This window comes from Lycium barbarum, chromosome 2 (genome assembly GCF_019175385.1).
Source record: "Lycium barbarum isolate Lr01 chromosome 2, ASM1917538v2, whole genome shotgun sequence".
Taxonomy (NCBI): Eukaryota; Viridiplantae; Streptophyta; class Magnoliopsida; order Solanales; family Solanaceae; genus Lycium; species Lycium barbarum.
In genome coordinates, this window is record NC_083338.1 from 45,566,697 (window position 1) to 45,710,875 (window position 144,179).

Below are 144,179 nucleotides of genomic sequence, written 5' to 3' on the forward strand. Positions count from 1 at the left end.
CAATTTGTCACACCCCAATCCTGATAGTGCATGATGGGCACCCGACCCTTTACATAGAGCCGAGCGAACCCGTTGGTTCTCAGTATATTCATAGTCTCACTGGACTCTTAAATCACAAAATGAAATGCATAATGAAAGCTTTTCAAAAACATTTCTTTCGTCTTTCTCAACTCAAGTAAAATCTGTAATCATATGAAATTTGTAACGTAATGCATAATGATACATCGGCTTGCAGAGCCGCTTGCAAGACTGACATTCTATATACGTGACTTTGTCTGCAAAGTCTCTAACATAAATCAATATACCATAACATAGATACTCTGACTCGGTAACACTCTAGAAGGAAATGGAGCTCGCCAATCCAGCTGGAACATCTTCTAGCAATATCCTCTACTCATCTGTATACACCTGCGTGGCATGAAACGCAGCGTCCAAAAGAAGGGACGTCAGTACGAGTAATGTACTGAGTATGTGAGGCATGAACAGTGATATAGTAAGAAATACCGAACATGGAAAATAATATAGTGGACGTATGGGGATAAAGTAAGATAAAAGAGCTCAACCTGTCCCTCTGAATGCCCTTTTAAGGCGAATGTCGTGCATGCTTAGCTTTTTAAGAATTTTTCCATACATATCCATACATATATAATATCTCGTCCGGTCGTTAAGGCGCGATAGTATATATAGATACATATATTTATATACGCATAGCATCTTACATGGTGTTATCTTACCCGGCCCTTGCGGGACTCGATGTTATCTTACCCGGCCCTTTCGAGACTCGGTGTTATCTTACTCGGCCCTTTCGGAACTCGGTGTTATCTTACCCGGCCCGTTCGGTACCTGGTGGTATCTTACCCGGCCCTTTCGGGACTCAGTGGTATCTTACCCGGCCCTTTCAGGACTCGGTGGTATCTTACCCGGCCCTTTCGGGACTCGGTGCTATACCCAACTGATCAGTGGGATGCAATGCATGCATACATACATACATACATACATATACATGAAAATACATAAATGAAATCCACGTCATCATTAGCATTACCTTTTCACTTTCTAGGCTTGCTAATCCTTCAAATAAACTCAACATAAGATATGGGATGAAGAACATACCTTATACTTGAATAAACTTAGCCACAACAACTTTCTCCAACACCAAACGTAAGTAGAAGCAAGAACAATCACCTTTCGTAGGCTAGTTTGGCGTAATCTTGTTAAATTCTTGATTTATTGGACTGTAATGTTTGGGGGAGGTGTGGAGAAATTTCTAGGACTCTTTGGAATTTTATTGTGCTGAAAAAAATGGGGTTGGTGGGGTATCTATACCCCTCCTAGGTCGATTTCACCGAGTTTTTCAAGTGGGGCCCGCGGAGCCCTTTTGGCAGCTTAGAGTCTTGATCTTAAAATGGCCATAACTTTTGATACCGATGTTGTGTGAGGGCCCACGGCCTACGGTTGGAAAGATATTTCAATTATCTACAACTTTCATTGTTGGTGTATTTCCAAATTCTAAACCTATAATAGCGTTTTGGCCCCTCTAAGTCAGGTTATCCGAAAACGTATCTTTAAATCATCCTGTTGGACGGCTTATGCCCATATTCGGCTTAAGGGTCCTTCTTAAGATTTTCTCAACTTTCCATGTACTAATCAAATCACTTTTCATATGTCCTTTACACAATCCCGACATGTGGGCACCACCTTAACTTATGGTTATGAGGGCTATCATCGAGTAATCGTGTTAACTGACTTACTCCATAAAATCTCCAAATGTCATATATATGTTCTTATGCTCAGATAATATAATCTTCATCCCTAATCCTTGTATAACTCTGCTCTCCCTTGAGCTCATACTAAGCCGTCCACAGTCTTGATAACGCGAAATTTTTCGAGGTATAACAGAAATAGTGACTCGAGGCTCCCATCCATTTCTTCTTCATTCGCCGTCTACACCTTTCTGGGGAATTACTGATACAGATTCGGAATCGGATGAGGCAAGTTCCTCATTTTGGGCTCTTTTTTTTCGCCCTTGCGAGCTCATATTCACTGGGATTATACCCTAGAACGAAGTGGTAGTTTTCCTTTGGGATTTGGACGGGCTCCGTTATTCCTCCAAGGTCTCTTCCTAGGCTTTTGCCTGTTTCGAAGCCGTTGTTCAGCATGGTATCATTCTGTAGATAGCTGGCATGGGCCTCCCAGACTCTTTCTCTGCATGAGTGGCCCCAACATATTCCACCACATGAACGTTTGGCAAGTGAGGGTTCCCTTAAATTTTAGGAACGATGTTATTGGGGTATTCCTAAACATCATTCTCAGCTGCTACAACAATTTCCCGTCCTTGGAACTCGAATTTTATGGCTTGATACAGAGTTGAACGGATTGCACTGGCGGAGTGTATCCAGGTTTTCCCAAGAGCATATGATAGTTGGCAGTGATTTCCATAACTTGGAATTCTTCTATGAAGGATGCATGTCAAACCTTGATCTGTAGGTCTATCTCTCCAAGGAAATCACTATGAGACCCGTCAAAGCATCTGACGTTCCTTCCACTTTGACAAATCTTGCTTATGTCGCAGCTGAGTTGGGGCAATGTAGTGGCAGGGAAAATTTTAAGGCATGATCTATTATCCACCAGCATCCTCCCTATTGCTTTACCGTGGCATTCCACAGTGATGTTAAGGGCTCTGTTGTGAGTGGTTCCTTCTGTCGGCAGATCCTCTTTAGAGAAACAGATCTTGTGTTCTCTGTGACATGAGCTACTAGCCCAGCCAGGTCCTCACTGTTTGTACCGGTTGGCATGTGCGCTTCGTCTAATATTCTCATGAGATCGTGCATGTGTGATGGGGAGCTGGCAAGTAATCCCAACACTGATATTTGCCCGGGTGTTTTCTTCAAGTGCTTAACAATGGAGTAATCTTTAGGCTGCATGTGCCGCCAGAAATCCTCGACTTCTTCTTCAGTTATTTCTCACTTTTGGGTGTTTTCCTTTCATGCAGCATTTTGAGCTAATTCTTCAGGAGTATAACATCTTCCAGAGCGGGGTCATGCCTTGGGCCATAGCTGTTTGTGCAGTAGTTGGCTTTGTGAGAACGTTTGGGTGCACCACCTGAGCCACCACGGGTGCTGGGATCGGGGCTTTAAATCTTAGCGTCATTGCCGTGGTTTCCAGTATTGGGAACAGGACCTTGAGATTTGGGCGCTCCTGGAGTGTGAGGGAGGCCACTGTGTGCTCCAAGGATTCGACCACTTTGGGGATTAATGCTCTACAAGCTTCCCAATCCTCATTATTTTCAATCATGTGGACTCTGTTGTTTCCATGGTTGGGGCAACGGGTTTGTGTTCACATTGGGAGCTGTGATTTCCAAGACGATTTCTCTCTTGTCAATCAAATCTTGGATTTTGCGCTTGAGATTTATATAATCTTCAGTGTTGTGCCCATTTCCTTCTGAATGATAGGCGCAGGTGTAATCACCTTGGTAGAATATATTTCCCGACTGTGCTGGTTTCGGCGGATCCTTCCGAATCAGACCTGCGTCTAATAATATTTCGATGAGTCAAGCCCTTGGCTCGAGGTGCGTGGTGAATTCCCTTACCAGCCTTCTCTCGAAAGCAGGATAAGAAGCATTGTATGTTGGGGTTGGCGGCTGATTTTGATAGTTTTACGGTGGTTGATAGGCTTGTGGTAGGTTATTAGGGCAATAATTCTTTTGGGGTGGTGCTTGATAGGCGGAAGTTGATACACGGACACTAGGCGAAGCCGTGTAAGCTGGTATAGTGGTGGTAAAGTTGGGTTGTGTGTATTACACAGGTGTTGGATAATTCATTAGGGGTGCAGCTATGTGGGTGGATTGCGGTCTGGCCACATCCTCTTTCTTCTTGTGGTGAATTCCGGTAGCAGCTTGCCCCAATGCCTTGTTGAAGACGCTAACTATTTTCCCAAACTTGAGGCCGTCTTTTATAGCCTCTCCAAATTTCACCAATTCAACAAACGATCTTCTGGCCACAAACAACATTCTATCGTAGAAATGAAGTTCTTGGGACTTGATGAACATAGAGACTAATTCTCCTTCACACATTGGAAGCTGCACATAGGACGCTTCGGCACTCCACCTAATGGCAAATTCCCTGTAGTTTTCTATTTATTTATGTTTGACCTTTTCCAGATAATAGCGGTCTGGCACCGTTTCGACATTGAAACTAAACCTCTCCATGAAGGATCCCGCCATGTCTTCCCAAATATGTCATTACAGTATATCTTGAGTCACGAATGTCATGACCCGACTAGGGGCCATGACGGGTACCCGGGGATAACCACTGAGCACCGCTCATACCATAACCTATCGTACTAATCGAGCATTCATTCGTTAATATTATACTCAAATCATAGGAAAACCATTTTTCATTTGGAAACATAATTCCCTTTATATGCATTAGCCCTTCGGCTATCAAAATAGTGTACATACAATGAGTACATCGTGAGACCATATTACCCACACATACGTATCACGAGCCTCTACTAGAGTGCTAGACATAGGAACGGGACAGGACCCTGTCGTGCCCAAAATACATATACATATATACACAAAAGAATACGTCAATGGAACCTCCAGAACAATGGAGTGCCCTCAAGTCAGCTAATAGCTCCTACGAGTCTGGATCACCTCCCTGTCTGCCTGTGGGCATGAACACAACGTCCAAAGAAAACGGACATCAGTACGAACATTGTACTGAGTATGTGAGGCATGAATGAAATGAACATAATAGAGAAATCATAAGACATAAGATGAAGATGTAACCTGCGTAACTTTTAAGGAGGGATACATTTCATACATATATATAATCGTAGTACATGTATCATCATAGCGCATACATCATCGTATCATATATATATATATATATATATATATATATATATATATATATATATATATATATATATATATATATATATATATCATCATCGTTAACCCGCGTCTGGGTAATCATCATATGCCGCCCACTAGTGGTGATCATGTCCGGCCTTCTAGGCGCGGTGGAATCATAAGCAGCCCGCCTTAGCGGTGACATGTCCAGCCATTTGGGCACGGTGGAATCACAAGCAGCCCGCCTTTGCGGTGACATGTCCGGACATTTAGGCACGGTGGAATTGTATCATCGCGAGCACATCATAAACTTAACATTATTTTACATCTCATAGGAATATCATGACCTTATTATAACTTAGCATCATTATACATTTATCATCAAAACATACATTAGAACTTGAAGGCAACTATGGCTATGTCAGGGTGACATAAGGTCGTGAACCCTCGATTACATTATGGAGTGGTCATAATCATTATGTCTCACCTTGAAGGGACTAATATTTTAAGGTGAGTTTACATAAGAAAAGCACCAATGGAATCATATTTAGGATCATTTACCTCATAGACATCGTATGTTGCTCTAGGATTCTTTATACTTAAATTCATCATCATCATTACCATGCTCGTATCGTATCTCTTTTCTTTATCTCATACATATATAGCTCGTTACAGTCATTGACTCATAGTTCCTTTATTTAGGAAGATTAGGGAAAATTACGACGATTCGTGTCATAGGAGTCATGCCTTAGAAAGAAGGGACTAGCCTTACATACCTCTTTTGTTTAGCTATTAGATCGTTTGATCGTTCTCCTTCGATGCTCACGTTTCTACCTTCAAGAAAGTTCGTATTAACGTTAGCTAAGAGATTATAAGAATGTGCTTACTAAAGCTAGAGAACATTGGGCACCATTTCCTTTGTTTATACAACTTTCCTCATTTTACATTTCAACTCCCAAACATCCATCACAACATTCACAATATTATAAACAACAATCATCATTCATCTACATTCTCCACATTTCACAATTTCACTTCAATTCCTTCATAATCGTGGTCATAGTTCACTATTGCGCTTTCTCACATATAACACTTATCCCATATTCTAAATGTCACTTATAACATACTTAAAATCAAAACATATCAATATTCATGATTCACTCCAAACTACTACTCAAAAATGACACTATTCCCACATTCATGACCCATTTTCTATATCGTTCTACAATCCAAGTGTTACAACTTTTCAATACCTTAAACAACATGGAATAATCATAAAACTCACCTTTGAATGTGTAGGAATAGGTTTTGGTTTTGGTTGCTTCACTTGGAGAAAACCCTTGCTTCAATTCCAAAGGAAATTTCTAACTTTCATAACCCTAGCAAGCTTCCATATGCTTGATTTCCCTTGAATATTAGTGTTTGATCTTTGGTTTCCCTTGATTTTATATCGAATAAGTGTATGGAACAGTCTAGAACTTTGGAGAGAAGTGGAGAAGTGGAAAGAATGAGAAAATAAAAATGGGAACATGTATTTGTACTTGCAACTTAATCAGCCCGTCGGGCATTATACAGACCACTTATACGGTCTGTATAACATTGTACTCTCCGTATAAGTGTCCGTGGTTCACCACCATGGAAAAAATTCTTTTTGTTTGGTTATACAGACCCTTATACGGTCCGTATAATTTTCCACGGTCCGTGTAAGGTGGTCGTGTAACTCATAGTTTTTCCGAAGTTGTCCTCGTCATTTCGTTTGATCTCCAATCCTTATACAACCTTCTTAACACTTGTTTAATACTTCATTAATGATCTAAACATCCCTATAACTCGTCCTCAAGGCTTTACCAAACAATTCTTGACGCAATAATTTATGAAACCTTTCATAAACCCCGCTTATACTCCACTTGTCTTTATCAATCCTTATTTCATCAATTCATATGACATCAAAATCTTAACGTATGCATTATAAGACTACTAAATATCCGTCTTATAGTCTTAAGAACTTTCTATTATCCTTAATGTCGCATTGGTTCATTCACTACATGACGACATGAAATTTTCAAGGAGTAACACTCTTCACCCTCCCCCCCCCCCCCACCCTTGGGAACATTCGTCCTCGAATGTTAAGCACTCGGGGATTCTACGAAAATTTTGCCAGACTTTCTCCTGTAATATGGCACTACCATCGTATCACAACAGCCCACAAAAATATTGCCGCACAGGGCCACAACACAATAGCAATATAAGTTGGCCACACACAACCCATATGCATAAAAAGAAAACATACATACCTCATAATCTTGGTGTTGCATCTTGGCTCTATTCCGGGGGATGAAATAAGTGTGGGCATTTGGATTTCATACTCTCTTCTGCTTCCCAGGTCATTTCTTCTCGGTTGTTATTTCGCCATAAGACTTTAACTGAGGCTACTTCCTTATTTCGAAGTCTCCATACTTGCCTGTCTAATATGGCAATAGGCACGTCTTCATAGACTAGATTTTTTGTCACTTGAACATCATCTATTGTGACAATCCTCGTAGGGTCTCCAACACACTTGTGGAGCATTGAGACATGGAAAACTGGATGGACTGATTCAAGTTCCAGAGGCAAGTCCAATTCATAAGCTACTTGACCCACCTTGCGGATAATCTTATAAGGTCCAATATATCGAGGACATAACTTTCCTTTCTTACCAAATCTCATCACTCCTTTCATTGGTGACACCTTTAAGAATACCTAATCATCAACTTGAAATTCTAAGTCTTGCCGACGGTTGTCCGCATAAGATTTCTGGTGACTTTGGGCTGTCAACAATCGATCTCGGATCACCTTGACTTTTTCTACTGCTTGTTGAATCAACTCAAGGCCTATTAGCTATACTTATCCTATTTCAAACCATCCAATTGGAGACCTGCACTTCCTTCCATATAAAGCTTCATACGGAGCCATTTGAATACTGGAATGGTCGTTGTTATAATATGCAAACTCAATAAGGGGTAAGTGGTCATCCCAACTACCACCGAAATCTAGAACACATGCTCGTAGCATATCTTCCAAGGTCTTAATGGTACGTTCGGCCTACCCATCAGTTTGCGGATGAAACGTCGTGCTAAGCTTTACTTGAGTACCCAAACCTTCTTGGAAGGATTTCCAGAACTTAGATGTAAATTGCGCTCCTCTATCTATGATAATGGATATCGAAATCCCATGGAGTAGCACAATCTCCTTAAGATGCAACCTTGCATAATCTTCTGCTGAGTACGTAGTTTTGACTGGAAGAAAACGAGCTGCTTTCGTGAGTCTGTCCACGATCACCCATATGGAGTCATAGCTTCCTCGGGAACGAGGTAACCTCACAATGAAATCCATGTTGATCACTTTCCATTTCCAAGTAGGGATTTCCATTGCTTGCAATAACCCTCCTGGATTTTGATGTTGGATTTTCACTTGCTGACAATTTGGACATTGAGCTAAAAATCCTGCTATGTCTCTCTTCATGCCATCCCACCAATAAATTAACTTGAGATGATGATACATCTTTGTTGCTCCTGGATGAATAGAATACCAAGAATAATGAGCTTCTTCTAGAATTCGGCGACGTAATTCTGCAACATTCCGGACACATAACCTGCCTCGGCATCTAAGAACTCCCTCTATAGAAGTTTCAAATGGAGACTTCTCTTTTTCATGAAATGTGTCTCTATAACAACTCAACTAAGTATCTTCATATTGACGCTCTTTCACTTCCATAATCAGGGACATAACTGTGGGATTATTAATACCAATTTCTGCACTACCTGAATCAATTAGGCGTACTCGAAGATTAGCTAGTTGGTGGAGCTCATGAATTAATTCTTTCTTCTCCGGAGGAACTTCACATAGGCTGCCCATCGATCGGCAGCTAAGCGCATCAGCTACTACATTTGCCTTCCCGGGGTGGTATAAAATACTCACGTCATAATCTTTCAATAATTCTAACCACCGCCTCTGTCGCAGATTTAACTCTTTCTGTTTGAAAATGTATTGAAGACTCTTGTGATCTGTATAGATATAAACATGCACACCATACAAGTAATGTCTCCACAACTTTAATGCATGAATAACTGCAGCCAATTTCGAGATCATGAGTCCGGTAGTTCTTTTCATGTTTCACCAACTGTCTCAAAGCACAAGCAATGACTTTACCGTGCTGTATCAATACGCATCCTAACCCAACACCGGAAGTATCACAATATACAACTGTCACGACCCAGCCCCGTGGACCGCGACTGGCATCCTACTTGGGTACCCAGACCAAATTACATATTCATTGCCAAATCCAAACTTATTTCAAAATTTCATAAAAATCATATCAAACATAGTTTATATCAAAATATGTCTTAAGCGGTCGCACAAATCAAAATGTCATATCGGATCCAAACTGCACGGCGGAATAGACATCGCCGGTCAAAAATGCAAATATAAGCATAAGGGCCATTCAGGGCCATCAAAACAAACGGACCGTTTTAAGACCAGAAAACAAAATCAAACGAACATATATAGGACCCTCGCCCCACATATATTACTACAGGCCTCTACGAACTCAAAACAAAGACATACGGCGAGACAGGGCCCCGCCGTACCCAAATAGTCAAATGTACAGAATATACATAGCAAAAGAGAGTCTGTACCAAAAGTGGACTCCGAGTCAAGAAGGAGTACTCCGAAGTAGCAAAGAGTGAAGCCTACAGTGGAGGATCACCAATATCTTCACCTGCGGGCATGAAACGCAGCCCCCGAAGAAAGGGGGTCAGTACGAAATATGTACTGAGTATGTAAAGCACGGAGTACAGAAATATGGGCCAAAACCGAAAGCAAATCAGATGACAAAGTGGAGTACAAATCAGTATGTCAAAATCCGTATCAAAATCATATACGTATACATAATGCAAACGAAATCATGCAAACGCTTAAGAACGTGGTCGCCACTCCGACGCTGGCGCCACACACAGCATAACACCAGAAGGTTTCAAATCTCCGTACATCCCCGATCACAAACACAAACATAGGTGAGCGTATCGCATCACGAGCCATATCACAGCATAACACCAAACGGAACCCGGCCCTATGGCGAAGCCTCGGGAATCGCAACACAGCATACGGCCGAATTATCATAAGGCGCACGAATCATAACCGGCCCAGGAACCGGTGAACGAAGTCATAATAGGGCACGAGCGGAGTCATGAGCGAGCAAATGCAAAATATATTTCAAAATAGCCTTTCCAAAACATAATGATGTCATAAGTCATTTCATAGTACAACATAATCGAATACTTAGTCGATACGAAGTTTCATTTCACAAAATGTTTCCAAAATGGTACGTAAGGCTCAAAATGTAACTTAGCATATCATAATATTCAAAACATCTTAGGAGGAAGTTCCAAAACCGAAGGTTTCATAACAAACTTTATTCAAAAGGAGAGCCCAATAGGACAAATAGGGCGTCTCGGGGTAAGCGGGTCCACCTCGGGTCAAATCGAGGTGGCGGACATAATTTACGAACATTTAGAGGCAAAATGGTCATACATAATGATTTCAAAGTGACCCGATCTCATTTCGATAGGTTTCGGACATTTGGTCGCATTCTAGCCAAAATAGAGCCTTTAGGCTTCAATCGAATTGAATGAATAGTAGTCGTTTTATAGATCGGGTTTCGAGGAGCAGAATTGCTCCGGAAGTTCCGATATTCACCTAACGTACTAAGACATGCCAAACGAAGAAGTGGGAAGCTTTACATACCTTATAGACGTCTTATGCTCTCCTTAAAATCAAATCCTGTTTCGTCCGAAATCTGCAAATGGTCAAAGTTACCAATTTGAGATTCTTAGGCTTAAAGTTTCCATTAACTTGATTTTTGCTTACCGAAATTTCGGCAGCATTTCCCCTATAAATCTAACATCCCGGAGACTAAGCTCGGCTCTAAATACATCAACAGCAACAACCCAAACATCACAAACAACAAAAATCACAATCAAATCATTCTAACTTCAAAGTTCTACCTTACTACACAAGTTGACAATTTTTCATTCAAACTTCACAATTCCAAATCTATATCCACATTATTGTATTCATTCACCCATTCAAGATTATGCAATCACATCCGAAATATATTCCAAGCCATATACGAAATTGCCCAAAATTCATTACTTTCCATAATTCTTTCAAACATCAAAACTTACAACGAACGTTCTAACTTGCGTCGTTTCATTCCGAATTCATTAACATCAACCATAAGTCATATTTAAAGTCTTTGGCATCAAAGATATACAATGATATACGCAAATATACAAAAGGTATACACTTTCCCGTAGTGATCCGAAATCCTTTTCCAACGCCAATTCAATTCTTTAAACGTTCATTTACGACATAAAGGTCACAACGACACATTAAACAAGCTAAACAAGATCAATGCACATTACTTTGCACTTCATAAGTGCCACGGCTCCAACACCAAACACACACACACCCACGGCTTTCTACATACATCAAAGTTACGAAATTCTCGTCTATTCTCAATCCTTAACACATTCATATCAATTCTATAACACAAAAGTGTAAGAATTCTCACCTTTTCTTGAAAACCCGACTTGTCGCAAACGTCGCTCTTTCGCCAAACCAATTGTATCACGTCGGAGAGCGTCTTGAACTTACTACAAATACAAGAAGACCAAGATTTTTGGATTGGAAACAAAGCTAGAAAAATTATTTTTGTTGGGGAATGGGGTTTCGGCCGAGAGGGGGTTTTTGCTCCCAAAGGTGTTTTTGATTTTTTTGTTGAAAATTCTAAGGATATACATGGATATATATCTTGATTAAATGGTCACATGTAATTCACATGACCATTTAAATGGGGCTTGGGCCAAGGCCTTTGGCCGGCCACCCCTCAAACTTGGGCTTCCATTTTCTTCAAATTTTTCTTGGCCCAATTTGTAAAAATCTCATTTTGCAATTCCCGAAACTAATTTCCGAAATTCCAAATTTACCCTCGGCCTTCCCCGATGTCTTAACATCAATGATTCCATAACCAACCTAGTCATATTCACCAAAATCAAAATATTTCCTTATAACACACAAGTCGTAATTATTTCTCGATTTCCAGTTATACGAGAACACGGGACATAACAACAACATAACCATCTAGCCCTTCTGGAGTGTTAAGACTGGAGCTGAAGTTAACCTAACTTTCAATTCTTGAAAGCTAGTGGAAGATTTCATTATAATGGAGTAAAGTAACTCAAGGCTTGTTCCCAAGTGCTTAAGGTGAGTTTTATGTTTATTTCCTATCATTGAGGGTATTGAGGGGTTGAAAGACTTAGATTATAGAAGAAAATAGAATATAGAGCTCAAGTGTGAAAATATTGGTATTCTTAAATAGTAGTTGACATGAATCATGACTCTTGAGGTATTATGAATAGAATCTCGCTATAAATGATATTAAGAACACGGGAGAAACATAATAAGAGGATGAATGCAATATTGTATTATGACCATGGTTATGGATGCCCTTGAAGTGGGAGTAGCAGAATTGAATGATGTATGGTTGACGAAGATTGTGGATTATGAGATTATGAATGTTCTTATAAATGTTTGGGAGTTGTTATATGATATGGAGAAAGTTGTAGAAACTAAGGAGATGCTGGACAATTTTCATTAGCTTTAGTTCAAGCATATTTATGTTATCGATTATCTAATTTTAGTACGAATTCCCTTGAAGGTAGAATCACAAGTTAGAGAGGCACGCAATTAGACGATAGAGTTGAAGAGATACAAGGTATGTAAGGCTAGTCCCTTTCTTCTAAGGCATGATTCTTACGATATGACTATCCTTATTCGCCATGACTTTCTTACATCCCATGAACTACGAGTCAAGGTTGACAGAGAGCTTCTTATGATATAAAGATGAGAAATACGCCATGAATACGATAATGATGATGGTGAGTTTAAAGCCTAGAGATCCTAAAGCTTATGATACGATACTCTTATGAAGCTAAAGACTCTTATACGATTCTTTAATGTTATTCATTATTGCTAGACCCACCTTACGATGCTTGTTCCTTCAAGGTGAGGTATGATAATTATGGCTACTCCATAATGGAATCGGGGGTTCTCGGCCTTACGTCACCCCGATGGAGTAATAGTTGTCTTAAGTTCTTATGCATGTTTTATGAGATGTATGTGATGATGAGATTACACCGTGCCTAGACGGCTAGACATGTCACCGCTAATGCGGGCTGATTATGATTACACCGTGCCTAGATGGCCGGACATGTCACCGCTAATGCGGGCTGTTTATAATTACGCCGTGCCTTGACGGCCAGACATGTCTTCGCTAATGCGGGCTGCTTATGATTACACCGTGCCTAAAAGGCCGGATATGACACCACTTGTGGGCAGCGTACGATGGTTACCCAGACGCGGGTTAACAATGATGGTACATGTGATAGTTCATATATGTGATAGGTATAAAAATGTGTTTACTCTTAAAGGCTAAGCAGGTTATATCTTTATCTCATGTTCATGATTTCTTTATTACGCCAGTTGCTTTTCATGCCTTACATACTCAGTACAATGCTTGTACTGACATTCTTTCTTTTTGGATGTTGTGTTCGTGCCCACAGGTAGACAGAGAGATGGTGCAAATCCGTAGGAGCTTATCAACAGATTCACAGGAGCTTTCCATTATTCTGGAGGTGCTACTTATGATTATATTCTTTTGTTTTTATATTCCGGGAATGACGGGGTCTTGTCCTATCTTATGTGTAGTACTCTAGTAGAGGCTCGTAGATACGTATGTGTTGGTAGTACGGTCTCATGATCGCCTTATTGTATATATGTACATGTATATTATTATTTTGATAGCCGAAGGGCTTATGTATATAAAGGTAGTTATGTCTAAAAATCAAAAATGGTTTCTCTATGATTAGAAGAATGAGAGAAATAAATGAACGCAGGATAAGTAGAATGAGTGATGCTCGGTAGTTAGCTTTAGGTACCCGTCATGGCCCTAGTTGGGTCGTTACAAAAGTGGTATCAGAGCAGTTCAGTCCTAGGAAGTGTCTACGAGCTGTATCTAGTGGAGTCTTATTTATGTTGTTGCGCGCCACATCTATAAATAGGAGGCTACAAGGAATTGAGGAAAAATGACCATTCTTCTTCTTATGAGATCGTGTGATAAAGCCGTGTTATGAGATTTTCTCCTCCCTAATTGTGTGCTATGATTTCAGAGATGCCGCCAAAGAGAAAAGCTACAGCCGCCCAGAAGGGCAAGACTACGATAGAAAGGCGGGTAGAAAGGGAGCCGCCAACTATTATAGAAGAAGGTGAATCATATGACGAGGCTCCGTCTAATACCTCTCCCACTCTGTCTTACTTAGATGAACCAGAGGGGGCTTCAACTACAGCTCATATGCCTACAGTTCCTCCACCGGTTGCTCCGGGTCAACAAATGACCGAAGTTATTCATCTATTGACATAGTTAGTTGCCTCCCAGGCACAGAGGCAGAGTTCAAGCCCAAGTGACAGGGCAGTTAGTACTAGAGCCCATGATTTTATGAGTTTAAATCCTCCGGAGTTTTTCGTGTCAATGCCAGATGAAGACCCGCAAGGTTTTATTGATGAGATGTTGAGGAGATTAAAAATTATTCATGTCTCCGAGACCGAATCTGTGGAGTTGGCATCTTATAGACTCCGGGATGTGGCGGTTCTTTGGTATAACAATTGGGTATCTTCCAGAAAAGAGAATGCACCTCCTCCAGTTTGGCAAGAATTTGTAGATGTCTTCATCCACCACTATTTGCCACCTGAGGTCCGTTGAGCTAGAGTGGATAGATTATTAAATTTAAAGCAAGGAAACATGAGTGCCCGGGAGTATGGTATTCACTTTAATTCATTGGCTAGATATGCTCGGACCATGGTGACTAATATGGGAGATAAACTGCATATGTTCATGAGAGGCCTAGGGCCACATTTGTTTAAAAATTGCCTGACGGCTTCACTACTGGAAGGGATGGACATTTCCCGTATTCAGGCACATGCCCAGAATTTAGAAAAGCAGCAACACCCACAAATGGGTGAGCGCGATATTGATAGAAGGCAGAGTAAGAGGGCCAAATCTATGGGTGCCAGTAGTGACTACAGAGGGGGATGGAGGCAGTCATATTCTATACATTTAGGCTAGTCAGCGACTAGTGCACCCCCTCGATTTGCAGGCAGGAGATTTGATTGCTCTATTCATTCAGGACAGGGTCAGAGCTCGAGAGCTTCGGGTTCCCAGTTTGGGGGTGATTATAATCAGCGGAGACCACCAGTTCCGCGATGTAGTCAGTGCGGGAAGTTACATTCGGGCCCGTGTCGCCAAGGTTCAGATGCTTGTTATGTTTGTGGACAGATTGGGCTCTTGATGCGTGATTATCTCTCGAGGTATGGTAGAGGTGCAGTTCAGCCCACAGGGTCAGCAGCTAGTTCTTCTTCTTCTGTGCGTCCGATAGGGTAGACTCCCCAGATTCCAGTAGGTCGAGGTAGAGGCAGAAGTGAAGCGTCTAGTTCAGGTGGTACCCAGCCCCGTATTTATGCTTTAGCCTGACATCAGGATCTCGAGTCCTCCCCAGATGTGGTTACAGGTATATTGACTATATTCTCTCATGACTCCTATGGATTGATAGTTCCGTGTTCTACATTGTCTTATATTACTCCCTATATTGCTGGCCGTATTGGGGGTGAAACCTGAGCCAATTAAACCTTTTGAGGTATCTACTCCGGTTGGTGATCCCGTGATAGCTAGGCAAGTATACAAGAATTGTGTAATTGTGGTATGTGAACGCCAGACCAAAGTTGATTTAATTGAGCTAGAAATATTAGATTTTGATGTGATTATGGGTATGGATTGGTTGGCCTCATGTTATGCCAATGTTGATTGCCGCATGAAAGTGGTTCAATTCAAATTTTCGGGAGAACCCGTGCTTGAATGGAAAGGTAATACAACGTCTCCCAGAGGTAGGTTTATTTCCTACCTTAAGGCAAGGAAGATGATAGCAAAAGGATACATTTATCACCTAGTCCGAGGTCATGACACCGAAGCAAAGCCACCAACTTTTCAATCCGTCCCGGTAGTGAATGAATTTCCGAACGTATTTTCAGATGAGCTCCCAGGTCTTCCTCCAAAAAGAGAGATTGATTTTGCTATTGATGTATTGCCGGACACCAAGCCCATATCTACTCCTCCTTACCGAATGGCTCCGGCAGAATTGAAAGAATTGAAGGCTCATTGAAAGATTTACTTGAGAAGGGATTTATTAGGCCCAGTTCGTCACCGTGGGGAGCATCTGTCCTATTTGTATGAAAGAAAGATGGTTGCCTACTGATGTGTATTGATTATAGACAGCTGAACAAGGTGACGACAAAGAATAAATATTCGCTACTAAGAATTGATGATTTGTTTGACCAGTTACAGGGTGCCAAGTGGTTTTTCAAAATAGATCTAAGGTCAAGTTATCATCAAGTGAGACTTAGGGAAGAAGATATTCCCAAAACAGCTTTCCGAACGAGATATGGCCTTTATGAATTTCGGTTAATGTCATTTGGGTTGACTAATGCTCCGGCGGTGTTTATGAATTTGATGAATAATGTGTTCAGACCTCTTTTAGATCTATTTGTAATCATGTTCATCGATGATATTCTTATATGCTCTCGGATGGAATATGAGCATGAAGATCATTTGCGTATTGTCCTTGGAATTCTTCGGACTCGAGAATTGTATGTAAAATTTTCAAAATGCGAGTTTTGGCTAAATTCTGTGACTTTTCTGGGCCATGTTATTTTAACCGATGAAATTCGAGTTAACACTCAGAAAATTGAGGTTACTAAGACTTTGCCAAGGCCCACAACACCGATGGAAGTTCATAGTTTTCTGGGATTGGAAAGTTACTACAGGAGGTTTGTGGAAGGATTATCCTATATTTCGGCACCATTGACAAAGCTAACTCAAAAATTAGCGAAATTTCAGTGGACTGATGCTTGTGAACGCAGTTTCCAGAAATTAAAGGATAGACTAACTTCAGCCCCGGTCTTGACACTTCCCGAAGGGTTAGATGGTTATGTTGTGTATTGTGATGCCTTTGGTGTTGGATTAGGATGTGTGTTGATGCAGCACGGTAAAGTCATTGCTTATGCTTTAAGGCGGTTGCGAAAACATGAAATGAATTATCCGACCCATGATCTTGAGTTGGTCGTGGTTATCCACGCACTAAAGATGTGGAGACAATACTTGTATGGTGTACATGTTGATCTTTATACAGATCACAAGAGTCTCCAGTATATTTTCAAACAGAAGGAGTTGAATCTTCGGCAGAGGCGATGATTGGAATTATTGAAAGATTATGATATGAGTATTTTATACCACCCCGGAAAGGCGAATGTAGTGGCTGATGCACTTAGACGCAAATCAATGGGAAGTATATGTGAGATTCCTCCGGAAAGGAAAGAATTAATCCGTGAGCTTTACCAGCTAGCTAGCCTCGGAGTTCGTCTAATTGATTCTAGCAATGCAAGAATTGATATTCATAACCCAAATGTTTCCTCCTTAGATATGGAAGTGAAGGAGTGCCAATATGAAGATCCTCAGTTGAGCCATTATAGAGATACACTGCATGAGAAATAGAAGTCGCCATTTGAAGTTTCTATAGATGGAGTTCTTAGGTACCGAGACAGGCTGTGTGTTCCAAATGTTGCGGAGTTACGTCGTCAAATTCTAGAAGAAGCTCATTTTTATCAGTATTCTATCCATCCAGGAGCGACAAAAATTTATCATGATCTCAAGCTAATGTATTGGTGGGATAGAATGAAAAAAGGCATAGCAGAATTTGTAGCTCAATGTCTAAATCGCCAACAAGTGAAAATTGAGCATCAAAAGCCAGGAGGATTATTGCAAGCAATGGAGATTCCAACCTGGAAATGGAAAGTGATCAGCATGGATTTCATTGTAGGGTTGCCCCGTTCCCGAAGCAAGTATCATTCTATATGGGTGATTGTAGATAGATTGACGAAAGCAACTCATTTTCTTCCTGTTAGAACCACATATTCAGCAGAAGATTATGCAAGGTTGTATCTCAAGGAGATTGTGCGACTCCATTGTATTCCAATGTCTATTATCACAGATAGAGGAGCACAATTTACAGCTAAGTTCTGGAAATCCTTCCAAGAAGGTTTGGGTACTGAAGTAAAGCTCAGCACGACATTTCATCCGCAAACTGATGGGCAAGCTGAACACATTATTCAGACCTTGTAAGATATATTACGGGCATGTGTGTAAGATTTAGGTGGTAGTTAGGATGACCACTTGCCTCTCATTGAGTTCGTATACAACAACAGCTATCATTCCAGTATTCAAATGTCCCCGTATGAAGCTCTATATGGCAGAAAGTGTAGATCCCCAATTGGGTGGTTTTAAGTAGGAGAGGTACAACTAATAGGCCCTGAGTTGATTCAACAAGTGGTGGGAAAGGTCAAGGTTATCCGAGACCGACCATTGACAGCTCAAAGTCGCCAGAAATCTTATGCGGACAACTGTCGGCGAGACTTAGCATTTCAAGTTGATGATTGGGTATTCCTAAAGGTATCACCAATGAAAGGCATGATGAGATTTGATAAGAGGGAAAATTAAGTCCTCGATACATTGGACCTTATAAGATTGTCCGCAAGATAGGCCAAGTGGTATATGAACTGGACTTACCTCCAGAACTTGAATCAGTCCATCCAGTTTTTCACGTATCAATGCTCCGTAAGTGTGTCGGAGATCCTACTAAAATTGTGCCGGTAGCGGATGTTCAAGTTACAGAAAAATTAACTTATGAAGAGGTACCTGTTGCTATACTAGATAGGCAAGTACGGAGGCTTAGAAATAAAGAGGTAGCCTCAGTCAAGGTCTTATGGAGAAACAATAACCGAGAAGAAATGACATGGGAAGCGGAAGAAAACATGTAGTCCAAGTACCCCCACTAATTTCAACCCCCGGAAGAGATCCAAGATGAGAACTCAATATCATAAGGTATGTATGCTTTCTTTTTACGCTTTTGGTCGTGTATGGCCATAATTTCTTACTATTGTGTTGTGGCCCTGTGAGGCAATGTTATTATGGGCTGTTGTGATAGGATGGTAGAATCATATTACAGGGGAAGAATGTTACACCTCCCATTTTATTGCAAGGATATTTTGGCTTGTTGTTAGTATACACCTTTGGTATGGTAGTCCGCACCAGAGTTTTGGTCATGAGATATTTTACCTTGTATATGTACATGAGTATAAGTATGTATTCTTGACATTACGAGGGAATTAGAAGTGAAACGAATCGAATTGGAGCAAATCGGAGCAGTTTAGAAAACTGCTAAAACCAGTCAGCATCGACGGCACATATCGACGGACCGTCGACACGTCGACGAGCCGTCGACTCTGCTCGTCAACCCGCGGATCTGGAAGTTTCCAACCCTGGTTATAAATATAAGCTCCCAGTTTCAATTCGTTGTTTCTCCCAAAGAACAGACTCTATGTCTCTTTAGAACCCTCTAAAACACTCTCTCTATTTCTACAACAATCTATACCATGAAATCAAGAGCAAAAGCCAAGATTTAAGAGATCCATATACTAGGGAGCCTATTAGGGTTTGGGGAGAGTAAGAATTTCTTTGGCATGCAATTGGAGGATTTCATTATAATGGATTAAAGTCACTCAAGGATTGTTCCCAAGTGCTTAAGGTGGGTTTTATGTTTATTTCCTATCATTGAGGGTATTAAGGGGTTGAAAGACTTGGATTATAGAAGAAAATAGAATATAGAGCTCAAGTGTGAAAATAACGGAATTCTTAAATAGTAGTTGACATGAATCATGACTCTTGCTGTATTATGAATAGAATCTTGCTATAAATGATATTAAGAACACGAGAGAAACATAATAGGAGGATGAATGCAATATTGTATTATGACCATGGTTATGGATGCCCTTGAACTGGGAGCAGCAGAATTGAATGATGTATGGTTGACGAAGATTGTGGATTATGAGATTATGAATGTTATTATAAATGTTTGCGAGTTGTTATATGATATGGAGAAAGTTGTAGAAACTAAGGAGATGCTGGCCAATTTTCATTAGCTTTAGTTCAAGCATATTTATGTTATCGATTATCTAATTTTAGTACGAATTCCCTTGAAGGTAGAATCACAAGTTAGAGAGGCACGCAATTAGACGATAGAGTTGAAGAGGTACAAGGTATGTAAGGCTAGTCCCTTCGTTCTGAAGCATGATTCTTACAATATGACTATCCTTATTCTCCATGACTTTCTTATGTCCCATGAACTACGAGTCAATGTTGATAGAGAGCTTCTTATGATATAAAGATGAGAAATACGCCATGAATATGATAATGATGAGTTTAAAGCCTAGAGATCCTAAAGCGTATGATGCGATACTCTTACGAAGCTACATACTCTTATACTATTCTTTAATGTTGTTCATTATTGCTATACCCACCTTATGATGCTAGTTCCTTCAAGGTGACGTATGATAATTATGACTACCCCATAATGGAATCGGGGGTTCTCGACCTTACGTCACCCCGATAGAGTTATAGTTGTCTTAAGATCTTATGCATGTTTTATGAGATGTATGTGATGATGAGATTATAGCGTGCCTCGATGGCCGGACATGTCACCGCTAATTCGGGCAGCTTATGATTACACCATGCCTAGATGGACGGACATGTCACCGCTAATGCGGGCTGTTTATGATTACACCGTGCCTAGATGGCCGGACATGTCACCGCTAATGCGGGCTGCTTATGATTACATCATGCCTAGAGGGTCGAACATGACACCACTAGTGGGCAGCGTACGATGGTTACCCGGACGCAGCTTAACGACGATGGTACATGTGATATGTTGATATATGTGATAGGTATAAAATTGTATTTACTCTTAAAGGCTAAGAAGGTTATATCTTTACCTTATGTTCATGATTTCTTTATTGTGTCAGTTTCTTTTCATGCCTTACATAATCAGTACAATGTTCGTACTGACGTCCTTTATTTTTGGACGCTGTGTTCATGCCCACAGGTAGACAGGAAGACGGTGCGGATCCATAGGAGCTTATCAGCAGATTCACAGGAGCTCTCTATTATTCCGGAGGTGCTACTTATGATTATATTCTTTTGTGTTTATACTATGGGAATGACACGGTCTTGTCCCGTCTCATGTCTAGTACTCTAGTAGAGGCTCGTAGATACATATGTGTGGGTAGTATGGTCTCATGATCGCCTCATTGTATATATGTACATGTATACTATTATTTTTATAGCCGAAGGGCTTATGTATATAAAGGTAGTTATGTCTAAAAATGAAAATGGTTTCTCTATGATTAGAAGGATGAGAGCAATAAATGAACGCAGGATAAGTAAAATGAGTGGTGCTCGGTAGTTAGCTTCGGGTACCCGTCATGGCCCTAGTTGGGTCGTGACAAAAGTGGTATCAGAGCAGTTCAGTCCTAGGAAGTGTCTACTAGTCGTGTCTAGTAGAGTCATGTTTATGGTGTGTTGCGCGCTACATCTATAAACAGGAGGCTACATGGCATTTAGGAAAAATGACCATTCTTCTTCTTATGAGATCGTGCGATAGAGCCATGTTATAAGATTTTCTCCTCCCTAATTATGTGTTATGATTTCAGAGATGCCGCCAAAGAGAAAAGCTACAGTTGCCCAGAAGGGCAAGACTACAATAGAAAGGCGGGTAGAAAGGGAGCCGCCAACTAATGTAGAAGAAGGTGAATCATATGATGAGGCTCCGTCTAATACCTCTCCCACTCGGTCTAACTTAGAAGAATAAGAGGGGGCTTCAACTCCGGCTCCTATGCCTACAGTTCCTCCACTGGTTTCTCCGAGTCAACAAATGACCGAAGCTATTCATCTATTGACACAGTTAGTTGCCGCTCAGGCACAATGGTAGAGCTCGGGCCCAAGTGACAGGGCAGTTAGTACTAGAGCCCGTGATTTTATGAGTTTAAATCCTCCGGAGTTTTTCGGGTCAAAGCCGGAGAAAGACTTGTAAGGTTTTATTGATAAGATGTTGGTGAAATTAAAAGTTATTGATGCCTCCGAAACCGAAACTGTGGAGTTTGCATCTTATAGACTACGGGATAAGGCGGTTCTTTGGTATAATAATTGGGTATCTAACAGAAAAGAGAATGCACCTCCTCCAGTTTGTCAAGAATTTGTAGATGCCTTCATCCGCCACGCTATGATACACGCTATCAGCAAAGCCTTTTGAATGCCCACCAAGGTCTCATTCTGGGAAGGACAGAATCTGCTGGTGATGAAGGATAACTAAAATTTTGCCTCAACGTTCAAGATGGCCTTCGTAATCCCTACCCTCGGGTGTATCCACGGGGCAGTGGTACCCTGAGCTGTAATTATCTCAGCCAGCCAAGCTCGCAGATCCTGTACCGCGTCCGAACCTATCTTCTCCTCATACTTCGGAGAATACAACGAAGAAATATACTTGTTAAGTGTACCTTTGAGTCCATCGCAACGGTGCCAAAATATGATACACCCAAATTACACCTTTAATATTAGGAGTAAGTGGTCGTTGTCAAATGTAGAACCCAACAAGGTTGGGGTCGAATCCCAAAGAGAATACAATGAGTAAATATACTTGTTAAGTGTAATGCTCGACTATTACTCTATATTTCGAGAGATAGGGCAGTATAATAGTAGTTGGTTTAAAGTTTGTCCATTAATAACCTAGAGTTGTTATAAAATATATACTATTGGTAAGGGACTAAGGTTGTGGTTCCAATCGAAAGTAATGCGGTTGGGTATCAATTAAATTTCCTTTATATGCTTAGATGTAATAGATAAAAGGATACGACGTTCTTGTTAAAAGTCTTCCAACCAAATTAGCAACTTTTATCACTAAGATTTTCCAAGCCTTAGAATGTTGCACATGAGAATACCCATTTAGTCTCAAATAGCTTTCCTATTCCTAGATCTAGCTATTAGATGGGTGTAAAACCCGAAATTATTGCTATTAACTCTTTTCCTAACCAACATTTTCTTTTCCAAGCAAAATATGGGTGACTAGGCACAAATAATGTTTTCAACCATTAAAAGACATTGAAGCTAGAAGAGTTAACAGAAAGCATCTTTATCATATAAAGTAATGTATGAATATGAAACGCATTCACATACCTAACACATTTGGTGCGACAACCTTAGCTAAATGGTTTAGCTACTCATCTCCACTAAAAGCAAAGCAAAAGAAAAATGAATATCTATAACGCTTACAATGATTAAGTTGAAGAAGATGACAAAAGAAAGAGAATCCTCTTAAAGGTACCAACAACCAATATTCAATGCTCTTTTATGTGCTAAAAGGCACAATAAAGTGCTGTGTAAGGAATATTCAATAATGTTTCACAAAAATCAAGGACTAGTATTTATAGAAGGAAGACAAAAAGTGAAAATGTGTGCTTAAATGACGTTTTGCGAACTAGTTATGCGGTCGCATCAGGAGTATGGACCCTATGCTATGCATAATCTCCACAGCTTCAATCTTCTAGACAGACGGTATGCGACCGCATAACAGGTTTGTGGAGTCGCATACTCGTCGCATCTTTGTGCATTTAGCTCCACTCACTGGTTCTTCTGAAGCTTAGTATGCGACCGTATAACACAGTTTGCGGTGCTGCATAGTCATCGCATCCTTATGCATTTAGGCCACTCACTGGTTCTTCTGAAGCTCAGTATGCGACCGCATATCAAAGTTTGCAGTGCCGCATGCTTAACGCATATTCAACTCTTTTCCTTCTTGTTACACCCTTTTGTACTTTTTGTGCCCTAGACTCAGAAATCCTGAAAACGCACAACAACGTAGTAGAAATAGAGAAAAATACTTGTAAAGACTTTCAAAAAGGAATAAGTAGTGGATGTACAAAGCCCAAAATCCACGACTTATCAACACCACCAACTTTACTTTTTGCTTGTCCTCAAGCAAACAACTCAAAACTCACGACTCACGACTCGCCAAATGGTCTTCATAAGATGCACATGACTATCGATTAGTATCAATAATTAGAAATAACACACACTAATTTTACTAAATCCACCCTTTCTTGTTATTTCAAAAACACTAACCATGACCTTGTGGCAATCAAACACTTCACATTGTGTCTAAAGATTACTCTATTTGCATTCGCATTCCATTTACTCGCTTGCATGGTTTCATTTCTCATCTAAAATTACAACATATGTGCCCTCACTAGAAAGAAAGTCCTTTTCGCACAAATAACAATCAACATAGAGGGAAAAAAGTAGAGCACTCACACTCAAAAAGAATCTCAGGTGTTGCAAGTATCAAACCGTATGCTTGCCCTTAATTTCTTTCCATGATAATTCACAAACAATCGATTGTAGATCACAAAGGACTTTTTGGTTTGTAATAACGGCTTTGGGTTGGATAGGATACATATTTGAATACAAAAATGACTTTCCCTTCCTTGAGCATTACATTTAACTTGGTCGAGGCCTTTTCTTTGATTCACCACGAATTCATTTTCTTTCCATTTTTTCTCTCCATAATCACCTCGTTCTATTGCACTCTTTATTAATAGCCCTCTTTTTGCACTGATTAGAACCCTTTCTAGCGAACATAACAAAACTCTTTTCTTTTTCTTTCATTTGCTTTCCTGCAAGGCCAATCTCTTTATTTCTAACAATCGCCATTCCACTTTCTAATTTTTTTCAACCTTATTCACATGAACTCTCACCCCCAACTTAGGCTAAAAGCCTATGTTAAGATTTTAGAGTTCAATGAAGGATGGTTCAAAAGAGATACATGAAGTGGTAAGACTTGTAATATGGCAACAACGAAAAGGCTATAGGCTCAAAAACGGGTGACTAGTGATACATATGTGTACAAGGAATTTCACATGGAAGTTCAAAGATTGCCTAAGATTCTTTTTTCAACCGATCATTCAAGTTTAGCTTGGAAGAACAAACCGGGCAAGTTCTAGTTGACACAAGCAATCACACAAGTTTAATACAAGATGTCACCGCTCATGGCACATGCATTGTTCAAAATGAATCAATAGCTTTTAAGACAAGCTCAATTCATGCACTTCCCAAATGAATAATCAAAAGTCACAAAAGGAAGCATATGTTGTCACAATCATCGTTTTCCATTAAAGATCTAAATGTTTGGAGGGTGTATGCAATATCATGTAATACTCGAATTGTATTTATACCAAAAAAGTCATGCTCACATCCCGACCCTACAAGGCTTAGTTCCTTTAAGAAAGCGCCTAAATATCTATCATTGGACAGGCCGACTCAAAAACCGAGTGCAAAAGACCATTAGCATCGTTATGAAAAGAAACATGGCTAAGAAAAGCTAAGAATATAGCTAATACCAAATAACCAACAAACACGAAACATGGGCAACCACCATATTTTGACTATATAAAAAAAGAAACATCACAAATACATAGACAAAAATAACAAAAGTATCATATGTGCATCGTTATCCAAATATATCCACCCGCAAAAGACTAGGGCGACCCACCCCAACTAAAAATATTGCATTGTCCCCAATGCATTAGATATAATCAAAAAGAGGTGAGAACGCCCTGCGATGAATCAAGCGTCTGGTCAAGCCTCATGAGAAGGAGCTAGAACAGGCTCAATGGATGGAGTGCCGGTCCTAGTAGTGGTGGCAACCTGTGAAGAGTCTGGACCCAGAGGTTGTGAAGAAGGCGCTCCATCTGCTGGCGGGATCACAGTACCCTTTCCTGGACGCGTAAGAAGGTCCATGAGAGAGTGCTCTGTAGCATCCTGTAAATCACGCTGAAGCTCCTCATCAGTGCGAGCCACAAGATGTCCATACCCATAAGCTACTGCTAAGGATTCCTTGAGCATCTCCTCAGAAGCAATCGGAATGTCCTTAAAGTCAGCTAGCTCCTCATACTCAACATCTCCCACACCCGCCAGATCAGTTGTAGTCCTAGTGTAGTCAGAAGAACTCATCGCGTTCTCTGGCTCTATATGGCCTATCCCGGCTGCGTCATCACCCATTACACCCTCATCACCCACGACCTCAAATAATGAAGTATGGGATGTAAGGTCGTCTGTCCTCAGCTGTGCGAGATCACTCCTCAAACCTCGCATCTGATCATTATCACCTGCCTCGACTTTGTCCATCCGCTTTTATTGGCCCACAATGCGATCTTCCAGCTGCTTTTGGGAATCAACCATAACTTGCTAGATCATTTCTGAAATAGTCTGAATGAACTTTACAACCTTGGAGTCCACAACGTGCACCGTGCGCGCCATGGTCCAGAAATAAGCCATAAAAGGAGGACGTGTGCCCTGAGGTGGTGGGGAAACAATAGTAGGTGATGGGGTGCCACTGCCTATGGATCCCACAGCAGAGCTAGTGGAGTCTGCCTCAGAAGCTTTGCCGGATAGAGTAGGAATGACAGAAGCGGCAGGCCTCGCAATGTCCTCTAGCTCGGCAGTCAAGTCAACTACCCGAGCTCTCGCTCTCTTCTTCTGTATCTCCGGGTTATCCTAATCCTCAAGTCGCGGAATATCCACAACCTCTGTAGTCTTACAGTATCTGTCAATCCTTTTGACCACGGTTACCTTAAACCGGCGGCATATAGCAGTCATCAAGAGGTCTATCATGCTTTGTCCCTAATATGATAGTACATGATCCACCCCACATTGATTTGCACCCCTGTCATGATACACGCTATCAGCACAACCTTTTGAATGCCCACCAAGGTCTCATTCTTTCATTTGATTTCTTGCAAGGGTAATCTCTTCATTTCTAACAACCGTTATTCCACTTTCTATTTTTTTTCAACCTTATTCACATGACCTCTCACCCCCAACTTAGGCTAAAAGCCTATGATGAGATTTTAGAGTTCAAGGAAGGATGGGTCCAAAAGAGATACACGAAGTGGTAAGGCTTGTAATATGGAGACAAAAAAAAGGCTATAGGCTCAAAAAGGGGTGACTAGTGATACATATCTGTACAAGGCATTTCACATGGAAGTTCAAAGATTGCCTAAGATCCTTTCTTCAATCGATCATTCAAGTTTAGCTTGGAAGGATAAACCGAGCAATTTCTAGTTGACACAAGCAATCACACATGTTTATTACAAGACTTCACCACTCATGGCATATGCATTGTTCAAAATGAATCAATAGCTTTTAAGACAAGCTCAATTCATGTACTTCCCAAATGAATAATCAAAAGTCACCAGAGGAAGCATATGTTGTCACAATCATCGTTTTCCATTAAAGATCTAAATTTTTGGAGGGTGTATGCAATATCATGTAATAATCGAATTTTATTTATACCAAACAAGTCATGCTCACATCCCGACCCTACAAGGCTTAGTTCCCTTAAAAAAGCGCCTAAATATCTATTAATGGACAGACCGACTCAAAACTACCTAAAAATACCGAGTTCAAAAGACCATTATTATCCTTAGGAAAAGAACCACGGCTAAGAAAAGCCAAGGATATAGCTAATACCAAATAACCAACAAACACGAAATATGGGCAACCACCATACTTTGACTCTATAAAAAAAAAATGAAACATCACAAATACATAGGCAACGATAACAAAAGTATCATATGTACATCATCATCAAAAAATATCCACCCACAAAAGACTAGGGCGACCCACCTCCAACTAAAAATATTGCATTGTCCCCAATGCATCAGATTTAATAAAAAAGAGGTAAGAACTCCCTGCAACGAATCAAGAATTGGGTCGAGCCTTACAAGAAGGAGCTAGAACAGGCTCAGTGGATAGAGTGTCGGTCCCAGTAGTGGTGGCAACTTGTGAAGAGTCTAGACCCAGAGAATGTGAACAAGTCGCTCCATCTGCTAGTGGGACCGGGGTCTCGGTACCTTTTCCCTAACGCGTAAGAAGGTCCATGAGAGAATGCTCTGTAGCGACCTGCCAATCTCGCTGAAGCTCCTCATAAGTGCGAGCCACAAGATGCCCATGCCCCTAACCAGTTGCTAAGGTGGCCTGGAGCGTCTCCACAGAAGCATTAGGAAGGTCCTGAAAGTCAGCCAGCTCTTCATACTCAACATCTTCCATACCCTACGGATCAGCTGTAGTCCTAGTATGGTCAGACTAACTCACCGCGTTCTCTGGCTCTGTTTGGACTCTCCCGGCCACCTCATCACCCATCATACCCTCAATACCCATGGCCTCAAATAATAGAGTGCAGGATGTAAAGACGTCTGTCATCACCTGTGCAAGATCACTCCTCAAACCCCACATCTAGTATGTATCACCTGCCTCGACTTTGTCCATCTACTTTTCTAGGCCCACAACGCGATCTTCCAACTACTTTTGGGAATCAACCACAACCTGTCGGATCATTTCTGGAATAGTCTGAATGAACTTCGCAACCTTGAAGTCCACCGCATGCACCATGCGCGCCATGGTCCAGAAATCAACCACAAGAAGGAGGACGCATGCGCTGAGGTAGTGGGGCAGTAATAGTAGGTGCTGGGGTGCCACTGGCTGTTGATCCCGCAGCAATGCTAGTGGAGGCTGCCTCGGAAGCTATACCTGATGGCGTAGAAATGGCAGAAGCGGCAGGCCTCGCAAGGTCCTCTAGCTCGGCAGTTAGATGAACTACCTGAGCTCTCGCTCTCTTCCTCTGTCTTTTCGAGTTCTCCACATTCTCAAGTCGCAGAATATCAATAACCCGTGTAGTCTTTCACTCTCTGTCAATCCTTTTGAACATGGGCACTTTGAAAAATTGGTAAAGCAGTTATCAAGAGGTCTGCCATGATTTGTCCATATTATGACAGTACATGATCCACCCCACATTGATTTGCACCCCTGTCATGATACACGCTATCAACACAACCTTTTGAATGCCCACCAAGGTCTCATTCTGGGAAGGCCAGAATCTGCTGCTGATGAAGGATAACCAGACTTTTGCCTCAATGTTCAAGGTGGCCTTCATAATCCCAACTCTCGGTTGTATCCACGAGGGAGTGGTACCTGGAGCCGTAATGATCTCAGCCAGCCAAGCTCGCTGATCCTCTAACGCATCCGAACCTATCTTCTCCTCATACTCCGGAGAATACAGTGAAGAAATATACTTGTTAAGTGTACCTTTGAGTCCACCGCAACGGCGTCAAAATTTAATAGCAGGAGTAAGCAGTCGTTGTCAAATATAGAACCCAATAAGGTTGGGGTCGAATCCTACAGAGAATACAATGAAAAAATATACTTGTTAAGGGTAATGCTCGACTATTAGTCTATATTTCGAGGTAGAGGGGAGTATAATAGTAATTGGTTTGAAGTTTGTTCGTTAATAACCGAGAGTTGTTGTTATAAAATATACACTATTGGTAAGGGACTAAGGTTATGGTTCCAATGGAAAATAATGCGGTTGGGTATCAATTCAACTTCCTTTATATGCTTAGATGTAATAGACAAAGGGTTACGGCGTTCTTGCTACAAGTCTTCCAACAAAATTAGCAAATTTCGTAACTAAGCTTTTCCAAGCCTTAGAATGTTGCACATGAGAATACCCATTTAGTCTCAAATAGCTTTCCTATTCTTAGCTTCAGCTATTAGATGGGTGTAGAACTCCAAATTATTGCTATTAACTCTTTTCCTAACCAACATTTTCTTTTCCAAGAAAAATGTGGGTGACAAGGAACAAATAATGTTTGCAACCATTAAAAGACATTAAAGCTAGAAGAGTTTATAGAAAACATCTTTATCATATAAAGTAATGTATGAGTATGAAACCCATTCACATAACTAACACATTTGGTCCCACAACCTTAGCTAAATTGTTTAGCTACTCATCTCCGCTAAAAGCAAAGAAAAAGAAAAATGAATATCCGTAAAGCTTACAATGATTGAGTAGAAGAAGATGACAAAATGAAGAGAATATTCTTAAAGGCACAAACAACCAATATTCAATACTCTTTTATGTGTTAAAAGAAACAATAACGTGTTGTGTAAGGAATATTCAATAATGATTCACAAAAACCAAGGACTATTATTTATAGAAGGAAGACAAAAAGTGAAAACGTGGGCTTAAATGACGCTTTGCGAACCAGTTATGCGGTTGCATCAGGAGTATGCGATCGCATACTATACATAATCTCCATAGCTTCGATCTTCTAGACAGACAGTATGCGACCGCATAACAGGTTTGCGGAGTCGCATACTAATCGCATCCTTGTGCATTTAGCTCCACTCACTGGTTCTTCTAAGGCTCAGTATGCAACCGCATAATACAGTTTGTGTTGCCACATAGTCATCGCATCCTTATACATTTTGCTCCACTCACTGGTTCTTTTGAAGCTCAGTATGCAACCGCATATCAGAGTTTGCAGTGCTACATACTGAATGCATATTCAGCTCTTTTCCTTCTTTTTATTCCTTTTTGTACTTTTTGTGCCTTGGACATAGAAATCCTGAAAACACACAACAACCTAGTAAAAATACAGAAAAATACCTGTAAAGACCCTCAAAATGGCATAAGTAGTGGATGTACAAAGCCCAAAATCCATGACTTGTCAGAAGGAATTGTTCCAGCCATGTTGACCCATGGACTTCCTAATAACAAATCATAAGTTGACGATATGTCCATCAGTGGAAAAGGTCCGGGAACTCAACAGGCTCGATTTGTAAATGTAGAAGTATTTCTCCATTGACACTTCTTTGTGTTCTGTCAAAAGCTCGGACCTTCATATGGCTTTCTTTCATTTCTCCTGTGTCCATCTTTAAATTTCTTAAGGTGTCGAGAGGGAAAATATTACACTCGAAACCTCCATCAACTAGTACCCTGGATACAAAATTATCTCCGCACCTCATACTGATGTGAAGTTCTTTGTTGTGTTCTGTTCCTTCTGGTGGGAGTTCATCATCGTGAAAAGAAATCTTGTTTGCTTTAACCACCTGTTTGATTGTTATGGCCAACACCTCGCTCGTGGTCTCATTTGATGTGCTTAGTCCACTTAACACCTTCACTAGAGCTTCAGAAGTCATCATTAAGGACATGATCGATATTTGGGCAGGTGTCTTCTTCAATTGTTCTTCGATTGAATAATATTTTATTTGCATCTCCTTTCAAAATTCTGCTGCCTCAACATCAGTAATGCTTCTCCTTTGATTGTGCCCTTTTTTTGAACTTCCTCTGCTTGGATCCTCCGAGATATAACATATTCCTGACCTGGTCATCCCAAGGGCTATTGCAGTTTTCACCATCTTAGTCTTTCTTTCGATTAATAGTCCCATGGGATTGGTCTAGAGTCATAATCGGGCTTTCTTGCGACAACAATGGTCACCACGGATCTTAGTTGGTATGTCTAAACAGTTATAGGCACTCTCAACTATACCGTGATGATGGGAGCAGTTGGGGATATTGCGAGAAATTCCTCTGTGTTTCCTACTAGCATAATGGTTCCCTCCAAGTCGTAGTCCTCATTAAATGATATCATATTAACTGCGCGGTTTCCATGATTTAGTAGCGCGGGTTATTGTTCACATTCAGGGGTGCTGCAGTGCATTGAATTGCTCAACTCCTTATCAAAGCTACAACTTAGTTTTTCAAACCGAATCATTCCTCAGTTTCGTGTCCCTGAATTCCCAAGTGCTATGTGCAACGTTTGTTCCCATCAATGTTTTAAGGAATTAGGTCAAGGATTTTTCCTTAAATTGATTGCAACAATCCTGCTGTCCTCAACCATTCAGATAATTGGCCTAAAGGCTCGGCTATAGAGGTGTAGGTTCAGGTATTTTTGACTTCGTAATTCGGGCGAGGTCTTGGGCTATATACTGGTCTATTTTGGTTGATGGGTGCTTGGATAGGGGCGTAAGGTCTTGGAGGGATTTGGTATGTGGGGGCTCGTGGTGGGTTGTAACACGGTTGGGCATTATAAACTGGGTATGGGACATGAGGGGCATAAGCAAAGATTTGGGGATTTATGGGGTATAGGCGAGATGACTCTCCTTGTCGGTAGTAAGGTGTGATATTAGATACGTACTCTTTCTCTTCTTAATTCCGCTGATGGAACCTAACTGTATGGCTTTGCTTGCAGCTTGTAGCGCAGCCATTGATTGAATCTTTCTGGACTTGATTCCTTCTTCCAAAAAGTCCCCTATTTTGACCAGATCGGCGAACCTTTGGCCTATCGAGCCCATCATCTTTTCAAAGTAGATTCCTTCCTGAGCTCGAATGAAATACTTGTTGAGCTCACTTTTATCCAATGGGGGCAGAACTCGAGCAGCCTCATTTCTCTAATGTCGTGTGTAATCCTGGAATGTTTCAGTCGCCTTCTTTTGTACATTGCCCAAGGAAAACCTGTCTGGTGTGATCTCAGTGTTGAATCTGAAGCGGGTCATGAAATCTCCTGCCAATTGCTCCACTTGCGAGGACCTTGGCGAGTACACCAAGTGAGCGCCTCTCCTAACAAATTTCGGATAAACAAATTCATACTCAATTTCTCCTTCCTTCCCACTCATACTAACTTGTCGCAGTAGGCTCTAAAATGTGCATGAGGATCACATGTACCATTAAAAACATCAAACTTAGGAGTTTTGTACCCTACTGGCATGCCGACATCCGGGTGTATGCATATATCATCATAATCCAAGCTTTTACTTCCTCGAGTGCCTCGTATGCTCCTCATTTCTTTCCTTAGACTGTGTAGATGGCTAATGATTAATTCGTCTTCTCTTATCTTGGCATCTCTCTCCATTTCTATATACTGATCCACCTTGAACGGAACCCTGACTATGACAAGAGCGACAAAGGTAGGATTCCTAGCAACATATATCGGTACGCATTGCACATGAGAAGTGGAAATCTGTGCCTTAGGTAGGTGTTTCCTAGTTGGGTGAGTAGGTGCAGTAAATGTCTAGGTTGGTAGTAGGGTTTGTGAAACCGGGGTGTTGTCGGGGACGTAAGGGGTTTGTTAAGCTAGATTTGGTATATTCGCGGGAGTAACTGGAGGTAGGTTGGAAATGAAAATATGTATTGGAGGTAGACGTGTGGATGGAGGGAAGTGTTCTGGAACAAGTGAATCCAAGGACGGGAAGTGAGGTAGGTTCGGAAAATTAGTCACAGTGAGACGGGTCAGGTCATGAACTTGGCATAGTTCTCCTCTTAGTTCATCAAGTTGTAGCTTTAACAGAGCGATCTCTTCCTCTTTTTTCGGATTAACCCTCTCTCTTGAACTTTCTGGATCTTCATTTATTATCGACAGGTTAGTAGTCTGATTGACTTCGTTGGTGATAGTTATTTTACTCTTAGACATCAAATTGTAGTATGATTTGGCCAGTTTGAAGATGAACACAAATCAACCTCTGTTGGGGGCGGAGGGGCGGGGGGGGGGGGGGGGGGGGGGGAAACGAAATATGACAATTGAAAAACAAAAAAGGTTAGCCTGGGAAGCTTTAGAAAGAGAAACATAATTAATGAAGTAATTACGTCAAGTTAATGTGCAAACAAGTATGTCCTAATCGTGGGACCTCTTTTTACCAGAGGTAAGCCTACGTTTCACACAAATTGATGATGATGATCCTTTTTTGACACATTCTGTGATTTTTTAGAACAAACATAACTTTCACTCCAACAAAAGGTACCTCGAGAGCTTACAAAGGTAGGCCTATGGTAGCCTAAAATATAAAACACAGGAAGGATGTCCATAAAGGCATACAAAAGGAATAGGTTGATAGAAATCTGAAATGAAAATGTAAGGGGTTTGGGCCATACAGTGCTCTTATTGAAAAAAAAAATATGGGAAAGCAAATAGTCTAGGGCCATGTAAGGCCGTCATTGTCATCCCAATCATATGTTGGATCATAGTCAGGCCCCGGGTTGTACTCAGAGTCTTCCTCTTGGTCTGTCCCTATCTCTTAACCTGCCTCTGGATTGTATTTTGGTCCCTCTTTTATATTATGTCCTGTAGGCCTATACTCGAATTGCACCTCTTGTTTCTCCTCTGGATATCATGCTATAGTATACTCAGGAGATTTCTCCGGATCTATCTCCATTACAAGATTATGCTCTGGTTACATTCTGGATCCTCTTCCATTTCTTTATCTGGCTTTATCAAATCTTCTTCTGGATCCTCTTCTATCTTTTCTTCCACCTCTACCTGATCTTCTTCTTCATCTACTAAATGTATCAGTTAGTTTACCGAACCCAGAACCACCTACTTGTACATGGCGTTGCTTATGAGGGGCAATATATCAAATGTAAGTCAAGCGGCAGCCGCAAAGTCTGTGAACTCTTCGAATCCGTCTTCAGTCGGCTAAAGTGCCAGGCTTCCCACATTATACTAGGCATAGTACTCAGGTGTGCACCAACTCTCGCCACCGATACCAATTGTGATCATATTCACCCATTCTATTTGCAGAATTCTCATTCGCGCTGCTGGAACCAACCTATCATAACCATCTTCATGTAGCGCCATATGGGACCAGACAGGGATATCTTATGTAACTCCAAAATGACTCATGACTTTGAGAGGCACATATGGCTGAATCTCGTCCAACCCAATCAACTAGATGAAGTACAAATATGCAGTCTTTATAAAAGGTCTCCCTGACAGCCAAGGGTATTTCCATTGAATAACATCTCCTGTGAGCTGAACCAAGAATGCGCGTCACTCTTCCTCTCCTATAGGTGCATCCCAATACCTCATTCTTTCCTCGTGGCTCTGAATTCTACTATGAGTATCTATGTAGCACTCTATGATGGGGAGGCACTTGGAGAAGTGTTCCATGGCCCATAATTGCAGCAAGAGATTACACCTCTCGAAAAAGTTGTGCCCTATTGAACGAGCCGATAGAGCTCGGAGCATCTCAGCAAGGATTATAGGGACCAATGTCAACTCATCCTGTACCGAGAAGATGTTTATAATCAGTGGCAAAAGGTTAATATTGATTTGGTAGGCTCTATTTGGGGAAAGCAAGACTTCCAACATGGCTATGGTGAAGCCTCGTGGCCACATTTGCTCCTACATTCCGCTGTCACACGCAAACACGTCCCAATATCGATAAAAGCTTTCTCGACACCCAAATCATTGAAAAAGGAAGTCAAACTTCACTCTATCGTTTTCCACATTTCTCAAGACCGGGTTGACAATGATTCCCAAAATATGCAAGAATCTTTTCGTCATATGAAGGATCGCACGGCTGACATTCTTTCCTCAAATGGTTGGTTGGTAAACCCGCCGACTTCCTCCAGGGTAGGAGTTACCTCAAAATCCAAAAACTTTAACGTTACTATAGCGGGATCCCAAAATTCTATCAGTAGCTTGGTGAGAGTTTTGTTATCTCGGATACCCATCACCGACATCATAGGCCCTAGATGTTGTCAAATTTCACCCCCCCCCCCCCCCCCCGTGTGCTATTTTGATATTCCTCCACTAGGTTTGCTGGTCGTGAGGAGGTGAGAATATCATTTGGATATTGGGTCAGTTTTTGTTAATTTTCATCTGAAAGAGAAGGGTAAAGGATATGATAAGTATTGTTTGCTAAAAACAAATATCATCTTGTGTCTATCTTAAGGATCATTTCATCAATTCACATAGAGGGTTATGTCATTCAGGTTTTGACCCTTTGACAAAGGGCGGTTTCCTAATTGCAGTAATAATACCTTGGATAGTCTTGCCTAAGGTGTATGCAGCATGACTTATTTTTTCTAGAATAAGATTTTTTCCTAAGAATTTCCTGAGTGGGACTGAATGTCTGCGAGAAGGTACGTATTAAAACTACTGTACCAACTCTGAAACTAGAGAATCCAAAGAAGGGATGGAGACGTGTAAGACAACACCTCGCGTGAACCACAGTGTGTGTAAGTGTACGGCCAAAGACTCAATAGAAAGTAGAATGGCAGTATAAGGAATGCAGTAACAAATGGTGTTTTCTCAAACAAATAAGTAGCGCAAGTTTGGCTTTGGCTTTGGCTTATGTCATTTCAAATATAGCAATGCAGGATTCATAAATAATAGGTAATAAAAAATATAAATAAATAAACAAACATCCCTCAAGTATCTACATCTTAAACTAAGTCTACTAAAGTCAAAACCTAGGGTAATCCCCAATGGAGTTGCCATTGTGTTATGCTCTATTTTTAACAGATTAAAACTAGTTTACAACTTATGGTTATGTTTCCTCTGGTTTTGAAAATTTTCAGAGTCGCCACATAATGTTAGGAAATATTAGGAAACCATTTGTAAAAATGTAAATTCCATTTTTAGTCTTTGAAACCTGTGATATTCTAGGTAAGGGTTTTATTTACTCTAAGGGGAAGGATTTAATCACCCCTAGAGCCTATCTGAAAACAGTCTTTAAACTTAGCTTAATTAACACTAGAGGGGGATTATTTAACTATTCTTATTTATTATTACCTATTTTGAAAGAACTGCTAAAGGATCTAATTCCTAAGGTGACTCGTACAAATAGCAATTTTAAAGTCATTATAATCATGTAAATAAATGTATGCACGTGTAGAAATGATTAGTGAGAGTGTATATGCACGTATGAAAAAAACATATGCGTGTATGTTTATTCGTAAAAGAAGTAGTTTAGTATGAAAGAGATGTAAATTTATATATATATATATTGGTGACAAATTTTTTGTATAAAATAGTATAAAAAGGAGAGGATTAGTATGTATATTTTTTGAGAAAATAATGTATACATGTGATGTGTCTATCATATGTAAGTATGGTATATAATGTTTAAAATATAACTATTTTTGATATGAGAGTAATATATATGTATAAACGTGATGAAAAGATGATTATAGAGTTAATAAAAGTAAGGTATTGTAGATATATATATATATATGTATGTATGAAAATAAAATATGTACCTTGGAGCTCTCGTAAAATAAATTGGGCTACTATACGTAGGCCCTAATAAGAGTATTGTATAAACTTGAAAGTTATACAAACTAGAAAACCTATACCCGCTCAAATGTTAGTATAAAAAAAATGCAATTCTAAAAAAAATCAGTTTGCAACCACTGTTTTTACCCATAAAAATCTGCATTTTATCCCTTTGAAACCTGAGTTGTACACTTCCAAAAATTCACATCTTAGTGTAACAGTTCGCTTTTTATGCGGGTTAAGGCATAAAAGCTACTACGAACTCGTTGGTACTCTTTTAGACTTTGTTTTGAAAAGAGTCGCCACCTAGTTTTTAGGAAATTAGAAAAACCAAGGGTGAAGGGTTTATTCAAATACTGTGAAAAATCCTTCGTAATCCAGAGATCTAGGTGAGGGTTATGATAATCCCCTGGCGAAGGTGTTAGGCACCCCAGTATTAAGGATCCATACTATACGGTTGACCTTCGAATTCCAATGTATGAGTATTTGCATGAATTGTTTGTTTAGTGTTTATTCTAGCAAAAATTCTTTTCATTTCGCATGTCATTTTGAGAAAATAATTTGAATATGTTCCCTTTATATATAGGGTATATAGATTCGGATTTATACTATCCGGATAAAATAATCTCTCTTAGTATACAAGGATGATGAATTTGTTTTGTAAAATGAGTATAGAGTTGTATGTTTACACATGTTATTAAAAATATAAACTTGTTACGTTTTGAGCGTATAATCTTTTTCATGCATTAACTCATACATTATTTGGATCGATCCGTTTAATACGTTTAGAACGCTTTGTCCAAGAACTCGTATATACAAATGTTTTTTGTTTTAAAACATACGTCTTTTGTTATAAGTTTATGAAATTTGGTCTCGGATTTCGTAGCCAAATAAATTTCCATTTTAAAGAGGTCTGTCTCTTTTCCTTCTAGGCTTGGCCCAAATAAATTTTTGCATAGAGTTTTAAATATCCGATGTCATCAATTCTTTTATTCATGAGTGGGCTTTTTGCCCAAAATTCCCCTTTTGTCCTTGCTGAACCTGGCCAGTTCTGGCCATATGTTTCTAAAACCAGCGGTCTTTTGGCCAAATATTTTGCTAGATTCGTTCGATAAAAAAACACATTTATCCTTGGCTTTATTTTTAAAAACAAAAACCTGGTTTGATTTTTATCAAGAATGTGCTTTAGTCTCAAAACTTAGTCCATAAAATTGTGATAGAAAATTTCCTTTTAAACTTAAACCGCGTCAAAAAAATACCTGACTTTATTTTGAATGAAACTTGATTTAATTTTTAGAAAGAATATATGCTTTGGTTTTAAAACTCAACCCGTTTTTCTTTAACAATGTTGCAACACTTGTGGTTTCGAAATATCCCTTTTTGTTTTTGTTTAAAAATTAAACCGTGTCAGAATAATTTAGCTAATTTAAGTTTGTCAAAATCATTACACTAAGTCCAGATTTTTTGAAAATGGTTTTGGGGACGTAAAGTCAATCTAAATGGCGTAAGTACCATTATCCTAAGACTACTAGTCCATACAATAAGGATTCCACTATGACATGTGTTTTTACAAGTTTTTGTACAAATACACACAAAGCTCAAAAATGAAGGAAAAACAAGAAAAATAAATAAAGGAAAAGGAAAGACTAGGGGCGTACCAAGCCGCTAGCGGCCCATTTTCACCCATGGCTGGGCCATCTGCGCACCAAGCTATTTAATTTTATCTTCACGAACTCGATATCCTCGGAGAAAGAATTTTCCTTATTGGGCCTGAGGCCCAACATGCAGGCTGGCTCTGACCGAATGGTCATGTGGTGAAGGGGAAAAGGCAAAAAGGAACCCTGTTACTTTATAATTTTTTGATCTTATCACATGTATAACTTACGCACACACACACATATATATATATATATATATATATATATATATATATATCGAAACTTCTTACAAGTTACATAATTATGGCTTTTGATTACACTATTGGATTTACTGATCAAACCTTCGCAACACAAAAGGAGAACAGTCATCACCACCCATATTCCTGATGCCGTACAAGTTCCAAGGGGTTTCATGAACCCCAGGCATGACTGGATATTAGGGAGTGGGTAAGACCAGTCCCCACATTATATCAACTCCCCAGACCAATATAACCAAAGAATGCATCAAAGCCCCATAATTATGCGCGAGTGTCGGGACATATGGGAACAATTTATTTTGCAAACAATACTGAGAATAAACTCAAGGCCATAGCAAGAAAATCAAATAGGAATTACAACATGATGACACAAGATAAGTAAACAACTCCAAAAGGGAAACACATTAATCACAAGAAAAGACCAAACAGAACTGCCCTCTTTATCCCTTTTCTATTTGTATATATTCTATGTATGACTGACATGTTTACTCTTATACACCTAATACCTCCTTGATATACACCTATGATGTGTATATCAAATGCATATCACATGTGTACCCTTTCCTCTTTTTACTAACCTGTACATACCTTATGTGTCTAGTCTCTAAATCTTTATCCCTAAAGCCAATGGCCTAAGGAATCTGTCACGACCTAACCAGAGGGCCATGACGGGTACCCGGAGCTGACCTACCAAGCACCTCTTATTATACTTCTCATATTCATATCTAGGTGGACTACATAGCTAACTCATAAATATCATAGTTTATAAGAGCATAAGTTCAAAGATAAAACACATCTATATAACATCACCAACTACGGCCATATGTACTTGCCGACAAGGCTACAAAAAATGATATACAACGATATGAACCGATGAGGCTACAGAACATATACCTATATATATCTGCCTACGAGCCTCTACAAAGAGCACCAAATCGGGATAGGACCCCGCCGTGCCCATATGTACACAAAAGAATAATACCGGCTAAACTGTAGCTCCAGGACAAATGGAGTGCTCCTGTGCAAATGCCGATGAAGCAGCCTAAGGGTCCGGTCAATCTCCCTGTCTACTTGTGGGCATGAACGCAACATCCATAAATAAAAGAATGTCAGTACGGGTAATGTATTGAGTATGTAAGGCATGAATAACAACATAATAAAAGTAAGAAAGAAACATAAGATAGGAGAAATAACTTGTACATCTGATTGCTTCTTAAGATGCATATCATGCATGCTTACCCTTCAAAAAAAACATTTTTCATACATATATAATATAGTTGTTAGTGCGGCGGAACGTGCAACCCGATCCATATATCATATCATCCTGCTTCCGGGGTATCATCATAACCTGCTAATGTGGCTTGATTTTACACCACAATCGATGCTTTTCTGCTATAAATTTTACTTGTTTTTAATCAAGTCTATGTGATTTTACGTGGTTTTTAGTGATTTTCAGGAAATGGAACAGATTCGGAATGATAACAGTTGAAAGTGCAGAAGTGGTCGTAAACTCAGTTTACGGTCCGTATTCTCAAACACGGGCCATATTCCATGGGCGTATTAAAGAATAAGAAGAACCACAAAGGCAGGCTGAGGAAATGGTGATTTACGAACAACTTTTACGGACCGTATTCCACTTTACGGTCCGTATTTCAAAGGGTATTTAACCATTCGAGCATTTGACAGAAAGTCGATGTTTTGGAAGTTGAAAGACGACTGGGCAGTTTACGGACCGTAAACCAATTTACGATCCGTATCTCAAGATATTGAAGTTGCTCAAAACTGGAAGAAAGACTTGGTCGTAAACTCGTTTACGGTCCGTATTTCACTTTACGGACCGTATTTCGTATCGACGGGGACCAAAGTGCAAATCTGCAACTTTCACCTTTTCAGAACCTATAAATAGTCATTGTAGTGTTTTAATAGTTATCAGTTATTATATTTTGACTTTTGGCTTAGAACATTAAATACTCTCTAGTTTTTTAAGGTTCAAACATCAATTCAAGTATTTCAATTCCTCTTTTCTTCCAAAGTAAGCAATTATGAATTCTTCAATTTCTTATTTCTTGTTCTTTCTCATGAGTAGCTAAATTCCCTTACTAGGGTTGTGAACCCAATGATGAGTGTTGTGTGATTGGGTTGTGATTGATATACACATAATGGATTATTAGGGTTTATTTATTCTTCATTCTGGTTGCAAACATTGATTAAAGCCATAAACCTTGATTTACTTGGGAAAATAATTAGGGTTGGTAAGAATAAATAACAAGGACTCAAAGCTTTAAGCTTTGTTTAATAAATTCACTTAGGAATAAGAAGAATTTACTTGGCATGATTATTCGTTGTTCATAGTTACTTTCTTATGTTTGGAAAAATCATAGAAAGAGATAATCTTTATTTATTGGGAAATAGTAGAGATTCATATAGAGATTAACTGCATTCATATAATGATCTATTAGAAGTATATGAAGATCAATACCCATGATCATACACTCTTTCTAACGGGGACACAACCTTAGTTTCTTTTACCATAAATTTCCACCAAAGCAAGTAGATAGCGATTAGTCATAGAAAAACCAACTATTACAAAACCATCGGATTAAGACATTAGACCTAAGCTTAGCATCCTACGACTTTAGTAACCTTTTACACCATATTCCCTGTGGGATTCGACCCCAACCTTGTTGGGTTACTATATTTGACAACGTCCGCGTTATACCATTAATAGGTGTAATTTGAGCGTATCAAATTTTGGCGCCGCTGCCGGGGAATACAGTTTTGAAATTACTAAATAGTGTTTGCTTTATTCAAGTCTTTTGCTTATTCCATCACACCTTGTGAATATTTGTATAGTTGTTTTCTGTGTGTTATTTTATTTAATAAAAAATGGCATCTTTCCAGCAAAACTTGTTTAGTAGTGATTTTTATTATGAGCATGGCCAAATTGGTGAGTTCAAACTCATGATAGAGTGCCTGCTAGGTGAGGGTAACGAAATTCAAAAAGCCTTAGAAGAATACTTGGAATCTAGTCTCCAACTTGGTTTGATGACAGACGAAGAAAATCCTCCATGGGCAAATCATTATGAACTCCCCAATGCTCAAGATGAATGGATGAATCACGAAGATGAGCTTATTGGGATTGCCAAAGAAAAAAATAAATTGGAGTCAACCATTGTTTTGAAAAATCTGGTTGGTGTTGACTCCAATCCAGGGGAAAAAGAGGATGTCGTAATTCAATAAGTTCAAAAGCCTTATATTTTGCAATTCGAAAATTCAAGAAGGCAGAACGACATTCCTCACTTGAAGACCAAGAAGTGTAAGACAAAAAATATTTTACTTGGTGTGGTCATCTATTTACCACCCCCCGCTGCTCATGGTCACAAACTTGAATCCAAGTTGGGTGCTCAATTCATAAGCTCCAAATTGCGAGAAAAGCGGTAAAAGTTAGCGCTAGCAGGTATGCCTAATCCCTTTTTATGCTTATGTGATGCAGTGGGGGCACTGAAATTTTTTTGGTTGGGGGTGGGCTATTTAGAAAGTATTGTATATATGTGTTTAGGAACCCCCCGGCTTTTCTTTGCAAGAGTTCTTTTCCTTAGGGGTTTTATTTTTTGTGAAACTGGCCGTTTTAGGATGTTACTTAGGTTGAATAGAGTAGTTTTGACTTATTTTGTGTTGCTCTGTAACTGATGGCATGTTGTTATGGTTTGTTGGAAATTTTGGACCCCTCGAAAATTTGAAAAGTGCATACTTAGAACAGTTATTGGTTGACATGATTGATTCTTTATGTGACATCATGATTATTGGGGTATTGTGTGTGATAAATGACTACTTCGGAGGTCACAAGTGTAAAAATAATTGTCCTTATGCCAATGTGTGTGTGAGTTGTTAGATTGGTTCTGTTTATGCATGTATAATCTAGAACTTGCCCAGTTGGTCTTGTTTGAAATCTGGAAGTTAGTTTGGTTGTGAGATGATCTTAGGCTTTCTTTGTGTAAATTGTCACTTTGCCTAAATAAGCCTTACCAAAAGTTTCAAATATCCCTAGTTTCCCTTTTTGAGCCTGTTGACCTTTTTCTTGGCTAGCCAATTATGAAACCTTACCCTTTGTGCAATTAATCCATCTTTGCACCTGTTCCCTCTTTGATACTACTAGATAGATGAGGCAAAATGCCTAAGTTGGGGGTGAATTAAATGTGGAATAGATGTTAAAAACATAAGTCGGGGTGGTGGAGTTTGCTAGTGGGAATTCGATGTGGTACTTATATATAAAAAAAAATATATAAAAAAAAAATAAGAAAAAAAAAGTCAGACAATTGTAACACAAAAAGATTTGCAAGTTGGATAGGAATAAAACCACATCGAGGTTGACAACTTGAAAGAAAATAAAAGGGGTTGGAAAGAAAAGGAGTGAATTAAGGTGAAGAGATTTTGTAGTGTTCAAGGAGGGGGAAGTCACTAATATCCAAAAAGTATCCTACCTGTCCCTAAGCCTACATTACAAGCCGAAACAAGTCCTAATGTGATCACAACCGAACAAGCCTCGGATGAAAACATAGAAAATAAGGGCAAGCCTATGGTATTTGCATGTGTAGATATGAATTTCTTTGTGAGTGTGAGTGTTTTTCTCTTCTCTTTCGTCTTCGTCCAATTCTTGTTGTATATGTGTGTGTTGGGACATTCTTTGGTCTATGTGAGAGCATAAAGATGAGAATTGAGCAAAATAAAGTGACCGCCTAAAGTAGCGTTTGTGTGCATCATAATGTGTTCGATAATGTAATGTCATGCATTGAAGCTTCATTGTTAGTCATAGCGTTCTTGAGTTATGTATATTGCTTTAAAATAGAAAATTGAGGTGGTCCTTTGAAGAAAAACATGCATACCGGTAGTTCAGAGTCAAACCAATGTAGACATTGTTATCCTATGATATCAAGGTGTTAGATTGAGTCGTTGTTTTGTATGGCTTGCTTGAGGACAAGCAAATAGTTTAAGTTGGAGGTGTTGATGTGGCGTGATTTTATGCCAAAATCGATGCTTTTCTACTATAAGTTTTACTTGTTTTTAAGCAAGTCTATGTGATTTTACGTGGTTTTTAGTGTTTTTCAGGAAATGGAACAGATTCGGAATGAAAACAGTTGAAAGTGCAGAAGTGGTCGTAAACTCAGTTTACAGTCCGTATTCTCAAACATGGGCCGTATTCCATGGGCGTATTAAAGAATAAGAAGAACCACAAAGGCAGGTTGAGGAAATGGTGATTTACGAGCAACTTTTACGGACCGTATTCCACTTTACGATCTGTATTTCAAAGCGTATTTAACCATTCGAGCATCTGGCAGAAAGTCGAAGTTTTGGAAGTTGAAAGACGACTGGGCAGTTTACGGACCGTAAACCAATTTACGGTCCGTATCTCAAGAGATTGAAGTTGCTCACAACTAGAAGGAAGACTTGGTCGTAAATTGGTTTACGGTCCGTATTTCACTTTACGGACTGTATTTCGTATCGACGGGGAGCAAAGTGCAAATCTGCAACTTTCACCTTTTCAGAACCTATAAATAGTCATTGTAGGGTTTTAATAGTTATCAGTTATTATATTTTGACTTTTGGCTTAGAACATTAAATACTCTCTAGTTTTTTAAGGTTCAAACATCAATTCAAGTATTATCAATTCCTCTTTTCTTCCAAAGTAAACAATTATGAATTCTTCAATTTCTTATTTCTTGTTCTTTGTCAAGAGTAGCTATATTCCCTTACTAGGTTTGTGAACCCAATGATGGGTGTTGTGTGATTGGGTTGTGATTGATATACACATAATGGATTATTAGGGTTTATTTGTTCTTCATTCTGGTTGCAAACATTGATTAAAGCCATAAACCTTTATTTATTTGGGAAAACAATTAGGGTTGGTAAGAATAAATAACAAGGACTCAAAGCTTTAAACTTTGTTTAATAAATTCACTTAGGAATAAGAAGAATTTACTTGGCATGATTCATCGTTCTTCATAGTTACTTTCTTATATTTGAAAAAATCATAGAAAGAGATAATCTTTATTTATTGGGAAATAGGTGAGATTCATATAAAGATTAAGTGCATTCATATAATGATCCATTAGAAGTATATCAAGATCAATACCCATGATCATACACTTTATCTAACGGGGACACAACCTTAGTTTCTTTTACCATAAATTTCCACCAAAGCAAGTAGATAGCAATTAGTCATAGAAAAACCAACTATTACCAAAACCATCGGATTAAGACATTATACCTAAGCTTAGCATCCTACGACCTTAGTAACCTTTTCACACCATATTCCCTGTGGGATTCGACCCCAACCTTGTTGGGTTACTATATTTGACAACGTCCGCGTTATACCATTAATAGGTGTAATTTAAGTGTATCACCTGCCCACTACATTGGTGTGCATATCTACGTGCCTGCCTGGCCGAGTATAGCATGGCGCGGTGTGAGAAAATACATACATATATATAAAGCATGCATGAGAGCCCAAATAAGAGCTATAAATCTATCGGAGTGACGTAAGGTCAGTAACCTCCCATCATCATTATGGAATAATCATCATCACTATATCTCACCTTGAAAGAATAATAATAATAAGGTGAGATCAACAACAATGAATAAAATTAAAAATCATGGAACACACTCAATAATATCATAAGAACATCAAGTACTGTAAGCTTTGGTATCTCTAGAAATGAAATCATCATCATCATGAAGAAAATTTATCAATAAAATCATAAGAAACTTGAGAATAATGAGCTTAAAGCATTTTTAGGAATAAGGATATTATGGATATCGTGTGTAGGTTCACAACAAAGGAATCACACCTTAAGAACGAAAGGGTTAGCCTTAACATACCTTTACATCCTTTAACTACTTAAAATTCTCCTCCCAACTCACAAATCTACATTTAAGAGGATTTGTACTAAGGTTAAATCTTGGAGACACTCATAAGTTCAAACTAAAGTAACTAATGGGCAAGTGAAATTTGGGCAGCACTTCCCCTATTCCATCTACTTCCACCAAATTCGGAATCAACTCCCAACAACAATAACAACATTAACAATTCCATAATTAGGAAATTATATACAACTCAAAGTTGACTTTTGGGTAAACGGACTTTGTTTAAAAATCCGTCAATTCCGAGAGGTCCGGATGGTTATTTAGAACTTGTGTATATATTTGGTTCGGTTCCCAATGCACTTGGATGCATTTTGGTACTTGGGTTAGGAAATTAAAATTGAGATATTGGGGATTGACTCAGTCAACGAGACCTCCGTTAGGAATTTCGAGGCCACGAGATCGTTCATAGCGTATTTTTGTGTGTGTCTGTGTATATGGTTTGTGAGCATATGGCATCGGGAATGAGTCGAAATTCGAGTTGAAGTGTGAAAACTTGAGAAGTTTCTGGTGTCTGGAGCCCGCTTGGCGGCACCAGCACCACGGCAGCGGTACCGCTGAAGTGGTCACCCTACTACTGGGGCGATTCATGGCACCGCTGAAGCAGCCTTAGCGTCGCGGAAGCGGGTAACGGGCAGTGAGTTCATTAAATGAAGTGTTAAGAGCCTTTAATCTATCATTTAATACCATTCAGAAATTTGAGCTCTTGGGAACTATTCTTGGGGATTATTGGTGAAGATCCTTGGTGGTAGGTTCTCTTAACCCTCTTGCTATTTCATTGTTCCTAATCATCTTAGAAATTTCTCTTTCTTTGTTAGTCCTTAGTAATGGAAGATTAAAAGTGGGTTTTGGTAAATTTTCTATCTAGGCTTAACAATGATGAAATTGATTGGGTTTATGCTAGATTATGATGTATCTAAGGTTGTTAATCATATATCTTCCATTATTAGTGTTGGATACTTGAATCTAAGAGTTAGGGTTTATACCCAAAATTGGGGTTTTTACTTGAAATTCGAAATTAGGTGAATCATTGAGTTAATTTAGCAATTAGTTGTGGGTTTTTGATCACCTAGTGCTTAATGTGATATTTTACTCCTGAATTTTTTGTTTTGAACTTGTGGGCCCCGTTTCCTCTAATTCTAGGGTTGGTTTTGACCTAATTGAATTTTAGCGATATAGGTATCGATCTTCATGATTTCTAATCTAGATTTCGAATATGCCTAGAGTTTATTAATCTTGTGGCTCAGGGGAAGGGGAAAGCGAAGGAGTGATTGTTGGTGTTTGTTGTTCGGTCATTCAGGTAGGTTATGACTTACTCTTGGTGACACTTCGTGTAGCGAAGCATATATTTAGATTATATGTCCTTACTTTCGTTGGGTTGGGGGTTCGCTTATCCATGTAGGAAAGGTAAATGCCCGCATGGCTTATCCAAATTGGGTCGTGACACCAAACCTCCCTTCCAAATTTTATTCATAAGCAACAACTACAACACAATGTCCCTCAACCTTTCCTAGTGCAATTTTCTTCGCTTTTATGACTCACTAATCTCCAAATCAACTCGATATAAGAATTAAAGAGAGAACATACTTCTATCTTGAAGAACCCTAGCTCCCCCAACCTTGTTTCAAACAAAAACCACCATAATATTTAACTAAGAGCAAAGATCATCATCACCCATTACTAATTTAGGGTTCCAAAGCTTGATTTCCACTTGAAGTTTTTGCTTAGGAAGTGTATGGATAAGTAGAGGAGGTGGAGTGACCTTCAGATGGGGGTTATGGGAGCTTCCTTCCAGTCCATCATGGAGCAATCTTCTTTGGTTGAGAGCGCTAAGGCCCGTGCATTTGGTGGTGGTGACAAGAGACCGCGTCAGAATGGGATTTGTGGTGGTTCTAGTTCGAGTGGCTCTGATCAGACGTCTAGGCCGTATCAACCATATTCTGGCCGCCCTGTGCATTTAGCTTTACAGGTTTCCCCCAGTGAGCCACCCAGACAGAGAGCTCCCGAGAGATCATTTTCTCGATCGGTAGACAGGGTTGTTTCATCCAGGTCCTCAGTTTCAATTTATTAGCCTCCGACTTCTTTGACCTATTATGCTTGTGGAGAGGTTGGGGATGTTGCTAGTAGATGTCCTCGACCCAAGCGTGATTATCCGCCACCGAGGACTCTAACATCATCTGGTGGTCAAGGTGGTGCTTCTTAGAGGGACGGTGCTCAGTCAGGTCGCAGTGGTTCTCATGGTTCTAAAGGTGGGTCCCAGGCAGTTAGAGGTGGTTCCCAGAGTGCAAAAAGGGGATCTCAGACTGGACGTGGTGGGTCCAATTGTTACTCATTTTCGGGTAGGCTCGAGGCAGAGGCCTCAGATGCAGTGATTTCAGGTACCATTTCTGTCCATCATAGAGTAGCATTTGTGTCATTTGATCCTGGATCCACTTATTCGTATGTGTCTTCATATCATGCCGTTGGTTGGGATGTTCCTGTGATAGCATAGATATACGTGTTCATATGTCTACTTCAGTTGGAGATTCTGAGATTGTTGATCGAGTTTACTAGTCTTGTTTGGTTACTTTTATGGGGTATGACACTTGGGTTGATTTGATGAATCTCGATACAGTGGACTTTGATATGATATTAGGGATGTCCTGGCTTTCTCCTTATCACGCGATCTTGGACTGTCACACTAAGATAGTTACCTTAACCATGCCAGACATTCCTAGGCTCGAGTAGAGGGGTACTCCTAGTCCCGCTCCGAAAAAGATCATTTCCTTCCTTCAGGAAAAAAAGTTAGTAAGTAAGGGGTGTTTAGCCTATCTGGCTCACGTGCGTGACACGACTGTTGCATCTCCACCCTTGAGTCCATTCCTATTGTGAGCGAGTTCGCGGAGGTATTCCCGTCGGATCTGTCGGGTATCCCACCTGATCGCGACATTGACTTCTACATTGATTTGGATTCGGGCACTCACCCTATTTCTATTCTGCCATATCAGATGACACCTACCGAGTTGAGAGATCTTAATGAGCAGTTACAAGATTTATTGAGCAAGGGGTTCATTAGACCGAGTGTCTCCCCTTGGGGTGCTCCTGTGTTATTTATGAAGAAGAAAGATAGGACCATGAGGATGTGCATTGATTATCGCTAGCTGAACAAGGTTACTATTCAAAAGAAGTGTCATATGCCTCGTATTGATGATCTATTTGACCAGCTTCAGGGTGCTTCAGTGTTTTCGAAGATTGAGCTACGTTCAGGTATCCACTAGTTGAGGATCAGGGTGGAGGATATTCCGAAGACAGCGTTCGGATGAGATGTGGCCACTATGAGTTTCTAGTGATGTCTTTTGGGCTTACCAATGCCGTAGCTGCATTTATGACTTTGATGAATAGAATCTTTAGGCCATTCCTTGACTCATTCGTGATTGTGTTTATTGATGCTATCTTGTTGTATTCCGAGAGTAGAGAGGAGCATGAGAGCCATCTTTGTACTGTTCTTCGATTCTTAAAGAAGAATAGCTTGTTTGCTAAGTTTTCTAAGTGTGAGTTCTGGTTAGAGTCTGTGGTATTCTTGGGCTACATAGTGTCTAAGGATGGGATTATGGTTGACCAACAGAAGTGTTATATCCCGTAATTTTGCACATTCGGAAAATTTGGAATAATTGTGACTTGTAAGAGATACGACAATATTTTGATTTTATTTAATATATATGTTGTTCATGAAAAATATTGAGACGAAAATATCGAAGAAGGCTAAAGGCAAAATTGGAATTTCGGAAACTAGTTTCATGAATTTCAAATATTAGTTATAAGAAGTTGGGCTTGAAAAATCAAAAAAAAAAAAAGAGGCCCAAACCCATGTGGGTGGCCGGCCATAGCAACCAAAATTGGCCCAATCCCATAAAAATTTAATCCATGTGTTAAATAAGACAAAAGGGCCACAAGTATTCATTTTGTTCAAGAAGCTTCAAGAAAACAAAAGGAGAGGAAGAAGAGAAGTAGGCCATTCGGCCAACATAGAAAGAAAAAAAAAATTTAGCCTTCCAACTTTGATCCAAATTTTTTAATTTTCTTGAATTCCTACTAAGCTCAAGACCCTCTTCAACGTGGTATAATTTTTGAGGCGAGAAAACTACTTTTGTGGCAAGTGGAAAATTTAAGAAAAGGTAAAAATTCTATCCTTTTTATGTTATAGAAGACTTATATATATGTTGTAGTATGTGGAAATGAGTGAAAAGTATGAAATTTGTGTGTTGTGGGTGTGTGTGTGTGGCCGTGTAGTGTTGTTGGTAGAGGAAGGTGAATAAATTTTATTTAGTATGTTAATCATGTTGTTGTGGCCTTGTGATGCAATGGAAGGCTAATGGTTCTAGTTGGCATGAAAATTTGGTTGTAAGTTGTTGTAGGAAATTATATGATTTTATTATAGTTTTTGTGTAATTATGAAAATGGAATTGCTATAGTAGGAATGGTTGTTGTTGTTGATGAGATTGGAAGAAGAAAGTGTGACCTTGTGACCTTGTCGCATTTGTGGAGATTTCGAACAAAATATGGTGTTGGTGGGATTGTTGGATATTTTGTAGAATTTTATGAAATGCATTTGAATTGTAATTGAATGATCTTGAATTAGTAGTGAAAATGTAAGTGTCGATATCAGCTTGAACGTACGTAAGTTGAATTGAATGTTGATGAACTATATAGAAAAGAAGGTTACTAATGTTAGAATGCGTTTTGAATTGATTCTTGATGTTATTGGTATGGTCGTTGGTATTGTTGTTGATATTTTGGACGAGTTAAATTCTCGGATTTGTTGTTGATGATATAGCCGAGTTGGATTCTCGGGGATGGTAGCATTTACAGGGGAAATGCTACCGAAATTTTTGTAGAAAAAGGTGTTGGTTGGAATTAAATTTTTAAGTGTTTATACCTAATGTTTGGTGCGCATTAATGTTGTTGTAGATCTTGTGGAGCCAAATACTTAAATTCGAATTTGCGTAGAAAACGGGCAAGGTATGTAAGGCTCACCTTTCTTTCTGATGGCATGATCTCTATGAAGTGAACAAATCATGTATACGTATGATTTCAAAGAAATTCTTGTTCCTAGAGCCATTAGGGTGGCTAATATCTTTGACCTCCATAAGCCGTTCCATATGGTTTCGATACGTATTCACGATTCTGAAGCTCTATTTGATAAGTTTCCGAGTTCGTCTATGGTTTCTATTGTCCTATTAAAACAAGGATACGTAGTATGGTTGAGATTAATGCATAATTGGATAATAAGCCAAGTATGAGAATTCATGTCCTTAAAATGATTTTGTAAGTATTAGAGTTTCTAACTTTGGCATATAATCTTGGATCGGACCGAACGTTCCTCGACAATAATAATATAATACATTCATGGATCGGCTGCACGCTCCGCAGCAACACAATGCACGATGTTCTACGAGTATGCGTGCATGAATCTGTTATATGTATATATGTGATATATAATGTTGACATGATGTCCAAAGACCTATTTGATATGTTCCTGAGTTGGTATTAAGAGATAAGTGATATAAGTAATGTCTTGATTTTCAAATGATAGCACGTCCGACTATCTCATCGAGCCTTGATATTCTTTGATATGTACATATGATTCCAAAAGTTATATTTGATTTGATCTATACGACATCCGAAAGATACCTGATATGATTATTAATTCGATTATCCAAAAGTGGCTTCTAAAAATGCTTATAGAACGTTCTGTACATCAAACGTTCGTAACTTTCTCATACTAAGTCGGATCGACCCGAAACTTGTTTCTGAACCTTCAGGGGTCGGTAAATATACTATTCATCGGGTCTTGATTTATGTGCATGTGGTTTCGCATTATTCTGTTCGTGCAAGCCCCAGTTGTATTTCACTGAGCCTGGGCCAGGACATGTTATCGTGCGCACTTCTCTGCATTATTCACCGAGTCCCATTCACTTGCGGGTCGGGACACGTTATATGTATATGTATGTGATGATATGACGATACGGGGATGGCGGCCAGGATGGCATGTGATGACTTTATCCACCGAGACCCGCAATAGAGGGCCGGGACACGTTATGTATATATGGTATATGACTCTGCCATGCATGATTTTATCCACCGAGTCCCTTAATAAAGGGCCGGGACATGTTATATGCATACACTATACATGATGTTGACATACATGATTCTATACACCGAGTCCCTCACAAAAGGGCCGGGACACGTTATATGTACATATGGTATGTGATGTTGATATTCCTGACCTTATTCACCGTGTCCCTCACAAAAGGGCCGGGGCACGTTATCTATATATGTATGTATATGTATATGTATATGATTCATAATTTGAGATATACTACTTTGTTACATAAAGGAAACGTATTGATGATTTTACACAGTTTTACTGGTTCTGTAGAGTTTCCATTTTTGGCTATGATTCCCCGTTCTATATTTCATGCCTTACATACTCGGTACATTTTTCGTACTGACCCCCTTTCTTCGGGGGCTGTGTTTCATGCCCACAGGTACAGACGTTCGCTTGAGCGATCCGACAGCTTAGGTCATCGTTTGCTGCTTTGGAGTGCTCCCTTGTTCTGGAGCCCACATTTGGTACAAACTCTTTCATTGTACACGTATATGTATATATTCAGGGGTACGGCGGGGCCCTGTCCCGCCATATGATTCTGTTATGTTTGTTAGAGGCCTGTAGACATATATGTGGGTCATGGGTCGTCATTGTCCGGTTATGTCTGCGATTTGCGTCTAGGCGGTACTATTTGCTATGACAGCCTTGACGGCTCGTGTATATATATATATATATATATATATATATATATATATATATATATATATATATATATATATATATATATATATATACATATGCGACTGCTTGTATATGATAGCCCTAATATCTGTGATGATTAATATTTGTGGGATATGAATAAGTTATAGATACGTCGATTCTGTAAGTAGGTGTATAAGGGTGTCCAGCTCGGGCACTAGTCATGGCCCACGGGGTTGGGTCGTGACAAGAAGATTGAGGCTGTGAGGGGTTGGGCGAGGCCCACTACTACTACTACTGGGGTTTGTAGTTTTGTGGGTTTGACTAGTTATTACTATCGCTTTGTGAAGGGTTTTGCTGTTATTGCTTCATCTTTGACCAGATTGACTCAGAAGGATATTCCCTTCCAGTGGTTAGATGATTGTGAGGAGAACTTGCAAAAGCTCAAGCTTCTTTTGACTTCAGCCCCGATCTTAGCATTACCCGTGGAGGGTAAGGATTTCGCAGTCTAATGTGATACCTCCCGTATGGGTTTTAGGGTTGTGTTGATGTAGGAGGGTAGAGTGATAGCTTATGCTTCCTCAATTGAATATTTATGAGAAGAATTACCCTACCCATGATTTGGAGTTGTTGGCTGTTGTCTTTGCTTTGAAGATTTGGAGGCACTATTTGTACGGTGTCCATTGTGAGGTTTTCACCGATCACCGTAGTCTTCAGCATGTGTTTACCCAGAGAGATCTAAATTCTAGGCAGCACCGATAGATGGAGCTCTTGAAGGACTATGACATCTCTATTCTTTATCATCCCGGGAAAGCCAATGTTTTGGCTGATGCCTTAAGTCGCAAAGTAGTGAGTAGAGAGAGCTTAGCTCATTTGATTGTTTTTGAGCATCCGTTGGCCATGGAGGTTCAGACTCTAGCCAATAGTCTCGAGGACATGTTGAGAGCGTGTGTTATTGATTTTGGTGGTCATTGGGATCAACACTTACTATTGACAGATTTTGTGTACAACAACAGTTATCATTCGAGTATTGGCATGGAGCCTTTTGAGGCTTTATTTGGTAGGAGGTGTAGATCTCCGGTTAGCTGGTTTGATGGGTTCGAGGTTCGACCTTGAGGTACGAATCTGTTGAGAGAGTCCCTTGATAGGGTGAGAGTTATTCAGGCTAAGCTTTTGGCAACTCAAAATCGACAGAAGATGTATGCGGATTTGAAGGTTAGAGATTTAGAGTTTGCTATTGGTGACCAGGTTTTATTGCAAGTTTCACCCCTGAAGGGTGTTATGAGGTTTGGCAAGAGGGGCAAGTTGAGCCCCAGGTATGTTGGCCCATTTAAGATTGTTGACCGTATGGGCGATGTAGCTTACGAGTTGACATTACCGCCAGGCTTGGCGGGAGTTAATCCGGTGTTTTATGTTTCGATGCTGAAGAAGTACCATGCTGACGGTACCTACATTGTTCATTGGGATTCGATATTACTTGATGAGAATTTGACTTGTGACGAGGACCCTATTGCGATATTGGATAGGCAGGTTTGGAAGTTGAGGTCGAAGGATATTGCTTCTATGAAGGTGCAATGGAAGCATCATCCTATTGAGGAGGCTACTTGGGAAAGTAAGTCTGACATGTGTAGCTGCTATCCCCAGTTGGTAGCTTTTTTTATCCTCTATTCGCTCGAGGACGAGCGATAATTTAATTGGTATATGATGTACGACCCGTTTGGTCGTTATGCTCTTTCTGACATTTTTGCCTCTTTCCGAGCATGGTTAGCTCACTTTTGCCCGAGGGGACCGTTGGAACGCTTTTTAAGGTGTTTAGACTTAATTCGGGTGACCTTTTGTGAATTATGGGCTTTAAGAAAAAAATGAGTTGACTCAAAGTTGACTTTTGGGTAAGCGGATCTTTTTTAAAATTTGTCGATTTCGAGAGATCCGGATGGTTTTTTAGAACTTGTATTATATGTGGTTTGGCTCCCAATGCACTCGGATGCATTTTGGGACTTGATTTAGGAAATTAGAATTGACGTATCGGGGGTCGACTCGGTCAACGAGACCTCCGTTGGGAATTTCGAGGACACGAGCGCGTTCATAGCGCGTTTTTATGTGTGTCTGTGTATGTGGTTTGTGAGCTGATGGCCTCGGGAATGAGTCAAAAATTCGAGTTGAACTGTGAAAACTTGAGAAGTTTCTGGTGTCTGGTGCCCGCTTTGGCGGCACCAGCACCGCGGCAGCGGTATCGCTGAAGCGGTCACCCTGCCGTTGGGGCGGCCATTGCAATTTGAGCATGACCGCTGTAGCGGTCAAGGCACCACTGGAGTGGCCTTAGCATCACGGAAGCGGGTGATGGGCAGTGAGTTCATTAAATGAAGTGTTAAAAGTCCTTTGTCTATCATTTAATACAATTCCGACATTTGAGCTCTCTGGAACTATTCTTGGGGATTATTGGTGAAGATCCTTGTTTGTAAGTTCTCCTAACCCTCTTGCTATTTTATTATTCCTAATCATCTTAGAAATTCCTCTTTCCTTGTTAGTCCTTAGTAATGGAAGACTATAAGTGGGTTTTGATGGATTTTCTATGTAGGCTTATTAATGATGAAATTGGTTAGGTTTATGCTAGATTATGATGTATCTAAGGTTGTTAATCTTATATCTTCCATTATTTGTGTTGGATTCTTGAATCTAAGAGTTAGGGTTTATACCCAAAATTGGGGGTTTTACTTGAAATTCGAAATTAGGTGAATCCTTGAGTTAATTTAGCAATTAGTTGTTGGGTTTTGGTCACCTAGTGCTTAATGTGATATTTTACTCCAAAATTTTCTGTTTTTAACTTGTGGGCCCCGTTTCCCCTAATTCTTGGGTTGGTTTTGACCTAAATTGAATGATAGCAATATAGGTATCGATCTTCATGATTTCTAATCTAGCTTTTGAATATGCCTAGACTTTATTGATCTTGAGGCCTAAAAGAAGGGGAAAGAAAAGGAGTGATTGTTGGTGTTTGCTGTTCGGCCATCCAGGTATGTTATGGCTTACCCTTGGTGAGACTTCGTGTAGCGAAGCATATATTTAGATTATATTGTCGGAGAAAGCATGTAAACCTTCGGGTATGAAGTTGGGTTGGATATTGTATTAGGTTGGGCCCTGTTGTGTGATTGGGGCTAGCCACCCCGTTGTGTTGTGATTGAGTTGTCCTATTGTTGTAGGCTTGATGCCGCATAGTGATAGTGGATATTAAAGACTATTGTGATATCTTGTTCATAATATTTTGGTGCCCCACATTTTGGCATTTGTTTTTTAGGATAGTATTCTATATGACTTGTGTAGTCTTTCATGATATTGTTGGCGTACCCATGTTTGGTGCTTGTGATATTGATCTGATTATTCATGTTGACTCATATATCACACGCATTCACATCTCTCATGATATATTGTTGATACATTGTTGATACTTGATAAAATACTGTGATGAGCTGAGTTCAGTTTGCATGAGAGTGATGTGCGTAGTCCGATATTCCATGGTTGACCTGGAATCGTAGATTGTGTGCCAGTGATGTGAGTTGTCTGATGTCTGATGGTTGTTTCGGAATTGTGGATTGTGTGATGTGAGAGTCCGATGTCCAATGATTGTCCCAAAATCGTGGATGAGTAAGTACATGGACTTTGCGGGTCCCCCATGCTTTGTGCTGCCGGGACGTCAATACTTCTGTCCGGATTACATGTATACACTGCATTGCATTGGCGTTCTTACATCATTGTATTTGTCACGCCCCAAAACCCACCCTGGACGTAACTGGCATCCGATGCTATGAACAACATCGGAAGAACATAAACGACACAATAATAACACTTAAACCCGCTAGGTTCAACATTCGCCTCTAACAGTTTATAAAATAAATGTAACATTAAGTTCCTTTTTAATAATCTTTCCTTATTAAATTAAACAAATTTATAAGTAACTGCATATATCAGGATCACAATTATGAACTAAAATCAACGGAAGTCTAATATAAGTAAATAGTTGTAAACGTGGCAAACACCCATTAAGTCGTATGAGACTTTGACAATCTACCCACAATTCTGACAACTATCTATGGAGCTTCTACGAGACACAACAATCATCTAACTTCGAGACGCAGCCCGAAAATCTAGAATAATAAATGAAACAGGAAGTGTCCCACGAACAAGGATGTGGGCTCACCAAATCAACAGCAGCAACAAGTTCTCCTAAGCGTTGAGAGTATCACGAACCTGCTTCTCTCCGTTACCTAACATACCATAAAAAACAACAATGGTATGCCTGAGTACTTTCGTACTCAGTGAGTGCCTCGGGGACAACAAGTAATATAAAAATAAAATATAATAATACATAAAGAAATCAGTTCTGAAAAGATAGTATAAAAACTGTCATTCCCCTTTATGATTCTTAATATCATTTGTTAAACAGTTTACAAAGCCATTAATCAATATAAAAAACAGTTATTCAGCTTGTGTATCCCAATAAGAATTATCAAAACCGATTATAAGGCCTCTTGTCAAGATACAACTTCAAATATGCCTTTCAATTGATCATAATTAACAACAACAATTCCACGAGAAAATAAGAATATCACACATGCCAATACATGCCCAAGAATCAAGAACATCGAAGGGGTGACCGTAGAGGTTGCCTTGTCACAGCGCACCACACCGAAATATGAAATTCAGCGGTGGCTATCCTTCCTCCCGAATAGCTAGGCATAATCACACCCCAGGTAGTGAACTCGAAAGTGGCCACTCTTCCTCCCGAATGGCTAGGCATTATCACACTAGGGTCAATATCAACAACACTGCGCAATACACCAGAATATGGATTCACGGTGGCTACTCTTCCTCCTGAATAGAAAGGCAATTAATACACCCCAGGTAGCGAACCCAGAAGTGGCCACTCTTCCTCCCGAATGGCAAGGAAATTAATACACTAGGATCCATAGTGGCTACTCTTCCTCCCGAATAGCAAGGCAAAACACATCAACCAATTTTCGTAGCATAGAGGCCGATTCACAATTTGTCTAAAAGTAGTCACACCATCACATAACATTAATGTTCATTATGCCATTATGAAAATCCATAATTTCATAGATAATCTTGAAAACGTTTCCACTTCTTTAAACAAGATTCCTTTGTCGTAGTTCCTTTTTTAAAATCATCAATACCCACAATTAACCATCATCACTGATCATCTCTTATAGAAGAAAACGATTATGATTTCATATACGTATATAGAGGATAATACAATTAAGGTTTAATGTGGGCTTGTCCCATCGCGCACATTAACCATTAATCAAAACATGTAAAAGATTTCAAGAGTGTAAACCAATTCATGATATCATTCAAAACATTCTTTTTATAGATAATCAATCTTTCAAGAGAGTTTGCAAAAGAGACATATAAATTACCTTTATATTCAAAAAGGATTTTATTTTTAAAGAGACATACCTCAACATGTTAAACAAAGTTTAACAATTCACTTTCCTAATGAAGAACACCCAAACCCTAGCTTGAATCACTTTTGGAAGAATTATGCTGCAAGCCCTAGGTTTTGGTTGCAAGAATCATGTTAAGAATCATGGGTTTGATGTTAGAATGGATTAGTAATGTTAAGGGTGTCCTTACCTTTGATTTGAAGACTTGGAGGAATGATTTTCGTCCTTAGGGTTTGGGAGAATGAAAAAAAATGGGAACAAAATAATGCCATGCCCATTTTAAACCAAGTTTTTTGCCAAAAACGGAAGAAGTACGGCCTAAAAGGACGTCCCGTACTTTCTGGGCGTACTTTGGGCGAAATTTCCAGCTTTTGCGCCCTTTAGTAAAACGGACATAACTTTTATTGGGCTGGGCGACCTACCAAATATTTCAAAGATCTACAACTTTCATCAGGGAAGTATTTCCAAATTCGCAACACTTTCATGAAAATCGCCCAGAAGACAGACCTACCAAAACTTAGGCGAATTTAAGAGCCCATAAGAACTTCAATTGTTGGTTTGACTTCAAAACGACCATCTTCCACCCGAATTCATCAAGAATGGATTCATATAGATATAATATCATCTTAACACAAGATTTTTACAGATTCACACCTATTTCAAGTTTACGGGGTGTTACATTATCCCCCTTGAGATCATTCGTCCTCGAATCAAAGTTATGGCCTAAGTTTTTTTTACTAAACCTCAAGTCTTAGAAATCTTCGCTCGAGTTATTTTGTATAGAAAGGTATCACATCATAAGACTCTTTTAATACCATAAAATTAACAATATGGTTCTCACAAGGACTCCCATAACTACAACGAAAAAAGCCTAAACATAAAATAAGAGATTCACCTTTAGTCTACACTTTCCCTAGGATTCGATAACAAGAAGGTTCAACACATATATGCTTTGACTAGGAAACTCACAATATATCAATCTAGACAATATACTCTGACAAGGAGGCTAATTCAACAACACATGATTCAAGCTTAACTCACCTCATGCCAAAACCGAGAATACAAAATTAAAGCCTAAATCAACTACATCATCTTCTCAAATCATTATTCCACAAGTGGTTATTTTTGAGTTTCAAGCCTAAAATAGAGTTCTTCCACTGAACATAAAAATAGTACAGATCTTTTGACCCAATAAGAATATAACTTCAATGTATGATAATTCTTAATTCACTACAAGAGACCCTCCATTCCTCCCTTCACCCTAACCTCCAGTACTTGAAATATATCACTAACTTAATTATTCCCTTAAGCTTAACAAGATTTTGTAACAAGGACTACTTCTGTTTCTAAATCTGTCTCAATTTATAACCAACCAAACCCTACAACGACCATATATACACCAAACACCTACAATGCACTTTCTGTGACTATGTACCATCCCTCAAATTACACATCACAACATGTGCACTCCATATGTCACGACCCGACTAGGGGCCATGACGGGTACTCGGAGTTGACCACCGAGCACCACTCATTCTGTTACTCATCATACTCATTATATACTTCTTTACTAATCATGTGCTCATAATCATAGGACAATCATTTCATTTGGAAGCATAATTAATTTTATATACATAAGCCCTTCGGCTATCAAAATAATATATACATATATAATAGTAACATCGTGAGACCATACTACCCACACATGCGTATCTAAGAGTCTCTACTGGAGTACTAGACATATGGACAGGACAAGACCCCATCCTGCCAAAAATACATATACATATATATACACAAAAGAATAAACTAAATAGCACCTCTGGAATAATGGAGTGCTCCTATAAATCTGCTGATAGCTCCTATGGATCTGCACCGTCTCACTGTCTACCTGTGGGTATGAACACAGCGTCCAAAGAAAACGGACGTCAGTACGAACATTGTACTGAGTATGTAAGGCATAAACAATAGTGATATATCAATGAAATACGGAGACATCGAGTGAAGAGCAATCTGTAACTGACTGTCACTTAAAACTGAAATAATGCATGCTAACTTACTTCATAGTCATCATCATATCATGAATGCATATATGTATAAGCTGCCCGACCATATAGGTACGGTGTGATAATCATTAGTTCGCGTCCAGGCCTTCCGCGTCCGGGGTACCATATCATGCTGCCCACTAGTGGTGTCTGCCCATGCCATCTAGACATGGTGTATACGCTGCCCGCCTTAGCGGTGTCTGCCCGGCCGTGTAGGCACGGTGTAATAACATCATCATATACTTATCATGAATCATGCATAAAACTCAAGAAAAACTATACATCTGTCGGGGTGACGTAAGGTCGTAAACCTCCGATTCCATTATGGAGTATTTATAAGCAATCTGCCTTACCTTGAAGGAATTTAGCATATAAGGTGAGTGTATTCAATGAACAACATCAATGGATCATAATATGGATCATTAGTCATGTATAAACATAGCATTATAGGCCTTAGAATCTTTAGACTTAGACTCATCATCATCATTATCGCACTCGTAACATATCTCTTATCTTATCCCATATGGCTATTCACGAACTTAGACTCTTAATTTTCCGGAAGGTAGGAAATTCATAAAGGAGGAGGAAATATTATACCATAGATTCATGCCTTAGGAAGAAGGGACTAGCCTCACATACCTCTTTCGTTTAGCTACTCTATCGCTTGAACGTTCTCCTTCGATGCTCGTGTTTCTACCTTCTAGAGGATTCGAATTAACATTAGTTAATCGATTATATGAACGTGTTACTATTGCTAGAGAAAATTGGGCAGCATTTCCTTTGTTTATACAAATTTCCTCATTTTTACATATCAACTCCCAACATCCATCGCAACATTCATTATATTATAAACAACAATCATCATTCATCTACATTATTCACATTTCACAATTTCACTTAGATTTTTCCATAATCGTGGTTACAATTCGCTATCATATTTTCTCACATATAATACTTATCCCATGTTCTAAATGTCACTTATAGCATACTTATAATCACAACATATCAATATTCTTAATTCACTCCGAACTACTACTCAACAATGACACTATTCCCACATTCATGACCCAATTTCTACATCCTTCTACAATCCAAGTGTTTTAACTTTTCAATACCTTAAACAACATGGAATGATCATAAAACTCACCTTAGATAATGTAAGAATAAGACTTAAGAAAAAACTCTATTCTTGCACCAAAACCCTAGTCCACTCTTATTGGAATTTCTTGGTCTAGACGAACTTTGATATGTTTCATAAACTTGATTTTGTGGGTTTGATGAAGTTGATCATAGATTTCTCTTGGGTTATTGTGGGTGAAGAGTGGAGAGGATTATAGAGTGTTCTTGAAGTGTGGAGAGTGGAAATGAAATGAAATAAATGAGAGAGAGGGTCCTTATATCAACTTAAAAATCTGTCCCGACCTGAACATACAGACCAACATACGGTCCGTATATTTTATACTGACCGTATGTCTGGACCTTATGTTTGGTCCAGTGAAGACCCTCATTCTGGGCAGAACATACGGTTGGACATACGGTCCGTATGTTTTATACGACCAGTATGTTTGGCCATATAATGCCCAGCTCTCCGAAGTTTGTTCTCGTTGACTCGTTTGATCTCTAATCCTTATGAAACCTTATTGACACTTGTTTAATTCTTCATTAACTATCTAAACATCCCTATAACTCATCCTCAAGGCCTTGCCAAACAACCCTTAACGCAATAATTTACGAAACCTTTCCTAAACCCCACTTATACTTCACTTGTCCTTATCAATTCTCATTTCATCAATTCATATAATTCAAAATTTTAACGTATGCATTCTAAGACCACTAAACATCCGTCTTATAGTCTTAAGAACTTCCTGTTACCCTTAAGCTCGCATTGGTTCATTCACTACATGACGACATGAAATTTCCAAGGTGTAACACCATAATACCATTGTACACTGGATTAACATATGCAACACGGATTAAGGTCATCTCAATAAGCATGACTAACAAACGTGTCAGAAAGATCCTAAAAGAAGTTCAAGCTCTATCGTACAATCTAGAATCAAGAAGAATGAGAAACACCTAAAATGTCCTGGTAGTCACACATCCATACAGGTGGCCAGTCAGCATGAAGAGGAGTCCACTAGACATAGCTCCAAAGACAAATCCTAGGACACTTCTAAACCTAGGCTCTGATACCAAACTTGTCACGCCCAAAAACCCACCCTAGATGTAACAGGTATCTGATTCTATGAACAACATCCGAAGAACCTAAACGACACAATAATAACACTTGAATCCGCCAGGTTCAATATTCGCCTCCAACAATTTATAAAATAAATGTAACATCAAGTTCATTTTTAATAATCTTTCCTTATTAAATTAAACAAAGTTATAAGTAACTAAATATATCAGGATCACAATTATAAACTAAAATCAGCGGAAGTCTAATATAAGTAAATAGTCGTAAACGTGGCAAACACCCATTAAGTCGTATGAGACTTTGCCAATCTACCCACAATTTTGACAACTATCTATGGAGCTTCTAAGAGACACAACAATCATCTAACTCCGAGACGCAGCTCGAAAAAATTGAATAATAAATGAAACAGGAAGTGTCCCACAAACAAGGATGTGGGCTCACCAAATCAACAGCAGCATCAAGTTCTCCTAAGCATCGAGAGTATCACGAACCTGCTTCTCTCCGTTACCTAACATACCATCAAAAACAACAATGGTATGCCTGAGTACTTTCGTACTCAGTTAGTGCCTCGGGGACAACAAGTAATATAAAAATAAAATATAATAATACATAAAGAAATCAGTTTTTAAAAGATATTATAAAAACTGTCATTCCCCTTTATGATTCTTAATATCATTTGTTAAACAGTTTACAAAGCCATTAATCAATATAAAAAAAATAGTTATTCAGCTTGTGTATCCCAATAAGAATTATCAAAACCGATTATAAGGCCTCTTGTCAAGATACAACTTCAAATATGTCTTTCAATTGATCACAATTAACAACAACAATTCCATGATAAAATAAGAATATCACACATGCCAATACAAACCCAAGAATCAAGCACATCGAAGGGGTGACCGTAGAGGTTCCCTTGTCATAGCGCACCACACCGAAATATGAAATTCGGCGGTGGCTATCCTTCCTTACAAATAGATAGGCATAATCACACTCCAGGTAGCGAACTCGAAAGTGGCCACTCTTCCTCCCGAATGGCTAGGCATTATCACACTAGCATCAATGTTAACAACACTGTGCAATACACCCGAATATGGATTCGCGGTGGCCACTCTTCCTTCCGAATAGCAAGGCAATTAATACACCCCAGGTAGCGAACCTCGAAGTGGCCACTCTTCATCCCGAATGGCAAGGCAATTAATACACTAGGATCCATAGTGGCTAATCTTCCTCCCGAATAGCAAGGCAAAACACATCAACCAGTTTTCGTAGCATAGTGGCCGATTCACAATTTGTCTCAAAGTAGTCACACCATCACATAGCATTAAAGTTCATTATGCCATTACGAAAATCCATAATTTCATAGGTAATCTTGAAAACGTTTCCACTTCTTTATACAAGATTCCTTTGTCATAGTTCCTTTGTAAAATCATCAATACCCACAATTAACCATCATCACTGATCATCTCTTATAGCAGAAAATGATTATGATTTCATATACGTAAATGGAGGATAATACAATTAAGGGTTAATGTGGGCTTGTCCCCTCACGCACATTAACCATTAAACAAAACATGTAATAGATTTCAAAAGTGTAAAACCAATTCATCATATCATTCAAAACATGCTTTTATAGATAATCAATCTTTCAAGAGAGTTTGCAAAAGAGACATATAAATTACCTTTATATTCAAAAAGGATTTTATTTTTAAAGAGACATACCTCAATACGTTAAACAAAGTTTAACAATTCACTTTCCTAATGAAGAACACCCAAACGATAGCCTGAATTACTTTGGGAAGAATTATGCTGCAAACCCTAGGTTTTGGTCACAAGAATCATGTTAAAAATCATGGGTTTGATCTTATAATGGATTAGTAATTTTAAGGCTGTCCTTACCTTTGATTTGAAGACTTGGAGGAATGATTTTCGTCCTTAGGGTTTAAGACAATGAAAAACAATGGGAACAAAATAAACCATACCCATTTTAAACCAACTTTTCTACCAAAAATAGAAGAAGTACGGCCTAAAAGGACGTCCGGTACTTTCTGGGCGTACTTTGGCGAAATTTCCAGCTTCTGCGCCCTTTAGTAACACGGACATAACTTTTTGTACATAACTTTTCTTGGGCTGGGAAACTTACCATTGGAAAGCTATTTCAAGATCTACAACTTTCATCGAGGAATTATTTCCAAATTCGCAACACACTTTCATGAAAATCGCCCAGAAGACAGACCTACCAAAACTTAGGCGAATATAAGAGCCCTTAAGAAATTCAATTGTTGGTTTGACTTCAAAACGACCATCTTCCACCCGGATTCATTAAGAATGGATTCATATAGACATAATATCATCTTTACACTAGATTTTTACACATTTACACCTAGTTCAAGTTTGCGGGGTGTTACAGTATTGCATTGCATCTTGGTTTATATTGTGATGATCCGGTGTTGTACTTGTGTTGATTGATTTCGGATTGGATATATATTGAAACTTTGCATACTTGGGTTTAGATTCTTCAACCTAGGTGATGACAGATACATGTTTCTGATTGCGTTTGACTTATACTTGTTAATTAATCTGCCTATCCTGCTTTATTGTCTGAATTATGTCAGCTATACTTAGTCGGTCGATGATACTACCAGTACTGTGGTTTTGTACTAACGTGCACTTGCTGCATTCTTTTATAAATGCAGAGTTCCAGGTTGGGTGTGCTTCCATCTCCTGTGGCTGATAGTCACCATCATATAGCATCGAGTTTCCAGGGTGAGTGCCACGACCCAGCTAGGGGCCGCAACGGGTACCCGGGGCTAGCCACCAAGCACCACTCGTTCTACTACTCGTCGTACTCTTTTATTGCACTTTTACCAATTTTATACTCAAGACTTAAGAAAAATCATCTTTCCATTTAAGAACATAAAATACTTTTATATGCATAAGCCTCTCGGTCATCAAAATAATATATACATATACTTAATAGCATCTCGTGAGACCATCTAACCCATACTGCGCATCTACGAGCCTCTACTGGAGTGCTAAACATAAAGACGGGACAAGACCCCGTCATGCCCAAAAATACATATACATGACTATATACACAAAAGAATAATCAAGCACCTCCAGGACAAAGGAGTGCTTTCAATCAGCTGACAGCTACTACGGATCTGGATCGAGCTCTCCTCCCTGTCTACCTGTGGGCATGAAAACAGCGTCTAAAGAAAACGGACGTCAGTACGAACATTGTACTGAGTATGAGAGGCATAAACAAGGAAATAAGACAATGATATAGAGGAAATATCAATATGAAACATCTATGTCTGACTGTCAAATATAAAAGAAGTAATGCATGCTGTCTTACTCATACTCATCATCGTATCATATATGCATAATGTATAAACTGCCTGTCCATATTGGATCGGTGTGATAATCATAACATTAGCTTGCGTCCAGGCCTCCCACGTCCGGGGTACCATCTCATGCCGCCCACTAGTGGTGTCTGCCCATGCCATTTGGCCATGGTGTGTATAGCTGCCCGCCTTAGCGGTGACTGCCCGGCCAAATAGGCGCGGTGTTATATCATTATCATCATAACATGCTTATCTTATCATAGTACATGCATAAGGCTCAAGATCAACTATACTTTATCGGGGTGACGTAAGGTCGTGATTCCCCGATCTCATTATGGAGCAATCATGGACATTCTGCCTCACCTTGAAGGAATTAGCACATAAGGTGAGTGTAAGCAATAAATAACATCATTATCATTATGGCATCATCATTTAATATCTCTTATCTTATATAGTCATTTATGGGTATAGGCTTTTAGCTTTCCAGAATATAGGAACTCACGAATAGGAAAGAAAATCATGCTAGAAGGTTCATGACATTAGAAAGAAAGGACCAACCTCACATACCTTTGACGTTTAACTAGGCTATTGCTTGTTTGTTATCCTTCGATCTCACGTTTCTACCTTCAAGAAAGAATTCGCACTATCGTTAGTTAATCGACTATAAGAACGCAATACCATTCCTAGGGAAAATTGAGCAGCATTTCCTTTGGTTATACTACTTTTCCCATATTATATATCGACTCCCAAACGCTCACAACAACATTTACAATATGGCAATCAACAATCGTCATTTATATACATTGACCACAATCCACCATTTCTCTTCCATTTCTCCATATTTATGGTTATAGCTCACTATCGCGTTTCCTCATGTATACTACTTACTTCATGGTCTAAATGTCATTTATAACGTATTCATATTCACAATTTATCAATGATCATGGCTCAATTCAAACCTTTACTCAACAATGCTACTATTCACACTTTCATGACCCATTTCTTACATCCTTCTATAATCCAAGTGTTTCAACACTTCCATACCCTAAATAACATGTAAAAGCCATAAAACTTACCTTAGAAGTTGTAGGAAAAAGCTTTGAGTGGTATTGTTCTTCTTGCACCCAAAACCCTAGTTTACTTCTCTTGAAATTTCTTAACTTGGATGAGCTTTGATGAGTTTCATACACTTAATTCACTTGGATTCTTGATATTGATCTTGGATTTCCTTTGTTTTCTTGTAAGTGAAGAGTGGAGAGTATTCTAGAGGTTTCTAGAGAGGAGTAACGTGGAAATGAAATGAATTTAATGAGCTTGGGTCTCCTTTTAATGACTTAAAATCTGATCCGAAATGAACAGTAGTTGAAGTGTACAGTGGTCGTAAACCCAGTTTACGGTCCGTATTCTAGTTTACGGGCCGTATGTCAGTTTACGGACCGTATTTCATGGTCGTATTTAAGCATAACAGAACCAGAAAGGTATGCTGGAGGTCATGGTGATTTACGATCGCAGTTTACGGGCCGTATTTCAATTTACGGTCTGTATTCCAAGCCGTATTTAACCATTTGAACATTTAGCAGAAATTTGAAATTTTGGAAGTTGAAATACAACATGGCAGTTTACGGGGCCGTATACCACTTTACGGTCCGTGTTTCATTTTACGACCGACTGGGCCAAAATGCAAATTTGCAACTTTTTTTCACATTTCCAGAGCCTATAAATAGTCGTTGTGGAGAGTAACCTATCTATTATTGCAATTACCTTCGAAATCTTACTCAGGGTCGTCAAACGTCGTTCCCTTCTTATTAAAACATCATACACACAGATCCTTCGTTAGTCTATTCATTGTACGTTCATGGGGAAATTTCCGAGGTGTAACAGTGAGCACGAGACGTCCGCTGCCTTAAAGACTCTTATTATATCTTACTTTTTTTCCATTCTGAGACATAGACAGATTTGATGTATTATTATATTCCAGAAATGAATATTTTTCATTAGATGCTCTTGTATGGATTAGACCATACCCTGGGTGCATTTCCTTATTTTCGTACTATTTCTTTTATAATATCGTAGGACTTAAGTGATTATTCTCTTCCGCTTAAATTGATTTATTTATTTAATGCCTTACTTTCGTTGGGTTGAGGGTTCGCTTATCGAGGTAGGAAAGGTAAATGCCCGCACGGCTTAGCCAAATTTGGTCGTGACACCAAAACTCCCTTCCAAATTTCATTCATAACCAACAACTACAACACAATGTCCCACAACGTTTCCTACTAAAATTTCCTTCGCTTTTATGACTTAGTAATCTCCAAATCAACTCAATATGAGAATTAAAGAGAGAACAGACCTCAATATTGAAGAACCCTAGCTCCCCCAACCTTGTTTCAAACCAAAACCACCATAATATTTAACTAAGAGCAAAGATCATCATCACCCAATACTAATTTAGGGTTCCAAAGCTTGATTTCCACTTGAATTTTTGCTTAGGAAGTGTATGGATGAGTAGAAGAGGTGGAGAGACCTTGAGAAGTCTAGAGGATTCTGAATTGGTGAAATAAATGATCCAATTTGTGGTCCTTTAATATATATAGGAGAGAGAAAATTTCCACCGCCTGCAGTTCGACGGCAGGGTAGACGGTTCGTCAACTAGCCATCGTCGATCTGTGGAAGCCCCTAAATCTCTCAGAGTTTTTTGACGGGCAGGTTGACGGTCCGTCGATTTGACCGTCGAGTTGCTCTGCTGCAACACTGAGATTTTCTGGTTTATTTCGCCTCCAATCTTTTGATACTTGTTGTACACAACTTAAACTCCCTCATATGTGGAATAATCATGCAGAATCCATTTGTAACTTACTAGCTTCACGTCGGATTACTTACAACGAAACTCAGCGTATAAATTACGGGGTATAACATTCTTCCCCCTTAGGAACATTCGTCCTCGAATATTAAACTCTCAAGGCTTCTATAAAAATTTCGCCAGAGTTTCCCCTGTAACCATATCACTACCATCCTGTCACAACAACCCAGAATATACAATGCCTCACAGGGCTACAACAACAACATCTATAATGGCCCCACAACAAGTGTGGATACCTGGACTTCATGTTTTCTTTAGCTTCCTAAGTCATTTCTTCTTTATTTCTGTTTCTCCATAAAACTTTAACCGAGGATACATCTTTAGTCATTAACCTCCGAACCTGTCTATCAAGGATAGCAATGAGAACTTCTTCATAAGCTAATTGCTCAGTAACCTGAACATTATCTACAAGTACAATTCTGGAATGATCTCCAGTACACTTGCGAAGCATTGATACATGAAAAACCGGATGAACTAACTCCAAGTCTGAAGGTAGATCTAACTCATAAGCCACCTTTGTCGACTTTGGGCTGCCAATAATTGATCCTGAATAAGCTTGACCTTTTCCACTGCTTGCTGGATCAAATCTAGCCCTATTAACTTAGTCTCTCTCACTTCGAACCATCCAATTGGCGATCTACACTTGCGCCCATATAGAGCTTCATACGAGGGCATCTGGATGCTGGAATGGTATTCATTGTTATATACAAACTCAATAAGTGGCAAATGATCATCCCAGCTGCCTTCGAAGTCTAACACACATGCTCTCAACATATCTTCGAGGGTCTGAATAGTGCGCTCAGCTTGTCCATTAGTTTGGGGGTGAAATGCTGTGCTAAGACTCACGTGAGTCCCCAAACCATCTTGAAAAGACTTCTAGAAATTAGGTATAAAATGTGCTCCTCTATCAGAGATAATGGATACTAGGACACCATGGAGTCGTACTGTCTCTTTGATGTAAAGCTTTGCATAATCTTCAGTTGTGTACGTAGTTCTAACAAGCAGAAAATGAGGTGACTTTGTGAGTCTATCCACAATTACCCATATAGAATCATACTTACGCTGGGAACGAGGTAAGCCTGTAATGAAATCCATATTAATCACTTCCCATTTCCAAGTCGGAATCTCTATAGCTTGTAGTAATCCTCCAGGTTTCTGATGCTCGATTTTTACCTGTTGACAGTTAGGCCATTTAGTTACGAACTCTGCTATGTCTGTTTTCATTCCATCCTAACAATAAATCGAATTAATATCATGATAAATCTGCATTGCTCCTGGATGAATAGAATAACGATTATAATGAGCTTCTCCCAATATTTGGCGGCGCAACCTTGTAACGTCAGGAACACATAGTTTGCCTCGGTATCTAAGAACTCCATCTGCTGAAATCTCAAATAGTGACTTTTTCTTCTGAAGGAATGTATCTATATAATGAATTAACATAAGATCTTCATACTAGCGCTCTTTCACCTCAATTACTAAAAACGAAGTAGCTGAATTCTGAATAGTAACTCTCGTATTGCCTGAGCTCATCAAGCGAACTCCTAAGCTGGCTAGATGTTGAAGCTCACGAGCTAGCTCCCTTTTCTCTTGCTGAACATCACATAAACTACCCATGGATTTGCGGCTAAGAGCATCAGCTACTACATTCGCCTTTCCAGGACTATATAAGATACTTACATCATAATCCTTAAATAGCTCCAACCATCGCCTTTGCCACAAATTCAACTCCTTCTGTTTGAAAATATACTGAAGGCTCTTATGATCTATATAGATATTAACATGAACGCCATACAAATAATGCCTCCATATGTTCAATGCATGAATCACCACAGCCAACTCTAGATCATGGGTCAGGTAATTTTTTTCATGTTTCTGTAATTGTCTTAGTGTATAAGCAATAACTTTACTGTGCTGCATCAATACACAACCTAGTCCAACCCCTGAGGCATCATAATAGACAACATAGCCCTCCGATCCTTCTGGATGTATCAGAACCGGGGCCAAAGCCAATCTGCTCTTCATCTTTAAAATTGCGCTCACAAGCATCCGTCCATTGAAATTTAGCTGCTTTCTGAGTCAACTTCGTTAGTGGTGTAGAGATGGAAGAAAAGTCTTCTACAAATCTTCTGTAATAACCTGCCAAAATCCAGAAAACTATGAACTTTTGTAGGTGTTGTAGGTCTTGGCCAAGTCTTCACGGCTTCAATCTTCTAGATATCCATCCGAATACTATTAGCTGAAATAATGTGCCCTAGGAAAGTTTCCGAATTCAACCAAAACTCATATTTTGAGAACATTGCGTATAACTTCCGAGCTTGGAGAATTCTAAGGACAACACGTAAATGATCTGCATGCTCAGCTCGTATCGAGAATACACTAGAATATCATCGATGAACATAATCACAAACGAATATAGGAAAGGCCTGAATACACTATTCAACAAATCCAAAAATACCACTGGAACGTTAGTCAACCCGAACGACATTACTCCAAATTTAAAGTGACCATATCTGGTTTTGAAGGTCATCTTGCGAATATCTTTCTCCTTAACTCTCACCTGGTGGTACCCCGATCTCAAGTATATATTTTAGAACCATTTGGAACCCTGCAGTTGATCAAATAAATCATCAATTCTTGGAAGGGGATACTTGTTCTTTATCGTCACCTTATTCAGCTGGCTATAGTTGATACACATCCATAATGATCCATCTTTCTTCCTTAAAAATAACATGGGTGCTCCCCACAGCGATGAACTAGGATTGATAAAGCCTTTTTCAAGCAATCCCTTCAATTGCTCCTTTAACTCCCTCAATTCTGCAGGAGCCATCCAATAAGGAGGAATAGATGTTGGCTTAGTATTTGGTTGCACATCAATGGCAAAATCAATCTCCCATTCTGGTGGAAGGCCTGGAAGCTTGTCTAGAAACACATCTGGGAACTCATTCACTACAGGAACAGATTTAAGAGTTGGTGGTTTCGCTTCCGTGTCCTGAACCCGGACTAGATGATAAATACACCCCTTAGCAATCATCTTTCTTGCCTTGAGATAGGAAATAAACCTACCTCTCAGAGATGCTATATTACCCTTCTATTCTAGAACTGGCTCTCCTGGAAACTAGAAACGAACCATCTTCGTTCTACAATCAACATTTGCATAACAAGAAGCCAATCAATCCATACCCATAATGATATCAAAATCTACCATATTTAGCTCAATTAGATCTGCCATGGTACGACGATCACAAACTATAACCACAAAATTTTTGTATACCCGACTAGCTATAACAGGGTCACCAACGGGTGTAGACACCTCAAAAGGTTTAATCGACTCAGGTTTCACCTAATTCGACCAGCAATATAAGGAGTAACACACGACAATGTAGACCTTTGATCAATCAACGTATATACGTCATGACAAAATACTGATAATATACCACTCTACATTTACCACGACCTGTCAGTGTCTATGAGCTCTGCCCTAGAGGGCTTACCGATAATGAAGAACCTACTGCTGATCCTGTGGACTGAAGCATACCTCTACCACCTCTCGACGAATAGTCGCGCATCATATGGCTTGTCTGACCGAAGGCATAACAAGTATCTGAACCTAGGCGGCACTGTCCCAAATGTAGCCTACCACATTGAGTGCACCATGGTAAAGGTGGTCTCATCTGGCAGGAATAGGCCCTATATTGTGAACCAGGGACTCTGGAGCTCTGACCTGGTCCAGAATAGATAGGGCAATCGAATCTCTTGCCTGCAACCCGCGGAGGTGCACTAGCTGTTGAATGACCGGAGCGTCTGGAATACTACGGCCTCTGACTCACTCCAAACTTACTGACTGCACCTAAAGATCTGGCCCTCTTACTATAGCTCCTATCATACTCACGCTCACTCTTCCGCTGTTGTTGTCGTTCTTCCAGATTCTGGGCATGTGCCTGAATGCGAGAAATATCCATACCTTCCTGCAGTAAGTCCATCAAACAATCATCTATCAAATGTGGCCCCAAACTATTCACAAATCTGTGGACGCGATCTCCCATATCAGCTACCATAGCTGGAGCATACCTAGCCAAGGAATTAAAATGAAGACTATACTCAGGAGAACTCATGTTCCCCTATCTGAGGTTTAGGAATCTATTAGCTCTGTCCCGTCAAACCTCTGGCGGCAAATAGTGTCGGAGAAAGGCATCTACAAACTCTTGCCATACTGGTAGAGGTGCATTTTCCCCTCTAGAAGATATCCAGGTACTATACCAATGAACAGCTACATCCCGTAATCTATAAGAGGCCAACTCTACTGACTCAACATCAGAAGCATGCGTTACTCGCAATGTCATCAACATCTCATCTATGAAGTTCCGCGGGTCCTCGTCCGGTTTTTACCCAAAGAATTCTGGGGGGTCTAAACTAATGAAATCATGGACTCTGGCACTGACAGCTATATCACCATGACCCGTACCTTGCCGCTGAGCCTGAGCGGCTACTAAATAGGTCAGCAACTGAATGGCCTCCCTCATCTCCTGGCCTAAGGAATTCGATGGAGTGACTGGCGGTGCTGGAGCTGGAGCTAGAACTCCTCTATGCTCCTCTGGAGCGGGCGGAGTATGAGAGGACCGAGGCGGTACTCGCTCAGTCCTCCTACCTGTTGCTGTATCTTACCCTTCACAGGCATAGTTGAAATCATAACACATGGTAAGAAAAAGGAGAATCCTTATAACATGGCTCTATCACACGATCTAAGAGAAGAAAGAAAGATCAATCATTCCTAAATGCCCTACAGCCTCCTGTTTATAAGTGTGGCGTGCTTCACACCCATAACCAAGACTCTACTGGAGACTGCTCGTAGACACACCCTAGGATGACCTGCTCTGATACCACTTTTATCATGCTCTGATACCACTTTTGTCACGACCTAACCAGAGGGCCATGACGGGTACCCGGAGCTGACCTACCAAGCACCTCTTATTAAACTTCTCATATTCATATCTAGGTGGACTACATAGCTAACTCATAAATATCATAGTTTATAAGAGCATAAGTTCAAAGATAAAACACATCTATATAACATCACCAACTACGGCCATACGTACTTGCCGACAAGGCTACAAAAAATGATATACAACGATATGAACCGATGAGGCTACAGAACATCTACCTATATATATCTGCCTATGAGCCTCTACAAAGAGCACCAAATCGGGATAGGACCCCGCCGTGCCCATATGTACACAAAAGAATAATACCGGCTAAACTGTAGCTCCAGGACAAATGGAGAGCTCCTGTGCAAACACTGATGAAGCAGCCTAAAGGTCCAGTCCATCTCCCTGTTTACCTGCGGGCATGGACGCAACATCCATAAACAAAAGGACGTCAGTACGAGTAATGTACTGAGTATGTAAGGCATGAACACCAACATAATAAAAGTAAGAAAGAAACATAAGATAGGAGAAATAACCTGTACATCTGATTGCCTCTTAAGGCGGATATCATGCATGATTATCTTTCAAAAAAAAACATTTTTCATACATATATAATATAGCTATTAGTGCTGCGGAATGTGTAGCCCGATCCATAAATGTTAGTATTGTGGAACGTGTAGCCCAATCCATATGTCATATCATCTCGCGTCCGGGGTATCATCATAACCTACTCACTGCAGTGGTCTATACATCTACGTGCCTGCCCGGCCGACTATAGGGCGGCACGGTGTGAGAAATACATACATATATATAAAGCATGCATGAGAGCCCAAATAAAAGCTATAAATCTATCGGAGTGACGTAAGGTCGACAACCTCTGATTGTCATTATGGAATCATCATCATCGCTATATCTCACCTTGAAAAAACAATTACCATAAGGTGAAAGCAACAACAATGAATAAAATCAATAATCATGGAACAAGTTCAATAATATCATAAGAACATCAAGAACTGTAGGCTTTGGTATCTCTAGAAATGGAATCAACATCACCATGAAGAACATTTATCAATAAAATCATAAGAACCTTGAGAATCATGAGCTTCTAGCATTTTTAGGAATAAGTATATTATGAATATCGTGTGTAGGTTCACAACAACGAAATCATGCCTTAAGAAAGAAAGAGTTAGACTTAACATACCTTTACGTCTCCTTAACTACTTAACATTCTCCTCCCAAGCTCGCAAATCTACATTCAAGAGGATTTGCACTAAGGTCAAATCTTGGAGACACTCATAAGTTCAAACTAAAGTAACTAATGGGCTAGCGGAATTTGGGAAGGACTTCCCCTATTCCATCTACTTCCACTAAATTCCAAATCAACCCCCAACAACAATAACAACATTAACAATTCCATATTTAGGAAATTATATACAATTCATTACTAAAACAATCCAAAACTCCCTTCCAAATTTCATTCATAACCAACAACTACAACACAATGTCCCACAACCTTTCCTACTACAATTTCCTTCGCTTTTATGACTTACTAATCTCCAAAATCAAATTAAAATAAGAATTAAAGTTAGAACATACCTCAATCTTGAAGAACCTTAGCTCCCCCAACCTTTTTTCAAACAAAAACCACCATAACATTTAACTAAGAGCAAAGATCATCATTACCCATTACTAATTTAAGGTTCCAAAGCTTGATTTCCACTTGAATTTTTGCTTAGGAAGTGTATGGATGAGTAGAGGAGGTGGAGAGACCTTGAGAACTCTAGAGGATTCTGATTTTTGGTGAAATAAATGATCCAAGACGTGGCCCTTTACTATATAAAGGAGAGAGAAAATATCCAACGCCTACAGTTCGACGGCAGGGTCGATGGTCTGTCGACTCTATCATCGAGTTGCTCTGCTGGAACACTCAGATTTTCTGTTTTATTTCGCCTCCAATCTTCTGATAGCTGTTGTACACAACTTAAACTCCCGCATAGGTGGAATAATCATGCAGAATCGTTTTGTAACTTACTAGCTTCACGTCGGCTGTCTTACAGCGAAACTCAACATATAAATTACGGGCTATAACAGAATCATTCAATTGCACCATCATCCCATCAAAGGTCTGAAATTTGGAAATCCTCTATCTTTCATCCCTTCTGAACCCTTCCATATGCACTTGTAGTAAATCAGGTAATATACGCTTTGTATATTCCTACCATTACCTTTGTCCTCTTAACTCTCTCTCCTAACCTAAGTATATGAGACTTGAACTAAGGCATACCCAAATCCAAACTAGTCAGCTAGGCACCTTGTGAGCTATTCTCATAGATTGGTATAGACTCCAATTTCTGGCAATTCAACGGACAGACGCTAGACTTAAGTTTCACTCAGCCCACTTCATTTCTTACATTATCGAACACTACCTGATAGCAAAGGCATATTCACAAACAGGAAAGGCCATAGGAAAGGGTTATCCATATTATTCAGCAAGCAACAATACAGATGCAGATACCATAATTCAAAAGGGGTCAAGTACATACTGAACAGAATATAAACAACTTCAATGTTCAAAGGCAGCATACTAGGCAACTTGCAAACCTTAGTCAAACCTCACATGAAGAAAAGATACACAGATAGGCATATAAAATTTGTGTGCACTATAGTTCAGACCATACGTAAAGGGACAGAGACCAGTTATGCTGTCTAAAGAGAGGCTTTTAAATGATTCTAATTCTATCCAATCTCTTGAAAATACAAGTCACTATAAAAGAAGAATAGTTCATATAAGATGACACTTTTCATATCGTATCGCAACCTGACATACGAAATCGATAGCACAAAATTTAGTTACTAAACCCTAATTGGTAAGTAAGTGATTGTTCTCTCTTCTCTCTCTTACGTCCCCATGCAACCCTAGTTACTAAACCCTAATTGAGCTATGGCCACCTTGGCCGCTGGCCAGCCATCACCGGCGGCTGGTCAGCCTTCACCAACAACCAACATTATACACTACCCTTCCCTCACTCACCCACAATCCCACGATATTCAACCAACTCTCCCTTCCACTTCTTCTTCTCCAAATTATGCTCAAACCCTTGTGCATGGAACAGTTCTCACGTCTAAAGCCAACTGTGATCCCATACCAATGAAGGGGGTTTCGTATGTTGATGGCATTCCTGCGGTGCGTTGGACAACTGCTGAAGTGTATAGAATGGAGCAGATTGAAAACCTACAACATGCCATTGTTGGTAAGTTTTCTTATGGATAGCCGGAGTTGAAAAAATTAAGAACTATTATTCCTCAACAGTGTGGTGTGAAAGGAAAGTGTGATATTGGTCTCTTGAGAGATAGACACTTATTGATAAGATGTTATCTAATGGAGGACTTCATTAATATGTCCTAGAAGGGTGCTTTTTGGTTGAAATCTAAGGATGGTTTTACGTATCAAATGAGGCCATTAATTTATAATTCTAACTTTAAGGTTGAGGAAGAAACGTCAATAGCCATGGCTTGGATTTCTTTTCCAAATCTACTTCCAACGTATTTTGTGATAGAATCTTTGTTTACTTTGGTATCTGCAGTTGGGAAACCCTTAGTATTGGATATGGCCACCATAAATAAAACTAGACCTAACTGCGCAAGGGTTAAGGTTTAAGTAGATTTGCTATCTGATCTACCTAAGTTTGTGCTGATGGAAATTGAAGATGAGAAGACTAAGGAGATAAGGGTGGAAAAGGTGTGCATACAATATGATTACTTGCCAAAGTATTACACAGAATGCATGTTGCAAGGTCATGCAAATGAGGACTGTCGGGTACTGCATCCTGAACTAGTGGCAAACACAAAAGTAGATGCAAAGAAAGAGGAGAAGGAGCATGAGAAGGGGGATGTAGTAAACATGGCTACAACATCTACAGTAGGAAAAAACAGAAGACAGCAGAGATGGAGATATCCTGTTCAAACATATGTTCCTAAAGTTCTATCAAATGGGAAGGTTGTTACTTATCCTGGAATAAATGACAACGGAAAAAACAAAATTAAGATTCCTGCTGAGTCTGGGAACAAGAGTTTCATTGCAGTTTCTACACATAATGATTTTGATGTGTTAGAAAAAATCATAGAAGGAGAAGTCGATAACAATGTTGAGGAGAATAGAGCAGATGACAAGGTCAAGAAGGTAGAAAAGGTTAGGTCTGCTGATAAGAAAGGAATGGAGGAGAATGCTCAAAATTTTCTATCAAGTGTGGCAGTCAATGATAGAGACGATCCCAACAAAAATTCTGAAAAGAAAATGGACTCAAATGGTGAAAAAACAGGTCAGACAACAAAAGATGTGCATGAAAGTGGGGGAGTTATGGTTGAAGAAGGTCTGATTGCTGTTCAGGAAGTTGATCCTCACAAGAGTTTAGAGGGCACAACTGCAAGTGTGGGGAACAATATTCATGAGGATGTAACTATTGTTGAAGCAAATGATCCTGACAAGGATTTAGAGGACACAAGGGTAAGTGTAGGACACATGATTAATAAAGGTGTCAGTGCTGATGAGGAGAATGATCTTGCAAATGCATGTGAAATTACATGCCTTTCTAAATATGGACATGCCTCAGGATTTATTATGGAGCAGATAGAAAAGGTTCCAGATGGTGATGAAACATATGAACAGATGGAAAGCTTTAATGATTTGCATGGTATAGAAACAGGTGGGGTAGAAATGCAGAATAAGGCTGATAGTGTGGAAAATGTAAAAGGTGATTTGGAGGTTGTAGATAATCACACAGGTCAGACATCAAGTCTTCCACCATTGGATCAGGTCCGGGAATGTGATTTCTCTCCTAATAACACAATGAAGGAGGGAGATCTGAGCATCTCAATTAATGAAATTGGCATTGGTTCATTTCCTCCAGAGAAGGAAGTGATCAAGGATTTGGCAGTGGCACAAGTGGAAATGGAAAATGTCCAACCACTGATTAATCAGAGAAAACAATCTCCTTTGAAGGAACTGCATAATGTGATCTCTCATAATATTAATGTGGGAGACTGAGGAGAAATATGATGAGGGCAAGAACAAATTAAATGAAAGTGAGGAAGAGGTTTCAGTGGAGCAGGTTTTTAATAATGTGGTCAAAGAAGCTAGCATCTCACCAACATCTAGGCAGAAAAGCTCTAAGAAAGGAAAGAAACAAGTAAACACAGATGCTATTCCTATAAGAGTGGTACCAAGGAGAGGTTGTAAGCCTATTTTTAAATGATGATGAAGACACTTTTTTGGAATATCAGATCTGTGAACACACAACAAGCTTTTGACAGAGTCCAAATGCTGCACAGACATCACAAATTCTATATTATAGCTTTAATGGAGCCTTTTCAACACTATAGGCATATTCAGGGATTTAGAAGGAGATTAGGCATGACCTATGCCCATTACAACTGCAATGGTAAAATATGGTTCTTTGTAAATGATAATGTGGATGTGGAGATACTGCAGGATCTAGAACAACAGATTACTACTATAAAGTTGGTTTTCCAAGAATGGGATAAGTCACTTATGGTAACCATGGTCTATGCAAAGTGTGATCATCTGGAAAGAATAAGTTTATGGGATAGTCTGTATAGTTTGGCTGATCAAATGGAATTGCCTTGGTTGGTAGGTGGTGATTTTAATGTCATTATGAATGAAGATGAGAAGATTGGTGGTTTACCTGTATTCCCAGATGAATATGAGGATTTTGCATTTTGTATTAATTCATGTGAGCTGTTTGATATAAATTATAAGGGGAGTCTATTTACCTGGTGGAATGAGAGGGCAGGTAGTGACTGTATTTTCAAGAGATTGGATAGAATGATTGCAATCTCTAAATTACAACATTGGTTTGCACATATGGAGGTGCAACATTTATCCAGAACTGGCTGAGACCATGCTCCTTTACTACTTACTTATGGTGAATCTTCACATCACATAAGGAAGCCTTTCAGATTTCTAAAATTCTGGACAGAACATCAATCCTTTTTGGAGGTGGTTAATCAGGCATGGATCACAGATTTTGAAGGGGATGATTTTATCAGGTTCAAGTTGAAGTTGAAAAATGTGAAATCTGTTTTAACTGCTTGGAGTAAGGCAACTTTTGGTGATATTTTCATGCAACTAACAGTAATGGAAGAGGTGGTGAGAATTAAAGAGCAATGTTTTGAAGAGGATCCTACTCCTATAAATAGGATGGTGCTGTAGCAAGCACAAGCAGCATTGAAAAAGTATGTTCATTATGAGGACGAATTTTGGAGACAAAAGTCACATATGACTAGTTTTGCTGAGGGTGACAGAAATACAAGGTACTTTCATAGTATTGTGTATGCTAGGAGAAATAGATTGCCGATCAGAAGAATTCAGAATCAGCAAGGAGTATGGATAGAAGGGGAGTCACTTTTGGCAGAAGAAGCTTGTAGATTTTATCAACAGTAGTTTTCTCAAGAGTTTGATACTTTAGATTTTCAACTTCTACAACATGTTCCTTGTATGGTGGATCAAGATACTAATAATTAGCCGGTAAGCATGCGAACTTTAAAGGAGGTGAAGAAGGCTGTATTTGAATTATCTGCAGATAGTGCTGGTGGTCCAGATGGTATTATTGGAATATTTTATCAGGTGTGTTGGGACATTGTTGGTGCTGATGTATACAATCTTGTGAAAGCATTTTTTGATGGCCAAACTCTTCCTAAGTCAGTCACACATACCAACCTAGTACTGTTACCAAAGAAGAACAACATTGAGACTTTTGCTGATATGAGACCAATCAGTCTCAGCAATTTCATCAACAAGGTTATTTCTAGAGTGCTTCAAGATAAGCTAGAAGGCATTCTACCTTCTCTGATATCTCCTAACCAGTCTGGATTTTTTAAAGGCAGATGTATTATTGAAAATGTCCTTCTAACTCAAGAAGTTATGACTGACATTAGACTAAGAGGAAAACCAGCTAATGTGGTACTCAAGCTTGACATGGATAAAGCATATGATAGAGTATCATGGAGTTATTTGATCAGAGTTTTAAGGAAGATGGGGTCTGCAGAAATTTTCATAGACATGGTTTGGAGGCTGATAGCAAATAACTGGTACTCTATACTCCTTAATGGTCAAGCATATGGTTTCTTTCATTCCACCAGGGGTGTTAAATAAGGATATTCTCTCTCTCCTGCCTTGTTCATATTATCTGCTGAAGTTTTATCTAGAGCATAGAATTCTTTATTTGAGAATAATGAATTTAGAAGTTATGGAATGCCCAAATGGAGTGCAAATCTGAATCATCTGGCATATGCATATGACACAATAATTTTTTCATCTGCTAATGCTAGATCTTTAGAGTTAATTATGGAGGTACTACAAGCATATGAGCAGGTATCAGGCCAACTTATAAATAAAGGCAAGAGCTCATTTCATGTACACAGTAGGGTACCTAATGGGCTGATACAACAGGTGGAGGCTATTACTGGTTTTAAAAGAGGTACTTTCCCTTTTACATACTTGGGTTGTCCTGTTACACATTCAAGGAAGAGGAAGGCTGATTATAATGATTTGATCAAGAAAGTCAAGAATAGGCTGCAGACTTGGAAAAGAAGGTTGCTATCATTTGAAGGAAAAGTTGTTCTGATCGATAATGTATTAATGAGTATGCCAATACATCTGTTGTCAGCCATCAAACCTCCAAAATGTGTTATCAATGATATACACAAAATATTTTCAAGATTCTTCTGGAATAATAGTGAGGAAGGCAGAAGAAGACACTGGTCATCTTGGCTAAATCTGTGTAAGACAAAAGAAGAAGGATGAGTAGGCTTGAGATCTTTGTTTGATGTGTCTAAAGCCTTATGTGCAAAACTTTGGTGGAAATTCAGGACAAAAAATACTCTATGGGCAAACTACATGTGGATCAAATACTGCAAAAGGCACAGTCCTCAGACTGTGCAATGGAAGGGAGGTTCTCAAGTATGGAAGGCTATGATAGAGGCTAGAGATAATATAGAGCAAGAAATATGGTGGGAACCAAGGAGTGGAACTGCAAATGTCTGGTTTGACAATTGGACAAAACTAGGGGCTCTATATCACATCATGCCAGATGATTTTGTAATAGATGAGGGTGTTCAAGATGTAAAAGAACTCATGATGCAGGTTGGTTGGAATATAGGAAAATTGCAGCATTTGTTTCCTATGGATATTGTGGATCATATATTAGAAGAATTGCACTTTCATGAACCAAAAGAAGAATGGGATATTCCAAGATGGATGATAACAGCATCAGGCAAATTTACTGTAGGCACTGCATGGGAATTACTGAGGACCAAAGCAGTTAAATCAGATGTCTTTAAGAATATATGGATAGCAGGGGTACCTTTTAAGATATCCTTCTTTTTCTGGAGGTTGTGGAAGTACAAAATACCAGTTGGAGAGGTAGTAAGAAGGATTGGGATAGATACTGAGGCAAACTATTATTGTTGTGATCATAGGCAATATGAAACTATGGATCATTTGTTTGTTACAGGAAATGTTGCTACAAAAGTGTGGACTTATGTTAAAACTGTTGCTGGCATCACAACACAGTTTCACAAGTCAGGCAACTCCTTCAAGTCTGGTGGAATACAGATTGTCCTTCAAAGATCAGAACCATCTTTAAAGCTATTCCAATGGTCACTACGTGGCAGATATGGAAGTGGAGGAATACAGTTCTACATGGAGGGAGGATGTCCATCAACAAAGTGATTTATGAGATAAACATGACCATATATCAATTGTGTAGAATGAGATTTCCAGGGCAACACAACTTACCAAGATGCATACCTCAAATTCTACAAATATTTGAAGAATACAGGCCAAGAATTGTAAGCAAGATAGTGAAATGGGATTTTCCTAAACCAGGATGGTATAAATGTAATTCTGATGGAGCTTCTAGGGGAAATCCTGGACCAAGTTCGGTGGCCTTTTGTATTAGAAATGCAGTAGGTGATCTCCAGTATGCAGCAGCAAGAAGGATACCAGATGGTTCAAATTTGATAGCAGAAGCAAGGGCACTACATGAGGGTCTTAAGTACTCTGTTACACACAGTCTTTTACCAGTGGTGTTGGAAACAGATTCAATGGCTATGAAAATGATCTTAACTGGTCAGTGGGAGACTCCATGGAGTATATCAATGATCATAAATGATATCTCAAGGTTGAGAAGGGATAAGGAGGTCAGGGTGGAGCATGTTCTGAGAGAAGGAAATGGACTGGCTAATTTTTTAACTAACTATGCTTTTGATTTTGCAGGTGATCATCATTTTCAGAGTTTTAATTCACATCCTGTGAAAGCAAGGAAAATCCTCAATACAGAAAAGTCACATATACCATACATGAGGATCAGACTAGCTAAGGACCATCACATACCTGGAGATTAATAACAATCTGGAGAGCAGTAGCAGCAACAAGTTTGCATCTCAACATGCCATGAATAGCACATGGACCTCTATGACACTATCTTTGGCAGGAGTACAAGAGTGGTATTAGCTTGAAAGCTCATTCTCTTGTAAGACTTCTAAAGATTGTTTCAATCAGGCAACTTAAGACAATGGCAAACAATATCAACATCAAGGCAAGGAGATAGCAGCTACATCTAAAGGAACATGGAGGATTTCTACTCCATCCTGGAAGCCTGAATATGTATTTATTATGACTTTGAACCATAGCACCTGGTGAGCGCTTGTAGGTGTCTGAGATGGTATCAAGGCAAGGCCAGAGGATCTGCAGTAGATTAGGCTCTATACATTTCTTTGGATGTAGTTCATATTTCAGTACTTTTGTTTCTTTTTTAGGATAGTTTTCATTTGGTTTTTCTTTTCTTTTCTTTCCTTACACTTGTGTACAGAAAACTTACTATTTTAATAAAATACTGCCAAACTTGGTTTGGTGGCCTTCATTCAAAAAAAAAAAAATGATTCTAATGTCCTTTTAATGATTTAGCTCATGATTTAGGACTTACTCCAATTAAGCTATCCCCCCATGGATCTAAGCAGTAATTTGTGTACACAGGTTTTATCACTCTGTTTTAGTAAGTCATTGTGGTAGAAAAAGTGAATTTGGTCCCAACCTGTGCCCTCCCCCTCGGTCTAATGGCTAGATTTGTAAAATCATAAGGCATCCATATAGTAAGCATGTGCCTCCATAGGCTTATAGGAGTTTCATGATGCCTTTTATGTGGATGAAAGGTTTTATGGACCAAGCTGTGCCTGGCCTTCCCCTTTTATCCTCTCTCCATGACATTCTTTAAAAGACTCTCCTATGCCATGTGGCCCAGTCTACCCATGAACCCTATTGACCATACCAAAGCCTGCCATTGAAACCATTTCTTGACCAGGTACTCAAATAAATTCAGGTGCACACAAGCTCAATCAGACAGAACCATTTAGAAAGAGACCTGAGTCATTTTTTCATTACTAAAGCCTGGTCAGGCCCCTATAAAGTCATAGATTGAGTCAATCTATCATGAGAGTATCTCTAAAGTCAACATTTGTTTTGCCTAAGCCTCATAAGTTGATCTGAACATTAACAGGTTTTGTCATTATGGAAACCATTCCTAGCTAACTCACAGAGGAGCAGGTAAGCCAACATGACCAAACAAATGCATTTTTGATCATACAGACAAATCCTCAGAATTCCAAAGGGTCTTAACAATGAGATAAGTTGGACAAACATATCATGTAAGCAATTAGTCAAGAGATTTGGGTTAAGCCTTGATTCCTAGTGATGGTTTTTCTCAAATATCTAGTCTAACAAGTCTTTAAGAAGGAAGTTTATAACATAATTAGGTTCTCGCAGCCACAAGCTCAATCAGTATCATCAAGAAAGCAAGTTTTGAGAAAAAGCGAGATGCAGATGCACAAATTAATGAGAACAGGAGGCACCTGATCATAAGTAAAAGTAGGTAACCAACACCAAGGTCATTACTTAGTCCTGTAATGGTATTGACTTAGGCCATCACTACTATACTTCCCAATCCATTCCCCCACCAAACACCTAGCTCAGATAATAACTTCACAGACAACACTTACCATAGTTTAAAATATTTTTTAGAAGACAATGAAAAATTCATGATTTAGATCTTGCGAATAGTGACAGAACATCATCCAACTCTAGATGTACCCCTTCCCCAGATGTGGTTAAACTTTCCTTATCCATCTGAGGTCATTTGTGTTTCCCAGGACCATGAGGAGAAGTTCAAAAGCATGGAAAAAGCCTCAGGGTCCTAGAAGGGAAGCAGGATAGGGTGGGGTCATCACCTCCTCATCTCCTTTTCCTGAATCTCCTTTCAGTAAAAAGGGATCCTGGGTTCCACTAGTCTCTACCTCCAGTTCATGCCCAGCCCCCCCCCCCCCCCTATCCTATGGCCTCATCCTTATACCCCAGTCACAAACACTAAAAGAAACCTTGGGATGGTTTAGAACAGCTTAACATTATCATAAGACTACCAGAGTTGGTTCATTAAGCCTTACCCAGACCTTAAAGACTTTATGACTAAGTCACCATCATGACCACTACAACAGACCCAACATAAATATTTAGAGTAATAACATAGATTAATGTTCAAAGGCAACTTCAAACCAAGGTTCTAATTATGAAATGATTTTTTTGCTCTTTAATACCAGACAACATCTCAAAAAGCATATATGTCTTCTTTTAGGACCAACTCACACATGATAAAGCAAGATAGAACCAAATACAAGTCCCTTTGACTTCAAAGAATCCTACATATCACCATTAGTCTTGTTCTTAGCCATGACTACATCATTCAGTTCTTACATTTTAATACACCACATCCAAAAGCAACACCAAACAAACTTATAAAAAGGCCTAGATAGACTTGTACTAAGACCTTCCCACCATTCCCCTTTTCTCTTTTATCTTCTTAATTCTCAAATATTAGGTGATTAGCCTTGAAAAAAAAAAGATGATTTCTATACACATAGCAAACACATAGATACTTCCACCCATGGTAAAACAAGACAGACTCACACACACATGTTTTATGTTAACCTGCCAATCCTTAAAGTTCTCTCTTAATGCTGTTTTTCAGGATTTGACATCTCATCACTTAGTTAAATCAAGTAAAACAATTATCACCACTTAACAAACCTATTTTAATAGTTGATTGACCATTTTGGACAAGATAAATACCACCTTAACGCTATCCTGAGTCCATGTTTATTAACAGTGTCAAAGACCCCTTTGAACCACTCAAATGCATTTTTATGCAAAACAAATATCTCTTCAGAGATTAGTTCTAACAAGTCCTAATAACCATTATCTAAACTAAATTGTTACAATCAGGAGCAATCAGACAAATGTGGGACTAATGAACACTTCAACCATAATTTAAGTCAGAAATCATTCCTTAAGCCTCAAACCAAGCTTATTATTAATATAGAATAAAACATCAATCTTTAAGCCTCCAAACCAATCTTTAAGCCAAGCGTACTACTAAATAGAACAAACAAGAATTAAACCAAGCATATTACTTAATAAACCTGTAAACTTTTAAACCAACCTTTAAGCCAAGCACATTACCAAATAGAATAAACATAATCAGACAAAGCACATCACTTAATGAACCTTTAACCTGTGAACTACTCTTTGAGCCAAGCCTACTACTAAACAGGAATTGAACCAAGCATACTACTTATTAGACCTGTAAACCTTTAACAACCTTTAAACCAAGAACATTACCAAATAGCATAAACAGAATCAACCCAAGAACATTATTTAATAAACTTTTAATCCTAATTTAAACACAGAAGTTATTGTTCACAACATCAAATAGGCATATCAACAGTACTGAACTACATTATAACTACACATAGAATACTTAATCATATCAAACTAAAATTAATATAGACAGAAACTTAAATAAAGCAATAAACTAATAAATTATTACCTTTTTAAAGTGCAACCGGAGCAAGGAGGGACTTGGATGCCTTCTCTTGCTTCCAACAGCAAACTCAGCCACCAAATACCAAGCAACAAAAAAGAAATAAAATTTTTAGAACTAGGGAAGACTTGAACTTTTCAGTTAAAGATTAATAACACTAATGACACTCAAATCTTGAGCAAAAACTCAAAGTTCAAGCTTTTTTAAAAATGTTCCAACTTGTTTTTTTTCAGTGAAGGATGGGGTTCTATTTATAGAACCTCAGAACTTATTTTAAAACTAACAACAACGATGTGGGACTTGTGGATTTTTCACAAGTCTTCACATGAAACCAACGTACACGACCCAGATTATAAATAAAATAAAAATCAACGGCTCCTTTCACTTTATACCACTGTAATCAACGAAAAATATAAAGAAATTGCAAGTTTGTACCTTAAAAGGTTGTTTGGCCGGATTTCATGGAGAAAAGGACGAAATCATTAATGTTTCGTCCTCTCCTCTGATTTCCCCATATTATACGCTCAAAAATGTGATGGGACACGATGAGGCGAGGCGGGGGGTGGGGTGCAATGGATGAGGCGGTGCTAGGGTTTTGCCCTACCCGCCTCCCCTTTCTCTCTTTTGCATATAAGACCCCTAGGGTTTGAAAATAAATAAGGGATGGGGGGATATACGTATTCCACCTTTAAAAATACTTGATGGACCGGGTCTGGTCCATTATGCATATATATATATATATATATATATAGAGGGTTGAGGATAAATGGCCCAAAATGAAAAATGCCAATTATTAACCAATTAGGACTTAATTAATTAAAACACAAATTGTTAAAACCATTTTACAGATATGGCCCCAATAATTAATCAAATTAATTAGTAAGATGATTTATTAATTAAACAACTATGCAAACACATATAATTAGAGCTTAAGGGGTAAAATGGTCAATTCTTCTTAATTACTCAAATTACCTTGGACAATATATAGAATAAATTATTCATTAGTCTGATTTTTCTTGATTTAATTAAGTAAGTAAATAATTATTCAAAATTATTTTGTTTTTGATTAATTCCAATAAAATATTCCATAAATGTCATAAAATATCAATTAATTTTCACAAAATTCATAATGTCCTAAAAATCTCTTTACCAATTTAAAGGGGTGAAATATTGTCCCAACTAATTTTTATAAAAATTATTTAGACCCTCTAAGATGCACAACTTATTTTATTTGTCATCCAAAGACTCTGAGTATTTAAAATAAATTACGGGAGGTGAAAAATTAGGTGTCAACAACTGCCCCTTTAGTGTTCAAGGATTGCGAGACCATCCCTAAGCAATGAAATTTGAGTAACCCTAATTTTTGACGGACCCGAGTCATCTTACCCTTTAATTTCATGCAATTCACATATGCGCCCGGACCCTGGCTTCTGGGTTTCCAACATATCTCGGGCTTATACGAGAATTCAGGCCACCTATAGTTTGACTCAATTAAAGACTTTTAAGTGATTTAGTAGAAAGGTCCTGAGACTCCCGGTGTTGTGACCACGGTTTCCCTGGACGGTGATTAGAGTGTGGATGACTTCTGGTTTTGAGCTAGCCTACATATCCCTGGTCACTGGGAATCAGGCCACATGTAGTTCGACTCGCTGGAGAAGAATATGTCCCTTTTAGGGGAATACTTTTAGATTTCCTGGTGTGCATCCGACCAGTCGCGGTTTTTTAAGAAAATAGACAGATTGCGGCTAAGTCTGAGATTGGATGGCTTCTATGTCCTGGTCGGAGATGTCACGACCCAACCCCGTGGGCCATGACTAGTGCCCGAGCTGGACACTCGTATACGTACCTGTTAAATATAGACAAACTGAATCTAAGAACAATATGGAAACTTGCAAAAGAACTCCAAAGGTTCATAACGTCATAATACGTATATATCCAGATAACCTGTCTCCTGAGGAGTCACAACTGATCAAATCGTAATATGATACGCAAGCCGACAAGGATGCCACTACATATCAATACCATAAGCAAGCCGACAAGGCTGCCACTACAAATGAACATATCCATAGCACATCGTATAGACATAGCTGAACAAAACGTATACACAACCCACACATATGTCTACAGACCTCTAAGACTATCAATAGTGAAATATGACGGGACAAGGCCCCGTCGTACCCCTGAACCTATATATAAGTCTATATCAAGAGATCTGTATCTGAATAGTCTAGGCTCCGGAACAAGGGAGCTCTCCAAAACAGCTGAACAGAAGTCCTAAGCTGGAGGATCACCAAATCGAGTATCTGTTCCTGCGAGCATGAAATCCAGCCCCCCGGAGAAAAGGGGTCAGTACGAGATATGTACTGAGTATATAAAGCATGAAATACAATAAAGGGGATCATGACTAAAATAGAGATCACAGGAGACAAGTATGACATTCAGAATACCAATCCACTTGCCTTATGAAATGTAAATCATGCATATCAATATCATTTATCATACCCGGCCCATTATGGGACTCGGTGAATAAAGTCATCACATGCCATCCTTGGCGCCATAATCACATCATCATATCATGATATCGTCATATCATCGCATCATCATATCATCATATATATATATACCGTACCCGGCCCTCTAGTGAGGGACTCAGTGAACAATGCAGTGAAACTATGCACGAAAACATACCCGGCCCGGGACTCGGTGAAAGATATATTGAGGCATGCACGAGCAGAGTAGTGAGCAACCTTATGCAAACTAAGTCATATCTGAGACTCGATAGAATAATCAAAATGAACTATCATTTGAAAATCAAGACAATAATCATATCAAGTACCCTTCGAATGTCACAATGGGTTATATCAAAATAGGACGCCTGAAATCATAGACACGTATCAAGACAGAATAAAATAAGTTCTGGGAATCAAGAACATTAACCATCCTAGTGTCTCTAAGAATAGGAGCTTCTTTGTAGTCATATACACGTCGTCTGCTTGTTTCATAAAAATCATGCCAAAAAGAAGGAAAGGTTAGCTTTACATACCTGTTATAGGTTAAGCGTAACCAAGTTCGCTTCGTCGCCCCTTTGGCCTATTTAATATAAAAGTAACTCTATCGTTAGTAAACTATACTTTCTAGCTTATAAATCTACAACCAATCACTTATAGGAATCATTCTTTAGTTCATACTTTCTTGATTAGGATTTTGGTTAGTTAAGAACTTAACGGAAATCGGGCAGCATTTCCTCTATATGACTCGCCTAACCCGAACTTCCAATTAATCTCCTGTTATCACCGCAATACCAACAACAACAATAGCAACCTAATAACCTCTCTTAATTCTTTTTCAACTCACATCATTGACATCTAAGATTATGCAATAGGCAGACCATTATACGCTTCGTATACGACACCTTATGCACTGTTTTCTTCCAAATTTACGAGGCACATTAACAGCAACACAACAGCAACATCAACTATCATCCATGTACAAGAAAATTACTTCGATATCATCTCAATAACAGCTCGAAACAGCCCACCAAGACTACAACATTAAAAATGAAATTTTCGACATTTACTTCGCCAAACTACAAACACACGAGGAAGAGTATAATTTGGTCATGGTCAGCAAAACCTATACATATCTATCACCATATTTCCATCCCTTCAATCATGAACAAATCACCCTCAATTACCATACAACAATCACGACAACATTAATCAAATTTAATCCGTCATTGCTAAATTGAAACAACACCAACACGGTCCAACAAAACCTTAATGTTAACATATATAATTTCTTGCATCCAATCCCACTTAATAAGAGTTAATCCCTCAATTACAATATCATCTAATCCAATTACACCATAAAAAAGAAGGTCTTACCTTAATTTAATTGGAGCAAATTCTACACTCACTTGCACCAATTGCACTATCTCCTCTTCCTCAATTCAATTCCTTATGTTGCTTCCACCTCCTTGGACGTGTAAAGTACCTTAGGAATTTTTTTATTTATTTTTTTAAGGAGGATTGCCATGGCCGTGAGCAGCCATGGCTAAATTTTGAATTGTTTTCACAAAGTGATAGTTCATTTGAAATGTAAATCCTTAGTCATCAAAGGCCACATATAGGCAGCCCCTAAATCCTACACGTGCCCCACATAATGAATCATCCAATTTGGTTTCATTTCATTGTATTTTTTTTAAACCGGTGGGGCCCACTTTAATTATCTAATTAGCTACTTAATTAATCTAAATTAATCACTAATCTCCACTTAATAACCTAATCATAGTTAATTAATCCCTAATTTCCATTAATATTTCTATACTAATTGGAATTTTTAACAAATCGTGCACTAATTAAAATCGAGGGTTAAAAGTCCTTGAACTTACGTCTATTAACTGACGAATAATTCGCCGTACAAAAATACGGGGTATAACATCCTTCCCCCCTTTGGAACATTCGTCCGCGAATGTTAAACTAATCCTGCGCTCCCAATATTTCCTTAAATGTCCTTTTTATTGAATTATGCCCTTCACGTGTCTCTTTCGTTTGCCGATTCCCTTCAATTTGTTATAATGCATTCCAGATCTCTAAGCAACCATTTCCATAATATTTCCTCTTTCTGTTGCTTCTCGAGGTAATAATTCCACATCATTGTATTTATGGTTGACAGTTGTATTGCCAGCTCTTCTGCTAAAATGTTACTCTCTCTCGTCTGCATACTGCTCAGTTGTACTGGCACTGATTGATTCTGACTTGTATTCATGGTGCTCTCGGTCATAACTCGGCTCTCTTTCTTCTCCCATAGTTACTTTCTTAAGATGTATCGTTCACTTCACCTTACCTCTTAATCCTTAATTAAGATTTTATAATGCGCAGATGTTCCTCATCGATTCATTAGACTTTACAATCTTTGGAGTATTTAAGTCTCTGGCAACCTGTAGACCCTTCGTAACTCTACGACTAAAACGAAATTTCCCAAGATGTAATATTATTTTACTTCAGTAACCTTACATCGCTCTGCTGTTACAGTCCATATTCTGAAATCTTTAGCACCATGTATCACTTCTCGACTTCCTTTTAAAAGATTTTAACTGTCACTTTGCTTTTAGCTCTTAATCTCCATATTTAGAGTTGGTTATCAAGTAGCGCTGAAGTTTCCTCATATAATGACTTTACACAGCTACCCTGGGCTCTAACTTTTATCAACTGGTATAATTCTGAAGGTTTTTTTTTTATTTGACATATAAGTTTATTGTCTTCTAGTAGCTAGCTCGTGCTGATCTTCTCTCTTAAACCATTTTATAATTTCCTTTAACCCAAATTGTAACACTTTAGGCATATTATCTCATGTCATTCCTTTATCTTTAATTCAAACTCTTCTATTGCCTCTTTACCCAGATCTTGCTCTTAGTTTTTCTGTCTCACATTATATTGTAATCTTTACACGAATATGTGAAGGTGCTCAAATCAGCCCGAGAAATACCTTAATGTCGTCTCACTAGTATTTATGCAGACCTTACATTCTTCTCTTATATCTTTCAATTGATATCGAGGCTCAACTATGGCTTTTTTCCTCAGTACTAATCCTATCTCGGTACTTTGGTTCAAACCATCTTGCAACTTTCCCTAATGTATCCAAAATATTGTAACCACATTGTTATTACTAGATCCTTACTCTTCTTATCAAGTACTCACTTGCTGTCTATTTTGTCATATTCCTTTCCCTTCCTTTATTCACCATTTGATTTTCTCAGATCCTACTATAGGAGATTTCCTATCCCTTCTCCTTTCATACTAATAAGTTACAGTATCATTAGCAAACAACCCCATTGCTAACGTCTTAACCTCTAATCCAGTATAGCATTGCTATCCTTTATAATATCTCTTAAGTTACTCGTTACCATTCTTTCGTCGTACTCTTTCTTTTCGTAAACACCCACTTTTTTAACGTCATATTATTCATGGTCTTTACAAATAATTCTCAGTCCTGTCTCATATACCATCCTGACTTCTATCCGTTTATTGTTGGCTTTCAGATCTTACTAGCTTGTTTCAGCAAGGGATCTCACTTAAAGTTTTAGTATCCACATCAAATACATTGCAGTGTCGCTTGTTTCCATCTTATACCTATATTTCTCTCACCCGCTTCCCCCCTTAAGGGTGTACTTATACCATTATCTATTTATATTCTGCTCTATGTCCCCATTTCCAATTTCAAATTCATCTGATAACTCACTTGGTATACTGTACCATGCCCATGTCTTTTCTTTATAATTTATAACTTTGATTATCCACGTACGAAACCTTAACAAATCCCGAAGTGACGAGAACCTTTCTATGTATAGTACAAAATTTCATCTGATAATCTGTAATCGAATAATCTAACCAATGTAGCAACTCATCCAAAGTCACATTCCACTCACTCCAATCAATAATTATTTAGTACTTATAATCGTTCCAAATTCTCGATTAGGTAGCACTTATATCCAGGTGATAAGTATCCAAGGCTCTCTTGTAACATTATCTTTACCCCAACCTATATCATATATTCCCTTTAATAAATTCACAATACCTCATTTGTTCCTCAGGCTTACAGTCCTTATCCTTTAAGGATTTCCCTCTTTCCGAGGTGAAGTCATATACACGCGGTACTCCTTTATGCCTTATGCTCTTTCACCCTTGTTGTGTACCTAACCCTAACTTCTAACTTACTCAAAATCATATCGAATTCGTCTTAATAATGGTCTTATCTTACCACCTTGTCGTCGTACTACACCTTTAAGTTCGTAGCTATATATTTTCCTTTCTATTTCATACTCGTACTCAATTGATCACGTTTATATTAGGTGTTTCCTTTAGAACTCCTTTTATTTCCCCAGTCTATGTCCATTTTTTATTTTGTGCACGAGGAATCTCATGCTACCCCTGTATCCTTCGGAAAACACTACTCCTGCATAATCCCTTTCTCTTTTTCAAAGTGTATTCCGTTCATCCCTATTTGTTCATATCGTCCCAATCATTTTCTGGCACTCATTCCGCTTCGTTGCTCGTCTCTTTATAGTTTAGTCCTTCACTATTCCGTCACTTATATTACTCGTGTCCTCGGCCATACATGTTATAACCTATTACTGCACTATTGTCTCGCTCGCTTCCTTCTTATTTCCTTCTTTTAATTAACTCCCTTTTTTTGTGCTCGCTTTCGTTCCCGTTATCGCATAATCTTTATTCCGAACTTTCCCTATAGCACTTTATAAGCCTTTTTCATTCGTTCCATACCTTGCCGATTTCACATTTGCCTTTACACTTTAGTCGCATAGATCACGTCATATCTTTTAGCCACTTCCTCGCTAGGCTTTACTCATTTTTATAACAATCCTTATTATATTCACGTAATATCCTGTTCGTAATCAATCCTATAGTGTAACACTTCTTAACCTTATTCGCGATTCTTACTATGATTTAATTACACTCTGTGGAGTAGGCGTACTTAACCTTTCACCCTTTTTGATCAATCTTGTCCTTACTGTCTCACAAGCTGTCTTATCAATATCGTCATATTTGTCGTAATTCTTCCCCTCCGTACTTTTATCTCAATCATACTATTACTCCTTTTAACTGCAAACTCGTCGTAATTTATCCCTACTTATCAGTTCACTCGATACCTCAATAAAACGTTCTGTTAAGATTTTCCACCTTTTTCTACATCATCCCTTAGTGTCACAAGCTCTTTCTAATTTATCCTAGCATTTCATCAACAACGCATGAAACACATGATCTAAGACAGCCCACAAGTTTGAGTTTTCCTTCTACAAATTCCATCTCCAATAAGTTGATTAAGAACTAATAAACTCAAGGACATAAAGATATGATGAAATGTTACCTCAAGAACACAAGAACGCTCCAACTCCAAAATTACGTCACCATGAAGCATCTTTCAAAACCACCACAAGAAGAAGAACTAGAATCCGACAAGCACCACGGGACTTCTAATGCTTGATTCACATAGTTTACTTCCAGATTTATTCTTGGGTCATGAACGAACTATTTAGTTCATAAACTACTTGTTGTATGCTTTGTACTCTTCAAATAAAACTGAAACTTAATTGTGGACGTTTTTGCTCTTCAACATGAGCCTCTTCTAAGGTGACATGTGGTTGGAAAGTATCCTGTTCCATTCAAATGAATTCCAAACTTTGCTGCTCATATATGCTTCTTCGAAATAAAATTTCCCAAATAAGAATGATGCCTCTTACGGATGACATGGAGGGTATCTCTTAAAGCTTTAATCCAACATAATAAATTTACCATACCGATGTCGACCTCATAATTACTATTATTATCAATTCAACTGTTAACTTTATTTCTCGAACTCAGACGTACTTGCAACTTAGTCAAATCCCATCATTACTATTGACACGACCTTTCAAGAATATTACGAACTTATAGCTCATTCTCTTTTTTTTTCTTGGAAAATTTTGACAGATTTCCCTCTGTATTTCTTACTATCCCAAAACCTGCACGCAGGAAATCACAACAATGCCTCACAGGGCCAACATATATATGTATATATTATATCGTATCCTAGCCGCACAGGGCTCTCCATATCAATAACAGTATGAAAATGACGAACTTACCTCGTATGTCCAACTCAAACTGTACCTGTTACACTTTCCTGTTTACTTTCCCTTTCAATCTTTAACTGCAGGTTTCAATCATACCTGCAACATTCATACCATAGCTGACATGTACCCTGCTTACCTATCTTTTTACTGATTCGTTCAGCTTCTTCTGTTCACTCCTTATAACTGAGTTTATCAACAATATATATACATTCAATCCATTTCCTTACTATACTTCAATAACTTACCTTGATGATGGCCAGTTTTCCATTTTGTATATACAATTCCTGATAACGTAACCTCGATGAAATATTAGCCTTTGTAACTTCAGTAGCATTATTTACCTTCTCTTGTCGACACCACTCTCCTGCTGAAATCAAAGGTCAATATATAAGGGATATCATTTCCTATCTCTTGGCTCTATCGCACGATCTTAGATATGAAAGAAGGGTAACATTCTAAATGTCCTGTAGCTTCATGTTTATAGATATGGTGCACAACACACCGATAAACAAGACTCTACTAGACACGGCCTGTAGACACTCCGAGGATGAACTACTCTGATACCACTTTTGTCACGACCCAACCCCGTGGGCCATGACTAGTGCCCGAGCTGGACACTCGTATACGTACCTATAAAATATAGACAAACTGAATCTAAGAACAATATGGAAACTAGCAAAAGAACTCCAAAGGTTCATAACGTCATCATACGTATATATCCAGATAACCTATCTCCTGATGAGTCACAACTGATCAAATCGTAATATGATACGCAAGCCGACAAGGCTGCCACTACAGACGAACATATCCATAGCACATCGTATAGACACAGCTGAACAAAACGTATACACAACCCACACATATGTCTACAGACCTCTAAGAGTATCAATAATGACATATGACGGGACAAGGCCCCGCCGTACCCCTGAACATATATATAAGTCTATATCAAGAGATCTGTATCAGAATAGTCTAGGCTACGAAACAAGGGAGCTCTCCAAAACAGCTGAGCAGAAGTCCTAAGCTGGAGGATCACCAAATCGAGTATCTGTACCTGCGGGTATGAAACGCAGCCCCCCGGAGAAAGGGGGTCAGTACAAGATATGTACTGAGTATATAAAGCATGAAATACAATCAAGGGGATCATGACTGAAATAGAGATCACAGGAGACAAGTATGACATTCAGAATACCAATACACTTGCCTTATGAAATGTAAATCATGCATATCAATATCATATATCATACCTAGCCCATTATGGGACTCGGTGAATAAAGTCATCACATGCCATCCTTGGTGCCATAATCACATCATCATATCATCACATCATCATATCATCATTTATATATATACCGTACCCGGCCCTCTAGTGAGGGACTCGGTGAACAATGCAGTGAAACTGTGCACGAAAACATACCTGGCCCGGGACTCGGTGAAAGATATATTGAGGCATGCACGAGCAGAGTAGTGAGCAACCATATGCAAACTAAGTCATATATGAGACTTGATAGAATAATCAAAATGAACTATCATTTGAAAATCAAGACAATAATCATATCAAGTACCCTTCGAATGTCACAATGGATTATATCAAAATAGGACGCCTGAAATCATAGACACGTATCAAGACATAATAAAATAAGTTCTGGGAATCAAGAACATTAACCATCCTAGTGTCTCTAAGAATAGGAGCTTCTTTGGAGTCATATACACGTCATCTGTTTGTCTTATAAAAATCATGCCAAAAACAAGGAAAGTTTAGCTTTACATACCTGTAATAGGTTAACCGTAACCAAGTTCGCTTCGTCGCCCCTTTGGCCTATTTAATATAAAAGTAACGCCATCGTTAGTAAACTATACTTTCTAGCTTATAAATCTACAACCAATCACTTATAGGAATCATTCTTTAGTTCATACTTTCTTGATTAGGATTTTGGTTAGTTAAGAACTTAACGGAAATCGGGCAGCATTTCCTCTATATAACTCGCCTAACCCGAACATCCAATTAATCTCCTGTTATCACAACAATACCAACAACAACAATAGCAAACTAATAACCTCTCTTAATTCTTTTTCAACTCACATCATTGACATCTAAGATTATACAATAGGCAGACCATTATACGCTTCGTATACGACACCTTAAGCACTTTTTTTCTTCCAAATTTACGAGCCACATTAACAGCAACACAACAACAACATCAACTATCATCCATGTACAAGAAAATTACTTCGATATCATCTCAATAACAGCTCGAAACAGCCCACCAAGACTACAACATTAACAATGAAATTTTCGACATTTACTTCGCCAAACAACAAACACACGAGGAAGAGTATAGTTTTGTCATGGTCAGCAACACCTATACATATCTATCACCATATTTCCAGCCCTTCAATCATGAACAAAGCAACCTCAATTACCATACAACAATCACGACAACATTAATCAAATTTAATCCGCCATTGCTAAACTGAAACAACACCAACACAGTCCAACAAAACCTTAACGTTAACATATATAATTTCTTGCATCCAATCCCACTTAATAAGAGTTAATCCCTCAATTACAATATAATCTAATCCAATTACACCATAATAAAAGAAGGTCTTACCTTAATTTAATTGGAGCAAATTCTACACTCACTTGCACCAATTGCACTATCTCCTCTTCCTCAATTCAATTCCTTACGTTGCTTCCACCTCCTTGGACGTGTAAAGTACCTTAGGAATTTTTTTTTTATTTTTTTTAAGTAGGATTGCCATGGCCGTGAGCAGCCATGGCTAAACTTTGAATTGTTTTCACAAAGTGATTGTTCATTTGAAATGTAAATCCTTAGTCATCAAAGGCCACATATAGGCAGCCCCTAAATCCTACACCCACATAATGAATCATCCAATTTTGTTTCATTTCATTGTATTTTTTTTTAAACCGGTGGGGCCCACTTTTATCATCTAATTAGTTACTTAATTAATCTTAATTAATCACTAATCTCCACTTAATAACCTAATCATAGTTAATTAATCCCTAATTTCCATTAATATTTCTATACTAATTGGAATTTATAACAAATCGTGCACTAATTAAAATCGAGGGTTAAAAGTCCTTGAACTTACGTCGATAAACAGACGAATTATTCGACGTACAAAAATGCGGGGTATAATAGGAGAGCTCGAATCTCATAGGCACCCTATCTTGGCCAGTTCCATAGGAAAAAGTTTCACGTTTGCTCCGCAATTCGTCTGGATCTGGTTCAGCAAGCTGGATCCTTTTTAAAGGCTATGCACCTGCTTTCAAAATTCGATAATATTGCAGATATTTTTCATGATATTTATATGAATGGCCCTCTCAGCAGTTTGTATGAATGACCCTCTTGGCAGTTTGTACGAATGACCCTCTCGGCAGCAGGAAAATAAACATGCAATGGCCCTCTTGGAAGTTTGTATGAATGGCCCTCTCGGCAGTAGGAAAATAAATGTGCAATGTCCCTCTTGGCAGTTTATATGAATGACCCTCTGGGCAGTTTGTATGAATGGCCCTCTCGGCAGTTTGTATGAATGGCCCTCTCGGCAGCTGAAAAATAAACGTGCAATGGCCCTCTTGGCAGTTTGTATGAATGGCCTTCTTGGCAGTTTGTATGAATGGACCTCTCTGGAATTCGTATGAATGGCCCTCTCGGCAGCAGGAAAATAAACGTACAATGGCCCTCTTGTCAGTTTGTATGAGTGGCCCTCTCGGCAGCAGGAAAATAAACGTGAAATGGCCCTCTTGGCAACAGAAAAGTAAGAATATGATGGGGGTGACAAATATGGCCCATTTAGCTAGATAATCTTTCTTTCGTCCGTAGTGTGGGCTTTGACCCTCGTGGTCGAATATGCCTCTTTGTCTTTGTCATGACCCTTTGGTCGGATATGTCTCTACGTTCATCCACTGTGACCCTTTTAGTCGGGTATGCCTTTAGTCCCCGTTGAGAGTGAGCCGGTTGACAACGGGTCTGCTGCCTTATTACAAACCTACATCCACAAAAAAATTATGAGCTTTCTAAGAGGCCAATTAGTGTCGTTGTCCTCCCGTCTGGCGGCTCTTCTTGATGCTCGGTATATGGAGATATGGTTTTATAGCATAGTTATACTAACGGGTATATTTTGAAAATCTAAATTAAAATTTATGAAGTGTGTGTCGTTATATATATATATATATATATATATATATAAATCTTTTGTCATGACATGTGTCTTTGAACGAGGACTTTCGACTCTTCTAGGAGGTACGATTGCTGATTCTCTGAACTGACATGATTCTTGAGATATTTTTTGAAAATTCAACCATAATTTTTCGATTCTGTTCTGAACATCCCTTGCTTTGTCTTGTTATACAGGAATTTTTAAGGTTCCCTAAAAAATTCTGCCACATTGTATGCCTTTGTTTTGCCGTTTTCTTTGTAAATTGTTTCTGGTAGGAATTTTTTAAACTCTCTCAATAATTCTGCCCCAGTTAGGGTTCATGCTGGCTGACTGTTGTGGCGATCCTTGTAGCTTGATCTTGTTAATTTCCCCTACTTTATTGTCTCTGAGGTTTTCTTAAGGGTTTCTTAGGTTTTTCTGTTATGACAACCGAGCTCGAAAGTGCCTCGGTATCTTGTCATAGCAGGAATTCAGGTTGAACGTAGTTCGGAAACAAAGTAACTGAGTTTTGGTTTTTACTAATAAGGTTACCGGGTCCGATATGGGCTGCCTACGTATCCCACTGTAGGGAAGTCAGGTCATTGCGTAGTTCATTACATTGTTGATTTGTTTTTCCTGTTCTATTACAAGATACGATTACAAGCAAAAGATATGATTACATGGAAATAATGTTGTGATTATAAGCAAATGGAATCCTAAACGTAATATCTCTTGAGCACGTCTCCGTTGATGGCTTTGGGACACTCTTGTCCATCCATTTCAGCTAGGAGTACGGCTCCTTCTGATAGAACCTTTTGACCATGTATGGTCCTTGCCAGTTTGGTTTGAATTTTCCTTTGGATTCTTATTGGTGAGGGAAGACTCGCTTGAGTCCGAGTTGTCCAATTTGAAAGAGTCGGGCTTTGACCCACTTGTTGAAGGCTCCAGACCTTCTTTGTCTGTACAACTGTCCATGGAATACCGCCACCATTATCTTTTCATCTATCGTGGCAAGCTGCTCGTAGCGATTTCTAACCTATTTCATATCATTTAACTCCACCTCTTGGATGATTTTGAGTGAAGGGATCTCTACCTCTGTGGATATGACTACCTTTGTACCGTTGACAAGGAGGTACGGGGTTGCCCCGGTGGAAGCTCGGGTTGTTGTTCTGTACCCCAACAAAGCAAAGGCAGCTGCTCGTGCCGATTCTTGTAGTTGTAGATCATTTTTCTCAGGATCTTCTTGATGTTTTTGTTTGCAGTCTCTACGGAATTCATCTGCGGCCGGTAGGCGGTGGAGTTCCTGTGGGTTATCTTGAATTGTTCGCAGATGTCCTTCATTAAATGGCTATTCATATTGGCACCATTGTCTATGATGATGGATTCTGGTACCCCGAAGCGACATATCAGATTGTTTTATAAAGTCAACCACAATTTTCTTGGTCACTGACTTGTATGAAGTTGCTTCTACCCATTTGGTAAAATAGACGATGGCAACTAAGATGAAATGATGTCCATTGGAGGACAGAGGCTTGATGGGTCCTATGACGTCCATTCCCTATGCTGTGAATGGCCATGGCGAGCTCATCGCATGTAATTCTGTAGGAGGAACCCAAATCAGGTCTCTATATATCCGGCACTGATGGCACTTTTGTACGAATATGCACGAATCATGCTCCATGGTAATCCAGTAATATCCTGTCCTCATGATTTTCTTCGCGAGGATAAATCCATTCATGTGGGGTCCGCATGCCCCTGCGTGCACCACTTTCAGCAATTTTGTAGCCTCTTCGGCATGTACGCACCTGAGTAAACGAAGGTCAGGTGTCCTTTTGTACAATACTTCTTTTTTCAGGAAGAAACCATTAGCTAACCTCCTAACGGTCTTCTTTTGATTTCCTGAACTCTCTGAGGGTACTTTCCCTTCTCTAGGTATGTCTTGATGTCGACATACCATGGTTAGCCATTTGGCTCAGCCTCGACGTGGGCGCAATGATCCAGTTCTTCTCGTAGTGTGATCTACAAAGAGTCAATGTAAGCACTCTCGGGGTGCTGGATCATGTAGGCTATCATAACCAATGCGTTTGCAAACTCATTTTGGGCTCTCGGGGTATGCCTGAAATCGATATTCTTGAATCTCCCGCGCAATCCTTGCACTAGATTTACGTATGGGAGTATTTTATCATTTTTGGTTGCCCAATTCCCTTTCACTTGATTTATGAGTAAATCGGAGTCCCCGATCACCAACAACTCTCGTATGTGCATGTCCAATGCCATCGTGAGGCCGAGGACACATGCTTCACACTCTGCCATGTTGTTGGTACACCTGAAGTTGAGCTTTGCGGCCATCGGATAGTGTTGTCCTATTTCTGATATTAACACCGCCCCAATGCCTGACCCTTTATAATTGACTGCCCCATCGAAGAATAGTCTCCAACCTGAGTATGGTTCTATCACCGCTTCTTCCATAGCCATCACTTCCTCATACAGGAAAAAAGTCCATAAAGGTTCAAGCTCGTCATCGACGGGCCTTTCCGCCAGCAGGTCAGCTAGGGCTTGTCGTTTTATTGCCTTTTGTGCTACGTATATGATGTCGAATTCACATAGTAGCATCTGCCATTTAGCCAACTTTACCACGAGCATGGGTTGCCGGAAAATGTATCTCAATGGATCCATTCTGGATATGAGGTGGGTGGTGAACATTGATAGGTAGTGCCTTAGCTTTTGAGCGATCCAAGTCACAGCACAACAGGTCTTCTTTATGAGCGTATACCGCGCCTCGCAGGATGTGAACTTCTAGATCAAATAGTAAATGGCATGTTCCTTTTTTCCCTCTTTATCATATTTGGCGAGCATACACCCGAAAGCATTTTCTGATACTAACAGGTATAGTAAAAGAGGACTCCCTTGCCTGGGCAACACAAAGACGGGAGGATAGGAAAGATATCTTTTGATTTTGTCAAATTCCTCTTGGCATTCCTCTGTCCAATTTGTGGGAGCATCTTTCTTGAGTAATTTAAGGATTGGCTTCATAATCACAGTTGACTGGGCTATGAATCGGCCAATGTAATTCAACCTTCCCAAGAAACTCATGACTTATTTCTTGGTCTTGGGCGGCGGCAATTCCTAAATTTCTTTGATTTGGTAGGATCCAGTTCAATGCCCCTGCGGCTGACTATGAATCCTAACAACTTTCTAGCGGGCACTCCAAATGCGCACTTTGCCGGGTTCATCCTCAGATTGAACTTGCGAAGCCTGTCAAAGAACTTGCACAAGTGCACGGTATGTTTTGAGCTTTCCTTTGATTTTATGATAACGTCATCCATATAGACTTCGATCTCTCGATGCATCATATCATGGAACAAGGTTGTCATAGCTCTCATGTATGTAGCGCCTGCATTCTTGAGGCCAAACGACATTACCCTGTAATGGTAGACTCCCCAAGGGGTGATAAAGGCTGTCTTCTCAATGTCTTCTCCGTTCATGAGTATTTGATGGTATCTGGCGAAACAATCCACGAATGATTCCAACTCGTACTTGGCGTAGTTGTCTATTAGATCGTGAATGTTCTGGAGAGGAAAGTTATCTTTCGGATTGGCCTGGCTGAGAACTCGGTAGTCCATACAGATTTGAATCTTTTCATACGGGCACTATGTTGGCCACCTAAGTGGGGTAGGAAATCACTTCCACTTTTCCAGACTTGATCTACTTTTCTACTTCATCTTTTATCCTGATACTCATGTCTGGCTTAAATGTTCACATTTTTTGCTTGATCGGGACAAAGCCCTCCTTGATTGGAATATGTGGGCCACTATTTCAGTGCTCAATCCCTGAATATCTGCATATGACCAGGCGAAGACGTCCACATATTCCTTCAGCAGAGCTATGAGCAACAGCAAGCCAACCATAAATCGTCTGCTCCGGAAAGAACCTCGTACGCTGTCCACATCATGTACCACTCATTTTCGAAACGAACCTCAGACCACGAGATCTAGGTCACGTCCTCACCCCGGTCAAATGTGCCTTTTCATATATATATATATATATATATATATACACATTAGTATTTCTTGTCCCCTTGTTTTCAATACTCGAATCATAATTTTGTATCACAATTTCACCGAAAAGATCATATTAACTTCTCACCACCACAACATCAAACTGTAGGTTCGACACAATGAATAATGGCACGAAGCCCACACAGTCACTCAATCAATTGCATATAGGAGTTCAACCACACACACATCATGTTTGAAGACTATACATGCTTTCTCCTATCGAATTCACAACACATATAATTAACTAATCAAAGTCTAACTCAAGTACACCGTAGCCTACCTCAAACGTAAAGCTGGAACAATACGAATCACTCCACCACAGCTTTTCCCATCCGTAAAGCCTCGGAACGCTCAAAGTCTAGAAATTACAATGATCAATGAGTCATACTTAGTCTAGTCACAAAATCATTTCAAGAACACCCTTTCCTTTAGCCCCATTCCCATGGGTGAATGATTTCTAGGTGTAAAACAACCTAACAATGGCCTTAGTAACCACCAACCATCAATTTATAAGGCTATTTATTCAAGACATCAATTACAAGCAGTTTCCATGGTCAAGCTACCATTTTATGAAACCCTAAGTCTCAATTCGCTTAGTTCATGGCTCTAATGGTTAAATTATTGATTAAAAAGAGTTAACCCAATCCATTAGATGATACACAAATGATAACAAACATAACCCATCAATTATAGCAGGTCTATTAGGTTCTAGCGTTACTATTACTAATTCACCATTAGAGACCCATAACAGGGATGATGATCATGAGGATGATAACGTAATGATGGAAATGGATGGTTGAGACTTACCTCTCAAGAATATTCTTGCCCTAGCTTGGAAATTCGCCCTAGGTTATAGAGGAGAACTGTTTTGGAGTTTTATGAATAAATAATTCGGAACTAAGTGTTTAAAACCTGAAATTCTGCTCCCGTCGACCGCTGTGGCGGTCAACTCACTGCTGCAGCAATCTCGCTATAGCGGACCAAAAGGGAACTGACTTCCACCATGGCAGGCCTGATCCCCCTATAGTAGCATCGCTATAGTAATTCTTAGACACTGACCGACCTCTTGTGGCGAAAAGCTGGCCGCTACAGCGGTCCCGCCATAGCGGTACTCCTGGACCAGTGAGCATGCTAATTTCACAGTTTTTCAACTCCACCACCCAACATTACATCTGAGGCCTCACAACCACAAACAAATATGCACATAGACATAAAAATACCATATGAATTCACCCGTGGCCTCAAAATTCCCAACGGAGTTCTAATATCCAATGACCCCCCCTCCCGATGGACTCAACACAATCAAATAATAATCACAAACAAGTCAAGCTTTCGGTTCTTAGACTTATACAATCGAGTTTCTATTGGCTTGTTCTACCCTTTGGAAGGTTCTATTGGGTGGGGTGATCCTATTTTTACCATAACAACCAGGAGGGTCGTTACACAATTATTTGCATCGCCACAAACCCCATACCATTGGAATCCACTTTACCAAGGGTGTCCAACTTCTCTTGCAAACTAACCAAGAACTCATAAGCATCAGCATGAGGATGTCCATCATAAGTCTGCGGCTTCATATTGTCCAAACTTGTCCACCTCTTCTGCTCATCAATAGTCATAGTTGGCTGAACTGCTAGCCATACAACAATACCCAGAAGAGCTATACTTGGAGTAACAACACCTGCAACTTGGGCTTGAAACGCCTGAGGAGCCACAATGGTGATTGGCTGATCTTCTGGAGTCTTGATACATGTGGCTACCTGCTAACGAGTCTGTGCTCCTACCCGAGTCTGGGAGCCCTCCAAAAGAGCAGGTGTCATGCCTGCCTGAGACATCCACTCAAAGTAACTAAAAATTCGGGCCACGGCATCCTAGGAAAACTCTGTAGTTGGGTAAACAGGGGGAGCCTGACCCGATACCTCCATGGGTATCTTGCCCTTGACTTGGTCACCCTCTGGCTTGGGAAATGCATCACGAATAGGATCATGAGCGGTTGCAGGCGCTCTAGGAACACGAGCCTCAACCCGTCCTTGATCTCTACCTCGTGCCATACCTCCCCTAATGGCTCAATGAGCGGGTACGGGAGCTGGTACTGGACCCTCACCACTTATTGCTACTAACCGTGTTCTCACTATCTATGAGAGAATGAAACAAAAAAGCCTTTTAACACATTAGAAGTAATTACGCACGATAAAGAATAAAAGACAAGAGTTTTCCTAAATTTCCTATAGCCTCCCAAAGATAAGTACGAAGTTCTTCGTCCCCATCCGCAAGACTCTAATAGACATGGTCCTTGTATTGGTGAGATCGATTAACCTAGCGCTCTGATACCAATTTGTTATGACCAAATTTACCAAGTCGTGATGGCACTAGTCCCACCATACTAGTATGCCAACACAATACATTAACAACCTAAACTATAAGGAAATACTAAAAGCGGAATTAAATCATACAAGTCAATTTCAAGTCTTAATAATCTTAAATAGAAATACTTAAAAGTTATTACAAATCTTCCCAGAATCTGATGTAACCAAAAACAAGGACAACTAAGGAATACAAATAGTCTGAAAATACATAAAGAGAACTGTATAGAATGAAGAAAGACAGAATGTAAATGATAGAAGAGAGTCCAAATCCATCCCGAACCATGATGCTCACCTCGTTCTCTCTGGAAAGGCTCTAGCGGGCATCCTGATAGTCACAAGCTCCACTGGTACTGGGGACCAAATCTGCACACAAAAAGGGTGCAGTAAGTGTAGCGTGAGTACAACAAACAACGAGTACTCAGAAGCATCGTTGACCGACCCTTTCTAGAACAAAGACGAGGGTTGGTTCACGATACCACAACATCACTAGTCTGCCATTAGTCCACAGTACAAGATATTGACATTAACAGCTAAACCCACATAACAGATATATTTCAACATAAGACAGTTCAGATATCAATAATCACAACAACAATATAAAGTATGGATGAATGAGATGCAAATGCAATGCAAGGCCTGTTTCCACTTTTCGATATTCACACGTTCGAATGCAAATGAATCGTGACCCATGGGGGGCTAATGAGGCCCATATAACACCACTCCGGTAAACCCTTGGACCAGGTTGTCATCATAGCATATCTTAATAACCTATCTCTTAGCTGACCGGACCCATTGGTCAACCGAACACACTAAAGCTTCATCCTGTGTCCGGAACAAGATCCTATTAGACTCACAATCATACCCTCAAATCGTATGCATGAATACATAGAAAGTATGAAAATGGCATACCACAAGTCAAGAACAAGTATATAAGCATGAAATTCATCATTATGTTCTCAATATCATAAGCGCCTCACCTTTTACTTTCTTTTCATTTCAACGAGGATATATAAGTGATATGCAGACAAACAGATACGACAGTAAATAATAATAAGAGGCATAAAGTAAACGCATCGGACCCCAATCATAGATCCAAAGGATCGTACTATTCTATCAGCTAGTGCCCAAAGGATGGCATTCAGACCGACTATACTATGGAAATTGCGCAAATACCCAAACATGATGACCGGTATCTGATACTGGTGCTCGTCACCTCACGAGTATCGGAACCTCCTTAATTATCCTGTAACCCTCTTATTATATTTATTTTAGCCAACCACACATTCAAGAAAGAGTGCAAGGTCTCAACTTGCCTGGAATGCCGAATATCGACTCACAACACCCTCCTGCCAAGCCGAACAATCTCCGAATGATCAAAGTCTTTTCAAATAGGGATTATACATTACAATACAAGTCTATCAATATCTATATTGGTACATAATTCTAAATCCCAAATTAATCCCTAAAATTAGGATTCCAAACCCAAAAGGGAAAAACAGTAAATTGGACCTAGAATCATGATCCTCATGCTCAATATAACTCATATACCAAAAATCATCCATAAATAATCACTAATTCGTGCTTAATTATCAAAACCCCCCAATTCTTAGGTTAGGTTCCAAAACCCTTCCATTTCCTCTTTAATCCAAACATTCTAAGCACGGGAAATTCTTTGCAATAGAGGAAACTTGGGCAGCTCATCAGATACTTGCTTCTGCGAGCCTCCTCTCACTGGAACGCATCTGTAGGGGAGAAACCAACCTCGTGCATGTGCGCACACCAGAACCAACAAAAATCTTGTTTTTGACTCTCACAACCCGAAATCCCGAGATTCTCGCTGATCCTCCCTGATACCAACAAAATATGCAAACAAATGTAAAAATGTTCTACGAACTCACTCGTGCAATCAAAAATCCTAAAATAGGTTTTGTTGACAAAGTCAACCCCAGACGGGCAAAAACCAACTTTTTAACCAAATGACCAAAATGCCCTCAAAATCCTCGGGAACTGAACTAAACAATCAAACAACCTATATTCGATGTTCTGAAGCTAGTGGAACCGACAAGATTTCCAAAATGACATAAATATCCCAGGTGATGCCTAAAGTCAAACTAACACTTAAAGATTCTTCAACTTAGTAACTTTCCAACTTAAGATATTTTGGCTATTTCGGGAGTTGTGCCAACCACACCCACTACACAACAATAAAAAACAAGAAAACAAGCGGGTTCACAAGGGAAAATTAGGCATAAACGAGAAAACAACAAAAATGACCTTGTGGGCCGTTATAGTTTTGGGGGTATACTGGGTTAAATAGACCTCAGTTGGAAATTCCGAGAGCACAGGTGGATTTGTAGTGCATTTTTATGTGTGTAGGTATATTATGATTTGTTTTGGGAAGTTCCGGATATGTTCAGGGGCTAAATCGAGTTTTGAAAGACACGAGATTTTCTGGTTCTGGTGCCAGGAATTTTACCCTTCACGTTCGCATGAGGCTTCTCGTGTTCGCGAAGAGGGTGGCCTTCGCGTTTGAAAAGAGGAAAGTTGGATCAGGTCAGATCCTTCTTCGCGTTAGCAAGCAAGGCCCGCATTTGTGAAGAAGGAATGTGCTGAATAGATATTTAAACCCCAACTTCTGGATTTGAACTCATAACCTCATTTCTTCATCTGAAAGGCTCGGTTTTGGGAGAAAATAAGTGCTATGTAGAAGAAACATTGTTGTGGTAATATTCTAATATCTTTCTAGTCTTATTTACATGATTGCATCACTAGTTTCCTCTTCTAATCCATGAAATCATTTCGTAAATTAAGGGTTTCTATAAATTGGGGTTTTTACTTCAATCTTGTAATTGAAGGTCAAATTGTGGATAGTTTTTCATGAGATTTAGGTTGTGAACTATCTAAACTATGGGTAAAATAAATTTTCTTAGAATTTCCAGTTTTACCCTTAGGCTCGGTAAAGGTTATTTTGAGGTCATTTTTGGGTTTTTTTGAAAGCATGGAAATATGGGTATTGATGAGTTTGTATGACCGTGTATAACACCAAATTGACCTTGTTGTGTCTAATTTCGTACTAAATGCCCCTTTTACTTTTTAGGCCTTAGGGTTTAGAATGTGGGGTTTTGGGTTAATCTTTCAAGCTCAAATTTTTGTTTTTATTATTTAGTAGTTGTGGGTCTATATTTTAATGTAGAAAGTTGTGATTGTTACACTTCAATCATTCTGACAAGCTTCGGAGAGGGAAGTCTTAGGTGGAGTAGTTCGTGGAACCTATTATGCATTCAAGATGGGTTACAGCTTACTTTAGCTATACTTTGATTAGTAAAAAGGTATACATGCATAGAATTGACGGGAGACAACATGAGTAGGTCTTTGGAAACGATGTTAGGATGGATTTACTTTTAGTTTGGTTTGATTTCTGAGTATGTGGCCTTGTCTCCATTATTTTACGCATTGCGATTATGGTGTACTTGTTATGATTGGTAGTGTGTTGGTATGATAGATTTACTTTGGCGTTCGACTAGTTTGTTGATTTCATTTCCATGGTTGAGTTGATGCTATAAGTGCTAATATGGCTAATAGGATTAAGAGTTCTATTGGTATTGATTTCATCTATTTAGAATTGTTGTATTCATTCAATCATACATGATGGAAATGGTTTGGAAATGATTGATAGAAGACTTTGGACAAATATGAAAGGAAATGTGGCACTTTTGAGGAAAGTATGATATATAGCTCGAGTCTGAAGCTAGTTTTGGGCGGAGGGCATATGACTAGTGTCTGAAGTTTGTTCCGGAAGGAGTGGTATATGGACATGGGTCCCTCACCGGTCAAGACTGCCGAGACATCCAGGATTCCATCCGAAGTATGTTTGTACATGTTGTGTTATTGACCATTGCATTGCATTGACATTAATCTCATTGTATTGCATACATCATCATCACATTCTACATTTATTGATCGGATTTGTGGTTGTACTCGTGTGTGGTTATTCAACGGATGGTAGGAGACTTGGAAGACATTGTGTTTAGGTGCTTGATCATAAGCCATGATTCGGCTAGTGATTATTTATGAATTGTTTAATGTTTGTGTCTGTCTGTTATCATGTCTGATTCTATTTTTGTATGCACAAGCTAGTCTTAGTCGGCCTATGATATCTACCAGTACACATATTTGTACTGATACTACCTTGTTGCACCCTTTTTGAGTACAGATTGTGAGCCAAGACCTTCAGCCAGACCCCGTTTCTAGCCTTGAGGCTATAACTGCCAGGATCTGAGGGTGGACTACTTACAGCTATGCAACCCCTTAGATCCTTCTTTATTTTGTCTATGATTCTTCCTTTAGACATTCTGATTTGTATTTCAGAATAAATATTACTTCTCGACATATTTGGTTAGTTGTTCTTCTACGGTGACTTTAAGTTTTTGGGTTGGTATTATGACCAGTATTGCACACTTATTATTACTTATGACATTGACTTAGACTGTCTATTGTGTTTGTTATTATTGTATAAATTTTAGAAATTGATTAAGTAATTGGTTAAGGAAATAGTTCGCCCACCAGAGGGGTTAGAGTGGGTGTCATCACGACTATGCTAGTTGGGTCGTGAAAAATTAGTATTAGAGCCCTTGCTTCACCGATCTCACTTTACAAGAACATGTCTGGTAGAGTCTTCCGAATTGGTACGGAGACGTCTACACTTATCTTCCAGAGGCTATGGGATACTAGCAAAAATTTCAATTCCTTATTTTTTTCGTGCTACTTGATTCAAACTGGTATCTAGTGGGTTCAAATTGGTATCTGAATTTTTTTTCCATTCTTTAATAGATGGTGATTTGTGCTAGAGAAGTAGTGGATGAGGTACTAGCGCTAGCCGCTAGGGCCACAACACATGGTAAAGGTCAGGCTAGAGGTCGTGGATGCGGCAGAGGCAGAAGGGCAGCACCGGCTGGGGGAAAGGCACCTGTGGTTGGTCAGGCCCGTACTAGATCAGTCTCTCCTAAGCCACCGGCGGGTCATCATTATGAGAAGGAAGAGTTGGGACCAGCCCCAGCTCAGCCCAATATTATAGCTCTCCAGTGTTTTCCGATGCTTTAGTTCATGTGTTGAACCTGCTTGAGAGTTTGACTCAGGCAGGTGTGTTACCGGCTACAGCAGATGGTCAGGGGTTGAGGTTAGATATACAGATTCCTGATAGGTTCCGTGCTCTAGGGGTGCAACCTGCTGCGGCTGTGGCTCCACGTATGGATGCAATTCCGGGGCCAAATGTTTTCCCTATACCATTGGCAGGCCTGGTAATGACTTGTGAGAAGCATGATCTCTTTTAGAGGTTTGCCAAGTTAAAGCCTCTCATCTTCTATGGCACCCAGGGGGAGGATGCCTATGAGTTTATCATTGACTGTCACGAGAGGCCCCACAAGATGTGGGAGGTAGAGAGGCATGGGGTTGGGTTTGTGACCTTTCAGTTATTGGGTGATATCAAGTTATGGTGGACAGTGTATGTGAAGTGTAGAACAGTTGGGTTGCCTCCGTTGACATGAACTCAGTTTAACCAGATCTCTTTAGAGAAGTACATTCACATACTTTGAGAGATAGGAAGCTTGTTGAGTTCAGTCACATTAAGTAGAGAAGTTATTCAGTTGCAGAGTATGAGGCCCGTTTTAACTTTTTATCCAGATATGCTCTATATTTGTTGCCTATCGAGGAGGAGAGACTTAGGAGATTCATCAAGGGGTTGAACACTCAGTTTAAGTTATCAGGACATCAGCTAGTATCTTTAGGGTCTTCGTTCCGGGATGTAGAGGATCATGTCACCACAGTTGAGTCAATAAAGCAGGATGGCTCTGTGGACCCGTAAGGGCGACAACTTCAGTGGTTCATTTTCCAAAGGGCGGGGTCAGAATGGCTAGAGTTCCCAGGTTTATTTTGATCGCCTGATTTAGTGGGCTATGAAAGCATATGTTGAAGGGTCTTCAGGGACTAGTCATTATTCTTTAGGGCCAAGCCAGTGAGTTCGTATTCCCAATTCTCTGAGTGTGGTGGGTATTCGGGTTTTTCAACTTATGTTCAGTGGCCCATACTGGACCAGGGATGTTTCAAGTGTGGAGATCCAGGGCATATCAAGAAGCACTATCCCTGACTCACTCAGAGTGGTCAGAGTGCTCAATATCAGACTCCCCGGGCTCTAGTTTCATCTTTTAGAGGAGGAAGATCATATGGTAGAGGCGGTGGACAGCCTGGTAGAGGTGGCACCCAGTCTAGTAAAGGGAGATCTCAGCCCAGCAGGGGTGGACATTAGCCCGGTAGGGACAGAGCTCAGTCGAGTTAGAGTGGTCGTGAAGGTTTGCAGGCTAGCAGCGGACGAGTTCATTGCTATGCTTTTCCTGATAGGCCAGAGGCCGAGTCTTCCGGTGCAGTTATCATGTGTAATATTTCTATCTATCACCGGACGGCTTCAGTGTTGTTCAACTCGGGTTCTACCTTCTCTTATGTGTCTACATACTTCTCTATGGGTTTGGATATTATTTGTGATCTACTTGACGTGCCTATTCATGTATCTATTCCGGTTGGAGGTTCGGTTGTAAAAGATCGAGTCTATCGATCTTTTACGGTTAGGTTTTTGGGTTATGGTACGTGGGTAGAATTGGTAATTCTCGATATGGTAGATTTCGATGTTATTTTGGGTATGAGTTGGTTGACTCCCAATCATATGATCTTGGACTGTAATGCTAAGACAGTCACCCGAGCTATGCCGGGTGTTCCTAAACTTGAGTAGAAGGGTACTCCTAGTCCCTCCCTGAAGAAGATCATTTCATTTTCTTGAGCCAAGAAGCTAGCAGATAGAGGGTGTTTGGCCTACTAGGACAATATTCGTGACACCAGTACTGACACTCGATCACTTGAGTTTGTTCCTGTAGTGAGCGAGTTCGTTGAGGTATTCCCTACAGACTTACCAGGTATGCCACCTGATCATAATATTGATTTCTGTATTGATTTGGAGCCAAGGTCTCATCCTATTTCTATTACGCCATATCGGATGGCACAAGATGAGTTGAGAGAGTTAAAAGAACAGTTGCAGGATATTTTTCGTAAGGGATTCATTAGATCGAGTGTCTCCCCTTGGGGCGCTCTCGTGATTTTTATGAAGAAGTAGGATGGGTCGATGCGAATGTGTATTAATTACTGTCAGTTGAACAAGATCACCATTCAAAACAAGTATCCTATGCCCCGCATTGATGATCTGTTTGACTAGCTTCAGCTAGCTTCTATGTTATCTAAGATTGATTTTGGGTTAGGTTATCACCAGTTAAAGATCAAGGCCGAGGATATTCCGAAGATGGCTTTTATGACTCATTATAGTCATTACGAGTTCCTTGTTATGTCATTTGGGCTTACCAATGCCCTAGTAGCTTTTATGAACTTGATGAATGACATTTTCAAGCCATAATTGGATTCTTTTGTGATATTCTTCATTGAGGATATTCTGGTACATTCGTGCAACAAAGAGGATTATAAAAAGCACTTGAGGATTGTTCTTGGTTTGTTGACGGAAAAGGAGCTCTATGTGAAATATTCTATGTGCGAGTTTCGGCTTGACTCAGTAGCATTCTTGGGGCATTTTGTGTCTAAGGATGGGATTATGGTAGATCCCAAGAAGATTGAGGCAGTTCGAGATTGGGCTAGGCCTACTTTAGTGACCGAGATCAGCAGTTTCGCGGGTCTTGCCAATTATTACCATTGGTTCGTGAAGGGTTTTTCTTTGATAGCTTTGTATTTGACTCGTCCTACTCAGAAGAATGTGCCCTTCCAGAGGTCCAATGATTGTGAAGAGAGCTTCCAAAAGCTCAAGATCTTGTTGACTTCAGCTCCTATTCTATCTCTACTAGTTGAGGGTAAGGATTTCACCGTGTACTGTGACGCGTCGCGTATTGGTTTGGGTTGTATTTTGATGAAGAAGGGTAAGGTTATTGCCTATGCTTCAAGGCGATTGAAGCTTCATGAGAAGAACTACCCTACCCATGACTTGGAGTTGGTGGCGGTGGTTTTTGCTTTGAAGATTTAGAGGCACTATTTGTATGGAGTCTATTGTGAGGTCTTAATTGATCACTGCAGCCTTCAGCATGTGTTCAGCCAGAGGGATTTGAACTCTAGACAGCGTAGGTGGATGAAGTTGCTTAAATATTATGATTTGACTTTCTTGGATCATCCGAGAAAGGCCAATATGGTGGTCGATTCCCTAAGCTAAAAGGCTGTGATTATGGGTAGTTTGGTCGTATTGGTATCAGAGGGGAGGCTTTTGGCTAGGGATATTCAGTCTTTGGCCAATGGGTTGGTGAGACTTGATATCTCAGATTCTGGTAGAGTGTTGTCTTGTGTTGAGGCGAGATCGTCGCTTCTGGATAAGATTAGGGAAAAGCAGCTTGAGGATGCTAACTTGTGCAAAATTCGTGTTAAAGTGTTGAGTGGAGAGGCCAAGAAGGCCATTCTGGATAGTGAGACGACTCTGAGGATCAAGGGTCGTGTTTGTGCTCCTCGAGTTGAAGGGTTAACCAAGTTGATTATAGAAGAAGCTCATAGTTCTAGATATTTTATTCATCTTGGTGCTACAAAGATGTATCGTGATTATAGACAGTACTATTGGTGGGTAGGATGATGCGTGATATTATTGAGTTCGTTTCTTAGTGTCTGAATTGCCAATAGGTCAAGCACGAGCACCAGAGGCCGGGAGTACTCTTCAGAGAATGCTCATTTATGAGTGGAAGCAGGAGAGGATAGCCATGGATTTTGTTGTTGGTCTTCCGAAGACCTTAGGCAAGTATGATTCGATTTGGGTTATTGTTGACAGGTTGACTAGGTCTGCTCATTTAATACCAGTTCAGATTATCTACACTGCAGAGAAGTTGGCCATGATCTATATCCGTGAAGTAGTTCAATTGCATGGGGTGCCCATCTCTATTATCTTTGTTAGAGGCACTCAGTTTACGTCCCACTTCTGGAGGACTTTACAGGCCGAGTTAGGGACTTGATTGGATCTCAGTACAACTTTCACTCCCAGAAAATGGTCGGTTTGAGCAGACGATTCAGGTTCTAAAGAATATGTTCCGAGCCTGTGTGATCGACTTTGGTGGTCATTAGGGCCAGTTCTTACCTTTGGCAGAGTTTTCGTACAACCACAACTATCATTTGAGTATCGACATGGCTCCATCGAGGCGTTGTATGGGAGGAGATGCCGATCTCCAGTTGGCTGGTTTGATGCATTTGAGGTTAGACCTTGGGGCACCGATATTTTAAGGGGGTCATTTGATATGGTGAAGGCGATTCAGGGGAAACGTCTAGCGACTCAGAGTAGACAAAAGGAGTATGCGGACCGGAAAGTCCGAGATCTTGAGTTTATGGTTAGATAGCAGGTTCTGTTAAAGGTCTGGCCCATGAAGGTTGTGACAAGTTTTTGGAAGAAGGGCAAGCTCAATCCTAGGTTCATTGGTCCATTTGAGATCCTTAGTTATGTGGGAGAGGTAGCCCATGATTTGGCATACCTCCAGGGTTGTCGGGTGTCCATCCGCTGTTTCATGTGTCTATGCTAAAGAAATATCATTCATACGGTTCTTATATCATCCAATGGGATTCGATTCTATTTGATCAGAACTTGTCTTATGAGGAGGAGCCGATATCCATCTTGGATAGAGAGGTTTGAAAGTTGAGATCGAAGGAAATAGCTTCAGTGAAGGTTCAATAGAAACATCGTCCAGTCGAGAAAGCTACATAGGAGACCGAGTCTGATATGCGAAGTAGATATCCCCAGCTTTTCACCACAGCAGGTACCTTTCCTTTATTTTTTCCCTTATCCGTTCGTGGATGATCGATTGTTTCTTTGGTATTTGATGTAACGACCCATTCATTTGTTATGGGTGTTTTGACCATTTTACCCCTGTTGATTCCATTCCTTGGGTTATCGGGCGATTCTAGCAAAAATTGGAAGAATTAGAACCTTTAAGTGGAGACGTTTGACCACAAGTTGAATTTTGGGAAAACAGGCCTTTTTTCAAAATTTCATCGATTCCGAGAGGTTCGGTGGGTCATTTTGATACGACCCAATTTCACTAAATCGTACGGGCACCTACCTTTCCACCTCGATAGGTGAACCCTTAACTTAACATTCATAATTTATAGAAATTAGTAGAAGAAAGAAAAATAGCGTAAGTCTCACTCTATATAATATAAATAATTGCGGAAGTAAATGAAATTCACCCCAGTATTCTAAACCAAATACTTGTGAGTAATAATACGTAAATAGTCTCAGAATCATGTATCAGAATGGTAGCAATACATAATAATAGGAAGAGTCTTCGGGCAGCGAATGTCGTCATGCTCACCCTGAAGAAACTCAAATCAGCAATCCTCGAATATCAACCACGAGGGGTAGAAGAAGCTCCAACCTGGTACTCTGCATTCATAAAAGAATGCAGCAAGTGCATGTCAGTATAAACAACAAGTAGTGGTAGGCATCATAGGCCCACTAAGACTAGCTAACGTATATAAAGACAACAAAGCAAGATAAACACGTAAGACAACAAGGTACAAGGCAACACGAATCCGTATCCACATTACCAATCATCACCTAAGTTATAGCATCTACACCCAACAGTACCAAATATCAGTCTGACCATTCCGAACCAGTATATCCCATTCATATCACATTAAGTCATCACCCATGTTATAGCAACTAAACCCAACTATGCCAAGTCTTAGTATAATCATTCTGAACTAGTATATCACAATCATATCACAACCATATCATGGAAAACAAAGGGGTACAACGTAATTCAATAATGTGTGAATGATGAATGCAAAGCATATGCAGTCTTTGTACAACATGTCCCGGACGGAATACCTCCACGTCTCAATGATCATGACCTATAGGGGACTCATGAAGTTTATGTACCACTCGACCCGGCAACGACCTCTGCAATGAGAACTCTCTCAATCCCGCAAGAGACCTCAGGCATCGAGCACTTATTTGTTCCCGAAAAGAGACCTCAGGAAACATACACTCATTCTGCTCCGGTAAATGAACTCGGATCGTGGACTCTCATCTCTCTTTTATGCTCTCTGGCAAAGACCTCAGAAGCTACACTCTCTCACTTATCATCATTAGTACCATAAAAATGCAATATCAATGTATCATGGAAATGAGTATGAATACGGTGCAATGTAATATCAACAACCAATTCTATCCTAAACAGTACCACACATGGCACACAAGTAATATAAAAAATAAGGCTACACAATAAGCTACAATAGAATCATAATTCTAATATCAATATCAATCAAGTAAAGTACCCACAATATTATAACTATGATATATCACTAATCACTAATATATGATGTCTCAACATGGCAACGGGTCAATAAGTAAATAGAACAAGACAAGTCAATAACACAACGGGGTGGCCAGCCCCCAAATCATTCAACAAGGCCAAAAATAATGCAATATCCAACCCAACTTCATACCCGAAGGTTTACATGCATTCTCCAACAATATCATCTAAACGTACGCTTCGCTAATCAAAGTCTCACCATAAGGTAAACCGTAACCTACTTGTAAAGTCGAACAACAAAGTCTCCAATAGTCAAACCTTGGTCTTTCCCTTCCTTTGAGCGTCGAGATAACGAAAGTCTAGCCATATCCAAATTATGAAATTAGAATCATGAAGAAACATCATTCAAACCTTACTTCTATTCAAGACCCAAATCCCAACCTATGGAATGGGGTTTATGAACTAGAAAGATGGAAAAAGGAATCTATAGGTCATAAAAAGAAATTCATGTTCTAGGTGATCAACTCCTATCAATTATAAGCTAGAACAATTAACAAATCACTTAAATTTGGATTCTAGGAAAAACCCCAAATTTGGGTATAAACCCTAACTCCTAATTCCATAAATTCGCCTCTGATTAGGAAAACCATGCAATAATAGTTTCTAATCATCAAATCCATGCTTAATGAAGCTAACTCAAGCAATAAATCAAGATTTAGTAGCCTAGAATGAAGAATCCACAAACCCCTCTTTTAATTCACCATTTTTTAAGGAAACTAGCATGCTTAATGGATTCCTAAGGTGATTAATGAAATAAGGAATCGAAAGGGAGGTGAAAGAACTTACCATAATGATTTTCTTTGAAAAACAACCTTGAATGCTCCCAAAAAGCTCTAAGTCTGAATGGTATTCAATGAAATCGTTAGGGCATTTAACATTCATTGAATGAATCTAACTGCTCGTCACCTGCTTCCGCGCTGACATTAGCGCTTCCGCGGTCCCATGACTGCTTCTGCGGTCCTGCCTAAATACACAAGCCGCTACAGCGGCAGCGTAACCGCTCAAGAGGTACCGCTGCCGCGGTCCTAGTGTCGCCATAGCGGGCACCAAAAACTCTCAAGTTTTCACTAATTCAACCTGAAATCCCGACTATCACCCGAGACCATCTGCTCATAAACCATAGATGCATACATACATAAAAACATTCTACGAACACACTCGTGGCCTTGGAATTCTTAACGGAGGTCTCGTTAACCACATCAACCCCTGATACCACAAAACTAAATTCCCAACTCAAGTCCCAAAATGCACTCGAGTGCATTGGGAACTAAACTGGATATTCACACAAGTTCTAAAAGACCATCCGGACATCTCGAAATCGACGGACTCCCGAAAAAGTCTGTTTACCAAAAAGTCAACTTTCAGTCAACTCTTTTTCGCTTTAAGCTCAAATTTCCCACAAAGTTGCCCAAATCATATCCAAAGACCTCAGGAAGTGTGTCAACAGTCCCCTCAGGTCAAATATGAGCTAACAAAGCCCAGGAAGGGTCAAAAGTATCAAAAAAGCAATAACGACCAAATGGGTCATTACACATTTATGACTTGTTGGCATGTTTTGTTCAGTTCTCAAGGTGCACGGTAGCATTTTAGGTACTTGGTTGATTACATCACAATACGGGTTTTAGGGGTTGATCCGGTTAAATAGATGTTACACCTCGCAGCTTGGCAAGCTGAGATTCGCTAGGTGGGAGTCGTAGTATTGCGGACGCGGGGTTATAGTTAAGCATGTACGAGGTTATATATGTTCGTCCTATGATTATCAGGGTTAACTTCATATAATAGGTCATTGAAGAGTTGGAGGCTAAGTGAATCAGAGAGTTAAGATAGGGCCCACATGTCGGGGTTTTATAAAGGACATATGGAAAGTAATATGAGTAGCACATGGGAAGTTGAACAAGTCTTAAGAAGGACCGTTAGGCTAAATATGGGAATAAGCCCTCCAAAAGGATAAGGTAAGGAAGTGTTTCCGGACGACCTGACTTGAAGAGGCCAAAACGCCGCTATAAGTTTGGAATTTGGAATAAAACCAAGAGTGAAAGTTGTAGATAATTGAATTAGCTTTCCAACCATAGGTCGTGGGCTCTCATACAATATCAGGATCACACGTTATGCACGTTTTACGATCGGCTGCCAGGGCAGGAAACTAACCCTGCGCAAATGCACCAGAAGGTGGCGCAAACGCGCCACCTGCCGGCGCGAACGCGCTGAGTAAATTTTAAGTCGGTCCAGGCAGAACCTAAACCGTTATAAAAAGGGGATCACCCCCATTTTTCAGCCAAGAAACACCCCAAATCCTCTCAAAACTTCTGGAAATTTCCCATACCTTCCCACTAATTTTTAAGCCAAACCAGGTATAATTCCCAAATTCCGGTCCGGGTAGGGTATAGTTGTGGTTGCAAAATCATATAGCGGCGTGCGGTGGCCTAAACTTAAGGTTGGGAAGTGAAGATACAACGATATTAATGAGAGAAAGGTATGAATCTTCTTCTATAAATGTTACACCTTGGAAAATTATCTGTTAGTGTACAGTGACTAGGCTAGCAAGGAACACAAGGTATATGATGATTTGATAAGTAAGAAACAGCATTTGATGATCTCAATCGAGATTCGAAGACATTTGACAAAAAGGAAGAAGTTTGGCCAAGAAAGTAAAGGATATGTTATGTGTTAGGAAGAGAATTACGAGCGACGAATTAATGATGGAATAATGATGTCTTAGAGATGAGTAATGACGTCCCTTAGATTGGTATTGAAGTGTTAAACAAGTGTTAAGAAGGTTCCATAAGGATCGGAGATCAAACGAGTCAACGAAAACAAGTCCCGGACTGCTGAACATTATACGACCAGACATACTGGCCATATAAAATTCACGGACCGTATGTCCAGGCCGTAGATTCAGTCCAGAATAGCATACCTTACAGGACCAAACATACGGTCCAACATACGGTCAGTGAAAAATATACGGACCATATGTTGGTCCGTATAAGTTGGTCGGGACAGCTTTTGTGAATTAATATAAGGGACCTTTTTCATTTCACTTCCACTCTCTATAAGTCAAGAAACCTCTAGAATATTCTCCAGCATTCATCCACAAGAATTCAAGGGAAAACCAAGATCAACAACACCAAATCCATGAAAACAAATGTATGAAACCTAGCCAAAGTTCATCTACCTCAAGAAAACCCAAGAGAAGTGAAGTAGGGTTTTGTTGCTAGAAGGGTATTTCCATTCAAAGCTTGTTCATTCATCATCTAAGGTAATTTTCATGACTATACCATGTTGTTTAAGGTATTGGAAGGCTAAGACACTTGAATTGTAGAAAGACATAGAAATGGGTCATGAATGAGTAAATAGTGTCATTGTTGAATAGTGGGTGGGGTGGATCATGGATGTTGGTGTATTGTGATTATGAATATGTTATAAATGACGTTTATACCATGGAATAAGTATTATATATGAGAAAACGCGATAATGAGCTATAACTATAATTGTGGAGAAATTGAAGGGAGATGGTGAATTGTGGTAAATGTATACAAATGATGATTGTTCTTTGCCATATTGTGGACGTTTAAATGAACGTTTGAGAGTTGATATAGAACATGGGAAAAGTAGTATAAACAAAGAAAATGCTGCCCAATTTTCCCTAGAAATAGCGACACCTTCTTATAGTCAATTAACTAACGTTAATGCGAATCCTTTTGAAGGTAAAAACGGGGATATCAAAAGAGAACAAGCAAGCGATAGATTAGCTAAACGTGCTAGGTATGTGAGGCTAGTCCTTTCTTTCTAAGGCATGAATCTTATGGTATCAATTTCCTTCTTCTTCATCAGTTCCTATCTTCAAGAAAACTAAGAGTCCTTGTTCATGAATAGCCATATGAAATAAGAGACACACTATGAGTACGGCAACGATGATGATAAGTTTGAGTCTAAAGAATATTGAGTCCATAATATGATGACCCTATAAATCTAATGATGCTATATATAACCCATTGATGTCGTTATTGTATACACTCACCTTATATGATAGTCCCTTCAAGGTGAGGTAGAATGTCAATGAATGCTCCATAATGAAATCGGGGGATCACAACCTTATATCACCCCGAGAAAGTATAACTATCCTTGAGCTATTATACATGCATTATGCTAAAAGTATGATAGGTCTTTGATATGTACATGATGATGATATTACACCGTGCCTATAAGGCCGGGCAGACATACACACCACTATAGTGGGCAGCTTATACCCCGGACGCGGGAGGCTTGGACGCAGGCTTATACATTATCACACCGTACCTATATGGACGGGCAGCTTATACATTGTTGCATACATGAGATGATGATGATTATGAGTAAGTCAGCATGTGCTATTTCTTCTATAAGTTACAGTCATATACAGTTGCTCCTTATTGATGCTTCCTTTATCTCATTGATGTATCATTATTGTTTATGCCTCTCATACTCAGTACAATATTCGTACTGACGTCCGTTTTCTTTGGACGTTGTGTTCATGCCCACAGGTAGACAGGGAGGTGAGCTTGATCTATACTCATAGGAGCTAGCAGCTGATTTGAGAGCACTCCATTGTTCGGAGGTGCTTATGATTATTCTTTTGCGTACATGTATATTTTGGGCATGACGGGGTCTTGTCCCGTCCTTATGTCTAGCACTCCAGGAGAGGCTCGTAGATTCGCAGTGTGGGTTATATGGCCTCACAAGGTCACTACTACATATGTGCATATATGTGTATATTATCATTTTGATAGCCGAGAGGCTTATATATATAAAAGTACTTATGTTCTCAAATGTAAAATGATTTGAGTATAGATTTGGTAAAAGAGCATTATATGAGTTTGATGAGTAATAGAACGAGTGGTGCTCGGTGGTTAGCCCCGAGTACCCGTCGCGGCCCCTAGTAGGGTCGGGACAATTAATGTTAATTTTGGTTCCTTTACGGAGATAGAGCGGCAAATAGTTATAAAATGATTCTGTTGATGGAAGTATGGAAAAAACACCATATGGGGTGTTTATGTATTATTCTGGTTCTTGAGAATATTATGGTTGATGCTAGTATTGTTATTGTTGTTGTTGGTTGCGGAATTGGGATTTCGGGCTAGGCATATAAACAGGCGAGATGCTGCTTGATTTCCGGCAGGATATAAAATAGTTTAATTTGGAAACTTAGGAAAAATGTGCGATGATGAGTCTAACGTTAGTGTAAATGCTCTCGAATGTAGACTTAAGATCTCGGACAGATAAGCATAACTAGTAGGAAGTCGAACAGGTATGTTAAGGCTCATCCCTTTCTTTCAAAGGCATGGTTCCTTTGGTATGATCCCATAAGTGTTTCCATAACCCCCTTGATTTCAAAAGCTAGAAGTTATGACTCTTAAAGCTTCTTATGATGTTAAAAATGAGAATGTTTTATGAGGGCTATGTGAGGATGATTTTATTCTTAAAAGTCTCAAGGATGATTTCAACGATGATACGAAAATGTTAAGCTATTTCATGATTTTCTCGATTTATTTCCTTGTTGTCGATCTCACCTTATAAATTGTTCCTCCAAGGTAGGATAGAGCGATAGTTTTTATTTGAACTCCTATGCATGCCAAGAGTATAATATATGTATATGGCTATTTTGTGGCATTACAGAGTTTTATTACTTCATTTAGATTATGCACTACACTCATTTTCATTCTTCATAAATATATAAAGCACAGTTGACAGGGGGTGACACTGTGACCTTTATTGTATATATATAAACAACAGTTGATAGGGGGTGACGCTGTGACCTTTATTGTATATATATTGTCAGGACCCAACTAGGGTCCGCGACGGGTACCCGGGGCAAACCACCGAGCACCGCTCGTTCTATTACTCATCATACTTATTATATGCTCTTTTATCAAATTTATACTCAATTCATAATAAAATCATCTTTCATTTGAAAACATAAATACTTTTATATGCATAAGCCTTTCGGCTATCAAAATAATAATATATACATAGTAGCAATCTCGTGAGACCATATAACCCACACTGCGTATCTACGATCCTCTACTGGAGTGCTAGACATAAGGACGAGACAAGACCCCGTCATGTCCAAAATACATACACATGAATATACACAAAAGAATAATCATCAGCACCTCCGTAAAAATGGAGTGCTCTCTAATCAGCTACTGGATCCTACGAGTCCGGATCAAGCCCACCTCCCTGTCTACCTGTGGGAATGAACACAGCGTCCAAAGAAAACGGACGTCAGTACGAACATTGTACTGAGTATTAGAGGCATAAACAATAATGAAACATCAATGAAATGAGGAGCAATCCGTAACTGACTGTGAATCATAAAATAAATAAATCATGTTGTCTTACTCATACTCGTCATCATATCATATATGTATAAATGTATAAGTATAAGCTGCCTGTCCGTGTAGGTACGGTGTAATAATAAGTAACCTGCATCCAGGCCTCCCGCGTCCGGGGTATAAGCTGCCAACTATAGTGGTGTGTATATCTGCCCGATCATATAGGTACGGTGTAATATCATCATCATATGCTCATCATAATATGCTCATCATAATATGCTCATCATAGTATGCTCATCATAATACATGCATGAAGACTTCAAGGACAACTATACTTTATCGGGGTGACGTAAGGTCGTGATCCCCCGATTTCGTTATGGAGCATTCACAAGCATTCTATCTCACCTTGAAGGAAGTAGTATATAAGGTGAGTGTGTACAATGCATAACATCATCGACTTTATGGTACTCTACCTCACCTTGAAGGGACAATACATAAGGTGAGTGTATACAATACATGACATACTTGACTTAATGGTGTTCTGCCTCACCTCGAAGGGAATAATGTATGAGGTGAGTGTTTACAACATACGACATCATTAGCGTTATAGGAACGTCATATCATGAACTATAGAATCTTTAGACTCAAGCTTATCATCATCATCATTGGACTCATAACATATCTCTTATCTCATATAGCTATGCATGATCATAGGCTCTTGACTTTCCAGGATATGTATAGAGAATTCATGGAGATAAAGGAGAATCATACCATCGGATTCAAGCCATAGAAAGAAAGGACTAGCCTCACATACCTTTTACGCTTAGCTAATCTATCGCTTGCTTGTTCTCCTTCGATATCCGTGTTTCTACCTTCAAGAGAATTTGCATTAACGTTAGTCAATCGGCTATAAGAACGCGTTCCTATTTCTAGGGAAAATTGGGAAAAATTTCCTTTGTTTCTGCTACTTTCCCCACATTCTATATCAACTCCCAAACGTTCACAACAACAGTCACAATATCGTAAACAACACTCATCATTTATCTACATTTACCACAATTCACCATTTCCCTTCAATTTCTCCACAATTATGGTTATAGCTCATTATCACGTTTTCTCATATATAATACTTATTTCATGGTATAAATGTCATTTATAGAATATTCACAATCACAACATACCAACATTCATGATTCATCCCAACCACTATTTAACAATGGCACTATTCACTCATTTATGACCCATTTTCTATGTCTTTCTATAATTCAAGTGTCTTAGCCTTCCAATACCTTAAATAAATTGGTATGGTCATGAAACTTACCTTAGATGATGGATGAACAAGCTTTGAATGGAAATACTCTTCTAGCACCAAAACCCTATTTCACTTCTCTTGGGATTTCTTGGCTTGGATGACTTTGACTAGGTTTCATACACTTGTTTTCATGGATTGAAGTAGTTGATCATGGATTTCCTTTGATTTTCTTGTGGATGAATGTTAGGGAGTGTTCTAGAGTTTTCTTGAAGTGTAGAGAGTGGAAATGAAATGAGAAAAGGGTCCCTTATATTAAATCATGAAAGCTGTCCCGACCAACTTATACAGACCAACATACGGTCCGTACATTTTATACGGACCATATGTGTGTCCGTATGTTTGGTCCAGAGAATGGTTTCCCTCTTGGCTAATTATACGGCCTAACATACGGCCAGTATAATTTATACGGTCCGTATGTTTGGCCGTATAGTGCCCAGTTGTTCAGTTTTCGTTCTCATCGACTCGTTTGATCTCTGATCCTTATGGAACCTTCTTGACACTTGTTTATCACCTCAATACCAATCTAAGGGACGTCATTACTCGTCTCTAAGACATCATTATGCCATCATTAACTCGTCATCCATAATGATTACCCGACACATAACATATCCTTTAGTTTCTTTGCCAAACTTCTTCCTTTTAGTCAAATGTCTTTGAATCTCGATTAGGATCATCAAATGCTATTTATTTGAATCACCGTATTCCTTGTGTTCCTCGCTAGCCTATTCACTCTACATTAATGGGGAATTTTCCAAGGTGTAATATTCTTCCCCCCTTTTAGAACATTCGTCCTCGAATGTTAAACAATCGGGAATTCTGCGAAAATTTTGCCAGAGTTTCCCCTGTAATATAGCACTACCATCCTGTCACAACAACCCATAATATCACTGCCTCACAGGGCCACAACATAATAACAACATATCTATGGCCACACACGACCTAAAGCATAAAAAGTAAGCGTACATACCTCATAACATTGGGGCTTCATCTTGAATATCCTCTGGGAGTTGCAATAAGTGTGGATATGTGGATTTCATTTTCTCTTCCGCTTCCCAAGTCATTTCTTCTCGGTTGTTGTTTCGCCACAAGACCTTGACTGAGGCTACTTGCTTATTTTGAAGCCGTCGTACTTGCCTGTCTAGAATGGCAATAGACACCTCTTCATATGCTAGTTTTTCTGTCACTTGGACATCATCAATCGGAACAATCCTCGTAGGATCTCCAACCCACTTGCGGAGCATCGAGACATGAAAGACAGGATGAACTGATTCTGTCACGACCCAACCCCATGGGCCATGACTAGTGCCCGAGCTGGAAACTCGTATACGTACCAGTTGAATATAGAAAACTGATTCTTAAGAACAATATGGAAACTTTGCAAAGGAACCTCAAAGGTTCATAACGTCATCGTATATAGGTATCCAGACAACCTGTCTCCTGAGGAGTCACAACTAATCAAAATATAATATGATACGCAAGTCGACAAGGCTGCCACTACATGTCAATATGATACGCAAGCCGATAAGGCTGCCACAACATATCAATACCACACGCAAGCCGACAAGGCTGCCACAACATTTCAATACCATACGTAAGCCGACAAGGCTGTCACAAAATGTCAATACCATACGTAAGCCGTATAGACACAGCTGAACAATACTTATACACAACCCACACATATGTCTACAGACCTCTAAGAGTATCGATAGTGAAATATGATGGGGCAGGGCCCCGCCGTACCCATGGGTAAACATATATATACATCAAAAAGTATCTGTACCAAAAGTCTAGGCTCCGAAACAATTGAGCTCTCCAAGACAGCTGAGTAGAAATCCTAAGCTGGAGGATCGCCAAATCGAGTATCTGTACCTGCGGGCATGAAACGCAGCCCCCCAAAGAAAGGGGTCAGTACGAGATATGTACTGAGTATATAAAGCATGAAATACCACAAAGAGAATCACGACTGAAATAGAGATCATAGGAGACAAGTATAACATTTAAAGTACCAATACACTGGCCTTATGAAACGTAAAACATGCATGTCATTATCATATATCATACCCGCCCATTAGGGGACTCGTTGAATAAAGTCATCACATACCATCCTTGGCGCCATAATCACATCATCATATCATCACATCATCAGATCATCATATCATCATATATATACATATACCGTACTCGGCCCTCTAGTGAGGGACTCGGTGAACAACAATAATAGAAATATTCATATCAAATCCTTAAAATCCAGCCCACAACCAACTCAAACAACCCAATAACCTTTCTTAATCCTTTTCCAATCCAAATCATTAGCGTCTAAGATTAGACACCAAACAGACCAACATACGCTTGTATACGATACGTTATACACTTCTTTCCTCCAAATTTAGGAGCCACATCACCAACAACATGACAACAACAAGAACAACAACACATGAACATAAAATTACACTTTTAATCCTTCAACTCAACAATTCCATATAACAACTACATCTTTAATTATCATAATTCCTTCATTTTTAACACACAATCAACGACACCATTAATCCACTTATACCATAAAATGAGAGGATCGTACCTTAATTTAATTGGAGCAAATTCTACACTCACTTGCACCAACTGCACTATTTCCTCTTCCTCAATTCGATCCCTTATGTTGTTGTTGTTACATCCCGTATTTTCATGCGTTGGAAAGCGTGGGAGTTAAATGATATTAGTAATGAAAATATCCTCCCAAGCTTATGGGTGGTTGTAGTGATGGTACAGATGTGTTATAAATATTTGAAGTTAAAAAAATCTAAGAAAATAAGTTTTGTCGAGGTTCGAAATTTATTTGATAAAATACGGTCCAAGCTATAATATCCCGTATTTTTGGATTAGAAAAATTTAATCGTCCAATATGAGCAAAATTACCGGAGCCCGGAGAATTCAATCATATTCAAGGATAAAAATCGAGAGCTCGGTGTACAAGGAGTTTGAGGTCCCGAAATGATTTAAGACAAAAAAAATGTGACGACGATGATTGAAAATAATATTTTATGTGTGGCAAATGAGGCTATGGACTAGTGTTATATCACATGGTCATGGTAATGGGTATATGGAGTGTGCTAATGTGATCACTATTTAAGTGAGTTGAAATCAAGAAATTATTTTGCGTAATCGGCTAAATGCCGAATTGTAAGTGGAGACAAGAATAAAATAATTTAATAAGAAATAATAGGTGACAACACCCTTCTCCACGTGTCACTATGCAGATTCATCATAGTGGTGCGTCAAATGCACCTTAAGTGCATATTGACACGTTAAGAAATAATGTGAATTGTAAACTTTTAAGTTGACATTTTTTTTCATTACATGGAACAAAAGTAAATGTATTGTTTGACAACATATTTTATACACACAGCAACGTATTAGTGTGTAAATATACACACATCAATATGATTCCATGAACGTACACAGCTATGTTGTTCAATTTTATTTCGGGTTTCACTCACCGCTTCGGTCTCGTTGTTCCGTTTTGTCGTGTTGTTGGATCCGGACTTTCTTCAAAATGAAGTAAGGTTGAAGAAAAGTATTTATTGGCATATAAGGTAAGAAATATTCTCTTCTAGATGTATTTAATTTATCCAAGTCGTATCTAGATTGCTGGATGAAAGAAATACGAATATTATGTCGGAAATCGGATAAATTGGTGTTGTAGTTTGGTGGACTGTTTTGGGAGGTTGTTCTTATGAAATTATATTACTGGAAATTAATTGAATAACCTGGAGGTGTTTTTGTTATTTTTGTTGCCGTTATACTATGTAGATACAAAAAAATAAAGAAGTGTATACAAGCATTGGTATACGAATGTATATTGGGCTATTTTGGAAGTGATTTAAGGATGGATTTAATTATAGTTTGATATGAAATTGTTGTTATCGTTGTTGTTGGTATTGTTGTGGTAATCGGAAATTAATTGGAAGTTCGGGTTAGGCGAGTTATACAGAGGAAATGCTGCCCGATTTTCGTTAAGTTCCTAACTAATGAAAATCCTAATCAAGAAAGTATGAATTAAAGAATGAGTCCTATAAATGATTGGTTACAGATTTATAATCTAGGAAGTATAGTTTACTAACGATAGCATTACTTTCATATTAAATAGGCTAAAGGGGAAACGAAGCGAAGTTGGTTACGGTTAACCTGTAACAGGTATGTAAAGCTATCCTTTCTTTCTTTTTGGCATGATCCTTATCATATGAATGAACACAGTGAGCAAGCAAGTTCCAAAGACTCTGTTCTTAGAGAGTGTAGAGATATTTGTATCGTTGGCCATGGTCATGGTAATGGGTATATGGAGTGTGCTAATGTGATCACTATTTAAGTGAGTTGAGATCAAGAAATTATTTTGCGTAATCGGCTAAATGCCGAATTGTAAGTGGAGACAAGAATAAAATAATTTAATAAGCAATAATAGGTGACAACACCCTTCTCCACGTGTCACTATGCAGATTCATCATAGTGGTGCGTCAAATGCACCTTAAGTGCATATTGACACGTTAAGAAACAATGTGAATTGTAAACTTTTAAGTTGACATTTTTTTTCATTACATGGAACAAAAGTAAATGTATTGTTTGACAACATATTGTATACACACAGAAACGTCTTAGTGTGTAAATATACACACATCAATATTATTCCATGAACGTACACAGCTATGTTGTTCAATTTTATTTCGGGTTTCACTCACCGCTTCGGTCTCGTTGTTCCGTTTTGTCGTGTTGTTGGATCCGGACTTTCTTCAAAATGAAGTAAGGTTGAAGAAAAGTATTTCTTGGCATATAAGGTAAGAAATCTTCTCTCCTAGATGTATTTAATTTATCCAAGTGGTATCTAGATTGCTGGATGAAAGAAATACGAAAATTATGCCGGAAATTAGATAAATTGGTGTTGTAGTTTGGTGGACTGTTTTGGGAGGTTGTTCTTATGAATTATATGACTGGAAATTAATTGAATAACCTGGAGGTGTTGTTGTTATTTTTGTTGCCGTTATACTATGTATATACTAAAAAATAAAGAAGTGTATACAAGCATTGGTATACGAATGTATATTGGGCTGTTTTGGAAGTGATTTAAGGATGGATTTAATTCTAGTTTGATATGAAATTGTTGTTATCATTGTTGTTGGTATTGTTGTGGTAATTGGAAATTAATTGGAAGTACGGGTTAGGCGAGTTATATAGATGAAATGCTGCCCGATTTCCGTTAAGTTCTTAACTAATGAAAATCCTAATCAAGAAAGTATGAATTAAAGAATGAGTCCTATAAATGATTGGTTACAGATTTATAATCTAGGAAGTATAGTTTACTAACGATAGCATTACTTTCATATTAAATAGGCTAAAGGGGCAACGAAGCGAACTTGGTTACGGTTAACCTGTAACAGGTAGGTAAAGCTATCCTTTCTTTCTTTTTGGCATGATCCTTATCATATGAACGAACACAGTGAGCAAGCAAGTTCCAAAAACTCTGTTCTTAGAGAGTGTAGAGATATTTGTATCGTTGGCCTCTTATGTTTTATGTCCATAACTCCCAGAGACTTTTCATATTAGCTTCTTATGTCACCAGAGGGGTTCAAAGTATCCTTTTCTGAGTTTTACATGCATTTGTATATATTATATTTATGGATTGGGCCGTACGTTCCTCGGCACTGATATATTATATTTATGGATCGGGCCGTACGTTCCTCGGCACTAACATATTATATTTATTGATCGGGCCGTACGTTACTCGGCGCTAACATATTATATTTATGGATCGGGCCGTACGTTCCTCGGCACTAACATATTATATTATATATGGATTGGGCCGTACGTTCCTCGGCACTAACATATTATATTTATGGATCGGGCCGTACGTTCCTCGACACTATTATATTATATACGGATCGGGCTGTTCATTCCACAGCACTATCAGTTATATTGTAATCTATGCCTATCATACGCCGTAGAGTCAGTTTCTGTCATATAGAGTTATGCAGATATTCTCAGATGTTAGCCACAGATGCATTCTATGATTGAGGCTGGTTTTCATGATTCATCACTGCTTGATGTTCTTATGCTCTATATACTCAGTACATATTCCGTACTGACCCCCTCTCTTCGGGGGGCTGCGTTTCATGCCCGCAGGTACAGACGCTCGATTCGGTGATCCCCCAGCTTAGGATTTCTAGTCAGCTGTCTTGGAGAGCTCCGTTGTTCCGGAGCCTAGACTTTTGGTACAGATCTTCTGATGTATTTATATATGGTTGTCCAGGGGTACGACGAGGCCCTGTCCCGTCATATTTCACTGTTAGTACTCTTAGAGGTTTGTAGACATGTGTGTGGTTTGTAGATAGATTATGCTCAGCTGTGTCTATATAGTTGTTGTGGATGTTTCTGTTGGTTGTTACAGCCTTGCCGGCTTGCATATCTTATCCATACGTAGTGGCAGCCTTGTCGGCTTGCGTAGTATATTGACATGTGGTGGCAGCCTTGTCGGCTTGCGTATTATTATGATATATAGTGGAAGCCTCATCGGCTTGCGTATTTGATTTCATTGTGATTGGTTGAGATTCCGCAGGGGACAAATTACCTTAATATGTGATGTTGAGAACCTTGTGTCTATGTCGATTCCCATGTTGTCTATAGTGTCAGTCTGATTATGTCTAACAGGTATGCATATGGGTGTCCAGCTCGGGCACTAGTCATGCCCCACGGGGCTGGGTCGTGACAAAAGTGGTATCAGAGCAGTTCATCCTCGGAGTGTCTACAGACCGTGTCTTGTAGAGTCTTGTTTATCGGTGTGTTGTGCACCACATCTATAAACAGGATGCTACAGGACATTTATGATGTTACCTTTCTTTCATATCTAAGATCGTGCGATAGAGCCCAGCCATAGGAAATGAAATTCCTTATACTAACCCTTCATTTCAGTAGAAGAACGGCATCGACAGAAGAAAGTGACTGATGATATTTGAAGTTACAAAGTACACAGGTAAGCAACGGTGCGAAAGATACATGTCGGATAAGGTAAGAATATTGAATTATGATTGAAATGTATAGTTGAAGAATGAAAGGGAAGGTAGATAGGGAGGTATAACAGGACAGATCGCTAAAGGATCAGGTACGTCTCGAGGTGTGATATATGAGGTAAGTTTCGACATCTTTATACTTTTACTTGAAATTGGGAGCCCTGTATGGCTATGATATGATATGATATATACGTATATATGTTGGCCCTGTGAGGCATTATTGGTATTTCCTGCGTGCAGGTTTTGGGATAGTGAGAAATACAGGGGAAACTCTACCAAAATTTTCCTAGAAATAAAAAGAGAATGAGATATAAGTTCGTAAAAATGTCTTGAAAGGTCATGTCAACAGTAATGATAAGATGTGAGTAAATTGCAAGTACAGCTGACTTCGAGAAATAAGTTAACCGTTGAATTGATGGTAATAGTAGTTATGAGGTTGATATCAATATGGTAAAAAGGAAATGCTATGACAATTTGGAAGGGGTTGTGATAATAATAGATGATTTAGAAAGGGTTGGCAAATCTTAATAGAGTGTTATATTGAGGTATCAACTGAATTGACCAGCAGGGATAAATTACGACGAGTTTATAGTTAAAAGGAGTAATACTATGATTGAGACAAGAGTACGGAGGAGGAAGAATTGTGACGAATAAGAATGTATTGATAAGACAGCCTGTGAGGTATTAAGGCTAAGATTAATCAGAAAGGGTAAAAGGTTAAGTACGCCTACTCCACAGAGTGTGATTAAACCATAGTCAGAATCGTGAATGAGCATAAAAAAAAAAGAGTGTTACATTATAGGATTGATTACGAACAAGAGATAAGGTGAATATAATAAGAATTGTTGTGAAAATGAGTAAAGCCAAGCGAGGAAGTGACTAAAAGGTATGACGTGATCTATGTGACTAAAGTATAAAGGCAAAGTGAAATGGAAAGGCAAGGTATAGAACGAATGAGAAAGACTTATAAAGTTCTATAGGGAAAGTTCAGAATAAAGTAACGGAAATGAAAGTGAGCACAAGAAAAGAAGGAATTGATTAAAAGAAGGAAATAAGAAGGAAGCGAGCGAGATAACCGTGTAGTAATGGGTTATGACCTGTATAGCCGAGGACACGAGTAATATAAGTGACGGAACTGTGAAAGACCAAACTATAAAGAGGTGAGCAACGAAGACGAATGAGTGCCAGAAAATGACTAGGATGATAAGAACAAATAGGGATGACTAGAATACACTTTGAAAAAGAGAAAGGGATTATGCAGGAGTAGTGTTTTCCGAAGGATACATGAGTAGCATGAGATTCCTCGTGCACAGAATAAAAGATGGAAATAGGCTGGAGAAATTAAAGGAATACTAAAGAAAGCACCCAAGAGAGACGTAATTAATTGAGTACGAGTATAAAATGAAAAGGAAAATATATAGCTACAAACTTAAAGGTGTAGTACGACGACAAGGTGATAAGATAAGACCTTTATTAAGACGAATTTGATATGATTTTGAGTAAGTTAGAAGTCAGTATTGGGTACACAACAAGGGTGAAAGAGCATAAGGCATAAAGGAGTACTGCGTATATGTGACTTCACCTCAAAAATAGTGAAATCCTTAAAGGACAAGGACTGTAGGCCTGAGGGACAGATAATGTATTATAAATTTATTAAAGGAAACAGATGATATAGGTTGGGATAAAGATAATATTATAAGAGAACTTTGGACACTTATCAGCGGAATATAAGTGTTACCTAATTGAGAATTGGGAACGACTATAAGTTGGAGTAAGTGGAATGTGGCCTTGGATAAGTTGCTACATGGGTTGCATTACTCGAGTATAGATGGTCAGATGAGATTTTATACTATATATGGAAAGGTTCTCGTCGCTTCACGATTTTTTTAAGATTTCGTACGTGGATAATCAAAGTTATAAATTATAAAGAAAACATATGGATGTGGTACAGTATGCCAAGTGAATTGAAAAAAAAAGGGGGGGGGGGGGGATCAGCTGAATTTGAGATTGAAAATAGGGACATAGAGCGGAATATAAACAGATAATCCTATAAGTACACCCTAAAGGGGGGAAACGGGTGTGAGAAAAGCAAGTGTAAAATGGAAACAATTGACACTACAGTATATTTGATATGAATGCTTAAACTTTAAGTGAGATCCCTCGCTTGGACAAGTTAGCAAGATCTGAAAGCCAGCAATGAATGGATAGAAGTTAGGATGGTATTTGAGACGGTGCGGAGAAGCATCTGTAAAGATCTTGAATGACATGGCATTACAAGAAAGAGTATGACAAAAGAATGGTAACAAGTAACTTAAGAGATATTATAAAGGATAGCAATGCTATACTAGATTAGAGGCTAAAATTTGGCAATAGAGTTGTGCGCTAATAATGTTGCGACTTATAAGTAGCAAAGGGGAGAGATAGAAAATCTCCTATAGTAGGATGTGAGAAAATCAAAGGGTGAATAAAGGAAGGAAAAAAAAGTATGATAAGATAGGCTATGAGCGAGTTTTAGTACGAATGAGTTATGTAAAGCATAATGAACCAGGAGAAGGAAAGACTATGACTAAGATTGGATATACTTTATATAAGTTGTACAAGAATAGTTATGCAACCTACGAATATTTGTATACTAAGGATGAGACCAAGTGAGTACTTAATAAGAAGAGTAAGGATTCAGTAATAACAATGCGGTTGTGATAGTTTGGATACATTAAGGGAAGGCGTAAGATGGTTTGAGCTAGATTGCCGAGATGGGATTAGTATTGAGGGCGAATAGGACATGGCCATTGTTGAGCCTCGATACCGATTGAAAGGTACAAGAGGAGAATGCAAGGTAAAGCATAAAGACTAGAGAAACGACGCTAAGGCATTTCTCGACTAATTTGAGCACCTTCGTATATTCTTGTAAAGATTGCAACATAATGTGTGACAGAAAAACTAAGAGCAAAAATCTGAGTAAGGAAGCAATAGAAGAGTCTGAATTAAAAATAAGGAAACGACAGGAGATAATATGCCTAAAGTGTTACAAGTTGGGTTAAGGGAAATTATGAAATGGTTTAAGCGAGATGATCAGAACGAGCTGGTTACTAGAAGACAGTGAATTTATATTTCAGACCAAAAATTCTTTCCGAATTATATAGCAAGATTATAGAGCGGCTTTATGTAAAGTTATTATCTGAGGGAACTCCAACGCCACTCGATAGCCAACCCTAAAGATCGAGATTAAGAGCTAAAGGCAAAGTGACAGTTAAAAAATTTTAAAAAAGAAAGTCGAGAAGTAACACATAATGCTGAGAATTCCAGAATACGGACTGTAACCCCAGAGCAATGCAAGGTTATTGGAGTAAAATAATGTTACACCTTGGAAAATGTCATTTTATTCGTAGAGTCTGCGAAGGGTCTACGAGTTATCAAAGGTATGAAATACTCCAAGAATTGTAAAGTCTAATAAATCAATGAGGGAAGTCTGCGCGTTATAAGACCTTATTTAAAGATTGAAAGGTAAAGCGAGGTGAACGATACATCTTAAAGGAGTAACTATAGGAGAAGAAAGAGTCGAGTTATGACTAAGAGCACCATGAATACAACTGAACAGTACACAGACAAGAGAGAGTAACATTTCAGCAGGAGAGTTTGCAATACAACTGTCAACCATAAAGACAACGACGCAGAATTATTACCTCGAGAGGCAAGAGCAAGAGGAAATATTATGGGAATGGTTACTTAGAGATCTTGAATGCGTTATAATAAATTAGAGGGAATTGATCAACGAAAGAGGTATGTGAAGGGCATAATTCAATAAAAGAACACTTGAGGAAATATTGGGAGTACAGGACTAGTTTAACATTCGGGGACGAATGTTCTAAAGGGGGGAAGGATGTTACATCCCGTATTTTCATGTGTTGGATAGCGTGAGAGTTAAATGATATTAATAACGAAAACGAGGTTATCCTCCCAAGCTTATGGGTGGTTGTAGTGATGGTACAGATGTGTTATAAATATTTGAAGTTAAACAAATCTAAGAAAATAAGTTTTGTCGAGGTTCGAAATTTATTTGATGAAATACGGTCCAAGCTATAATATCCCGTATTTTTGGACTAGAAAAAATTTAATCGTCCAATATGAGCAAAATTACCCGAGCCCGGAGAATTCGATCATATTCAAGGATACAAATCAAGAGCTCGGTGTACAAAGAGTTTGAGGTCCCGAAATGATTCAAGACAAAACAAATGTGACGACGATGATTGAAAATAATATTTTATCTGTGGTAAATGAGGCTATGAACTAGTGTTATATCACATGGTCATGGTTATGGGTATATGGAGTGTGCTAATGTGATCACTATTTAAGTGAGTTGAGATCAAGAAATTATTTTGTGTAATTGGGTAAATGTCGAATTGTAAGTGGAGACAAGAATAAAATAATTTAATAAGCAATAATAGGTGGCAACACCCTTCTCCACGTGTCACTATGAAGATTCATCATAGTGGTGAGTCAAATGCACCTTAAGTGCATATTGACACGTTAAGAAATAATGTGAATTGTAAACTTTTAAGTTGACATTTTTTTTCATTACATGGAACAAAAGTAAATGTATTGTTTGACAACATATTGTATACACACAGAAACGTCTTAGTGTGTAAATATACACACATCAATATTATTCCATGAACGTACACAGCTATGTTGTTCAATTTTATTTCGGGTTTCACTCACCGCTTCGGTCTCGTTGTTCCGTTTTGTCGTGTTGTTGGATCCGGACTTTCTTCAAAATGAAGTAAGGTTGAAGAAAAGTATTTCTTGGCATATAAGGTAAGAAATCTTCTCTCCTAGATGTATTTAATTTATCCAAGTGGTATCTAGATTGCTGGATGAAAGAAATACGAAAATTATGCCGGAAATTAGATAAATTGGTGTTGTAGTTTGGTGGACTGTTTTGGGAGGTTGTTCTTATGAATTATATGACTGGAAATTAATTGAATAACCTGGAGGTGTTGTTGTTATTTTTGTTGCCGTTATACTATGTATATACTAAAAAATAAAGAAGTGTATACAAGTATTGGTATACGAATGTATATTGGGCTGTTTTGGAAGTGATTTAAGGATGGATTTAATTCTAGTTTGATATGAAATTGTTGTTATCATTGTTGTTGGTATTGTTGTGGTAATTGGAAATTAATTGGAAGTACGGGTTAGGCGAGTTATATAGATGAAATGCTGCCCGATTTCCGTTAAGTTCTTAACTAATGAAAATCCTAATCAAGAAAGTATGAATTAAAGAATGAGTCCTATAAATGATTGGTTACAGATTTATAATCTAGGAAGTATAGTTTACTAACGATAGCATTACTTTCATATTAAATAGGCTAAAGGGGCAACGAAGCGAACTTGGTTACGGTTAACCTGTAACAGGTAGGTAAAGCTATCCTTTCTTTCTTTTTGGCATGATCCTTATCATATGAACGAACACAGTGAGCAAGCAAGTTCCAAAGACTCTGTTCTTAGAGAGTGTAGAGATATTTTTATCGTTGGCCTCCTATGTTTTATGTTCATAACTCCCAGAGACTTTTCATATTAGCTTCTTATGTCACCAGAGGGGTTCAAAGTATCCTTTTCTGAGTTTTACATGCATTTGTATATATTATATTTATGGATCGGGCCGTACGTTCCTCGGCACTAACATATTATATTTATGGATCGGGCCGTACGTTCCTCGGCACTAACATATTATATTATATATGGATCGGGCCGTACGTTCCTCGGCACTATTATATTATATACGGATCGGGATGTACGTTCCACAACACTATCAGTTATATTGTAATCAATGCCTATCAAACGCCGTAGAGTCAGTTTCGGTCATATAGAGTTATGCTGATATTCTCAGATGTTAGCCACAGATGCATTCTATTATTGAGGCTGGTTTTCATGATTCATCTGTACTTGATGTTCTTATGATTTATATACTCAGGACATATTCCGTACTGACCCCCTTTCTTCGGGGGGGGGGGGGGGGGCTGTGTTTCATGCCCGCAGGTACAGACGCTCGATTCGGTGATCCCCTAGCTTAGGATTTCCAGTCAGCTGTCTTAGAGAGCTTCGTTGTTCCGGAGCCTAGACTTTTGGTACAGATCTTCTGATGTATTTATATATGGTGGTCCAGGGGTACGACGGGGCCCTGTCTCGTCATATTTCACTGTTAGTACTCTTAGAGGTCTGTAGACATGTGTGTGGGTTGTAGATAGATTATGGTCAGTTGTGTCTATATAGTTGTTGTGGATATTTCTGTTTGTTGTGGCAGCCTTTCCGGCTTGCATATGTTATCGATACGTAGTGGCAGCCTTGTCGGCTTGCGTAGTATATTGACATGTGGTGGCAGCCTTGTCAGCTTGCGTATTTGATTTCATTGTGATTGGTTGAGACTCGCAGGGGACAAATTTTCTTGATATGTGATGTTGAGGACCTTGTGTCTATGTCGATTCCCATGTTGTCTATAGTGTCAGTCTGATTATGTCTAACAGGTATACATATGGGTGTCCATCTCGGGCACTAGTCAGGGCCCACGGGGCTGGGTCGTGACAGCTATTACTTCCTTGGACGTGCAAAATATCTTGGAATTTAATCTAAGCAAGAAAAATATTTTTTTAAAAAAAAAACCATGGCTGGCCGAGAGCTTGGCAGCCATGGCTATGCTCCTCCATCTTTTTCACTTAATCTACAATTTGCAAATGAAAATGAATAGCTAAAATTAGTCATTAACTTGACTATGTATATGATGTCCATCCACAGGACACGTGCCCCCCCCTCCCAATGACTCATCAATTTTTATTGTTTTTTTTTTTTTAAATCGGTGGGGCTCACTTAATTATCTAATTAGCTAACTTAATTAATCTTAATTAATCACTAATCTCCACTTAATAATCTAATCATAGTTAAGTAATCCCTAATCTCCATTAATAATTCTATACTAATTGAAATTTATAAACAAATCGTGCACTAATTAAAATCGAGGATTAAAAGTCCTTATTTCATATCCCAAAAATAATCTCGTCCTTAACTTATGTCAATTAGCTTACGAATAATTCGAGGTACAAAAATACGGGATATAACATCCTCCCCCCTTTAGAACATTCGTCCTCGAATGTTAAATTGGTCCTATAAAGTCTTATAAGAATTTCGGGGAAGTCTCCCTTATCGCTATAACATGTAGTCTCATCTACCAATCAATATAATCAAGTGAGGAGTTTAAATTACCTGCAGGTCTAGGGAACAAGTAAGGGTACTTATTCTTCATCTCCTCTTCGGCTTCCCAGGTCATCTCTTCTCTATTATTATTTCGCCATAATACTTTGACGGAAGCCACATCCTTAGTACGCAATCTTCTAACTTGCCGATCAAGTATAGCTATAGGGTTCTCCTCATAGGACAGCTCCTCCGTCACCTGGACATCATCCACAGGGAATACTCTAGAAGGGTCACCAATACATTTGCGAAGCATCGACACATGAAAGACTGGATGTACTGCTTCCAAATCAGATAGTAGGTCCAACTCGTAGGCAACCTTGCCTACCCTACAAATAATCTGATAAGGCCCAATGCACCTCGAGCTAAGCTTCCCTTTCTTGCCAAATGTTATTACGCCCTTCATGGGTGACACCTTCAAGAACACCCAATCACCAACTTGAAACTCTAAGTGTCGACGTTGATTATCAGCATATGACTTCTGTCGACTCTGGGCTGCCAATAACCTTTCCTGAATAAGCTTCACTTTATCAATAGCTTGTTGAATCATGTCTGGGCCTATTAATTTGGTCTCACCAACATCAAACCAGCCAATAGGTGACCTGCAATTCCTCCCATATAAGGCCTCATACGGTGCCATCTGGATACTAGAATGGTAGCTATTGTTGTAAGCAAACTCGTTAAGTGGAAAATGATCGTCCCAGCTACCTCTAAAGTCAATAACACAGGCCCACAACATATCTCCTAGCGTCTGAATAGTACACTCGGCCTGCCCGTCATTCTGAGGGTGAAATGTTGTGCTAAGACTCACCTGTGTCCTCAATCCCTCCTGGAATGATCTCCAGAAGTTAGTTGTAAACTGAGCTCCTCTGTCTGAGATAATAGATACGGGAACCCCATGGAGTATCACTATCTCTCTGATATATAACTTTACATAGTCCTCAACTGAATAAGTAGTCCTGACTGGAAGAAAATGGGCTGATTTTGTCAGCCTATCCACAATAACCCATGTAGAATCATATTTCTGTGAAGTGCGAGGTAAACCTGTAATGAAGTCCATGCTAATCACTTCCCATTTCCATGTCGGGATCTCTATCTCCTGTAATAATCCACCAGGCTTCTGATGCTCGACCTTAACCTGTTGACAATTCGGGCAGTGAGCGACAAACTCTGCTATGTCCCTTTTCGTGCCATCCCACCAATATAAACATCTGAGGTCATGATACATCTTCGTTGACCCTGGATGAATAGAATAGCGGGCATAGTGTGCCTCTCCCATAACCTGTTGCCGTAGCCTTGCAACCTCAGGTACACATAATCTGCCTCTGTACCGTAGCACTCTGTCAGGTGTAACCTCGAACGGGGTCTTCTCCTTTTGAAGAGCTACATCTCTATACTGTGCCAGGATAGGGTCCTCATACTGGCGTCTCTTTACCTCTTTTATGATACAGGATTCAGCAACTTCTCGAATAGAAACTCCGTCATCTCCAGAATCAACCAAACGGACTCCAAGGTTAGCTAGCTGGCAAATCTCACGGACCATCTCCTTCCGTTCCGGTTGTACATCTGTCAAGCTACCCATAGAGTTACGGCTAAGTGCATCTGCTACAACGTTTGCTTTCCCTGGATGGTATAGGATATCAACATCATAATCCTCTAGCAATTCTAGCCATCTTATCTGTCGTAAATTTAGCTCCTTCTGCTTAAAAATACATTGGAGACTCTTATGATCCGTATAAATGTCAACATGCACGCCATATAAATAATGTCTCCATATCTTCAAAGCATGAATTACTGCTGCTAACTCCAGATCCTGAGTAGGATAATTCCTTTCGTGCTTTCTAAGCTGCCGGGAGGCATACGCTATAACCTTGCCATGCTGCATCAATACACAACCTAGTCCAATGCCTGAGGCATCACAATAAATAACATAACCATGTGGTCCCTCAGGAAGTGTTAGAACTGGAGTCGTAGTCAACTTATCCTTCAGTAATTGGAAGCTTCGCTCACAAGCATCGGTCCACTGGAACTTAGCTGCCTTCTGTGTTAGCCTTGTTAAAGGCGCTGAAATCGAGGCAAAGTTTTCTACGAACCTCCTATAATATCCTGCTAGCCCCAGAAAACTACGTACCTCAGTAGGTGTCGTAGGTCTAGGCTAAGTCTTTACCGCCTCAATCTTCTGTGTATCTACCCGAATGCCATCAGCTCCAATAATATGCCCCAAGAATGCTACTGAAGTTAGCCAGAATTCACATTTAGAAAACATAGCATACAACTTCTGGTGCTTAAGCACTCTAAGTACCGTCCTCAAATGGTCTGCATGCTCCTCTTCCGATCATGAATAGACCACAATATCATCGATAAATACAATCACACACATATCTAGGAACGACTTGAATACTCGGTTCATTAGATCCATAAATACTGCTGGAGCATTGGTCAGCCCAAATGACATTACTCTAAACTCATAATGCATGTATCAGGTCCTGAAGGAAGTCTTCGGAATATCTGCCTCCTTTACCCGCACCTGGTGATAGCCCGACCGCAAATCTATCTTCGAGAAGCACTTAGCACCCTACAACTGGTAAAATAAATCATCAATCCTGGGAAGGGGATATCTATTCTTTATTGTTACTTTATTCAGCTGCCTATAATCAATACACATCCGCAGCGATCCATCCTTCTTTCTCAAAAATAATACCGGTGCTCCCCAAGGTGGTGTGCTGGGCCTGATGAAGCCCTTTTCTAATAAGTCTCTCAGTTGCTCCTTTAACTCCTTCAGCTCTGCAGGTGCCATTCTCTAAGGAGGAATAGATATGGGCTGAGTATCTGGCAATACATCTATAGTGAATTCTATCTCCCGCTCAGGAGGAAGACCTGGAAGTTCATCTGGAAATTCATTAACTATCGGGACTGACTTAAGAGTCGGTACCTCTGCTTTCAAGTCATGCACCCGAACCAAATGATAAATATAACCCTTTCTAACCATCTTCTTTGCCTTGAGGTATGAAATAAACTTACCCCTCGGCGATGCTGTATTCCCCATCCACTCTATAATCGGCTCCCCTAGGAACTGAAATCGGACTATCTTTTCCCTACAATCAACGTTAGCATAACAAGAAGCTAACCAGTCCATACCCATAATAACATCAAACTCCGTCATATCTAACTCTATCAGATTTTCCACGGTATGACGACTATATATAATCACCGAACAATTTCTATATACTTGTTTTTGCTATAACAGAATCTCCTACCGGTGTAGCTACCTCAAATGGTTCTATCGACTCAGGTTCTATTCCGATTCTACCAGCAACAAAGGGAGATATATATGATAAGGTGGAGCCTGGATCTATCAATGCATATACGTCTCGAGAGAAAATCGATAATATTCCTGTACCCACATTTGGTGAGGCCTCCTGATCCTATCTACTAGCCAAAGCATATATGCAGTTCGAAGGACCGCTAGAACTGGAAGCTCTGCCACGACCTCTACCATGGCCTGCTGGTGTCTAAATACCCTGCCCCATAGGGCGCATAGCTACAGAGGAAGATGAACCAGCAACCGATCTAGTGGGCTGAGCTACACCACCTGGACCGCCACCATATAGACACTCTCTCATAATATGGCCTTGGCGGCCACAAGAAAAACAAGCACCTGTAGCAAAAGGCATTCCCCAAAATGGGACCTACCACACCGAGAGCAATGAGGAAAAGGTGGCCTAGACTGACTCGAACCCCTGGTCACCTGCTAACCTGAAGCCCTGGAGCTCTGACCGACTTCTGAATACCCTGTACTATCAAATCTCCTACCTGTAAACTGTGGGGGTGCACTCCGTGCTGGCTGGGAAGGATACCTACTATACTGCTGAGGCTGCCTGCCTCGAAACTCGCCAGGATAACCGGCCGATCTAGCCCTCTTATGCTGGCCTCTGTCATAATCTCTATCTGGCTGACGCCCTCTATGTCGATCCTCTACCCCCTGTGCATATGCCTGTATCCGAGCAATATCCATACCTGGCTGAAGAGCCCCTGCCATACAACCATCGGTCAAGTAACACTCCAGCCCCATCACATAACGATGCACTCTATCAGCCATATAAGCTACAATAGTAGGCGCATATCTAGCCAATGAATCAAACTCAAGACTGTACTCTCGAACGCTCCTGCCACTCTGCCTTAGATGTAAGAATCTATCAACTCTAGCTCGTCTCATCTCTGGATGCAGGAAGTGGCCAAGGAAGGCCTCCACAAACTCATCCCACACTGCTGGAGGAGCATCCTCGCCCCTAGATAACTCCCACAACTCATACCAATTAACAGCTACATCACGCAACCTATACGAAGCCAACTCAACAGACTCAGTCTCAAAAGCCTTGATTATTCTCAATGTACGCTGCATCTGCCGAATAAACTCCTGCGGATCGTTCTCGGGCTTTGACCCGAACAATTCTGGAGGATTACAACTTAAGAAGTCGCGGGCCCTCAAACTGTCATGTCTATCCACATGGTCGACTCCTAGTCCATGCCTGCGAGCCTGCCCTGCCACTAATCTGGTCAGCAGCTGAACTGCATCTCTCATGGCCCTATCCTCCGCCCCTGGGTGATGAGCTGGAGGCTCATTTACTGGGGCCTCGGGAGCAGGCGGTGGGGCTGCCCCCTGATCTGGAGCTTCTGTTGCTCTAGGTTCCTCCAGAAGTGGCGGTGTAGCAGAACTCGCCGACTGAAGCACAACCTCAGGCATAAGCTGGGCACGGGCCCTAGTAACTCTCCGGGTCTGGCTAGTATCTCCTGCTACCGATTTTCCCTTCTGGGCAACTGTCGCTTTCTTTAGAGGCATAGTTGTAAACATAATAACCTGTTAGGGAGGGATTATCCTGATAATACAACTCTATCGCACGATCTAGGATAAGAAGCAAAGATAATATCCTAAATGTCCTGTAGCTTCCTGTTTATAGATGTGGTGCACAACACACTGATAAACAAGACTCTACTAGACACGTTCTGTAGACATTCCGAGGATGAACTGCTCTGATACCACTTTTGTCACGATCCAACCCCGTGGGCCATGACTAGTGCCCGAGCTGGACAATCGTATACGTACCTGTTAAATATAGACAACTGATTCTTAAGAACAATATGGAAACTTTGTAAAGGAACCTCAAAGGTTCATAACGTCATCTTTAAGCCGACAAGGCTATCACAACATGTCAATACCATACGTAAGCCGTATAGACACAGCTGAACAATACTTATACACAACCCACACATATGTCTACAGACCTCTAAGAGTATCGATAGTGAAATATGACGGGACAGGGCCCCGCCGTACCCCTGGGTAAACATATATATATACATCAAAAAGGATCTGTACCAAAAGTCTAGGCTCCGAAATAATGGAGCTCTCAGAGACAGCTGAGTAGAAGTCTTAAGCTGGA